This window comes from Triturus cristatus, chromosome 2_1 (genome assembly GCF_964204655.1).
Source record: "Triturus cristatus chromosome 2_1, aTriCri1.1, whole genome shotgun sequence".
NCBI lineage: Eukaryota > Metazoa > Chordata > Amphibia > Caudata > Salamandridae > Triturus > Triturus cristatus.
In genome coordinates this window covers 215210344-215354522 of record NC_140581.1, presented here as the reverse complement: position 1 = coordinate 215354522, position 144179 = coordinate 215210344, and the positions used below count along the sequence as shown (strand labels likewise).

General features: G+C 46.0%; 1 long non-coding RNA gene and 1 pseudogene across 1 annotated transcript; one reads left to right on the top strand and one right to left on the bottom strand.

Moving 5' to 3' along the window:
- Positions 1-49383: 49383 nt before the first annotated feature.
- On the bottom strand, positions 49384-135350 carry LOC146863983 (uncharacterized). Its single transcript, XR_014969838.1, has 3 exons — positions 135311-135350; positions 116123-116246; positions 49384-49445 (listed from the first exon to the last, which is right to left on the bottom strand). It is a non-coding gene; the product is annotated as an uncharacterized LOC146863983 (long non-coding RNA).
- On the top strand, positions 96845-97182 carry LOC146863984 (V-type proton ATPase subunit G 1 pseudogene; annotated as a pseudogene).
- Positions 135351-144179: the final 8829 nt, after the last annotated feature.

Genomic DNA, 144179 nt, shown 5'->3' with positions numbered 1-144179 from the left:
GATTTTGCATATGTGCTGCATTGTGCAGTGCACATTCAAAGTAGGAAAATATTTACAGTTTGTCTACACATAGGTGCCGATTCGGATCCTGGAGAAACCGGGTATGAACCGTCGGTCGGAGCGTTTTCTCCCTCCGACGCGTACCCGGTCAGAAAACATTACAATATTGCAAGTACGATTCGTATGGAAAAACTATTTCCGTACGAATCGTACAAAACCCCGACCGACGAAAATATCCATACAAATGTGATCCGGGAAAGCGCCGGCGTGACGTCGGGACGCATTCAGGCTGCGTATCACGAACCAGGAAGTACGATCCGCACCGACGTCACCCCGCACGGATTATATTTTCCGACTGCCAAAAACTGCCGGGAAATCAGGACGACGCGCACAAGGAGCACCTGTACGCGACGGACAGCCATGGACCCGAACCTACGTGTCATCCCAGCCCTCATAGCAGTCCACCTGCTCTACAGGAACCGACGCAGACGCCGCAGAAGGTCAGAACAACACCCAGGGGCAAAGGGGGGGGCTGGGGCAGGACACAAAACCCCCACCCAAGTCACCAATCATACATGCCCTGGACATACCTGACCTTCAGGGCCTTGTCACTTCGAGGGGGTGGGGGCGTGTCCAGCAACGGAAGTGGATGTAGACGCGAACCGGCAACACAACAAGTCCGGTACGTACCGTACCAACGCTTTAAGAGCGTGGGTACGAGTTGTACCACACCCACCCCTACGTCATCCCAATAATGGCGGTACGGCCCGTACCCACGCTCTAAAGGCCTGGGTACGGGCCGTACCCCCACCCGTGTATGTACGGCGCGTACCAACACCCCACCCATGGATGTACGGACCGTACCCACACCCGCGTACGTATGGAGCATACCCCCACCCCAACAGTGTATGTAGGGAGCGTACCCCCACCCCAACAGTGTATGTACGGACCGTACCCACACCCGCGTACGTATGGAGCGTACCCCCACCCCAACAGTGTATGTATGGAGCGTACCCCCACCCCAACAGTGTATGTACGGACCGTACCCACACCCGTGTACGTATGGAGCGTACCCCCACCCCAACAGTGTATGTATGGAGCGTACCCCCACCCCAACAGTGTATGTACGGACCGTACCCCGACCCGTGTATGCATGGAGCGTACCCACACCCGCGTACGTATGGAGCATACCCCCACCCCAACAGTGTATGTATGGAGCATACCCCTACCCCAACAGTGTATGTATGGAGCGTACCCCTACCCCAACAGTGCATGTACGGACCGTACCCCACCTGTGTATGCATGGAGCGTACCCACACCCGCGTACGTATGGAGCGTACCCCCACCCCAACAGTGTATGTATGGAGCGTACCCCCACCCCAACAGTGTATGTACAGACCATACCCCCACCCGTGTATGCATGGAGCGTACCCAGACCCGCGTATGTTCGGAGCGTACCCCCACCCGTGTATATACGGACCGTACCCACACCCGCGTACGTATGGAGCGTACCCTCACCCCAACAGTGTATGTATGGAGCGTACCCCCACCCCAACAGTGTATGTATGGAGCATACCCCCACCCCAACAGTGTATGTATGGACCGTACCCCCACCCGTGTATGCATGGAGCGTACCCAGACCCGCGTATGTTCGGAGCGTACCCCCACCCATGTATGTTCGGACCGTACCCACACCCGCGTACGTATGGAGCGTACCCTCACCCCAACAGTGTATGTATGGAGCGTACCCCCACCCCAACAGTGTATGTATGGAGCATACCCCCACCCCAACAGTGTATGTACGGACCGTACCCCCACCCGTGTATGTAGGGAGCGCACAAGGCCAGACATAGGAGGGGTGGGTGCCTATCACACCCAGCAGTGCCCAGACACAGGAGGGGTGGGTGCCTATCACTCCCAGCAGTGCCCAGACACAGGAGGGGTGGGTGCAGAGTCCTCCCAACAGTGCCCAGACACAGGAGGGGTGGGTGCAGAGTCCCCCCAGCAGTGCCCAGACACAGGAGGGGTGGGTGCAGAGTCCCCCAGCAGTGCCCAGACACAGGAGGGGTGGGTGCAGAGTCCTCCCAGCAGTGCCCAGACACAGGAGGGGTGGGTGCCTATCACTCCCAGCAGTGCCCAGACACAGGAGGGGTGGGTGCAGAGTCCTCCCAGCAGTGCCCAGACATATGAGGGGTGGGTGTAGAGGACTACCAGCAGTGCCCAGACACAGGAGGGGTGGGTGCCTATCACTCCCAGCAGTGCCCAGACACAGGAGGGGTGGGTGCAGAGTCCTCCCAGCAGTGCCCAGACATATGAGGGGTGGGTGTAGAGGACTACCAGCAGTGCCCAGACATATGAGGGGTGGGTGCCTATCACTCCCAGCAGTGCCCAGACAAAGGAGGGGTGGGTGCAGAGTCCCCCCAGCAGTGCCCAGACACAGGAGGGGTGGGTGCAGAGTCCTCCCAGCAGTGCCCAGACACAGGAGGGGTGGGTGCAGAGTCCTCCCAGCAGTGCCCAGACACAGGAGGGGTGGGTGCAGAGTCCTCCCAGCAGTGCCCAGACACAGGAGGGGTGGGTGCAGAGTCCCCCCAGCAGTACCCAGACACAGGAGGGGTGGGTGCAGAGTCCTCCCAGCAGTGCCCAGACACAGGAGGGGTGGGTGCGTATCACTCCCAGCAGTGCCCAGACACAGGAGGGGTGGGTGCAGAGTCCTCCCAGCAGTGCCCAGACATATGAGGGGTGGGTGTAGAGGACTACCAGCAGTGCCCAGACACAGGAGGGTGGGTGCCTATCACTCCCAGCAGTGCCCAGACAGAGGAGGGGTGGGTGCAGAGTCCTCCCAGCAGTGCCCAGACATATGAGGGGTGGGTGTAGAGGACTACCAGCAGTGCCCAGACATACGAGGGGTGGGTGCCTATCACTCCCAGCAGTGCCCGGACACAGGAGGGGTGGGTGCAGAGTCCTCCCAGCAGTGCCCAGACATATGAGGGGTGGGTGTAGAGGACTACCAGCAGTTCCCAGACACAGGAGGGGTGGGTGCCTATCACTCCCAGCAGTGCCCAGACACTGGATGGGTGGGTGCAGAGTCCTCCCAGCAGTGCCCAGACATATGAGGGGTGGGTGTAGAGGACTACCAGCAGTGCCCAGACATATGAGGGGTGGGTGCCTATCACTCCCAGCAGTGCCCAGACACAGGAGGGGTTGGTGCAGAGTCCCCCCAGCAGTGCCCAGACACAGGAGGGGTGGGTGCAGAGTCCTCCCAGCAGTGCCCAGACACAGGAGGGGTGGGTGCCTATCACTCCCAGCAGTGCCCAGACACAGGAGGGGTGGGTGCAGAGTCTTCCCAGCAGTGCCCAGACATATGAGGGGTGGGTGTAGAGGACTACCAGCAGTGCCCAGACACAGGAGGGGTGGGTGCCTATCACTCCCAGCAGTGCCCAGACACAGGAGGGGTGGGTGCAGAGTCCTCCCAGCAGTGCCCAGACATAGGAGGGGTGGGTGCAGAGTCCTCCCAGCAGTGCCCAGACATATGAGGGGTGGGTGCAGAGGCCCCCAGCAGTGCCCATGGAAAGAAAAAGGGTGGAGTACCCACAGATCCAATGGCCACAATTGTCAGTCAGGTGCACAAAGACCCTGCAGTACATGTAACACATGTGTGCGAGGCTGGGAGTACACTCATGCATAGTGCGTAAAAGGGAACATGTCCACATGAAGTCATGTCAACAGACTACATACACAAGTACAGTGATCACCAAGGATGCCACGAATGATGCAGGTGGAGACATCGCTCTGCATGCATGGCCAAAGTTGAAGGGGTCCGTCACACACCCAGCTAATGTAGACACAGCTCAGCACAACATATTGGAAACACCCTGCAGGGAAGATGTCAGGGTACACAGAGGAAGGAACACACCTTGGGACAATTTCACCATGCAGTAACTGCTTACATGAACTAAGAAACTTAGCTAACACCTTGTGATGGCACACAGATACCATGGTCCCCCCTATGACCAGCACACTACTACATTTCCCACACACCCAACACATGATCACCACCCAAAATCATGTAGCAGCCCCACCAACAGCAATACCAGAAAAGCAGTAGTGTGCTAAGGAAAAAAAAATGCTTTATTCAGCATGATCAAACATTTTTTGTGTGGATAAAGTTCAATATTTACAAAGCCCATAGGCAGTCCATAAGTCACAGCTGGATGGGGGACACAGTGGGACGCGTGTCCCCTAGCTTGCCTGCACAGTTCAGACCACCCTGTCTTCCACAGGGGGGGGGGCATCATGTGGGGGGGAAGGACCAGGCACCGCAGGGACAGGAGGGGCAAGGGTAGGCGTTGTGGGAGCAGGGATGGAGGACTCCACCACAGGGGGTGGGGCAGCGCCAAAGGAGGTGGTGAGGATGGCGCTGCACACGTCAGCAAGGTCCCCCAGCGTCTCCCCTGCACCTGAAGGAACCACAGGCCCCAAGGAGGGGGGGGGTCGGAGGGATGGGTCGCAGCGCTACTGTGGGAGGGTGTGGACAGGGGGGGGCACTCAACTTCCCTGACCGGGGATTCCTTTGCCCGCTTGCGGGGTGGTGTCACTGTTGGGCTCAGGGACAGAGCGGCCATGAAGGAATCTTCGCTGGATTCGTGGCCAGGAGAGCTGAGTGGAGTGGATTTGGAGGGAGTGGAATTTGCGGAATGCGGACTCCCACTCTGGCTGCGTGACTTACGTTTGCCCCCCAACCCAGTGGGTGTGCCTACCTCACCCTGTGTGTGCGTGCCAGGAGGTGTGCGCTTGCCCTGCCCTGCTGGTGTGGTGCCTGTGTCTGGTGGGGTGCGTGCATGCTGACGTCTGGGTGTACGTGGGACAGGCATGGGAGTGGGAAGTGTGGATGGGGCAGGGGTAGGGGGTGGGACGTAGCGATGCAGGAGACTCACTGCTGCAGTCAGTGTCGAGTCTATGGACCTCTGCAAGTTGCGTTGGTCAGACTGCGCGGCTGAAATGCCCTCCAAGTATGCCTCCATCTGGTTCAGCACTCGGCTGTGGCCATAGAGGACATTAAGCGTCGCAGTCTGACCAACCCGCAACTGCCGCAGGATGTCCACAGACTCGGCATTAGTGGCAGCAGTGGAGACAGGGGCAGGGGGTGCGGTGCGGTGCCTGGCAAGAAGGAGGCACGTGGTGACCGAGCACGGCGGGAAGGGACACGAGCAAGTGGAAGGCCGGTGATCGGAATGGAGGGGGCGGGTAGTGATGGAGTGCTGGTGGCAGCTGTGGGACCAGCCTCCGCCCCCTCGGAGTGCTCAGCCTCGGACCCGTCTGCGTCATAGTCGGTGGTGGTTTGACTGGACAGGTCCTCCGCTGCAATCCCGTCGGCCTCTGTGCCACTCGATGTGCTAGACAACTCTGCACTGCTGGCACTGGTGCTCGCTCCCTCCTCACGCTCCGTGCCAGTGTCTCCCTCGGTGTCCCCCGACGATGCTGTGGGCAAGGTGAAGAGACAGGAAATAATCAGACACCTGTATACATATGTCACATGAGTCAAATCCACATAGGTCACAGTGCATAGCCTGAAAAGCTACATGAGTAACATCTACAATACAAGGTACATATGTAGGCCCTGCAACACACAGTTGGTTAACCCACCATGCCACTGACCAACTATGGAGAGCATGACACAAAAGCAAATAACATGATATGGATTTGGACAGAGGAGCCAGGCACTGGGGACAATCCAGCACAGCATCTGCAGCACACAGCGTTGGCGTAAAAAGGGATGAGCAGGAACCATGTCTATTAACTGTAGGCACATGCTGCATAGATGATACTTAAAAACATGCCCAACATTAATGGGTCACTGCACCTTGAGTGTATGTCCAGACAAACATCACACACTGGCCAGACCTAGCAAGGAGACTTCAGGTTTAGACATGTAGGCCTTGCCCGCACCAACCACCCCCTACATGAGAATATTTTTTGAGACACAGGAAGCACTTACATCTCTTAGTCTGGAATAAAAACACATGGCCTGCAAGAAATCCTGATTGGACACAAAATACCCCTGGTGCGCCGGTACAAATACATCATCTACAAATGGCCATCATCAGATCATTTTACCAAGACACACAGGCACTGGCCCCCGTGAGTATGAACAAGGGACATTTGGTCAGCCTGTACAGTGGACACATGTAGCAGAGTTTACGTAAATACAAATGGTGCCAGGGTACAATGGCACAGAGCACAACCTATGCTGTAGACACAGAGATTGTCGACATTTTTGGTTTACACACATGATACCTAGGAAAAGATGCCCCAGGGGACAGTAGTGGCCAGACTACTCCATGGTCCTGAATGGTAATGACTGCAACACAAGCCACCATCCCTGCACTCTGCATATCTCACACTCATGCACATCATGTCACAGGCCACAAAATAGGACATGCATGCTGAAAAGCATTACACTTTTGAGACACACTCCTATGTCTGGACTCAGCATCAGTGGCAACTGACATGGACCCCACAAGTACTGAACTGGACAGGGCACAGGCAAGGTCCCAAAGCCTGTTACACACCACCCCCACACATGAAGCTGCAAGCATTGGGCACATCGATAAACTGGCAGCCTAGATAACCGTGTGCAAGTGTGACTACACACAGACCAGGGTACACATGGCAAGGAGGGGAAGGGAGGAAGGACAGCACCGCTACACTTTGGGGACCAGGAACTGCACTGCACATTTAAACCCTGGCAGTGTATCCATGCAACTGTGCACTTACAAATGCTGGTGACACACAACAAACACACATGTACCTACCCCCTTCCTGCTGCTGCTTTTCCCGTAAGCGCCTGTCCATGTCAGGGAAGACGACCGCCAGCACACGCTTGTGGATGTGGGTCAGATGGCGGCGCCCATGGTTCTTTTGGCTCACAGGTGAGTCCCCCAGCAGGACCCGTGCGATCCTCCGCGTCCAGGACCGGATATCCTGCCAGCGTTTCCTCACCTGGGCTAGGCGCCGCTTCCGACCCTCCGTCTTCCTCACGGCACTAACGGCATCCTTCCAGATCTGCTCCTTGGCACAGGCGCCCACCTGTGAGTGTGAAAAAGTGAGACAACATCAATACAACTGCGACATGTCACAGAGACACACATTAGGACAATTTGGCTGGTTTTAACAGGGCATAGAATGCATCAAACTCATTACACCTGTGTCATAGGGACATTTTCCTCTGTGGAAGGCAAAATGCACTAGGTGGCATTGTAGAGTACACAGGTGGCATGAGGGGTACGACACAATCAATCATCCAGGCTCACACTGTGCATCACAAGCGACACCAGGATTATGTGCAGCACCTCAAAGCAGTCACATGCCACAGGCCACTGAGGCGCCCTCAGCAGAGTACACAGACACACACAGCCACAGGACAATCACCTGCCATTGCCGACTGCAGCTACACACCTCACTCTGCACATGTGCCACTAGACTGGGGGGTGTCACAGGTGTGGGGCTGGCCCATCACAGCAGACACACAGCACTGCTCCCTGCTCACATTAGATGGGCAGGATATATCCATCCCTCATGCAGCTGGGGTGCTACACTCCACATATGCACTCACCCACATGACAGGGGACTTACACACACACACACCAATGTCCAGGGGACAAACACATCATTTGTACACTCTCAGCACAGGTACACTAAACAAACACACATCTGTGGGTACTGCCACCTGTCACACTGGGGGGACCACAGATTCACATAAGGACTGTAGTAACAACATTCCCAGGAGGATTAGACAGGCAGAATGTGTAATGCCACATGCAGTGATTGTCACTGGCTGGGAGACATTAGGCATTCCCCCACCCGGGACCCACCCTACAGTACATTGCATGTGTGTTACACCTGGACACAATGGCAGAAGTCACAGTCACAAAAAAGGGGCACAGTCTTTGCTAGTGGATTCAGCACTCACCTGAACCCCTGGTCGACCATACAGCATGGTGTACTGTGGGAGGATCACATCCAGCAGGGCTTGGTTCTCACCGTGGGTGAACGGCTAGGCCCTCTCCACAGACCTGGACATGGTGCCAGAGGATTCACGAGCAGCAGCAGTGTTGTGGAATCAAAGGATGTGCAGGCAAGTGCTCTCCCATGGGACCTGGCTGCCTTATATCTGCCTTGCTGCCCTGTTTCATTCACAGGAGTACAGAGTGATTGGTCACTCACATTTGCATCCTATGTTTCCTCCAATCCCTTTAAACCTACCACAGTCAGTGGCTTAGCATTTTTTTTTATTGAGCATGATGTCAACTCAACAACCACTTTGCAACAAAGTAGATTCTTTCAAACCGACTTTAGCTGGCCACCTGATGAAAAAAATTCAAACTTTAAACTCGGTCTCCATGACAACCAGCATGCATGTCAGGCTTTATACTTGTCCCTCATGTGTCCCCTATGTAATTTGGACATTCACACACAGGTACGGCGAGTTCCAGGGCCCTAGGGCACCCCAAATGCATAGAAACGGCCCGTACACGCGCGTGTACGGGGCGTATCACTATGGGTACGCATACGCGAGCAAACCCATAGTGAAACAGCCCGTACAGGCGTGTGTACAGGGCGTATCACTATGGGTACGCATACGCGAGCAAACCCATAGTGAAACGCCCCGTACACGTGTGTGTACGGGGCGTATCACTATGGGTACGCATACGCGAGCAAACCCATAGTGAAACGCCCCGTACACACGCGTGACTATGTCATGTATGTGTCGTGTGTTCCCATTAGCTTGCTGTAGGTGTTTGGTCAAATGCATCTGCAGTTGCTGCAACCAACATGTGTCTGTGTGTAGATGGCCATGGCACAGTGTTACGCATACCAGGCCACATGTGGAATCCGACGTAAGGTGTGTATGTATGCATCGACACGGAGTTTCAAAACAAGGACATATCTGCATACTCTCAATGTATGTGTAATCATTCTAGACATGTAATCCTTCATGGCAAGGTGTGTGGTCTGTCCTTTTTCTATTACATGTGACCTGTGCCTCTAGTGTTCCGCAACCTGTCTGTACAATAAACATCCTTCCTCTGCACGTATTTGGTTGTCTGTAACTCCTGTAATGCGTCTGCCTGCTCACTTACACTTGCCCACAGCTACTTTCATGGCATGGCATAATGAGGTTGAGAATCAACGTTTGGAGCTGTCTCTTGGTAGGAGTGTCACATGGCTGGAATACGTGTCCAGGGCATATTACACAGATCTGACTCTGTATGTAGCATATGTGTATTGCCTGTTGACCATGTGCTCAGTACATTGACATTGGTGGTGTACTGTACTCACTCTTCGTTGTCTCTTCTAATTCACTGCAGGACTCCGCCTCTCCCTCGAGCAATTCCGGACTTGGCTGACATGCGGGAAAATGACTGTATACGCCGCTACCGCTTCCCCCAACGTTTGATTGTGGACTTGACGACATGGCTGGCAGCACACCTCCAACCGCTACACAGGTATCCTGGTGCACTGACACCCAAGATGAAGGTGATGGCAGCCCTACATTTCTTGGCCACGGGTACCTTTCAACATACCATTGCCCATGTGGGTGGAATGTCCCAAACCATGTTAAGCCGTGTTCTGCATGATTTTTTAGAGGCCATGTTGGAGCACTTTGATGAGTTCATTAAATTCCCAACTCCTGAGCAGTTGACAGCTGTCAAGCGTGAGTTCTATGCCCTGGGAGGAATGCCCCATGTCATTGGGTCCATAGATGGAACACATGTGGCTTTGGTACCACCACAGGCACAGGAGGTAGCCTTCCGTAACCGCAAGCATTACCACTCCATTAATGCCCTTGCAGTGTGTCTTGCCAACATGGTGATTTCACATGTCTGTGCTCGTTTCCCTGGATCAGCACACGATGCGTACATCATGAGGCGTAGCAGGGTGCCTGAAATGATGCTGCAGCTGCGCAACGAACGGGCATATATTGTTGGTGGGTATACTCTGGCAGTCCTGTATTTAACGTCATCTTCATGTCTTACTGCTTCTCCTGACCCACTCTTGTCCATGATGTTTCCATGTAGGGGACGCTGGCTATCCCAACATGCCATGGCTGATCACGCCTCTCCGCAACCCCAGCACGGCTGCCGATCACCGCTACAACAACGCCCATGGGCGGACAAGGCGAGTGATAGAGAGGACGTTTGGCCTCCTGAAGAGCCGATTCCGTTGCCTCCACAAGTCCGGTGGCGCACTCCCATATGCACCGGTGAAGGTCTGCAAGATATTCCTCGTGTGCTGCATGCTGCACAACATGACAGTGGAGAAAGCTGTGCCACTCATCCTGGATCCAGATGAGCAGGACCATCCACCCGTGGAGGATGAAGGGCTTGGGCACGAGGCAAGTGATGTGGAGGAGGAGGAGGTGGTAGAGGACATGCGGAGTCGGCTCATACGCGACTTCTTTGCTTAGTGGTGAGTTCCAGTGTCTGAGTGTGCACGCATTTGGCTGTGTGTGGCATGTGTTGCAATGTGTGTGTCCATCTGCATGTCTTCCAAGTGAGTCTGAGGTGTTTGGATGTGTCACTCGAGTGATGGTGCAATAGAATAATGTTGTTCCAGAGTCATCATTGTCACCTTGCATGTTGACAACCTAATACGTGTCGAGTACATGCGCATGCATGCAGATGTGCTTCTTTTGGCTGACTTCTGGTGTGTCTCCCATCCACAGGTACTTGCACATGCTGTCTGCTGGTGGCATTGTTGTGCTCCTGCTATTCCTCATGAACACAGCTACATGTGCTGAATCAGCGTGACATGCACGGACAAGTTCGAAAATCTCCTTCGGGTAAGGGATGCAGCACGGCTTTTTGGGAGTGGTATTTGTTTTGAATGTGTGTGCACTGCTCCTGTTCATGTTTGGATACTTCACATACATGTAGATTCACCATGGGGCACATGACCTGGAGCAGAATTCACCTGAATTGATGGTCAGACTTGGTGACAGTCATCTGTAATGGGATTGTGATGGAGCCATCAATGTGTGTAACACTGGCCTCGGAAACATACGGGTTGCACCGGGTTGACATGGTGTGTGAATTCCCCATTAGGGGCTCAATGGTGTATAGCAGGCTCTCCGTGAGCAGCAGGGGGTGTTTAGCTGTAATCCGTCACTTGTGTGCCAGTGCCATGGATTTCCAGCATCTGTGGTGGTAAAGGGGGTGCCAGTGTTGGTCCCACGTGTTCATCCACATGACCTGTGTATGTGTTGACAGAGTTGCATTAGCATTCCGACACACATGAGTAATAAAGGTGTCCCTCTGCCTCCAAGGTGCCTCATCTCTGTCAATGGTGGTCTGTTGCCACTGTGCATGCGGCATGCCTGGCATTGTTCTCAGAGATGGTGCATATGAGTCTATGTGTAGAGTAGCAAGATGCAAGCTGTTTGTCAGGGATTAGATTCTGTATTGTGCATGATGTCCATGGCTGTGTAGGTTTTGTGGCATATCAGTCTCCACGATGGCCACTGTGCCGCATGTGAATCCATTGTGTGTGTGCCATGTTGAACCAGACATTCCTTCCTTGACATACACCTTTTGCATGGTTCTTTCCTGAGATCCTTGTCTTTGTGTGCTACTTGTGGCATTGTTTCATTGACATGGCGCATGCTGCTGCAGGCCCTGCTGCAAGGGCACCCAGTGTCCACACAAACGAGCTGGTGTTCATCATGGATTGCTTGCTGACATGTGCTATGCTGATCAGCAGCATCTGTGCCTCATGCGGCAGCACACTCTGCATTATGCACAAGATCCCCAGTTCCATCCACCTCAAGGCAAGAGGGAGACCATCCCCCAGGTCAACTATGACATCCGTGTTTAATCCTACCCTGCACTCTACGGACATGTGCGTTAGAAATCCCATGATACTTGTCCACATCCAGGGTGCATCTGCACAGCTCTGCTACTACATCCGGCGACCAGGCCACATCAACGTCCAACAGAGATGGGGGGAGTGGATCACTGCCAGCTGCAGGATGACCTTCTCAATCCATGCACACACCCAGGATGCAGCCCACACCCACAACACAACCTTGTGGCACTGTGATCCAACACCCAATTGTGCCATCTCCATGCATCCAACCTTGGCTGGCCCACCATTCTCCACATCCACCTGACTCAAGTATGCAGGACATGGTTCTGCCACGTGTCTACACATACCTGGGACTCCCACCCCAGGACACTCCACATGATCCCTGACCTCTGCGCATGACTGTTGCTCTTCTAAATAGGTCTGTGGGCACAGTTGTGCGGGCACCCCCTCAGCTGGTTGGGCCCATCACGGGTGAGTATGGTGCTCCATGTCTGTCTTGGATGGTACGTTGTGACCCATGTGTGTCCTGTGCCAGACTCAGACCCCAGGGTATGGATGTTTGGAGTTAATTCAGTAATCAGGCATGGTTTGACTTTACAACACAGACATGTAGTGGAATAATGCAAAATGACGGCATCATCTTGTGATTGTGATGAATTCTATTAGTGCTGGGGTACGTGTTTGGGGGGTGACAAGAGGTGCTTGGCGGGAGTGTAGAATCCAAAGTTCACAGGGGGAGTTGGTGTCCTTGCCATTGACAGTCATCAGAGTCTGTGCCACAGTCTTTGTCAACATTGGTCAGACAGTGACCAGCAAGGCCATGTGGCAGAGAATGTCCTTTGCTGCTGTGCTACTGTTGGGCCAGAGGGTCAGGTGCCAGGCCAGGTGACCTGGGAGATGGTGATGTTCCGCTGACTCTCACGGTTTTTTTCGTGGACGACCCACCTTCCTGCGGGGACCCTCAGACGCCTGCCTTGACGATGCATGGGACGCTCCATCAGATGTATCCTCCTCCTCCTCCCTCCCTGTGTCTGGTGCTGCTCTACGCCTGGTGGCACAGGGAGGCTTTGGGCGATCTGATGGAAGGATTGGCTCACGTCCCTGTGCACCGCCAAGAGCTCTGAAAGTCTTGCCTCCATCCTGGCATGATGCTCAACCTGCAGGGCCTTCATCTCATTGAGGGTCCCCACTACCTGGGCGATGCCTCTGGAGTCACGCCGGTATGCGTCCAGGATGGTTCTGACGTGTGCCATAGCCAGGTCCTGAGCCAACTGGTCAGGTTCGCGCCTCCGCCGTCCTCCACTCCCACCACCCCTGCCCACTTGCGCCTGGCCTGCCGTTGTGGGCACATCGGGTCTCCGGGACCCCTGAGGGATGGCATTTGCGGTGTCGCCTGCCTCCTCCTGGGTGCCCGGAGAACCTTGTCCCTCCTGGACAGACTGGCTGCATTGTTGTGTGCGGGCAGGGCTCCTGGGTGTCTCCTGGGATGTGGCAGGAATGGGGGTGGTGGTTGGCACAGTTGTACCTGACGCAGGTGCTGCAGGTGGTTGGACACCAGAGGGGCCAGGTTGGTCTGGGTCATCCACGGAGTGGTGAGAGTTGTCGCTGCTGGTGGGGTCCTCTTCACGCAGGGCCTGGTCCTGTGAGTCTTCCCCCCCAGTGTTGGGGGGAGATCGATGACGTTGACCTGTGTGTGAGAGAGACAGTGTTAATTGTGTTACATGCGACACCCATGTTTCATTCATTTTTGATTGGGCACAGTTCCTCTGGGTGGTTGGATTTGGCTAGCATTCCTCACACAGTGTACTTGTGCATGGGTATGTCCCTTGGCCACAGCTTTCGACACTTTACCTATGTGTGACACAATCTTAGTTGATGCATCTTTTGGGAACGCAGTCAGCAGTGTAGTGTGCGGGCGTAGCAAGCCATGCAGAGCCGCCTTACGTGCTGCACTGTACGTGGTCAAATGTTGTTTATTCCATGCTATTTGAGAATGCAGGTAGGTAACTTAACAATTTGTGACAGGGTTCTGACGACCACAGTGGGTAGGTATACTGGGTGTAAGGTTCTGTTTGTGCCTGCAGCACGGAGGTACTCGTGCACAGATTGACACATGGCCTAGTGTTTATCAAAGGTTGAAGGAGGGTTTAAGGCACTGCCAAACCTTGTATACATGCACACAGTCCACCTGCTGACGAGCGGACATGGCCACACCACCCAAGGGTGATTTGGTCTCCCTCTATCTCCCTTTCTCCCTCCCTCTGTCAGCCTCCTCCCACTGTCGGTCTCCCTCTATCTCCCTTTCTCCCTCCCTCTGTCAGCCTCCTCCCACTGTCGGTCTCCCTCTATCTCCCTTTCTCCCTCCCTCTGTCAGCCTCCTCCCACTGTCCATCTCCCTCTGTCTCCCTTTCTCCCTCCCTCTGTCAGCCTCCTCCCTCTGTCCGTCTCCCTTTCTCCCTCCCTCTGTCAGCCTCCTCCCACTGTCCGTCTCCCTTTCTCCCTCCCTCTGTCAGCCTCCTCCCTCTGTCCGTCTCCCTTTCTCCCTCCCTCTGTCAGCCTCCTCCCACTGTCCGTCGCCCTCTATCTCCCTTTCTCCCTCCCTCTGTCAGTCTCCTCCCACTGTCGGTCTCCCTCTATCTCCCTTTCTCCCTCCCTCTGTCAGCCTCCTCCCACTGTCCGTCTCCCTCTGTCTCCCTTTCTCCCTCCCTCTGTCAGCCTCCTCCCTCTGTCCGTCTCCCTTTCTCCCTCCCTCTGTCAGCCTCCTCCCACTGTCTGTCTCCCTCTGTCTCCCTTTCTCCCTCCCTCTGTCAGGCTCCTCCCTCTGTCCATCTCCCTTTCTCCCTCCCTCTATCAGCCTCCTCCCTCTGTCCATCTCCCTTTCTCCCTCCCTCTATCAGCCTCCTCCCTCTGTCCATCTCCCTTTCTCCCTCCCTCTGTCAGCCTCCTCACACTGTCCGTCTCCCTCTGTCTCCCTTTCTCCCTCCCTCTGTCAGCCTCCTCCCTCTGTCCGTCTCCCTTTCTCCCTCCCTCTATCAGCCTCCTCCCTCTGTCCATCTCCCTTTCTCCCTCCCTCTATCAGCCTCCTCCCTCTGTCCATCTCCCTTTCTCCCTCCCTCTGTCAGCCTCCTCCCACTGTCGGTCTCCCTCTATTTCCCTTTCTCCCTCCCTCTGTCAGCCTCCTCCCACTGTCTGTCTCCCTCTGTCTCCCCTTCTCCCTCCCTCTGTGAGCCTCCTCCCTCCCTCTGTCTGTCTCCCTGTGTCCACCTCTGTCTCTGTCCCTCTCTCTGCCCCTCTCCGTCCCTCTGTGTGTCACCCTCTGTCACCTCAGCCCAGCTTCCTGGGCACACACAGTTTGCAGGTCTTGCAAAGGCCATTGGCTTGTTCATGTGGGTTTGTTTCTTCTCTGCCGGCACCCATTGGGCGTAGTGTCTGAGTCTGCGCTGCTGCTGTGGCGGTGTGTGCTGACACTCTTTCAGTGTGCTGCATCTTCATTGGCTGCTGTTATGTGCAAATTGTGCCTTCATACCCATGTCGTCCTGCAACGCGGCCACCATTAGCTGGCAAAACAGTACTGTGTGGGGACACACTGTTGGTATGGCTGTGCCCTAAGCCATATGGGCTGAGGGCATTATTGTGTGCTTCAGAGTTGCTCTATGTTAATTTTGAGGCCCACCCTCCCGGCATCGGGGACATCCTGTCTTGTGTTGGTGTTTTGTGTGGCCTGTGACTTGGCATGGCCTTGCTTGGGGCATGGGGCATGGAGGCGCTAGTGGCATGTGTGTGTTTTTGGAGTGTGGTTGTGTCTGGTGCTGGCTGTGGGGGGGTTGCGTGCATGATTGGTATTTGGGTTGTATGTGGCGTTCCCCCCATGTGAGGTGAGTTGTTTGTGTACTCACCAGGCTCTCGGACTCCTTGTAGTCCATCGACTCCCAACGGTGGCAGCGTGGCCATCACCTTCTCCTCCCAGGGATGGTAGTCTGCGGGGCGGCCCTCCTCTAGTGATGTTGGACTGGTTGTGCTCGTCGGTCATCTTGCGGCGGACCGTCCTCCGCAGATCGTACCACCTGGCTTGGCACTCATGCCTGGTCCTTCTGGTGGTCCCAACAGCATTCATGGAATTGACTATCCTCTCCCACATGGCAGTTTTTTCTGATATGCTGGTCCGTCTGACCAATGTTCCAAAGAGCTGTGGCTCGACTCTGATGATTTCGTCGACAAGGGACTCCAGCTCGACCTTTGTGAACTTTGGATTCTTGTTGGTGGGAATGGTGTGGGGTGTGGGTGTGGATGGTTGTGGGTGTGTGGGTGTGGTTGTGCAGGTGTGTGTGTGTGAATGTGATGAGGGTGTGTTTGTGATGGTGGTTGTGTGAAGGAGTGCAAGTGTATGGTGTATTGATGGTTGAAGTATGGTGCACTGCATTGTCTCTGGGGTCTGGCAGCAGTGGATCTGTTGCAAAGGATCATGGTTTGTGTGTGTTGGGCCTTTTTATTGGTCCATTTGTGGTAGTGGTTTGGGCCTCTGTTTCTCTGTTTGTCAGTTGCAGGTCAGTGTATAGGATGTATTTGGCCTTGTTGGATATGTTTTGTGGTGTTGTGTGCCTCGGATTGACTGTCCTTGTGTTTTTTTGGTTAGTTCTGGTTCAGTAGGAGTGTTTTTAGCCTCTGTACGGTGCGTACATGGGCCATGTTGTTGTACAGTGCTGTCCTTTGCTATGGCTTAGTACGACTCGTACATGCCCGATGTTGGGTGAGGGTGCTGGTGTGTGGGCCTGGGGTAGGGTGCGTACGAACACGGGCAGGGTGTTGGTCCGCACCATCCATCGGTGGTGGTGTTTCGCACGGTACATACAAGGGGGGCTGGGTGTACGGTCCGTACATACACGGGTGGGGTGGGGGTACGGTCCGTACATACACGGGTGGGGGTATGGTCCGTACATACACGGGTGGGGTGGGGGTACGGTCCGTACATACACGGGTGGAGTGGGGGTACGGTCCGTACATACACGGGTTGGGGTACGGTCCGTACATACACGAGTGGGGGTATGGTCCGTACATACATGGGTGGGGTGGGGGTACGGTCCATACATACACGGGTGGGGGTACGGGCCGTACATACACGGTTGGGGTGGGGGTACGCTCCATACATACGTGGGTGGGGGTACGGGACGTACATACACGGTAGGGTGGGGGTACGCTCAATACATACGCGGGTGGGGGTACGGGCCGGACATACACGGTTGGGGTGGGGGTACGCTCCATACATACGCGGGTGGGGGTACGGTCCGTACATACACGGTTGGGGTGGGGGTATGCTCCATACATACGCGGGTGGGGGTACGGGCCGTACATACACGGTTGGGGTGGGGGTACGCTCCATACATACGCGTGTGGGGGTACGGGCCGTACATACACGGTTGGGGTGGGGGTACGCTCCATACATACGCGGGTGGGGGTACGGGCCGTACATACACGGTTGGGGTGGGGGTACGCTCCATACATACACGGGTGGGTGTACGGTCCGTACGTACGGGGGTGTACATGCACAGGTGGGGGTTCGCGCGTACATACGAGGGCTGGGGGGATGGTTCGGTGCGTACATAGAGGGCTGGGGGGGGTGTTCGGCGCGTATGCGGGCACATGTCTCCATGGTTGCTATGGGAGTTCGGTGCGGACGGTGTTTCTTCCATACGGTTGTAAGATCGGACGCACGGGATGGATCGTACTTGCGCGGTCGGACTTCACTTTTCACATTTGTACGGTAAATCGTCCGGGGACGTGTCGGACACATTTTCCGACCCGAGGACGTGTGGGGAATTATTCCCAATGCGATTCGTATGGACTTTTTCCCATGCGAATCGTACTTGGCAGTTTGTACGGCACTTGTACGATTCGTACGGTAAAAAGACCGGATACGAGTCGTACAGGGAAATTTTTTCCAGGATCGTAATCGGCACCACAATAGTAAATATACATACATACTGCCAGAGGATCTTTCTATTGAACTTCACTTACATCAACTGCATATTTTTGACTATGGACAAATTGTTAAGGCAAGTAGATGTGGAATTGAAATTAGTAAATCTACACTTCCCTGTATGCTTACTTTGATGCTATGTCAACATTCGATATTCTAGAGTCCATATAAGTTCAGGTTGATATTTTGAGCGGTGAACGACCTAAATATCGATTCTAAAATATAGAATGGACAGAATATCGACTCCAAAATATAGATAGGTCAGAATATCGAAATATCAAAATATAGATAGGTCAGAATATCGAAATTGGGGTACGAAATATCGATTTCCATAATATAGAATGTAAAAATATAGAATTCCATAATATCGAATTTAAAAATATAGAATTCCATAATATCGATTTTTTTTTAGTGTTATGTATGGTAGTATATGTGTTAAAATTATGTATTATTTTTGTAATGTATGTTTAATTTTTTTAAACTAATGAATGTTATGTAATTTAATTTTTGCGTAATTTAATTCCGTAGAGGGTTGTGGGTTTATAGGGGAATAGGGTGGGAAGTAATTTCATTATGGTAAATTAAATATTAATTATATTTATATGTTTTGATAATTAATTGATTTACAATTAATTATTAATTGGTCATTAATTTTTATTAATTGATAATTAATTTATATTAATTGATTAATTGATAATTATGTTAATTTTAATTTTTATTATTAGCAGCGGGTTGTGGGTTTATAGGGGAATTGGGTGGGAAGTAATTTAATTGTAATAAAGTAAATATTTTTTTTTTATCTGTATTGATAATTAATTGATAATTAATTATTAATTGGTAATTCATTTGTCTTAACGGGTAATTCATTTGTATGAATTGCTAAATAATTTTTATTAATTGCTAAATAATTTTTATTCATTGATTAATTGATTATAATGTTAGTAGTATTTTTTATTATTGGGAGTGGGTTGTGGGTTTATAGGGGAATTGGGTGGGAAGTAATTTAATTGTAATAAAGTAAATGTTAATTATTTAATTTATGTGTATTGATAATTAATTGATAATTAATTATTAGTTGGTAATTAATTTGTGTTAATGGGTAATTAATTTGTATGAATTGCTAATTAATTTTTATTAATTGCTAAATAATTTTTATAAATTGATTAATTGATAATAATGTTAATTGTATTTTTTAGTATTGTGAGTGGGTTGTGGGTTTATAGGGGAATTGGGTGGGAAGTAAATTAATTGTAATAAAGTAAATATATATTTTTTTTATTTTATGTGTATTGATAAATAATTGATAATTAATTATTAATTGTAAATAATTTTTATTAATTGGTAATTATTTTTTTACCAATGGTAATTACTTTTTAATAATTGTAATTAATTTTAATTAACTTTTTATTGGTATTGATAATTAATGTAATCTTATTTTAAAATTAAAGCATTACTTTCCCTACTGTTGCACTCTCAGGAGTGGAAATAGTTTTTTTACCCTCCCTCTATCCAACTCTTTCCCTACTGTTGCAGTCACTGGAGTGGGAATAGTAATTTTTACCCACCTGCTATCCAACACTTTCCCTACTGTTGCACTCACTGGAGTGAGAATAGTAATTTTTACCTTTCAGCTATCCAATGCTTTCCCTACTGTTGCACTGTGTGGAGTGGGAATAGTAATTTTTACCCTCCCGCTATCCAACGCTTTCCCTACTGTTACAGTCTTTGGAGTGGGAATAGTAATTTTTCCACCTACACTATCCAACACTTTCCCTACTGTTGCACTCTCTGGAGTGGGAATAGTAATTTTTACCCTCCCGCTATCCAATGCTTTTCCTACTATTGCACTCTTTGGAGTGGGAATAGTAATTTTTACCTCTACGCTATCCAACGTTTTCCCTACTGTTGCACTCTCAGGAGTGGGAATAGTATTTTTTACTCTCCCTCTATCCAACTCTTTCCCTACTGTTGCAGTCACTGGAGTGGGAATAGTAATTTTTACCCTCCCGCTATCCAACACCTTCCCTACTGTTGCACTCACTGGAGTGAGAATAGTAATTTTTACCTTCCCGCTATCCAATGCTTTCCCTACTGTTGCACTCACTGGAGTGGGAATAATAATTTTTACCCTCCTGCTATCCAACGCTTTTCCTACTGTTGCACTCACTGGAGTGGGAATAGTAATTTTTACCCTCCCGCTATCCAACGCTTTCCCTACTGTTACACTCTTTGGAGTGGGAATAGTAATTTTTCCCCCTACGCTATCCAACGTTTTCCCTACTGTTGCACTCTCAGGAGTGGGAATAGTATTTTTTACTCTCCCGCTATCCAACTCTTTCCCTACTGTTGCAGTCACTGGAGTGGGAATAGTAATTTTTACCCTCCCGCTATCCAACACTTTCCCTACTGTTGCACTCACTGGAGTGAGAATAGTAACTTTTACCCTCCCGCTATCCAACGCTTTTCCTACTGTTGCACTCACTGGAGTGGGAATAATAATTTTTACCCTCCCGCTATCCAACGCTTTTCCTACTGTTGCACTCACTGGAGTGGGAATAGTAATTTTTACCCTCCCGCTATCCAATGCTTTCCCTACTGTTACACTCTTTGGAGTGGGAATAGTAATTTTTTCCCCTACACTAACCAACGCTTTCCCTACTGTTGCACTCTCTGGAGTGGGAATAGTAATTTTTACCCTCCCGCTATCCAACGCTTTCCCTACTGTTGCACTCTTTGGAGTGGGAATAGTAATTTTTACCCCTACGCTATCCAATGTTTTCCCTGCTGTTGCACTCTGAGGAGTGGGAATAGTATTTTTTATCCTCCCGCTATCCAACTCTTTCCCTACTGTTGCAGTCACTGGAGTGGGAATAGTAATTTTTACCCTCCCGCTATCCATCACTTTCTCTACTGTTGCACTCACTGGAGTGAGAATAGTAATTTTTACCTTCCCGCTATCCAATGCTTTCCCTACTGTTGCACTTTCTGGAGTGGGAATAGTAACTTTTACCCTACCGCTATCCAACGCTTTCCCTACTGTTGCACTCACTGCAGTGGGAATAATAAGTTTTTACTCTCCCGCTATCCAACGCTTTCCCTACTGTTGCACTCACTCGAGTGGGAATAGTAATTTTTACCCTCCCGCTATACAAAGCTTTCCCTACTGTTACACTCTTTGGAGTGGGAATAGTAATTTTTCCACCTACACTATCCAACGCTTTCCCTACTGTTGCACTGTCTGGAGTGGGAATAGTAATGTTTACCCTCCCGCTATCCAACGCTTTGCCTACGGTTGCAAGCTTTGGAGTGGGAATAGTAATTTTTACCCCTACGCTATCCAACGTTTTCCCTACTGTTGCACTCACTGGAGTGGGAATAGTAATTTTTACCGCTACGCTATCCAACGCTTTCCCTACTGTTGCACTCATTGGAGTGGGAATCGTAATATTTCTCTTCCCGCTATACAATGATTTCCGTACTGTTGGAGTCACTGGAGTGGGAATAGTAATTTTTCCCTTCCCGCTATCCAACGATTTCCCTACTGTTGGACTCTCTGGAGTGGGAATAGTAATTTTTACTCTCCCGCTATTCAATGCTTTCCCTACTGTTGCACTCTTTGGACTGGGAATAGTAATGTTTACCCCTACGCTATCCAACGTTTTCCCTACTGTTGCACTCACTGGAGTGGGAATAGTAATTTTTACCCCTACGCTATCCAACGCTTTCCCTACTGTTGCACTCACTCGAGTGGGAATAGTAATTTTTACCTTCCCGCTATCCAACGCTTTCCCTACTGTTGCACTCTTTGGAGTGGGAATAGTAATTTTTACCACTACGCTATCCAACGTTTTCCCCTACTGTTGCAATTACTGGAGTGGGAATAGTAATTTTTACGCTCTCACTATCCAACAAAATCTCTACTTTTTTTACATTTTTTTTATTATGTTTACATTTTAAGCTTTTTTATATTATATTATGTATGTTTTATTTAATTGTTTTTAATATTTAATTAATTTTATAATATTTTTAATACATTTAAAAAATGCGATATTTTGGCTAACTATATTTTAACATTCTATATTTTGGAATCGATATTTTAGTACTTACCTGTTTGTAGATAGGGAGTCGATATTCTGTCCTTCTATATTTTGGCGTCGATATTTTGTGCATTCTATATTGTGTCCCTCGATATTTAGTCACTGAACCATGTTGAGCTTTTATATTTTAACATACAAATAATACATGCAATATATTTCACACCTTAATAGTCACATGATTATTAAAATTGGAGGGGTGGGAATTAGCATGTCCAAACCACAAAGTTAGCCACTCAATGAGGACTATTAATTGGTGACTAATACACCACGCTTAGAACTGTACTATAGAAATACAATATAGCAATGGGAAGACCCAACCTCCTAAAGAAGTTAGGTCTAACCAACATTATGCACACCACAGGTTCTGCTACTGCTACACAAAATTAAAGAAAAATAACTTGATATTATGAAAAGATTAGCAGATTCTCCTTACAACACATTTAGATCTAAAGAGAAAAAGTATAGCACAGATTCAATGAAAGAACATCAGGAAACAATAAAAGTCTCGGACAATTTAGATAATTGATTATTGTATTAATGATCTGAAATCAATACAAGTAAGCAGTCTTTTAATCTTTTCAGTGAGGAATATTACAGCATGTAGTTCAAGACTTCACATTAAGGGGCCGATTCCGATCCTGGAAAAATTTTCTCCGTACGAATCGTATCCGGATTTTTTTCCGTACAAACTGGCAAGTACGATTCGCATGGGAAAAAATACATACGAATCACATTGGGAAAATTCCCTCACACGTCCTCGGGTCGGAAAAAGTATCCGACACGTCCCCGGACGATTTTACGTACGAATCGGAAAAATGAAGTCCGAGCGCGCAAGTACGATCCATCCCGTCCGTCCGATTGTACAACCGTATGGAAAAAACACCGCACGGAGCGCACCTCAATAGCAACCATGGAGACATGTGCCCGCATACGCGCCGTCCCCCCCCAGCCCCCCGCGGATGGATGCGCCGTACCCCCAGCCCCCCTCCGTGTATGTATGGAGCGTACCCCCACCCCCGTATGTACGGCGCGTACCCCCACCCCACCCCCCGAATGTACGGAGCGTACCCCCACCCCCGTATGTACGGTGCAGACCCCCAGCGCGTAGCACTGGGGGTCCACGCCGTACATACGGGGGTTCGGGTACGCTCCGTACATTCGGGGGGTGGGGTGGGGGTACGCGCCATACATACGGGGGTGGGGGTATGTGCCGTACATTTGGGGGTGGGGGTACGCGCTGTACATTCGGGGGGTGGGGTGGGGGTACGTGCCGTACATACGGGGGTGGGGGTACGCGCCGTACATTCGGGGGTGGGGGTACGTGCCGTACATTTGGGGGTGGGGGTACGCGCCGTACATTTGGGGGGTGGGGTGGGGGTACTCGCCATACATACAGGGGTGGGGGTACGCGCCGTACGTTCGGGGGTGGGGGTACGCACCGTACATTCGGGGGTGGTGGTCCGCACAGGACATACACGAAGGGGGGCTGGGGGTACGGCGCATCTATCCGTGGGGGGGCTGGGGGGGACGGCGCGTCCATCCACAGGGGGGGCTGGGGGGACGGCGCGTACATACAGGGGGCTGGGGGGGTACGGCACGTACCGGGCCCCCAATTCCACTTGCATCGCGGCGTACTTCGCTTTTCCGGCACTTTTTGGGTGTCGTAAAAATGTTGCCGTCCGGACTGCTGTCGGTTCGAATCGTACTTCCTGGTTCGTGAAACGCAGCCTGAATGCGTCCCGACGTCACGTCGGCGCTTTCTCGGATCACATTTGTATGTATATTTTCGTCGGTCGGTGTTTTTTACGATTCGTACGGAAATGGTGTTTCCGTGCGAATCGTACTTGCATGTTTGTAATGTTTTTTTCCCGGGTACGATTCGGACGGAGAAAACGCTCCGACCGACGGTTCGTACCCGGTTTTTCCAGGATCGAAATCGGCACCTAAGTCAGATTCAAATCCAGATTCTAAGAGAAAGGGCGAAAATTATCAAATTTAAAGTCAACTACCTGTGAGTCAATAAGCATGTGCAAATGGGGAAATAAAGCAAAATCAAGTAGATCGCAAAGAAGAATACCAGATCAACTGCTCAAGGCAGCAGAATCAATAAAAAGGTCGTACAAATGAGGAGATCAAAGGATGGTTATAAAATCATAGGGAAAGCATTCAGTCCTCTTGCAAGGAAAATAAAATAAAAGCAAGTGCATTGCGTTGTGTCCCATAAAAAGAAAAAGAATATTGTTGCTCTCACATAGAGAAGAAAAGTACTGGTGTGGAGAGAGAGTCTTCCAAAGAAAAGGTCAAAACAATGGCATTGAGAGTGAGTCTTCCAAAGAAAATGTGGAAACAATAGCATTGAGAGTGATGCCCCTCACTTGGGGTTTCATCTTTTATAGTGCTTATGACAGTTTAGGTGATGTGGTATCACCCCACAGTGGTCAGTCCATCACAACAGTTTACGTATGAAATTACTAAATACATTTCGTTATTCCTACTTACTTTCCCAAGAAAATACTTGTACAGAACAAATAAAGCAACATTTGCTAAAATGTCAAAGAACTATTGACTTGTCTAAGGGAAAAATGCAGCTTAGGAAAGAACACGTTTAAAAGGCCTTAATTGCATTTGTCAGCTTTCAATTAAATAAATTCAATGAGAATCAAATATAATGCAGTTAAATCCAATATTTCATAGTAAGAGAAAAATAGTAATACTTCACTAATGTATTATTACATGAAATTGATTAACGTTAGCTATGACCTATTGCCACAATTTTTTAATATCCATACATGAAATGTATTCCTAAAAGTCATTTGACTAAAATTATTTCTAATTGTTTATGTTTGCTATGGTTTCTAGTATCACATTTATAAATGTCAACTTCCTAACTACTTATCACATTTTGGCACCATCTTCTGTTCATGATGAGTTTCAAAGAAAGGCAATAGAAATACTAAGCCACATGTTTAGATCATTAGTGTAACTGCTGGCGATAAGGAAAGAAAGGGGGCCCTACACATTGTGCCTCCCTGTAGTTTTGCACACCTTGTTCATTCCTGGTGCATTCCTTCCCGTGCAGGAATGTGCAGTAGCGGTCCCGCAGGGGTGCTCTTTATGGCTCACAATGAGCCTTTACTCAGCACCGTTGTGGGACCACCACGCTGCCCGCCCACCAGACCACAAAATTACTTGTAATCTGGCAGGCGTGCGGCGGGGACTCTTGGCGGTGCAGGAGCATGGCAGTGGTATGATGCCTGCTGCTGCACGACCAAAAGTCGTAATCAGGTCCTTAGTAATGATTTCTCTTATTTTAAAACTTTCAAGCACGCTTTTCTGGTGCTATTACTTCACTTGTCTCTATTGCTGTGTCACTTCATTCAATACGTGCAATGTACATGTTCAGGTTTCTGTGTCTAAATCGGTATATGTGTCACGTAAAGTGGTTTTAAATATTTCGCTTCATCATCTGTTATGAATGGCACAAGCCAGTGCTATCATTCAAAGTCACCTCATTTATCTCAAATGTTATCTCAAGGGTACCTGTTTACCCTCATGTTTGTGGCACCACTTTCTCTACATCGCACATCCTCTGTGGAGTAAATGGAGGTCTAAACAACTATCTATATGTGTATATATATCTATGTGTTCCCAAAAGATGCCCTGCAACAGAGACGCACTCCTCCAGCCGATGGGTTTCACAACTATTTATTTGCATGGAACAGATTAACATCTCTGCCTTTTTAAATCCATTTTGCCTTACGCGTTTCAGAGCGTTCGCGCTCTTTCTTCAGAGGCAGATTCAAACACACAGCAATTCTTAGATTACCCACAGTTCCCTTCATGTCTTGATTGAGGCTTCCGGTGTGCCCCTCTTAATAGGATTAATTACACTGCATGACGGAACTTGTAGTTAATGTTTCAATAATTTTTTACCTCCAGTGGTCGTGCGTGTTTAAAGTTTATTTCCTGGACCATTTCTTACCCTCCAGTGGGTCACAGAAATGGGAGCCTGTTCCGTAATCTTGACATCAGCTGCGCCGTCCTTACCGCCACGATTAATTCATGGCTGACGATCCCTTGACATTGATTGGTGGTGCGACCTCTCACGGCTGGACCTGCCGTGTAAAATCTTCCCAGAAGATGCCCTGCAACAGAGACGCACTCCTCCAGCCGATGGGTTTCACAACTAAGAACTGCTGTGTGTTTGAACCTGCCTCTGAAGAAAGAGCGCGAACACTCTGAAACGCGTAAGGCAAAATGGATTTAAAAAGGCAGAGATGTTAATCTGTTCCATGCAAATAAATAGTTGTGAAACCCATCGGCTGGAGGAGTGCGTCTCTGTTGCAGGGCATCTTTTGGGAATATATCTATGTGTGGATAGATAGATAGATAGATAGATAGATAGATAGATAGATAGATAGATAGATAGATAGATAGATAGATAGATAGATAGATAGATAGATAGATAGATAGATAGATAGATAGATAGATAGATAGATAGATAGATAGATAGATAGATAGATAGATAGATAGATAGATAGATAGATAGATAGATAGATAGATAGATAGATAGATAGATAGATAGATAGATAGATAGATAGATAGATAGATAGATAGATACATAGATACATAGATACATAGATAGATGCATAGATAAATAGATTCATAGATAGATAGATACATATATATATATGCACTAAAACACTTTGCAAATTTTGTGGCAACCTTATAGTGTATGTTATAAAATGTTAAAGTCATGATTTGCATCTCCCCAGTGCTCCCCAGTCATTTGAGATGACATCAGTGATGCAATCAGTGATGTCACAGACCATGTCATGAGTGATGTAATATGTGACATCATAAGCAGTGCATTGCGGGGGCGCGAGTTATAGTTAGCTCTACTAACATTTCTCTAGTTTTATAAGAGTGAAATGTCTAACTAACTATAAAGTCCCTGAAACCTGTGGTTTCTTCAGTGAATTTCTAAAGTTTTTAAAATGCTAATCCCTAACCATAGCGTTCCTGAAGCCTGTGGTTTTTTCTGTGAATTTCTAAGGATTTTTAAATGCTAATCCCTAACTATAACGTCCCTGAAACCTCTGTTCTTTTCAGTGAATTTCTAAGGTTTTTTAAATGCTTATTTCTAACTATGCCTACATAGGAAGGGCATGTGCAGAAAGAGGAAGAAGGGTGCAGAAAGAAGCAAGAGAAGTGGAGAAAGAGTCAAGATAGGTGCAGAGAGAGGAATAACGGTGCAGAAAGAAGCAAGAGAAATGCAGAAAGACACAACAGAAGTCCGGAAAGAGTAAGAAAGGTGCAGAAAGAAGCAAGAGATGTGCAGAAAGAACGAACAGAGGTGCAGAAAGAGGCCTACTTTGACTGTACCTTACAACAGTCTCATACAAAGTACTCTAATCTCTAATCCTTCTCCGAAGATGTCTTAAACCTCACTTTTCTCTTGAAGGTTCACTATTAATCGACTGCTCAGAATGTTAGGCCTACCAAATGTAAAACAGCAATCCTAAGCATATCACTGTTGTAAGTCTAACCAAGTTTGTGAAGGTATGCATGTGTCTATGCTTTTACCTACTGACAAAGGTAAATAAAAATAAACATACAAACACTTGAATACCTGTGTTTCAAACAGCATACTCTGTACATTTGTGTAAAAAAAGGTGTATGTATTTCTTTTTTGTTCACAATACAGGGCACATGGGTATTCAACAGTATATTTGACGGGCTCTATAACACATATATACATAAGACATGTCTGCCTGTGCAACCAAATGACAGAGCAGAACTGAGAAGATTTGGCCACCTATAGGAGAAGTTACCCGCTTTTTAAGCTACCATCTTCAGATGCATATCACATGTAAAAATACATATACAAGTAGACATATACCTCAGTCAAGAGAGCACAAAGACCTTTAAACTTGACAACTTGCACTTCCCATGTGAGTACAGAAAGAGGCCAGAGAAGTTCAGAAAGAAGCAAGAGAGTTGCAGAAACAGGCAAAAGAGGTGCAGAAAGAAGGAACACCCGTGCATACAGAGGCAAGAGTGGTGCAGAAAGAGGGAAGAGGGGTGCAAAAATTTGCAAGAGAAGTGCAGAAAGAAGCAACAGAGGTGCAGAAGGAGACAAGAAAACTGCAGAAAAAGGCAGGAGAGTTACAGAAACAGGCAAGAGAGGTGCAGAAAAAGGGAACAGGGGTGCAGAAACAGGCAGGAGAGGTACAGAAAAAGGCAAGAGAAGTGCAGAACGAAGCAACAGAGGTGCAGTAGGAGGCACAAGAAGAGCACAAAGAGGCAGAGGAGGTGCAGAAAGAGGCAAGAGGAGTACAGAAAGAAACAAGAGGGTTGCAGCAAGAGGCAAGAGAAGTGCAGACAAAAGCAACAGAGGTGCAGAAGGAGGCAAGAGAAGTGCAAAAACAGTCAAAATAGGTAGAAAGAAGCAACTGAGGTGCAGAAAGAGGCAATAGGAGTACAGAAAGAGACAAGAGAAGTGCAGAGAGAAGCAACAGAAGTACAGAAAGGGGCAAGAGAGGTGCAGAAAGAAGCAATAGAGATGCAGAAAGAGGAAAGAGGGGTACAGAAAAAGGCAAGAGGAATGCAGAAAGAAGCAACAGTGGTGCAGAAGGAGTCAAGGGAAGTGCAGAAAGAGGCAAAAGAGGTGTAGAAAGAGGCAAGAGAAGTGCAGACAGAAGCAACAGAGGTGCAGAAAGGGGCAAGGGAGGTGCAGAAAGAAGCAATGGAGGTGCATAAAGAGGAAAGGGGGGTGCAGAAAAAGGCAAGAGGAATGCAGAAAGAAGCAACAGTGGTGCAGAAGGAGGCAAGAGAAGTGCAGAAAGAGGCAAAAGAGGTGTAGAAAGAGGCAAGAGAAGTGCAGACAGAAGCAACAGAGGTGCAGAAGGAGGCAAGAGGGGATCAGAAAGAGGCAAGAGGGGTGCAGAAATTTGCAAGAGAGGTACAGAAAGAAGCAACAGAGGTGCAGAAGGAGACAAGAGACCTACAGAAACAGGAAAAAGGGGTGCAGAAAGAGGGAACAGGTGGGCAGACTAAGGCAAGAGAGATGCAGATAGAGGGAAGAGAGGTACATAAAGAGGGATGCGGACATTTGGAACAGAGGTACAGAAAGAAGCAAGAGCAGTGCAGAAAGAAGCAAGAGAGGTGGACAAAGAGAGAAGAGGGATGCAGACATTTGCAAAAGAGGTGCAGAAAGAACCAAGAACAGTCAGAAAGAACCACCAGAGGTGTAAAAAGAAGCAAAAGGGGTGCAGAAAGGGGTAGAAGTGCACAAAGAGACAAGGGGGTACAGAAAGAGGCAGGAGGGGTACAGAAAGAAAGAAGAGAAGTACAGAAAGATGCAACAGAGGTACAGAAAGAGGAAAGGGTGGTACAGAAAGAGGGAAGAGGGGTACAGAAAGAGGCAAGAAGGGTGCAGAAAGAGGCAAGTGAAAGGCAGAAAGAGGCAAGAGAGGTGCAGATAGAGGGAAGATGAGTGCAGAACGATACAACAGGGATGAGGAAAGAAGCAAGACAGATGCAGAAAGAAGCATGAGAAGTACAGAATGAATGAATGAAGCAACAGGGGTGCAGAAAGAGGCAAGAGAACTGCAGAAAGAGGCAACAGAGTTGCAGAAACAGGCAAAAGAGGTACAGAAAGAGGGAACGGGGTGCAGACAGAGGCAAGAGAGGTACAGAAAGAGGTAAGAGGGATACAGAAAGAGGCAAGGGGCGCAGAAAGAGGGAACAGGTGGGCAGACTGAGGCAAGAGAGGTGCGGATAGGCAAGAGGGGTGCCGAAAGAAAGAACATAGGTGCAAAAAAAAAGCAAGAGCAGTGCAAAAGAAGCAACAGAGGTACAGAAAGAGGAAAGGGTGGTGCAGAAAGAGGGAAACAGAAAGAGGCAAGAAGGGTGCACTAAGAGGGAAGATGGTGCAGAAAGAGGCAAGAGGGGTGCAGAAAGAAGCAAGTGAGGTGCAGAAAGAGGCACGAGAGGTGAAGAAAGAGGCAAGCGAGGTGCAGAAACAGACAAGAGATGTGCAGAAAGAGGCAAGATAATTGCTGAAAGAAGCAACAGAGGTTTAGAACGAAGCAAGAGAAGTGCAGAAAGAGGCAAGTGAAGGGCAGAAAGAGGCAAGAGAGGTGCAGAAAGAGGGAAGATGAGTGCAGAAAGATACAACAGGGGTGCAGAAAGAAGCAAGATAGATGCAGAAAGAAGAATGAGAAGTACAGAATGAATGAAGCAACAGGGGTGCAGAAAGAGTCAAGAGAAGTGCAGAAAGAAACAACAGGGGTGCAGAAGGAGGCGAGAGAACTGCAGAAAGAGGCAAGAGAGTTGCAGAAACAGGCAAAAGAGGTACAGAAAGAGGGAACAGGGGTGCAGACAGAGGCAAGAGGGGTACAGAAAGAGGTAAGAGGGGTGTAGAAAGAGGCAAGGGGTGCAGAAAGAGGGAACAGGTGGGCAGACTGAGGCGAGGGAGGTATGGATAGGTAAGAGGGGTGCAGAAAGAATTAACATAGGTACAAAAAGAAGCAAGAGCAGTGCAAAAGAACCAACAGAGGTGCAGAAATCAGCAAGTGGGGTGCAGAAGGAGGCAAGAGAACTGCAGAAAGAGGCAAGAGAGTTGTAGAAACAGGCAAAAGGGGTACAGAAAGAGATAACAGGTGGGCAGACTGAGGCAAGAGAGGTGTAGAAAGAGGGAAGAGGGGTGGAGAAAGAGGCAAGAGAGATGCAGAAATGTGGAACAGAGGTGCAGAAAGAAGCAAGAGCAGTGCAGAAAGAACCAGAAGAGGTGCAGAAAGAGGCAAGAGGGGTACAGAAAGAGGCAAGTGAAGTACAGAATTAATCAAAAGAGGTACAAAAAGAGGCAAGCGAACTGCAGAAAAGGCAACAGAGGTGCAGGGTGAGGCAGGAGAGGTGCACAAAGAGGCAAGAGGAGTACAAAAAGAGACAAGAGCAGTGCAAAAAGAGGCAAGAGAAGTACAGAAAGAAGCAAGAGAGTTGGACAAAGAGGGAATAGGGGTACAGAAATAGGCAAGAGGGATGCAGAAATTTGCAATAGAGGTACAGAAATAACCAAGAGCAGTGCAGAAAGAACCAACAGATGTGCAAAAAGAGGCAAGAGGGGTAGGAGAGGTGCACAAAGATGCAAGAGGTGTACAGAAAGAGGCAGCAGGGGTGCAGAAAGAAGTAAAAGAAGTGCAGAAAGAAGCAACAAAGGTACAGAAAGAGGCAAGAGTGGTGCAGAAAGAGGGAAGAGAGGTGTAACAAGAGGTAAGAGAGTTGAACAAAGAGAGAAGAGGGGTGCAGAAAGAGGCAATAGGGGTACAGAAAGAAGCTAGTGAGGTTCAGAAAGAGGCAAGAGATGTGCAGAAAGAAGCAAGAGAGGGGCAGAAACAGGCAAGGGAAGTGTAGAAAGAGGCAAGAGAGGTACTGACGGAGGCAAGCGAACTGCAGAAAGTGCCATTAGAGTTGCAAAAAGAGGCAAGTGAGGTGCAGAAGGAGGCAAGGGAACTGCAGAAAGAGGCAAGAGAGTTGCAGACAAAGGAAAAACGGGGAGCAGAAGGAGGAAACAGGTGGGCAAACTGAGGCAAGAGAGGTGCAGAAAAAGGGAAGAACAGTGCAGAAAGAAGCAACATAGGTCCAGAAAGAAGCAATAGAGGTGCAGAAAGAGGCAAGAGGGGTACAGAAAGAGGCAAGAGAAGTACAGAAAGAAGCAACAGAGGTACAGAAAGAGGCAAGAGAAGTGCAGAAACGGGCAGGAGAGGTGCAGAAAGGGGGAAGAAGGGTGCAGAAAGAGGCAAGAGGGGTACAGGAAGAAGCAAGTGAGATGCAGAAAGAGGTAAGAGAGATGCAGAAAGAGGCAAGAGAGGTGCAGAAAGTAGAAGAGATGAGCAGAAAGAGGCAAAAGAAGTGCAGAAAGAAGCAAGAGGGGTTTACACACCATTAGTATCAATTTAATACCCAAATTTAGCAATAAGTATCATGTGACCATTCTAGGTTTGCAGAGGGCCTTCCACCACGCTGTAACACTTGTCACTGCATTTTTGGTAGCGTTTGAGCAGAGTGGTGTAAAAAGGGGCATGGCCTCGAACCACCTCTCAGCAATCCCACTGTGTGGGGCTTACTGGAGGTACCTGGTGAGCTAGTTGGCCCCTAAGGCCCATTACAATTCTAGGGGAATTAATTTCCCAATCCAGAATGCACCAGGAGGCATGTCTGCAGAGTGGTGCAGGGAGGGGGCGGGGTCTCCGGCAAGATGCCGGCTTCTCTTTTATTTATATTTTTAGAAGGGGGGCTGTGTGGCCCTCTTCTCTTAGTAATTTTTGGGCCCTGGGGACCCCATCCCCCAGGGCACAAGCCTTTTTTTTCAACGTAAAAAAAAAACAGGAAAGGGGCCGACGCAGCCCCCCTCCTGAGGCTGGTTTCGAACCCTGGGGACCCCATCCCCGGGGCATAGCCTTGTTTTTCATTTTTTTAATTATTTATAGGGGAGGGTGGCCGTGTGGCCCCCTTTCCTGGGCCATTTTTGGCCCCGGGGACCCCATCCCCAGGGTCTGGCCTCATTTTAAAAAATTATTTTTTAAAGAATTATATATACGGGAGGGGGCTCCATGCCCCCCCCTTCCCCGGGCCACTATTGGCCCCGGAGACCCCAAAACCGGGGCCTGGCCAAACTTTATTTATTTATTTTTGTTGGAGTGGGGCCGGTGGCCTCCGTCCTGAGGTCAATTATGGCCCTGGGGACCCCATTCACGGGCTTTGCCTTTGTTTATTAAATTAATACGGGAGGGGGGCCGCGTGGACCCCCTTTCCTCGGCCACTATTGTCCCCGGGGACACCATCCCCCGGGGCCTGACCTCAATGTCGGGAAGCCCCAATGCCCCTGCGGTCCCAGCCGGATCCCTGCCTCCTGTGGGAGCTGGCATTGCTTTTGGACAAGGGGATCTGCTGACATGCTGCTCCTCTTGTCCAAAAGCAATCTGCTTTGCTTTGTGGAAGCAAGAGCAGGTTTCCTTCTCTCGCTTCCACAAAGCAAAGCAGAGTTTGCAATGACAGGGCGTGCTCCCGACCTGTAATTGCAAACTGCAATGTCACGGGTTGGGCACCCCGGGACATTGCTGGAGCCGACCCTGTGGATTGGCGATCCCTAGGGACATCTAGGGCTCCAGGAGGGAGGCCGTGCAGCCCCCCTGCTAATGTGAACATAGCCCCCGGGAGGTGGTGGTCCCCAGAGCCAGGGGTCTGCAATGGACCCCCACATTTAAATAATTAGTGCCCCGGGGAGGTGATGGTCCCTGGGGCAGTGTGGGGTGGGCTCGAGCCCCCCACTGGTATTATTTGTAATAGCCCCAGGGAGGTGGTGGTCCCTGGGGCTTGTGGACCCACATGGCCCCCCATCCATAGTTAAAGAAGGACCCAAGAGGTCCCCTGGGCTTGGGGGGGCCGTGAGGCCCCCATAATTGAACAAAGCCACGGGGAGTTGGTGGTCCCTGGGGCCTGGGGGGGCCTGCAAGGCCCCCCGCCCATAAATAATAAAGCCCCATGGAGTTGGTGGTCCCCGGGGCGGCAATATTTGACATATTGCCCCTGGGACCTGGCCCACCCAGGGGCTAATTAAAACGATATATATCTTATATTCACTGAAAAAAACATAGGTTTCAGGCACATTATAGTTAGAAATTAGAATTTAAAATACCTTAGAAATTAATTGAAAATACCATAGGTTTCAGGGGCGTTATAGTTAGTTGGACATTTCACTCCCCCGTTATAGTTAGTTCAGCTAACTATAACTCGCGCGCCCGCAATGCACTGCTGATGACGTCACATATTACATCACTCATGACATGGTCAGTGACATCACTCATGACATCCCTTATGACATCTCAAATTACATCACTGATGACATCATCCAGTGAATGTGTGTTTTTCTGAAAGTTAAATATGTTTTATATATGTACATCTAAAGGTCGATGGGAGAATAAATGGGTATATAAGTGTCTAAATGGATGATTTTTTTAGTAAAAATGATTGAATAACTAACTGATTAAGTGTATCTTAGTGAATACATGGGTTAGTGAGTAATGTTTAAATATGTAAATATCTGTATCAGTCTCTCACTTTATGTATAAGTGGCTGCATGGGTTAGTGAGTAGCTACATGGGTGTCTATATGGGTTATTAGTTGTTTTTTTCAGCATCAGTATGACTGTCTTAGTGTATGTATGGTTCGGTGGGGGGTATTACTTAGTGCATAGATGCATGAATGAGTGACTCACTGTTTGTATGTGTTGAAGACAGCATGTATGCAGGACTGAATGGCTGGATGAGTGTGTGTATGGGTGTGTTAGTGAGTGAATGACTGTCTCAATAGTGTCTTTATGAGTAACTACATGTTTTAAACTAGTATATGTGAATATTGGTGTATGTGAGAGTGAGAGATTGGAAGAGTTCCTGTTTAAATAAGTATGTGTTTCTATAAGTGATTCTTTAAGAAAGTAAGTATGTGTAAGTTTCTGTAGAAAAAAGTGTGGTGGTGTGTGTATAACTGTATATGCAAGTAAATGGATGTTTGTTACTCTGCATGTGTGACTATGTGTGTGAGTAACTCTATGGATGAGTGTCGGTGTGTAACAGGATGTATACCTGTATGAGTACATATGATGACTGAGTACATGTATGAGTGACTGTATACGACTGTTGGTGAATGAGTGAATGTGTGTGTAGATCTTGGAATTACTGAATAGGTTGTTGTAACTAGTATTGGTATGTCCATTGTTTTGAAAATGTTAATTTCTATTTTTGAGTGTATGTGTCAAAGGTTATATTAGAGTGAGAGGAGGTCAGCCACTCTATCATAAGGATGATGTCATCAGTGATGTCATTTGAGATGTCATCAGTGATGTCACTGACCATGTCATGAGTGATGTAATATGTGACGTCATCAGCAATGCATTGAGGGCGCGCAAGTTATAGTTAGCTGAACTAACTATAACCGGGGAATTTCACTGGTTTTGTACGAGTGAACTGTCCAACTAACTATAACGCCCCTGAAACCTATGGTATTTTTTAGTGAATGTCTAAGGTTTTTTAAATGCTAATTTCTAAATATAACGTGCCTGAAACCTATAGTTTTTTCCGTGAATTTCAAAGGTTTTTTAAATGCTAATTTCTAACTATAACGTGCCTGAAACCTATGGTTTATTCAGTGAATTTCAAAGGTTTTTCAAATGCTAGTTTCTCACTATACATAGAGAGTTAGGACATGTGATGAAAGAAGAAACAACGCACAGAAAGAAAAAAAAGAAACGCAGAAAGAAGCAACATAAGTCCACAAAGAAGAAGAAAAGTGCAGGAAGAAGAAGAGATGTACAGAAAGAACCAACAGAGGAGCAGAAAGTCTTCCTGTGCCCACAACTTTTTCAGACAGGTACTGGTGGTAACTGAATCTGACTACCCAGGCCTAGAGCAAGTGCTATGCTAAAAGACACTTAGAATACAGTGAAAACACCTACATATACTAGGGAACACTATGCATTGGGGTACCCCTGTGATTACCATGACCTCCTCTGTAAGACCCTAGTACATAATAGGGCAGGATGATTAAAACTACCTCTTAAAATGCGCCACAGGGCGCGTTTGCACACTGGTGAAGGGAGGGGGGTGCCTTTGGTGACATGTGTGCAAACACGCCCTGTGGCCGTTATAATTTGGGGGATAAAGTCCCCTTGAATCCTGAGTGTCCCTTGGGTCCAACTAGCCCACCAGGTAGCTCCAGTAAGCGCCACAGATCTGCATTGCAGAGAGGAGTAAAAAGGGGCACGGCCTGGACCACCTCTCTGCAACACAGCTCAGTGGCGCTTACTTGAAGCACCTGGTGGGCTAGTTGGCCCCCAGGGGCACAAAGGATTGAAGGGGAATTATTTACCCAACTTAAAACGCTCCACAGTGCGTGTTTGCACACGTCACCTCAGGCCCCGTCCCCTCCCTTCCCTACTGTGTAAATGCGCCCTGTGGCCGTTTTAAGTTGGGAGATTAAGTCCCTTTGAATCCTGAGGGTCCCTGGGGTCCAACTAGCCCACTATGAACCTCAAGTAAGCGCCACAGAGCTGCTTTGAAGAGAGGTGTAAAAAGGGGCACGGCCTGGACGACCTCTCTGCAACGCAGTGCAGTGGCGCTTACTGGAAGCACCTGGTGGGCTAGTTGGCCCCAGGGGCCCTAAGGATTGAAGGGGAATTATTTCCCCAACTTAAAACGTGCTACAGGTCGTGTTTGCACATGTCACCTCAGGCCCCGTCCCCTCCCTTCCACACTATGTAAACGTGCTCTGTGGCCGTTTTAAGTTGGGAGATTAAGTCCCCTTGAATCCTGAGGGTCCCTAGGGTCCAACTAGCCCACTACGTACCTCTAGTAAGCGCCACAGATCTGAGTTGCAGAGAGGTGTAAAAAGGGACACCACCTGGACCACCTCTCTGCAACGCAACACAGTGGCCCTTACTGGAAGCACCTTGTGGGCTAGTTGGCCCCCAGGGCCCCTCAGGATTGAGGGGGAATTATTACCCCAACTTAAAATGCGCCACAGGGTGTGTTTGCACACATCACTTCAGGCCCCGTCACCTCCCTTCCCCACTGTGTAAACGCGCCCTGTGGCTGTTTTAAATTGGGAGATTAAGTCCCCTTGAATCCTGAGGGTCCCTAGGGTCCAACTAGCCCACTAGGTACCTCCAGTAAGCGGCACAGAGGTGCGTTGCAGAGGTGTAAAAAGGGGTGTGGCCTGGACCACCTCTCTGCAACACAGCGCAGTGGCACTTAATGGAAGCACCTGGTGGGCTAGTTGGCCCCCCCGGGGCCCTCAGGTTTGAAGGGGAATTATTTCCCCAACTTAAAATGCTCCACAGGGCGTGTTTGCACACGTCACCTCAGGCTCCGTCCCCACTGTGTAAATGCACCCTGTTGCCATTTTAAGTTGGGAGATTAAGTCCCCTTGAATCCTGAGGGTCCCTAGGGTCCAACTAGCCCACTATGTACCTCCAGTAAGCGCCACAGAGCTGCGTTGCAGAGAGGAGTAAAAAGGGGCATGGCCTGGACCACCTCTCTGCAACGCAGCGCAGTGGCACTTACTGGAAGCACCTGGTGGGCTAGTTGGCCCCCAGGGGCCCTCCGGATTGAAGGGGAATTATTTCCCCAACTTAAAACATGCCACAGGGCGTGTTTGCACACGTCACCTCAGGCCCCGTCCCCTCCCTTCCCCACTGTGTAAACGCATCCTGTGGCTGTTTTAAGTTGGGAGATTAAGTCCCCTTGAATCCTGAGGGTCCCTAGGGTCCAACTAGCCCACTAGGTACCTCCAGTAAGCGCCACAGAGCTGCGTTGCAGAGAGGAGTAAAAAGGGGCATGGCCTGGACCACCTCTCTGCAACGCAGCTCCCTGGCGCATACTGGAGGTACCTGGTAGGCTAGTTGGCCTCCAGGGACCCTCAGTATTCAAGGGGAATTAATTCCCCAAGTTACAACTCGCCAGGGGGCGCGTTTGCACAGTGGTGAAGGAAGGGGTGGGGCCTGAGGTGACATGTGTGCAAACACACCTTGTGGCGCATTTTAAGTTGGTGAATTCATTCCTCTTCAATTCTGAGGGTCCCTGGGGGCCAACTAGCCCACCAGGTACCTCCAGTATGCGCCAGGGAGCTGCGTTGCAGAGAGGTGTTCAGAGGCCACGCCCCTTTTTACACCACTCTGCAACGCAGCTCTGTGGCACTTACTGGAGGTACATAGTGGGCTAGTTGGCCCCCAGGGACCCTCAGGATTGAATAGGAATTAATTTCCCAACTTAAAACGCGCCACCGGGCGTGTTTGCACACATGTCACCCTTGGCCCCGCCCCCTCCCTTCACCAGTGTGAAAACGCGCCCCATGATACGTTTTAAGTTGAGGGATTAAGTCCCCTTGAATCCTGAGGGTCCCTGGGGTCCAACTAGCCAACCAGATACCTCCAGTAAGTGCCACAGAGCTGCGCTGCAGAGAGGTGTAAAAAGGGGCATGGCCTCTGAACACCTCTCTGCAACGCAGCTCCCTGGCACATACTGGAAGTTCCTGGTGGGCTAGTTGACCCCCAGGGACCCCCAGTATTGAAGGGGAATTAATTCCCCAATTTAAAACGTGCCACAGGGCGCGTTTGCAGAGTGTTTCCGTAAGGGCCTAGGCACGATCTCGTTTCTTTTTATTTTTTTTATTTTTTGGGAAGTGGGGCTGTGTAGCCCCCCTTCTTTTTACCTTTTTGGGGCCCTGGGGACCCCATCCCCCAGGGTCTGACCCCCAATTTAAAAAAAATATATATATTAACGGGAAGGGGGCCGCATGGGCCCCCCTCCCTTGGCCAATTCCGGGCCCCGGGGACCCCATCCCCGGGGCATGGTGATTTTTTAAAATATTCTTTTGGAGGGGGCTGCGTGGCCCCCCTCCCTGGCCACTTCTAGCCCCGGGGACCCCATCCTCCGAGGCTGGTCCTCTCCGTTGGGGACCGTGGAGGGGTCCCCAATCCCCCCACAGTCCCACCAGCTACCCGCCTCCTACGTGAGCCGGCATTGCTTTTCCACATGGGGAGCTGCTAAGATGCAGCTCCCCGTCTGGAAAAGCAATCTGCTTTAGTTTTTGGAAGAGAGAGCAGGTTTCCCTGCTCTCTCTTCCAAAAACCAAGCCACAGTTTGCTATGACAGGGCAGGAGCCGCAGTGCCCTGGGGTGGGCACCCCGGAACACTGCAGGAGCCGACCCTGAGGGGTGGCGGTCCCCAGGGCCATCACATGGCTCGGCCCCCCTCCCAACATTGTTAAAGCACTGGGGAGGTAGTGGTCCCCGGGACTCGGGGGTCTGTAACGGACCCCCAAATTTGCATATTTAGAGCCCCAAGGAGGTGGCAGTCCCCAGGGCATGTGGGGGGGTTCGAGCCCCCCCACACAGGTAGTTTTTTTTTTTTAGAACAAGCCCCGGGGGATGGCAGTCCCCAGGGCTGCGGGGGGCCAATGTTCCCCCACCAATATTTTACAAAAGCCCCTGGGGGCTGGCGGTCCCCGGGGCTTGGGGGGCCTTTGAGTCCCCCACCCATTTATTGTACAAGCCCCTGGGGGGTGGTGGCCCCCAGGGCTGTAGGGGGGCAATGATCCCCCCGCAAATACTTGTGAAAAGCCCCGGGGTGGCGGTCCCTGGGGCTTGGGGGGGCTTGGATGCCCCCACATTAAAAATCAAAGCCCCGGGGGGTGGCGGTCCCTGGGGATGCGGAGGGGCCGTGTGCCCCCCGCAAATCTTTAAGCAAAGCCCAGGGGGTGGCGGTCCCCGGGGCAGTGTGGGGGGGATTGGGTCCCCCACACTGTTTTTTTCTGCCCCCGGGACCTGGCCCACCCGGGGGCTTTATTTTTTTTATTTTGTGGCCAGACCCACGGATCCTCCGCACATCCTGCGATTTTTCTAATCTAAAAAAAAAAAAAAAATTGGGGCCCTGGGGTTCCTTGTGGGACCCCTAAGCAGGCCTAGAGGGTCAGGGTGTTTTGCGTATTTGCTTTTCTCTTTTCTTGTGCCTCGGTTCTACTGAGGCACAAGATGGCTGCCAACACTTCCTGGTTTGGAGTGTTGACAGCCAATTAGCATGAAGCTCTTGATCGGGAGGGTGCGCGGATCCACCCCGGCCATAGATATCACTATCTTTATTTCATAATTTCTTAAAAACTACTGAACGGATTTACACCATTTTTTACAAGGTCGCTTTCTGAGCCAAACAGTGCCTTTTTGCCAAATTTGGTGTAATTCCGTTCAGCAGTTCGTACTGTAGCCTTGACGAATCACCCCCAAACTTTCAGGATAGGAGCTGACCGGAATGGGCCATTAGTTTTGAAAATTTTGCGAAGATTCGTCAACCGGCACCAAAGTTATTGGGAATAGAATGTTACGATTTTCATATTGATAATAGGTCCTAACTATAACTACTTACTGGCGACTGCCAGTAGGTAATAAATATATATAATATATATAGATAGATACTTATATAATATATATATACACAGTTTTATAATCTTTTTTCTACCATCTTTTATCAGTCTTGCATTCATCTATATTTATTTATATCTATCCATGTATTCATACTTACAGGCATTGAGTGGATAATTACCATGATACTGATTAATTTCTTGCAGGCATTCTCATGTACAACCAAGTCTTTTTACCATTACTAAAGCTCAGGGGGAGGTGTTTTTAGGATGTGCACACTATAAGTAATATTCTACTGGTCCAGCGCGTCATGTGATCAAGACCGCGGAAACGCGGTCAAAGCGCGTCAGGCTGGACACTTGTCTTTGAATATTTGGTGATGCTGATTCGATCAAACTATGCAATAAAGCACTGCAATGTAGCTTGTGAACACGCTGTGGTCTGTACCTGTTTGTCCTGCGATACACTTGGTGAACCAGGAGTGTGGTTGCTTCATTCTATCCTGATCGAAGTACGGCTGTCTACGGTCCTGCGGACCCTCCCTCTTGCTGATGGCTGGCTAACGTGCAGTCGATTTCGCGGAAGCAATCTATTTTCCAACCCGGAAGGAGTAACTTGCAAGCCAGCCCCCCGCCATCGATGAACTCAGCCAGTGCTGCGCCGGAGAGACCAACTGAGTAGTCTTTGACGCCCGAGGAATGAGGACACCAGGGAGCCAAGCGACTCTAGCAGCGGCGCTTTAGTAATTTTAGTAATTTGTGATATCGGCGGGGGAGGGATTGCGTTCAACAGTGCTCTTTTACAATCCACCCTAAGAGCACCAACATGCAGTCTTCACTTTGCAACGTACTACAGCATCATGTTGTCAGCTGACGCGCTACGGAACCGTGAGGCCTTGGCAGACGCTCTGTTTTTGAATTTGCCAGACATTGGAGAGGAGAAAAGCGGCAGAAATGATGGCACAAATACCAACAATGATGTAAAAGCTCTTTTGAAAAATTTGGAAAAGCTATTACGCACAGAGCTAAACAATGGTGGGAGAAAAAATCATTAGAAAAATATCGAGAAGTAAATAGAGTACCACAGGGTTTAAGAGTAATGATTGCACCAACGTTTGAAAACCTTAACCCGCTTATGATGAAAGAGTGGGTAACAAATAACCTAGAAGCTTCAATGAATATGGTGTCCATCCTAATTAAATATGCTGAGATAGACAGGATTGAAATCCTGAAAGAGATTGACAAAACCAATGGCCTACTTGATGCTCATGAGAATAAAGAACAGATAAAGAAAGGAAGAGAGGAAATAGACGTCCGTCTAAAAAAATTGGAGGACACCATCAAAGCACGCAAAGTTTATTAAATTTACAAGAGACAAGCGAGACTATGAATCTGGGAGGGTATTTACATTTTCAAAGAAATTTGACACTGTAAAAAGGCAAGCACTCACAATTAAAACACCAGGCACATCATCTACTGGATAGACAGGCCAAGGTCCGTTTGCTTCGGATTTATGCTCTGATCTTAGCTTTACTGATTCTGACATCAGCAGAAGCGCCAGTGGACAGGAACAGGTGCCCACAAATTTTACACCTGGAGAAGATCTTACTTTTTTACAATGGGACCGGTGCCAAACCTTACAACCACGCAATCCACCCAAGAGACAAGGCGACGGAGGAACTGGCGCAGAAAATAAAGACGCAAACTCCAGAAACAGCAATCGCAGCAGGGGAGGGAACAACAGGAAGAAGTGGTCCCAACTTTAAATGGCGCGGACAATACAGTAATTAATCTCTCTGATACTCCCTTGTCTGTTGCGGAAGTTCAGTTGCTATCCCTAGGTTTATCGTATTGCCCACCCAACAGTTTTAAATATGTCCAATCTAGGGTGGACGTGTTCAAATTTATCAGAAAGCTCAAAGTGCTCAAATTCTAAAAACTCAAGAGCACAGCGGACAGTGTCTCTGGTTTCAAACAACCCTCTTCTACATTCTCCACATTACAGGTGTCTGATATCAATACATTAAAAACTTTGCAGTCCTTATCAAACAAAGATGAGGTAACATCTGGGTCCACACATACGGACATGTTTGATATTGGTGTCAGTTGCAGTTCGTCCTCTTAGAGCCCCTTCCGTCCATCATCCAGCTTTGTCCCCATGATGCCCAGAGACGCTATTGATGTCTTTAACAACTGTGTCACTGAGGATTTAAAACAGTTGAATAAAAAGATCATGCATAAGAAAATTCACAGACATCCAATACTCTAAACGTATGCAAAAACTCAGGGATAATAAGAACTTGATTGTAAATCAGGCAGATAAGGGGGACAATATCATCTTATGGCCGAGAGATCTATATTTACAGGAGGCTGACCGCCATTTGAATGATATTGATTGTTACAGGAGGGCCTCCCCCAATGACCTGACACAAATAAGAGACACTGTTTTCAAAGAACTGGCTCAATGGAAACGCAAAGGTTTACTTAGCAAACATGAATACAGTTTCCTAAAAAGCGAACACCCAATAACACCTGTTTTGTACTTTATTCTGAAAGTACACAAAAATGTAACACCGGTGCCAGGGAGACCTATTATTTCATCTCAACAAAGTCTTTTAGAGCCTATGACAAAATACGTGGACTACTATCTGCACAAATTTGTAGAGAGTCTCCCATCATTCATAAAGGATCCTGGCCATTTCCTGTCCAAACTGCAGTCTGTGGGAAGATGATTGCCTCTTCATTGTGATGGACATTTGCTCACTGTATACCAGTATACACCATTCTGACGGTATCAATGCGGTTAAACATTATCTGGACAATAGAAGTATCCATTTGTATGAGCACAACTTGATGATTTTAAAAATTATAGCGACAGGCCTCAGTAACAACGTTTTTCTTTTTAACAGGGTGTTGTTCCAACAGCAACGGGGTGTAGCAATGGGGGCATGTTTTTCCCCAGCTTTGCGTGTCTCCACGTTCAACATCTACATCCTGTGGTAAACTCGGATCCGAACTACCCAGTGGCTAGGCACTTAAAACATGTTCACAACAACAATCTTAATGATCTGAGGTACTATGTAATCGTGTCTGTACCGAAGTCAGTTCGTGGTGGCAATATGGAGAAACGTTTGCACCAGCTTGAATCTCATTTTATTGTACTACTAGACACTCATATGCTCAACGGTCTCAACACAGGTGATGACCTTCATAATTTTTTATGAAGGGTCCATGACCGGTCAAACTGGTGCCCCCTGCATATATCAGTTTCTCCAGCTCTGTAGAATGTTTTCCGTCCTTGTATTTATTGTGCTGTAACCTTTGTTTTTTAATCTGATATTTATTTACATCATTGTTGGGAGTCATGTGATCATTTGCTATTTATTGCCCCTTTGCACTTAGTCAACATGTTTACCGTGCACTTGCACTTTATCATTCAGAGACTAAGACGGATGTCGATATTTCGGCCAACAATACATGACATTTTTTGCACATTTTTTAGCGAATTTGCACTGATTTGCAATAATGGTAACATTTTTTTATTTGGTTGTGTTTTGATACCCTTAATATGCATTATGACTGACAAAACTGTATTTTATTCAGGTGATGACATGTTTACCACTATGGGTTTGATTAGAAATGCAATTAGTATTTAATCCATGTTTTTATCCTGTTTTTACAGTTTTATAATCTTTTTTCTACCATCTTTTATCAGTCTTGCATTCATCTATATTTATTTATATTTATCCATGTATTCATATTTACAGGCATTGAGTGGGTAATTACTATGATACTGATTTATTTATTGCGGGCATTCTCATGTACTACCAAGTCTTTTTACCATTACTGTAGCTCAGGGGGAGGTGTTTTTAGGATGTGCACACTATAATTAATACTCTATTGGTCCAGCGCGTCATGTGATCAAGACCACGGAAACACAGTCGAAACGCCTCAGGCTGGACACGTGTCTTTGAATATTTGGTGACGCTGATTTGATCAAACTATGCAATAATGCACTGCAATTTACTTGTGAACACGCTGTGGTCTGTACCTGTTTGTCCTGCGATACACGAGGTGAACAAGGAGTGTGGTTGCTTCATATATATATATATATATATATATATATGTTGACTGGAAAAAACAAAGGTTAAAGTGACGTTATAGTTAGGTGAATTTTTCAGTGGCAACATTAACTGTTTGACCTAAGAAAAACACAGAAATTTAGCATTTACAGTTAGCAAGACTAACTATAACTTATGCCCCCACCTTATATCACTGATGACATCATTAATGACTTCACTGATTATATCATCCAAACTACTCTTCCCACATATTGTCATATAAATTACTATGGCATTAGAGGCCTGACAGTAAGTATAAAATAGCACAATAAAATATCAGCCGTTACTACTGCCGTCACAGATGCAACTCATGGAGACGTTGAAACAAGCATTATGTGCAAAACTGACCCAGTAGCATACACTTTATAAGTAGTATATTTTACATTAACAATCAACCAGAGATATATGAGAAACCCTCGTTAAGTGCAGTGTTCAATCTGTATACTACTGTTCAGAGAAAGCCAAACTAGTGAATGCCAGTTCCAAAATAATTGCCCTACTATGGACAGCTTTTATATGTATCATACCCTTGGCACTCACCGAACCAACAATGAGAAATGAAGTTGATATAAAGAGAAATGTAGTTACTGTAAACAGTTTTTACTCTATGGAGAGATTTTACTCTGTATCACACTGTTTGTAGACACTAAAACTCCATGAGACTATAAACCACAGAGTATTAAAAAAAATCTACTAAGAACAGAGTATACACTATGCACTAGTTGTAAAAAACACTATTTGTTCAAAATAACCACTATCTGATTGTTCTAAAGAACATATTACTTGCACACTTCATACTGTGGTGAAAACTTTGCAGGTAGCTCATCTATTCTAGCAAAACTAGCACAGATATATATCTTAGTACCTGGTACACACAGCCTTCTATGTTAAGCATAAATGATGCTGACAAGATGCTCCCTACTAACTCATGGCTGCTTACAAAAGTTAGTATCTACTACGTAGAAACTTTCTCCTGTTAGAAACTTTTTCTGCACAACCCAAAAACTTGCCTGGAGCATAATGAACACAAGTCAACTGTCACCTGCACACAGAGTTACTCTTGAATGAAAAATATGTGACATATTCAATAGCTCTAAACAGCTATGGTGCATTAATGTGTTTTGTAAATACTTGCATGCATTAGCCGGATTCAAGCTGTACAAAATTAGGTAGAGAAGTAATATGATATTTAAGTGCCACTATGTAGAGTGTAAAACAAACCAGCACACTCCTTGGATAATGACATCAGTAATGTTATTTGAGGTGTCATCAGTGATGTCATAAATGATGTCATAGGGCCTTTGGTCTTTTTCAGTGGATTTCAAAGGTATTTGTTTAACGAAAACAGATATTTTTATTACACCTAACTATAATGTTACTTTGTTTTTTCTGTGAAATTCAAATTTCTTCTAAAGTAAATGAATTATTTATGTGAGTGTATGTATGATAGTATGACTACAATATATGTTGTGTGTGAGAATTAAAGAGATAAATATTTCAAAATATTTTTTTTATTTCCTCAGTTATTTTAACTCTGATATCAAGACAGGTAGGTAGCAATGGTTTTTTGAGGTGCATTACTTCTGGGAGAGGATCATGAGATACTCGTGGGACACTCTCGAGATCGTAAAGTTCTAAATGTTATTGTCATCCACTGTATATGGTTCTTTATCATATTTCTAGTTACAATTTAATACTAATACATAGTAGAGTAGTGAATAAAAGATGGTTGGATATTTTTTTTTAAGTGGTTGCTTTCACGAGATGTTTGCAGGAGCCAAATGAACATCCCCTGCATGAGGGCTGTACTCTCACGAACCACTCGCGAGATTGTACATTTAGAATTAAGTTAATTATAGTTTTTTACTGTAATTTTGAAGAAAATCGAACATTAGACATGTTGTGTAAGGTAGAATAATTAAATGTGTACCGTTTTAATGACGATATAAAGCAATTACTTGTTTTACGGTCACTCAAGATGTCCACGAGCCTCTCACAAGAGGTCTGGGACAGGAAGCACACCCTAAGGAAGGATTGTGATTGATTCATATGAATGTCTTTATTTTGAAGAAGAAGATTTCCTCCTTTTTGCTTTATTTCACTATTGGAATTTAGTGAGAGTAGGCATATCTGGCTTGCTCTCCCATCCTGTTTCCCTTTGAGCAGAGAGATGTCTTCATCTGAATCAGATGAACATCCAGGGGCGTCTGCGCCACTTCAGCAACCACAGTCACCCAGGATATCCTTGGTGTTGTCATTCTTTGAAATGAGGCCAGGTGCAAAGAAGGTATCTGCGAAGTACGTGACCTGTAAACCTTGTAGCAAAGAGTTCAGCTAGGGGAGCAAAAATAAATAATATAGTAGGAGTACCACAGGAATGTGGAGACACCATAGGTCAATGCATCCGCAAAGGCTTGCACGAGCAGAATTGGTGCGTACTGCAGAGCTAGACAGCTCTACATGGCCTTCAAGAGCATTTTCTCCAGGAAATACTGTGCCTGCGAAGGTTCTAAGTGCACAGGTGAACAACAACCCTGCTCTTTTTAAATAAAGTACTATTTTGCTGTTTGTGCAAGTAGATCATTTTTTTGCCAGAGACAAGCGGGTCTGCCCTGGACATGTTTGTCCAAGATCAGCTTTTAATAAGTGTTTTTTTTTTATTTAAGGAGATACTTTTGGAGTTTGTTTAACAGCTCAAGTTGTATGTTTTTGTCCTAAGCTATAAATAAAATTAAAAACGCAAAAAAAGTTTATAAACAGAAGACTATTTTATAGTTGTTCAGTACTGTTAACAAAAACAGCTCTTCTCAAAGCTGTTCTCTACTTTCATGATTTATATTGTTTGTACTGTTTCCCTTTTTTCCCTTTCTTAAAAATTCTTGCGAGAGCCAGAGAACTACACCATAATCGTCTGCTCTTGCGAACTTCTCACAAGAGTTCACAAGAGCCAGGCAGGCAATCCCTTGCATTCAATCCAAGTAGGCAGTGCTTCCTGGTTTGCTCTTGTGAGCATCTTGCGAGATTGTACTTTTATAGTGGACTTTGCATTTACACTGAATATATCCTAGTGAAGTATGTATAATTTATATACACAAGAATAGTAACAGTGTGTTTAGTTTAATGAAATGCAATCCATCATATAATTGTGAAGAAAAATAAATCACTTAGATTTATGAAAATCCCCACTTGTTTTATCTGCATGACAAGAACATTGACAAATAGCACATATTGATACTCATTTATTTACTTTGAGTGCATTTATTATTATTAGAAACAGTTCAATCACTACTTTCTTTAAGATCCCGCAAGAGTTTCACGAGATCCTATTTCTTTTTTTGGAGGAAAAATTGATGCTTTCTTTTATTACTGTACTTATGCCTTATGCTCCCTATTAGTAGGATATAGATAGAAAAGATGTTCTCCAATAAAACCTTTCACGGTATAACAAAGGTTCACAGTAGGGCTTAAGAAAAGACTGAGGACTTACTGAGACCTCCCCACAGCCTAACAACTGTGTAAAGTAGACTGTGGGGAGACTGGCCTCTCCACTTAGATCTTGCATGAAGGAAACCAGTGTGTTGAGTAGGGTGTAAAGAGACACTGCCTCTCCACCCACTCTTTTCTGCAGCAGTATGCATAGCAGGGTGTGGTATGTACTCACCTCACACACAAGACCTCACTATTCCATAGCAAGCATAACAAGTACTTGCCTCTCCACTGGGACCTCTCCAAACAGAAAAAAACATATATATTAGGGTGTGGGAATGGAGTTGCCTGTCTAGTTACAGTTCTCCCAAACATGACAGACATGTACAGTAGTGTGTTTCGAAACTTGGTCCTCTCCACGAACACCTATCTCTAGGACAACATGAATGCCCAGTACAGTGTGGGAAAGCAGTGGCTTCTCTGCCTCTCCCTCCAGCAACAGGGATATGTAGTGGTGTCTGGGAAGGGAGTGACCTGTCCGCAAATATATCTTACCAGGATGGGAAGATGTCCATAATAGGCTTTCAGAAATACTTATCTCTCTGCTTATACCTCTTCCCATGCTGACAGGTACACATAGTATGCTGTAGGGAGGAACTACCTGTTTGCTGCACATCTGTCTTGCATGATAAGTCTGCATTCTACAGTGTGGGGAGAGACTGGCCCTTCACCTGTGGCCTGTCGCTTGTATGATGGGTGTGCAAATTAGACTGTGAAAAGGAGCTTACCTCTTTGCTCATGTAAGGTGTAGAGATGAAATTACTTCTATGCTGAGATGTCTGTCTTGCATAACAACTATACAAACTATGGTATGGAAACACACTTCCCTGTCAGCTGAGACATGTACGTAGAGTAACATGTGTGCAAAGTAGACAATGGGTAGAGACTGTTGTCATTGCATATACCTCTCTTCATAGTGATGAATGTCCATAGTCAGGTATAAAATGGAGTATCCTCTCTGCTGAAAACTGTGTCTTGCACTACTGGTGTCCATAATTGATTATAGGGACATAGTCACCTCCCTTTAAGACATCTCCCAATGGTGACAGTCATACGTAATACTGTGTGCACTGCAGGTGAAAGGAGTGTGTTTTAGAGTATGATGATGCAGTTTTCTCTGTGCCGATCCCTTCTCTCTTCTATTAGAAGTCCCTATACTACAGCATGGACCACGATTGACCTCACTGTTGCATGACAAGTCACCATACCTGCCTAACAAAATAATTGTATTCTCCATTACCAGTTATCTCTAGAATACAAGATGTGCTTACTACCATAGAGATACATATTCATGGAGCAGCACATTTACAGTCCCTGAAGATGGAACTGACAGTTTTGGTGAATATTGCAATTCTATAAAGACATTGAAATGTATAATTAGTATTATGCAAAACAATCAAAAGTAACTTTAAACTATTTAATCACAAAAAAGCTATTTAACAACAATACAGAACTACAACAACATGTTAACAAACTATATGAACAACTATTAAACAAATAAAACAAACAACTATATAACTTAAAACATTTTTTGAAACTCATCAGCAGGTGCCAATGTCTCCCCCTTTTTCTTCTATTGCCGACTGCATTTTGGTACATGTAGCACTTCTTTTCTAGTCTTTTAGCCACCTTAGCCTGTCAAAGAGTGTTTGGTTCCAAGTATATATTTGCAGACTAGGTGGCAAAAACATTTCAGCAAAGCACCATATCTATGGATAGTTCACAAAGCCTAGTTTGTGCAGAGATGGCTCATGCTGCTGAACTGCACAACTGTTCAGTCACTGCCACATTCTTCCAACCTGAAAGCACTGTGCTTCAAGACGTAGTTATTACTCAACAGCACAATATTCCTGCTTGTGTTATAAAGGCTTTTTTTGCTGCTTATGAAAGCAGATAATTATTCCTCAGAGACAAGTTTCCATTTTCCTCCTAAAAAAGACAAAATAACAAAAAAGATAAAAGTTACATGCTGATCAATAATTCATAACAGTAATACATCACTATATGCTCTAAGCATTACTACATTTTTCACCCACAATCATCACATATGTATATCTAGTACACTAGTAGTATGTTAATCTTCTCTCCTGAAAAATACCACACCCTCAACCAGTCTATTTTCATATTTTTACAATTAAATTATAACACGCCATGAACTCTGCTTCCATAACAGTTTCTAAAGTAACACAATCATCTTGACATACCTATGCTAACACTCACCATAGTGTGTTGCTATTGAAATAGCAATATCACCACTCAAACATCTCATGATGCTAAAATATACATAAAATGAGGCTCATAAGTACAGTAGAGCTTGTATTATTACATTCTTTGTTTCATAATTTAAGAAGCAGTACTTCCTCTACTAACAAGTATATACAGTTGAAAAACTTCATTTTTTAACACAATCTGTAAACCTCGCTTACATCTCTCTAAATTATAATGTGTACCTCTCAAAAGCTATAGTTATGCATCCACACCTCCCCAAACTGCTTTTCACTCTCTAAACATGGCATAGAATAAGTTTACCAACATTAGTACACTTACTGACACTTCACAACAACATGTACAAGATATATTATTAAATATCTGAACTTGCAGTTCTTTCTTAAATGAAAATGAGCACACCAGTCTCTTTCAGCTTCACTTAAATGCACTTCTGCTGAGCACAACTCAAAGAGACTTCCTTCTCCTCTAAAGCACAAAGGACAAATTAACCTATTTTCTGCACCCAGTCACATCACAGCATTCCTTCAACCATGTAATAAGAATGGTAACTATTGGTTGAGTCTTGCCCTATTTTTTACTTCTCCTCTTCCGATCTCACAAGACTCTTGCGCATTTCTGAAATACTTCATGTCAGGCCCAGTAATTTTTCATTTGGGTCTCGCGAGAGGCTCACAGGATCATAAAACACCTAGTAGCAGGCCCAGTAAGTTTCCATGCGCGGGTCTCGCAAGATTGAACGAACCCCATGTGGCAAACTTTATCCCCTAACCCTTGCAAATGACTCTCTCGAGATTGCAACACAATTGTAGAGCAATAATAGTATATAGGAAGGACTAGCCTTTCCTCTGACAACCGTCTCTTAGATAATAGTTCTGCCTACTAGTATACGAGGAGGGACTACCCTGTCCTTTCAAACCCCGCTCTCAGATGACAGGTATGCATAGTGGGCTGTGTGGATGGACTGGCCTCTCCTTTCACACTTCTCTCTCAGATGACGGGTGTGTGTAGTAGGCTATATGGGGACCGACTGGCCTAGTAGAGTGTGGAGAGAGACTGGCCTCTCCCCTGAGACACCTCTCTCAGATGATGGGTGTATGCAGTAGTGAGTGGAGAGGGACTGCCCTTTCCTCAGATACCTCTCTCTCAGATGGCGAGTGTATGTAGTAGAGTGTGTATATAGACTGGCCTCTCCTGGCAGACTTCTCAGATGATGGGTTTGCATAGTAAGCTCTATGGAGAGTGACTGGCCTCTCCACTGAGACCTCTGTCTCAGATGGCAGATGTGCATAGTAGGGTTTATAAAGAGAGAGCTACCCTCCATTAAAATATCTCTCTCAAATGACCAGTGTGCATAGTAGTGAGTCGAAAAGCACTTCTCTTTCCACTCAGACCTCTATCTCACATGACAGGTGGGCGTATTAGAATGTGTACATGATGGGTATGTCTAGTAGGGTGTGTGGATGGACTGTCCTCTCCTGCTACACTTATCACTCAGATGATCGGTGCGTGTGGTAGGGTGTGTGGATGCATAGGACTCTCCTGTCAGACATCTCTCTCAGGTGACTAGTGTGCTTCATATAGTGTGAGGATGGACTGCCCTCTCTTTTCAGATCTCTCTTTCAGATGACGGGTGTGCATAGCTGTGTGTGTGGGAAGAGACTGACATCTGCTTTGAGACCTGTCATGAGATGTCTCATGCAGAGTAGGGTGTGTGAAGGGAGGACTGGACTCTTCTTTCACACCTCTCAGATGACAAGTGTACATAGTACTAAGTGTGGAGGGACTAATCTCTCCTGTCAGATCTCTCTCTCAGATGACGGGTGTGCATAGTAATTTGAGGGGAGTGACCGGCCTTTCCTGTAAGACATCTCTCTCAGATGATGGATGTGCATAGTAGTTTGAAGGCAGTGACAGGCATCTCCTGTCAGACATCTCAGATGATGGGTGTGCTTCATATAGTTTGAGGATGGACTGGCCTCTCCTTTCAGACCTCTCTCTCAGATGGCAGGTGTGAATACTAGTGTGTGGGGAAGGACTGCCCTCTCCTGTCAGACCTCTCTCTCGGATGACAGGTGTGTGTAGTAGGTGTGTGGATGGAATGGCCTCTCTTTTCAGACCACTCTCACATGATGGGTGTGCATAATAGTGTGTGGGGAGAGCCTGCCTTCTCTTATCAAACCTCTCTTTCAATTGACAGGTGTGCGTAGTAGGATATGTGGATGAACTAACCTCTCCTTTCAGATCTCTCTCTCAAATGATAGGTGTGCATAGTACTGTGTACGGAGAGACTGGTCCCTCCTGTCAGACATCTCTATCAGATGACGAATGTGCATAGAAGGGTGTTAGACCGGGCATCTTTTGGCGTGTTTCGCCTATCATTTTGCTTTGAGACCTCCTATTTTTGATGGTGTGCTGGACTTCGTTTTTGATGGTTTAGTGTCTCTATGGACTTTTTCACTGCTATTCAGTGCTAAGTGAAAGTGCTCCTATTATAATTTGTATTATGATAGTTTTTCCAAGATTTGTATATTTGATTTACTAGTAAGTCCCTAGTACAGTGCACTGTATGTGCCTCGAGCCTGCAATTCAAATGCTATTGGTGGTCCTGCAGCACTGGTTGTGTCACCCACATAAGTAGCCTTTCAAAGGTGCCTCAGACCTGTCACTGCAGTGTCTGCGTGCAGTTTTTACTGCCATGTCAAACTGACAAGTGCACCCACTTCCAGGCTCGAGCCTTCCCTTTTCTTAGATGTAAGACACCCCTAAGGAAGGGCAAAGTTAGTCCTGTGGGAAGGGTATTGTTTATGAGAAAGGTAGGACACATAGAAGTGTGTTTGACATCTCCTGATAGTGAAATAGTGTGTATTTCATTTTTCACTATTCAAAAGCTGCCTGTCCTGTAGGTTAACATGGGGGCTGCCTTTTAACATCTTACAAGTGTAACTTTCAATTGAGAGAAGATAGAGAAATGGATTTTAGGCTCCCTGAGCTCAGAATTTAATAGCACATCTTTTAGTAAGGGTGGTTTTTAAATTGTGTGCTTGAAAATACCACTTTTACAAAGTGGGCATTTTCTTACTTAACCATCCTGTGCGCCTCTGCCTGTTTGTGTATTCACTGTCTGGTTTTGGAGTGACAGTAGCTGGGGATGTGCATTCACACCAGACAGTCACAAGAGGGGTTGAGGTGTGTCCTGCCTTTCCTGGGTGACTCATAGCCAGGCTGAATAGACCTTTCTACATTTAGAGTGGTGGGAGGAGTTTTCACTAGCACCTGAATGGGCTGTGTCTGCTCTGTGCATTTCTGTATACGCCTCCTGTAGTGAAGCTGTACCAGGGAGGACAGAACTGATATTTACTGAGCTCAGAGACTTTCTGCCTAAAACTTCAAAGTGAAAGTGGTATAAATATTGGGGCCCTTACCCCAGAAATTTAGAACTCATTTGGACTAAGGAACCTGCCAAGAAGAAGAGCTGGAGAAGCTGTGAGGAAGAATTTACACTTTGCTGTGTGCTTTGCTGGTGTTGGCCTGCAGTGGCTGCTTCTGTCATGGGCAGTGAAAGTACTTGACTGGACTTTCTGCAACTTATTTTTCTGAGTTTATCCAAGGGCTTAAGGTGGAGCTTGAGAGACTTTCTGCCTAAAACTTCCAAGTGAAAGTGGTATAAATATTGGGGCCCTTACCCCAGAAATTTAGAACTCATTTGGACTAAGGAACCTGCCAAGAAGAAGAGCTGGAGAAGCTGTGAGGAAGAATTTACACTTTGCTGTGTGCTTTGCTTGTGTTGGCCTGCAGTGGCTGCTTCTGTCATGGGCAGTGAAAGTACTTGACTGGACTTTCTGCAACTTATTTTCCTGAGTTTATCCAAGGGCTTGAGGTGGAGCTTGAGTAGAAGTCTCAGAAACAGCAAAGACTTCAAGTTCATCTGCTATCACTACTGGGAACTCTATGTTTTGTGCTGCAACAGAAGAAAAAGCAACCCAATGCCGTCAACAATGCCGCTGCTGGCTCCATGACCTGTTAGCTCTGCAGAGAGCACTGCCCTGCTTAGCACTGCAACCCTGGTCTCACCGATGCCAACGCCTGATGCTGCCACCGAGCCACTACTTCCACCATGACCTGAGGGCACAGCACTCCACACCTCCTTGCTTCACATCGCTGCCCTGGTATCCCCGACAATGAAGCTCCATGCTGATACCGACGACACTGCCTGAACTGTGGCATGAGGTCCACGCTCGTAAGTTACTTAATGCACCCCCAACCCACACCACAGCCTTGCCCACCAACGCCATTGACTCCAAATCATCTACCGACAACAGCAGTTCAACAATGATGATGCCAGCACTGCAAAGAGCACTGCTCCACTTCGCACCGCATCCCTGGTCTCACCGATGCCACTGGACACCGTCACCGAGCTGCTGCCTGCACCGCGACCTGAGGGCACCTCATTCCACACCATTCCACTTCACCCCGCAACCCAGATGCCTGCCGACACCGGCACTCCTAACTTCAACCTCACGGCGTTCGACCTGCAATGCGTGTGACTTCAAGGGCTTAACGACTCCTGTACTGACCTCTAGAAACAACACCGCCAACGCCGCCTCTTCGGAGCTCATCGCAAGGTCCACAATGGCCTGCCTTTCCAAGGTACTGTTTGCGGATCTTCCTGACACCATAGTTGGCCTGGGATGCTGCGTTCAGCCCGAACTGTAGGAATTGTTTGTTCACGACACTGTGATAGCCCCAAAAGGAGATATCGACTTGAAGGAACTGTATTTTGAGTTTATTCTTGCAATATTTGTCTTTTGATTACTGTATGTTTACACAGATAAATATTGTCTATTTTTCTAAAACTGGTGTGGTGTTCTTTTGTAGTGTTTTCACTGTATTAATGTGTGTAATGTGCAAAGCATTACACATTGCATCTGAGATTAGCCTGGCTGCTCATGCCAAGGGGCTGAGCAGGGGTAATTTTAGAAGTGTAATCCCCTTACCCTAACTAGAAAGAAGGGTCCCTAATTAGGACAGGGTACAAACCTGCCAACCAGAGTCCCCCATTTCTAACATAGGGTATTTGGATGGACTTGACTCCCCTTTCAGACCTCTGTACAGGATGACAGGTGTGCACTGTAGTGTATAGGGAGAGACTTCCCTCTGCTGTCAGATGTCTCTCTCAGATGATGGGTGTGCAAAATAGGGTGAGTGGATGGACTGGCCTCTACTTTCAGGCCTCTCTCTTAAGTGACAGGTATGCATAGTAGTGTGTGGTGAGGGACTGCCCTCTCCTGTCAGACCTTTCACTCAGATGATGGGTGTCCACAGTAGAGTGTGTAGATGGACTGGCCTCTCCTTTCAGACCTCTCTCTCAGATGAAGAGTGTGCATAGTAGGGTGTGGGAAGAGCCTGAACTCTCCTCACAACTCTTCCCAAACCAATCGTGTAAATAGTATGTTGTGATAAACACCATCTCCAGTAAGACTCTTTCCTAAAGTAGCAAGTGTGCTTACTAGAATATATTCAAAGATCACCTACTCCTTTCTGCTTTTCACGATCCTGTGAGAGTCTGGCGAGAGCGTAACCTTTTTTAAAAACTGAAAACTAGCCATCTACTCATCATGGTACTTATCTCTTACACACTTCCTCTCAAAAATAAGGACCACAAAATGCATTCCGAGAGCATATACTCGTGGGCAAGCGTGTGTCTGAGAAGATTACTTGCATTCATGGACGAAGATTCGTAAAGGCACATGGCTCCGCTAACATTACTCGCTCATGCACCAGGGAAAGTGCAGAGCGTCAGTATTCCAACTGAAAAGGATACCTGTTAGAAATGGGATCTCTGGTTTGCTAAGGCTTGCGCCAAAGCCAGGCAGGGACCACCACTCTAGTCAGGGCAAGGGAGTTACACGCCAAAGATAGCCCCTGCTCACCCCCTTGGTAGCTTGTTACGAGCAGCCAGGCCTATCTCGGAGGCAATGTGTAAAGCATTTGTGCAACACACACACACAGCAGCAACACACTAGGCACACCACAAAAAGAACTCCACACAAGGTTATATCAAAAATAGCCTTTGTATTATCATAAAACACATTGGCTAAAGTTTTTTTCTTCCATCTTAGTCCTAGCGCCAAGATACCCGTAGGGTGATAGATGCGCTCTACAAGACTGATTTACAATACAATACATTAGATGGTAATCACACCATATACACTGTGCCAACTGGGACTGGGCAATATTTACAGGGGATTATATACACATGAGCGGGCCACCTGGACCACTGTCAGAATCATCACTTAGTAGAAATAGTAAAAGTAAGATTTATCATAAACATAGAGCACAACCAGTAACTACTGGTGAAATACTGAACTGGGACCTAGATCCTGCAACGTAAAACAGAGGATGCATAAATCACCTTGCGCATGAATCACATTAGGCCTAAAACTACATTAGCATCACACATTATGCACCAACCTCACACGTAAAAGCACATTATGTAAGAATCATGAGGCAATAGGCCTCGTAAGCATAAACACCATGGGCAATATTTAGCATAAATGCAGTGTGCCCCAATCGGGGGCACAACACACTGGACCTATGGACCCAGGCCAACTGGCCTCTCACAGGGGCTCAAATGCCCAATGTCCAGAATGTCCGGGCTGGCTGCAAAAGCAGCAAAGCAAAGTGCGCAGATGCACCACCTAAACGTGGCAGCTGCCCACTAATTGCTGGGCAGCTGTGAAACTGAGTATTGGGACCAGCGTGCCTCCTGAGCCCCTCTCTGGGATTTTGAAAACAATATCCTGCCCAACATTGCAGATGCCTGCTCCTGCGGTGCAACTGTGGCCAAGGGGAGCCCCACTCGGGGACTACACAGGAATGAAGTAATTGTGGCCAAAAGACGAACGTTGCAGTGGCCTGTAACGGCTGCGCCGCTGTGTAGCTTCTCACCGCTACGGCCCGGGAGAACACAAACAAAGAAGGAAACTGAGAATGATCGCAGCTCAGCACTGCAGGCAGCAACAGGAAGCGCCTCTTCTCAGCTGGCAAGGAGCCAAGCGCTCCATTGGAACAAACGCAAAAGCGCTCCTCAGAAATAAAAATAAAGTGCTCACAAGGCGGCAAAGTCCAAGTATGGGGGGGCAAAGGCTGGACACCAGGCAGGCCAGCACACAGGGCCCTCCAGCAGGGAGGTAGTCCTTTGTGGCGGTTCCTCTTGGAGCCCAGCAGCATCAGGCCCCCCTCAAGTCAGGAGAACAACACAACTCAGACATGGGGTCTCAGCCAGTATATTTATACCACATTTCCTTTGTGTGTAGGCACAGAACTGGTGGGAAAACCAGATGCAACTGGTTCAGGGGAGATTTGGAGCACCCTGTTTACCCAGCTCCTCTTCCCCTTTGTCCGGTGGGGTCTCAGTGATCAGACACACCACAGGGGGCGGGCGAGCATTGTACTAGGGAAGCACCATCCCATTCCGAGTCAGGGGATTACTCCTCCCACCATTCTTCCTCCAGGTGTCCCATTCAGCCTAGCTGACTCACCCTGCCCCTCATGGAGCCACCCACACCCCTCAGCTCCTGCCACTCACAAGCTAGATATGCAACTCACATCAGGCAGGCAGACACATAGCACACAGAAAAGCCAACTTCTAAAAGTGGCACTTCTCCCCCAGTCACCATAAATCTGAGCACACCGTTGCGCAGCATTTATTCTCATGAACTCATACAAACTAAACTCGCCCCTGCACTCCTCTCATACCAGGAATTGCCAGGGACACACATATCCCCCATGCATTCCTATGGGAGGGCAGACCAATCTCACCCCACGCACTCAGAGCGCGCACGCACTTTACACTGGGCCACAGTGCTAAAGTGCGCAGAGGCCGAAAACTATCAATATCAGGTCACAGAAGAGGCAAAAAGTTTTAGGGGTGAACCTGCCAAAAGGGCCAAGTCCAACAATATCTCTCTCAACATGAAACTCAAGAAATATGAAAAACTCAAAAGAACGGAAACATCAAAATGGTGGGAGGCAACCTCCCTTCAAGACTATGTGGATAAGAACATGGCACCACAGGGACTCTGGATCTATACAACACCATCTTACGAGTCTCCCAATCCCCGTATGTTGGAAGAATGGGCCAAAAATTCAGCCACCAGTTCCACAAAGATGCTGTGCATACTAGTCAAGTATGCATGGGAGGATAGAGAGTCGATCTTAAAAGAGATTGCGGAACTGGAAGATTTCAGACAAAATGCTGACCAACAAGCAATCGTGAAATTTAAGGAAGAAATGAAGAATAGACTGTTACAACATGAGGAGGATATCAAACTCCAAAAACGGTCATAAATATGAACACATGTACAACATTCAACCAACGGAAGTCACAACTAAGATACAAGGAGGCACAATCAGTGCTCCTCCTGCAGCAGCAGTTACAAGCAACTCTGACACTGATATCTTCATCAACACTGCCAGCTCGTCATCAGAAATGGAGGTAGTCACCAAAACGGCTACTTTTTTAGACGAGTACCGTATGCTGAGAAAAAGGGGGCAGCAGACAGGAAGAACCACCCCCTCAAAAGGACCATCGACGAGAGGGAGAGGACAGCATGGCAGAGGCAGAGGCAGAGGAAGAGGAAGAGGCAGGGGAGAAGCCAACAAAGGAGACACAGAAGGAAACAAAGGAAGAGGAAAAGATTCAGAGCCCATTGGAAACAAATGGGGAGGCTCAAGACGAAGGAAGTAATGATGGATAGCCAAATGGTAAATGAAACTATAATCAATTTAACAGACCGTTCATTGTCTTTTCAGGAGAAAATAACTCTGTGTGTAGGCTTGACATTTTGTCCAACTAAAGTGTTTAATTATTCGGACACTCGGATAGACATATTCCGCTTCATTAGAAAACTTAAACTCAAAAAATGGTATAGTCTAAAAGGAATGAAACCCACTGAAGGTAACAAAAGTGATGCCACTGTTCCATCCAACCTTACTGTGGGGGATGCGGACATATTAATTACAATGCAAGAATTGTAAACTACATTGGCAGGTGAAATGGAGGGAAATGCATCCAATAACTTAGAGGTTTGGGACATAACCACTGACAAGGCAGTAGCTACCCCCTTTAAACCCACATCAGTGTTTTATCCAAACCTCCAGCATGATAATATAGACACATTCCATGAGGTGGTCATGAAAGCGTTACTATAATGCAAACATCAAAGAAGTTCGAAAGGGTCTATGACTTCCAACTTATCCTTTAAACAAAAGAAATCCTAATGTCATTGGCAATTGACAAAGAAATTGTGGTGCGCCCTGTAGATAAAGGTGGAAACATCGTGCTGCTCAGTAGGGAAATGTATATATCGGAGGCACAGACGCAACTGGGCAACAGTACATTTTACAATAGTTGTAGCACCAGAACATACAATGACAGCATTGTGTACACATGGGGAAAACTGTCTGAATGGCAACAGCAGGGCATCAGGAGGAGTATCTGTTTCTTAAAAGGGATTATCCAAAACTACCTGTAATGTACTTTCTCTCTAAGGTACATAAGGATGCCAAGGTCCCTCCTGGGAGGCCTTTTGTATCATCCATTGGAAATGTATTCGAAAATATCTCAAAATACGTGAACCATTTCTTGAGAGAATATGTAACTAAATTACCATTTTATGTAAGAGATACAAAGGATTTTTTTGTGTAAAATTGAAGGAATCATGTGGGAGAATACTTACATGTTTATTACTATGGATGTAAACTCCATTTACACAATAATTGATCATGACCAGGGTATCAGGGCATGTACACATTTCTTAAAGGAGAGACATATAAACTATCTAGCCCACACCAACATGCTAGTTGAAATGATGTACCTATGCTTGCATAATAACATCTTCATGTTTAATGGCGATCTATTCAAACAGATCCTGGGGATGGCCATGGGTACTTGTTTTGCCCCTAGTTTCGCCAATCAGTTCCTTGGTCTATGGGAGGAAGAAATGAGAGAGGACGCCAACCTCATTTCATATTTTGAAAAGGTCGACGAGTGGCTTTGTTTCATAGACGACCTTTTCTTAATATGGAAGGGGAGTACAGAAGAAGCACTTGAGTTTATTGATATACTCAACAACAATCCTTATAATATTGCACTCACTCATACCATGAGCAAAGAACAGATAGATTTTCTGGATGTCAAGGTTATAGCGCAACAAGGTTCCATCGAGACTAGCCTATTCCGGAAGGACACCGCGGGGAACAGTCTCCTTCATGCCCTCAGTGGCCATCCTGATGCTCTTAAGTGGAGCATTCCTTATGGGGAGCTACTGAGGGCAAGAAGAAACTGTAGCAGTGATGAATCTTACTATAAGGAGGAAAAGGTGATGATGGCGAGGTTTAAAGAACGAGGCTACCCGGATTGGGTTTTGGATCGGGCACAGTCCAAGATCAGAACCACGAATAGAAAAGAACTTCTTAAACCTAAGGAGGCGACTCAGGAGTCCCAGGAAACTAGAGTGACCTTAACATACAATAGGGACTCTCAGAAAATACAGAAAATCCTCACAGACAATTGGGGCATTCTCAAGAGTGATATAACGGCAGGTCAAATCATCAGTGACCGACCAAAAATAACATATCGAAAGAGCCGCAGTCTAAGGGACATGTTAGTACATGGAGATATTACCGAGACCATCAGGACCAACATACATAATCTGAAAAGATTCTATCTATGTGGACATTGCAAGGCGTGCAAGTCCTGTCACATGGTTAAGGAATTCTGCAGACCAGATCCCGATAAGAATTTTGTTATCAATCAATTCCTTACATGCAGTTCATACTATGTCATTTACATTTTAGAAAGCCTTTGCATTAAGAGATATGTAGGCAGTACCACCCTGATGGCTCACGGGTGAGTAGCGCGCTTTACCAACCCCTGATTGATTGATTGATTGATTGATTGATTGATTGATTGATTGATTGATTGATGGCTAAGAAACGTGTGTCAGAACATATTAGGGCCATAAACAACAAAGACCCACATTATCCTGTGGCCAGACATTTCCAAGACTACCATTTGTCCAACAGCTCATTCCTGCGCTACTACATAATAGAACAGGTAGGGTTGGGACCAAGGGGTGGAAATAGAGAACTTAAACTGAGGAAGAGGGAGTCGAGATGGATCCTTGATCTAGAGACCCAGTACCCCGCAGGGCATGACCTTGATGAGGAATTGGCAACACACTTAATTGAAGAATGAAACATTCGGATAAGAAAAAATGGGGTGTTGTCTATAGAATTATTTCTGACTAAATATATGCAACTATGGATCTTCAACCATGCTGTCTGACACTGTATATTATGTGCACTTATATCTTTATATGTTCAAAGTGAGATTTTAATCTAATTTTATTTTTATTTTCTACCTTCACAGGAGGAAATGAAGGGACCCACTGTACGCTGACGGTCACTTCACGGGTTCCCCACGCTTTTCTTCCCCGTTCCAGGGTGTGCACGTCCGAATAGATAAGAATTTCTACACTTGCTTCACTTCGTTTTTATTATCACTTGTGACATGTGGACTAAACACGTTCTCACCTAGCCACTTGGCGCTAGTATAGTTATGTATATATTTGTCACCATATAGTTTTCACCACACACGTTAGCTCCCACTAAGTGGCCATCGTGGTCAAAGTATCAGGGTCCAAAATTGAGGAATATATTTTGGTACTATGACCGTTTTGTATCCCTACTAAACCTGAGCCACTAAGGTGCTAGCAGGGCAGTATGGTGATAGGGAATTTACTGGGCTCCATTCTACCGCCTTCTTTGCCTGTCAATCGAATTTCAACTCCTGGCACCTTACCGCTTGTATATTGATATTACAAGGTGATATTGATAGAGATGCAACAAACCTAATGTGTATCAAGAGGGCTGATTAATTAGTAGGCGATTAGATTTGCATACTTATGTGTACAATATTTATTGTTGGAATCTTAAGGTGACCTATTGTAGAAATATGCTAATCATATCCTAAATCGGATATAGTAATTTCTATTCTGTAAGCCAACACTGTGAATAATAGTGTGATTTATGTTTTTATTTGGAAAAGTATAGCTCTAAGATGGCCGTGCTCATGGGAGGAGTAAAGATTAGTGGTGTTTAGACCGGAAGTATGTACAAATGGTATGTGATTCCTTTGTTTGTGTTTACATCCACGTAATGCACTATGTAAAGCACTTTTGTTCGTAACTCAGTGTGTGATCAAGACTGTTTGTCGAAACACGTTACTACTGAGGATTAAACGCTACACTGCTCCTTATCTCTGAGAACGCATCATTATTGGACTTGTTTGGAGAATATATATATATATAATTCTCAAAAAAAGATACGCCGCACTCCAGGAGTTTTTAGCAGTTCATTTTAGCAGTGGCCCTCTGCAACATCACAACAAGGGCTACTAATTAAATGAACTGCTAAGAACTGCTGGAGTGCGGCGTATCTTTTTGGGAGAATTATTGATGCAGGACAAGGTTCCGTCCTGTACGCCGGCACCGTTAATTTGAATTTGGGCGTGCTGTTAATATATATACATATATATATATATATATATATATATATATATTCACTTAAAAAACCATAGGTTTCACACATGTTATAGTTAGTAGGACATTTCACTCGTGAAAAACCAATGAAATTCCCCCGTTATAGTTAGTGCAGGCAACTATAACTCACGCGACCGCAATCCTCTGCTGATGACGTCAGATATTACATGTAAGGTGGAGGCTCCTCAGTTGCAGTAGGGCACCCCTTAGCGTTTCACTCGCCGACCAGCTGACAGAGCACCCCTTAGCGTTTCACTCGCCGACAAGCTGAGAGAGCACCCCTTAGCGTTTCACTCACCGACCAGCTGAGAGAGCACCCCTTAGCGTTTCACTCGCCGGCCAGCTGCAGCAGGACAGCCATTAACGTTTCACCTGCCGGACGACCACGCAGGCGGAGGTTCCTTTCTGCACCAAAGTTTCCATTAGCGTTCCACCCAAGAAGTGGGCCCCCGCAGTTGGTTGGTCGGGGGACCCACTCCGGTGGCTGTGGTGGAGAACTGCTGCTGCCACAGGACTCTCAAAATGGCGGCCGGCCCTTCGGATTCGGGCCTGGTCCACTAAGATGGCTCTGGGCTACCTTGGAACTCGGAAGCTTGCCTGCTCGGGCATGGGCCCCACCCTCGAAGACGTCCTCTCAAGCTTTGCAGATTCTACGGGAGTCATTGGCCCTCGACTCCCGCGGACTTCCGGTGGGGGCAACCGCCACTATTGCTCGATCATTCCACATTAACTTGTCTTTGCCCCGGGCGGCAGCCATCTTGTCCCTATTTGGTGCCGTGAGAGAGACTGATTCAGGGCGTCGGCAGAGAGACACGCCTGCTGTCCCGCTCTCCGAAAGGACCACGGCGTTGCTGTGAGATGGTGGTGCCCTCATGCTGACGCCAGCTTCTGTTTGAATTACCAGGAGACACTGTAGACTACCAACTCGAATCAGTTCCGGTGGAACCTCAGCATGACCCGGTAGGAAAAAACTTTGCTTTCCCCACCTTCGAGTCACGGTTCATGCTGTCTGTTCTTTCTGTTGGCGTTAATGAAAAATGTTTGAACTGCCGAAAGGGATTCTGGTCCGGCCGCTAGTTAGTGGAAACATTTAGACTGTACCCTGGACCCACCCGACCTCGCCCCAAAATGGCGCCGATGTAGGAGGGACCTACAACTCCTTATGGCGTTCCGGTTACTTGGCATTGATGTTAAGGGATATGTAAACGGTCTTTTTGCACATGGCGGGCGGGGGACGGGGAGGGTACTGACTGGGCATGCGAACAACCTTATTGATGCTGGTCTTCTCATTATTGATTATTTTTATTTTCGCGTTAAGGTAGTGTTGCTCATGATACTCCACGCCTCTTGCACCGTGGCCGGCCTATACGGTTGTAGGCCCGTATTTGTATACTGACATTTTCACAATAAAGGGTTTTCGAAGGAATTATGGAATCAGCGTCATAACAATCGCCTAGGTTGGTAAGGTTTTGAATAATGGCTGTCATTCCCAAACAATAGAAGACAGATAATGCAGACCCTTTGCCTGAATTTTGGATTGATGAAAATTTGTATCCATCACACCTGTCTTTTCCCAGAGTTGTTAGAAAATGGTTGACTGTAGCTTAAGGTATCTGCCGAATGTAAGGTATGGTATTTTGTCCCATAATATACGACTAATTGAGAAACAAATGCACGAAGAGGGAACTCGAATTTAGGGACAAATAAAATGAAGCATTTTTGGTATAGTAGAAAGGAAGGATATAGTACACATTAAAAAAAAATGCGAAAAGGATAGTCAAGATCTGTGGTATTATACGTTCCTGCAGCTAGTCTGGTACGTGGTAAGTAGAACTTTTTTCGTGTTTATGCGCGCTGATGTGCTTTGAATGCTGCCCCCCCCCTTCTTTTCTTCTCTGTAGGTTACATCGGAGTTCCGACTGAAGAATGGAGTGGACATGGACCGCACCGTGCTCCATGTAGGGAAAGACATAGACAAGCGCTGTGAGATGGTGCGTGGAGTGCAGACCATCACTGGGAACGTGAAAAACTGTATGGTATGACTGTGCGTACGTGCCCTGATTGTACGGTATGAATGTGTATGTATTGCATATGCCTGGGTCGCTGGAGAGAATGTCTTTGTATGACTGAAATGCTTGTCTATCGATCAAGGGGATGGGAAAATAAGCCCGAATATGGTAACTCCTCGTTTGAAGAAACAACTCTCCCTCTCCCGGAAGCTAGTAAATTGGAGGGTGACTTACACCAGAAACTTGAAGGGTCATTTCAGTACGACGAACCCGACTCCAACTGATAACCCAAATGTACCACCAGTAAGTCGATTCGTGTGCTGACTAAATAAGAGAAGTTAAGAATACCCCAGGTCGGGGTTCATCCAAAACCCCCCCTCAGCCCAGAAGTTAGGGATACTGGCATGTTTTAGATTCACCACTTCTTCTTCCATCCACTTAGAAAATAAGAGTTGTACCATTGAACATTCGACCGATACCCCTCCTCTGCCTCAGTTTGGATCACTGCCTCCCCAGGGGTTGGAAGGCTCCACCGTGAGTATAAACACGACTGGACTAATGTCCGACCGGAAAAAGAGGAGTAAGTATTTTTTTTAAAATGAGGCCTCCAACAAAATTGCCCAGAAAGGGAGGGGAGTAAAAAGTCCGACCCCCCCCCCCCCAAATGAATTACGGAAAATACTGAAAATACGCAGCACGCATAGAAAAAGGACAGGAAAGGAAAGGTCCCCTTACCCAAAATAGCTCTGTGTCTTCGTCTTAGGTTTCTGTGCTTGATGTATGTACTGTTACACCCTATCCGGTATTTGTGCGTACGTGAACGTTGAATTTATGTTTTCCCCCAGCTTGTGTTTTTGTACGTAAAACTGACCCGTGCTGCTTTATGTTGTGTGTACACCAAGTAGCCTATTATCGTACACGTTTGTCTCTCTCTCTCTCTCTCTCTCTCTCTCTCTCTCTCGTTTTATGTCGTACGTGTACCAAATAGCCTACTTGATGCGCACGTCTCTCTCTCTCTCTCTCTCTCTCCCACTCTCTCTCTCTCTCTCTCTCTCTCTCTCTCCCTCCCTCTCTCTCTCCCTCGGTGAAGGCTCCCTTGCCCTCTTTTTGAATAGATGACGACACTGTACCTCCTCAGTATATGTATAATTGGCCTAAACACGACAGTGTTCGAACAAATTGACAGAAGCAAAACGACCGTATTTTGCCACACTACTACCTCTCCTTTCTGTAAAATGATGGAACTTAATTGGCTGAGAAAGAAAGGACAGGTAAGACGACTGATGTCTCCCAATCTGGCCCTTATAACGGGAACTATATGTCAGTGGTTTTTGTTGTTTTAGGACTCTAACGACTCCACCTCCATCGCTCAGAATCGCCCCGCCCATTGCACAGAAATAGAGCATCTAAGCACCCTGTCCTTCCAGAATAGTCCCAGTTCTGTACTAGCCGTCCCTGGATATTTTAAGCAATACAACTGATGACCTTGTTTTTAAAGATACATCGCCTAAAACTGATAAAGGTTAACTATTGTCTCCAGCAAGAAAAATGTTTAGCTTGTGTTCCTCCCCGAAACAGATATTTGTGAGCCCATGACAGTAGCACCTCGCACTTTTTCATAAACTTAGCAGTCCCTGGAGAAAAAATATGAATAAACAGGGCTTGTGTTAGAAAGACGAGTCTCTACCGGAGAAGTCGGTTAGAATTTTGATAAGACCAGGAAGTTGATAGATGTCAGACTTCTTGCCACGTTTATAAGGTACAGGAATCAACACCTAGCAGACCTGATGATGGAAATTTGCAGGAACACTCGCAAACCTGCACCACGACAATGATTAATGAGTTAGTAGCATACACCGACATAAGAGTTAATAGACATCCACCATAGAGTGACCGATAAACGTTTCCCCGACTACTTGGGGTTGGGAGAGAGAATGAAGTGTGTAAACGTCTTCCCTACCAGTTCTCTAAGATTTTGTTTCTTGTACTCATTCAAAGATAACATGCGGTCATCGGAGGAGAGGGGTCGGACGTGACGCACAGCCTCGCTGCGGATCATGGAACATCTATGGCCTCGACCAAGGGGGAGCCACGGAGCAAAAAGATGCGGGACGAGGCACCATTCTCAGCATGGAAAGCGATAGAAAGAAGGGCTATCCCGAAGCCCCCCTGCTCACTGATCAGCTTGTGCCTGAAGTCCCAGCCCGTCGAGCCCGATTGATGGGCTCAGTGCTAAAAGATTCTGCTCTCCTTGGTCCGCTTTTTGATCCGATCCCACTCCACCCCCTCTTCCCTCGGCCTCCCAAAGCATGCCCCTATTCCCCCCCCCTTTTTCATATGGGATTTTGAACTTGACTTGACAAAAGAAGAACGAAATGCGGGTACCCCGTCTCAAGGTACCTATGATAAGATCAGTTAGGGAATTCTGACTGCAAACGCACTTTTCCCCCTCCTGAGGCGGAAGCCGGGAGGTCTCTTGCCTTTCCACTTTATTTTAGTTATTTTAGCTGTTTTTAAAAATCGAATTGTGTATTTTTCACTGTGGCTACATCTGAGCAGTATTTGATGTGCTGTGTCCCCCTGCGCTCAGTAGCGCTTCAGATCCCTTTCACCCCCTCCCCTCTTGCTCCGGTCCTGCTCTCGGCCGAGTGTTGACGCCGAGAGCAGAGCACCGGTTTTGGCGGCCATCTTGAGTCGGGTTGTGGTTCGTGACGCGATTGGCAGCGTCATAAAAGGGACGCTAGGGTGAGTGCTGGTAATTCTGACTGCAAACGCACTTTTCCCCCTCCTGAGGCGGAAGCCGGGAGGTCTCTTGCCTTTCCACTTTATTTTAGTTATTTTAGCTGTTTTTAAAAATCGAATTGTGTATTTTTCACTGTGGCTACATCTGAGCAGTATTTGATGTGCTGTGTCCCCCTGCGCTCAGTAGCGCTTCAGATCCCTTTCACCCCCTCCCCTCTTGCTCCGGTCCTGCTCTCGGCCGAGTGTTGACGCCGAGAGCAGAGCACCGGTTTTGGCGGCCATCTTGGGTCGGGTTGTGGTTCGTGACGCGATTGGCAGCGTCATAAAAGGGACGCTAGGGTGAGTGCTGGTAATTCTGACTGCAAACGCACTTTTCCCCCTCCTGAGGCGGAAGCCGGGAGGTCTCTTGCCTTTCCACTTTATTTTAGTTATTTTAGCTGTTTTTAAAAATCGAATTGTGTATTTTTCACTGTGGCTACATCTGAGCAGTATTTGATGTGCTGTGTCCCCCTGCGCTCAGTAGCGCTTCAGATCCCTTTTACCCCCTCCCCTCTTGCTCCGGTCCTGCTCTCGGCCGAGTGTTGACGCCGAGAGCAGAGCACCGGTTTTGGCGGCCATCTTGGGTCGGGTTGTGGTTCGTGACGCGATTGGCAGCGTCATAAAAGGGACGCTAGGGTGAGTGCTGGTAATTCTGACTGCAAACGCACTTTTCCCCCTCCTGAGGCGGAAGCCGGGAGGTCTCTTGCCTTTCCACTTTATTTTAGTTATTTTAGCTGTTTTTAAAAATCGAATTGTGTATTTTTCACTGTGGCTACATCTGAGCAGTATTTGATGTGCTGTGTCCCCCTGCGCTCAGTAGCGCTTCAGATCCCTTTCACCCCCTCCCCTCTTGCTCCGGTCCTGCTCTCGGCCGAGTGTTGACGCCGAGAGCAGAGCACCGGTTTTGGCGGCCATCTTGGGTCGGGTTGTGGTTCGTGACGCGATTGGCAGCGTCATAAAAGGGACGCTAGGGTGAGTGCTGGTAATTCTGACTGCAAACGCACTTTTCCCCCTCCTGAGGCGGAAGCCGGGAGGTCTCTTGCCTTTCCACTTTATTTTAGTTATTTTAGCTGTTTTTAAAAATCGAATTGTGTATTTTTCACTGTGGCTACATCTGAGCAGTATTTGATGTGCTGTGTCCCCCTGCGCTCAGTAGCGCTTCAGATCCCTTTCACCCCCTCCCCTCTTGCTCCGGTCCTGCTCTCGGCCGAGTGTTGACGCCGAGAGCAGAGCACCGGTTTTGGCGGCCATCTTGGGTCGGGTTGTGGTTCGTGACGCGATTGGCAGCGTCATAAAAACGGGCAGGGATGTCTCCGCGCAGCGGACGCGAGCAGCGGACGCGCCGGATCTGTGCCGGAGTCGTGCCAGAGTCCTGCCCGTCTGCGCACGTCCGCGTCACGGCAGCGACCGGCGCGGCGGCAGACTCTGGCCATAGGCTTACCTACTCCGCAACGGATTTATTATCCTATAACTTGAATATTACGTCCTGTCAGCCTGTCTTTCCAGGCCGTTACAAAGGTAAATGTCGCTGTCCTGGTTGTGGATGGTACCCTAACATCTACCGGGTTTCTGAGGGACCCCACTTACTCCCCGTAAATAATTTTAAGTGTTTACTGTTAAATACCCGTTCTTTGCATAGACACGCTCTGGACATTTTTGAGCTATTGACCGTTGAGAAACCACTTTGTCTAATGCTTACAGAAACCTGGCTCAATGAGTCTTCTAACCCTGATATTGCGGCAGCCATTCCTCCCGACTATATAGTCTATAGACAGGATAGGGCACTGGGTAAAGGTGGGGGTGTGGCTCTTGCAGTTCAAAGATCCTTTGCTTGTGCAATCATTCCTTCCTCACCGATCTCTGGCTGCGAATCCCTCGCCTTCTCTATTACACTTTCCCCACACCAATCATTCTCAGGGTTCCTAGTTTATAGACCTCCTGGTCTGCGTGGTTCCTTCTTCGATGAGCTTCAATCAGCTATTTCCACTCTATGCCTGAAGGTGGAACACTGCATAATGCTTGGGGATTTTAACATTCACATGGATGTCGAGTCGGACAGTGAAGCTATTAAAATCACGGACATCACTGCTCCCCTTGGTCTTACTCCCTACATCTTTAGTGCAACTCATGATAAGGGTCACACTCTTGACCAAGTGTTCTCCACCATTCCCCTCATTATGTCCCGTCCCACTCCTGTTTTGTGGTCTGACCACTCCCTGCTCAGCTTTTTAATTCAAGGTAGAAGCAAAATCTCTTGTACTAACTCTGACCAACTGAGGCACCCCAGTAGACCCTTTCATAAAATTACTCAGGAGAGCCTTGTTCAAGCGTATCAAGAGCATCCTTGTATCCTATCCGGCCATCTCGAAAGAGACCTTGAAACTTTTCAGAAATGGCTTACGGATAGGCTTGATGATCTTGCTCCTCTTTCTACGCCTCGCTCATCCATTAAGCGTAGCTCGGCTCCTTGGTTCTCTAAATCACTGACTCTTGCTAGGCGAAACTGTAAGTTAGCCGAAAGACTCTGGCGGAAACAGTACGATCAGGAAGCTAAGTCCGCTTACAAAGCATCTATCAAATCTTATCATGCGGCTATCCTAGAGGCCAAAAAGAATTATTTCGCCAACAGAATTGAAGCTGCGTCAAACTCGTGTAAAGAAATTTTTTCCATTGTCAAAGAGTTTGTTTCACCTAAATCGAGTTCAGTCCAGCATAAGTTCTCTGAACCTTGGGTAAAGGAGCTGGCCATCTTTTTTAATATGAAAATCAAACTCATCCAAGAATCCTTTCCTCCAGCTGTCCCCAATGTACCTATGATTGATTCAAATCTGTTGTCTTTTCCATCTGATACGTGCCCCACTCTATCGGAGTTCCCACCTTTATCGGAATCTACTTCTTTGGATCTCCTACTCAGAATTAAATCAGGCTCTCCGCTTGACCCCTGTCCGGCGAGTTTTCTAGCTAGGAATGCCAAGATTCTTAATTCCCTGATCTACCCTGTCTTGAATTCATCCCTGTCCAGTGGCATGGTTTCGCCAGCATGGAAGAAGGCAATGGTTGTTCCCCTTCTAAAAAAACCAGGCCTTGATCCAGAGATACACGCGAACTATAGGCCCATATCTCTCCTGCCCAGTCTGGCTAAGATCGTCGAGAAGCACGTCCACTCTGTGCTTTCTTCCTTCTTGGAAGATCAGGGGTTACTCCACTCTACCCAATCTGGCTTCCGCTCCAATTTGAGCACCGAGACCGCTCTTTTGGAAGTAAACGAAGCCATTAAGGAAGTTCTCGACGCAGGGGGAAGAGCTATGCTGGTGATGTTGGATCTGTCGGCGGCCTTCGACACCGTCCCGCACGAGGCCCTCTTGAGAAGACTTCACGAGATTGGTCTCCGTGGAACGGTGTTGAGCTGGTTGAGATCTTACCTAGCGGGTCGTCGACAAGTGGTCTGGGCCCCGCCGTACTCCGCAGAGGTGCCGCCTATGGATGTTGGAGTCCCACAAGGGTCGGTGCTGAGCCCGACCCTTTTTAACATCTTCATGACTCCACTGGCGGTACTTGCGGAGTCCATGGGTGCCCAGTTCATATCATACGCTGACGACACCCAGTTTCTCTTCACCTGCAAGAAGGGCATGGAGTTTGACGGGGAGAGCATCCGTGGTTGCCTGGGGGCTGTTTTCGACTGGTTTCAGCGAAGCAGCCTCAAATGCAACCCTGATAAATCTGAGGTGCTTTTCTTCGGCTGTCAAGCAGATCCACCGTGGCAGGAATGGTGGCCGGTGTGTATGTCACCCCCTTCCTCTTCCTCTGTGGTTGCAAAAAACTTGGGGATCAAAATCGACAACACCCTTTCGCTGAAAACACAGATCACAGGTCTCTCCAGCACCTGTTTTGGTCTGTTAAAAATGCTGCGAAAATTTCTTCCTCTGCTCCCTTTAGTCCACAGGAAGCTGACGGTACAGGCTTTGATTTGCTCCAGGATTGATTACTCAAATGTCCTCTACCTGGGTTTACCGGACTACCTCCTGCACCAACTTCAGGTAGTTCAAAACTCCGCAGCAAGGGCGATCTTTGGCCTACCTCGACAAGCTCGGGCTTCAGAGCTGCTTTCTTCCCTTCATTGGCTCCCAGTTAAGAAGCGGATTACTTTCAAGGCTCTCACTTTAGCCCACAAGGCACTCCATTTGGTTGGGGCCTCGTACATTCAGAAACGGCTTCTTTTCTATAAACCCACCAGATCTCTCCGATCTGAATGTCTTGGCCTGGCAACGGTTCCTCCCATTAGAATGGTCAGGATAGGTGGTGGTTCCTTTACACATCTTGCCCCAAAAGTATGGAACTCCTTGCCTGTGGATCTGCGCCGTACTTCTGATCTGCTTGCCTTTAGAAAGGCCCTGAAAACTTGGCTTTACAAGCAGTAACTTGTTATGTTTGTGTTTTCTTCCATCTTCTTTCTCAGTTTGGGGTCAGAAAGCGCCGGGACACTCCCTGGAGTAGCCGTGCGCTATATAAGCAACCCCAATAACATAACATAACATAACAGGACAAAACAGGACTGTGATCCGAGAGCAGAGAATGGTCACACCCTGCAACGTGAAAACCTGGATTTGAGCTGGACCTTAGCTCCACCGCCGGTGCTCAACAGTGCCAACGAAAGAAGAAGAACAATGAGAGCTTACCAGTGATGGCTCGCTGTAATAGGACACTGGAAAGAAGAATTCCCTTTTGGACATTGCCCCCCCCCCCTCTGACTGTAACTCATGTTGAGTTGAATTCCTCTCCCAACCACTTTCGTATTGACTATCTTCCAATCGAGTTTTCAAGATATTACATCGGTCACTTCCAACTGTACACTGATAGTTAAGAAACATTAACTTTGTATAATGACAATTGTATAACATCAGCCGTGCACATGACTATGCTGTCTAGTTTGATCAACACGAAGTCTAGGCCTTAAGTAATGTACGTAATATTCCTTGTTTTGCCAGAACATTTTTTACGGTATCATGTTTGTGTTCAAGCGAGCTTCCCTCCTCCTATCTCCGGGTCTGACATATGACGCAGCTGATGTAATTTTGTATGCGCTACCTCCTCGCCTATCACATCAACTACATGTAATTATGTACAATTGTGTCAGATTATTCCTGTCTGTCCTAAGACTCTGTACTTTGAAAACAGGAACGCATGAAAGCATTTACGATGTCGTGGCTAAGAATTTAACGAAGGTGGATGTCGGCTAGACAAGCTGGCTAGATATGTTGAAAAGGGAGGACTGTTAAAATCTGGTTTGCGATGTCAACATAATCGGCGCCACCTTGTCCCCTCTCAGGCCCGTACGCTCACTTAAGCATTAGCCATTTTAGGCACCATGGCCTCTCTCCCCGCTCATCGCCGATCGCCAGCGCGTCCCTCTGGCGCAGCAAACATCCCCCTCGCGCTGACCACCCCCGCTCTCTCATGCATGGGCCATAAACCCTCTCCACCTGCGCGACCCTGTCATGGAACCACATCCCGCGCCTGACCAACACCTCCTTTCATCCCATACATGGTCATACATCCTTTTCATAACCCCCTTCCTCTGCGCCCGATTGTCCGAACCGATCCCAGGCCATCACCTAGCCCTGCGGATGCAGTTTATTGCCCCTACTGTAAGGGAAACACCTCACATCAAAGGGATTACAGTAGATCAAGGCCCCCACCCCCTGAGACCCGACCAGTCGCACACACCCCCGGGAATTGGCGGAAGGTCCAGCTGTGTGATAGCCATCTCCTACTGTGGGTGGGGTGGGGACTTCCACTGTAGTTATGTGTGGGAGCGGATCCGAGCCGGGGATTCCGAGGATGTTCTTTCATGTATCAAAGCAATCTCAAGAATGTTCCATGTATGATAAACCTGCAATAAAGTCATAAACGTGTGTATAAGAGGCCAGGCCTCAGAGATGTGGTTAGAGCACCTCGAGACGATACCTTGCTGTCCGATCTGACGTGTTCTGCTCCGACGGAATAAAACTTTGTTTCCTGCCTTCCAGTCTCCGGCGCCTGCCTCTTTTGTTGGTTAATCATCGAATGGTATAAAAGGCGATTACCGCCGGGCAATACTTGAAAGGTTATCGACTGAAACTGCCGCTACCATTTAACACCTCAACCCATCTTCATGGTGGATGCTAGTGTAAAGATACATAATGTGCAGTGTCATGAGTATCATGGCATCTTCCCACTGTATGTGTTTCAGGAATTCTATTGTGTCTATTATGTATGACGGTAACACCTCCACAAAAGGTCTCAGGAATTTGTCTATGTATTTAGATACATTTTCAAATAACCCTTCCTGTGCTGCTATGATAGCCCTGTCTGGTGTTTTTTTTAGATCTTTCTGTATCCTGGGTATCAGGTCGAATACCAGTAGTTTGGGTTCTTCAGTTTTGAGAAAACTATACTCATCACTGTTGCAATTGGTATCTCTAAGTTGACTATATGCTTCAGTCATGTATGCTTTTCTACACCAGAGGATAATATTTGCTCCTTTAGTGGAGCCACTAATGATCACTTCAGGGTTTCTGGCTAGCTTCTCTGGAATGGTCTGATAGCTGTGATCTGTGTTGTAAGCACATTTTCTGTTAGCGGTTCTCATGTGTCTAAGTTATTTAGTGACTATTTCAATAAACTGATCAATTCCACCATAAATGGTAGGTGGCATGGTTTTGGACTTGGGTTTCAAAGAAGAACCTCCCTCCTTCGAGACCCAAACCTAGTTATTCTCTCCTGCGCTTCCTTTTTCCTTGACCGCCTCTTCTTTGCATCCTCTGCTGCTTTCTCTTTGGCTTGCACCTACCATCCAAGGTCTGTGGTTCAATCTTCTGTCCATTTAAAAAATATCTAATTCATCCTGTGATGATGTGTGGCCTCCTACTTTTCTTCCACCATCATAGTCAGTATGTGAGCTAGCTCCTGTGCTCATATCACTCGGAATTGGTTCATGTTAGATCTTCCTATTGTCCCCTAGTCTTTGTTTTCTTAGACTATCAAACCTCCAGGCAAAGGTGTATATTTGGCCTGATTCATAATTGACTTTGTCACAATTGAATTTACGTACTTTCTTCTGGCTGATGCTTTCTTCCCCTGCAGTCAATCTTTGGGACATTGTTTTACTCAATGAGTGCACCAGTTCTTTGTCTTCATACTTCTGAATGATTTCTCCTATTTCTTTGATTCCTGAAATGATACTCTCTCTGTCGATTTGGGCATATTTTATTAGGATTTGCATCATCCCCGCTGAACTGTTAGCACTGTGCTCTGCTCACTCTTTTAACATTTCAGGATGTGGGTTTTGATAGCTGGGCATAGTCAGGAGGATGTGAAGTCCTCTTGGTGCTCTGCTGACTTCTAAATATTTTTGGAGGGATTCACATTCGCACCTTTCGGATAGTTCCATTTTTTTCAATGTTTCTGAAGTCTTGAAATTGAAGTAAATATTGTCGTCATTTAATGTGGCTGCTCCCATAGCTTTATAACTCTATGACCCTATCTTGCTGGATACGGTTGCCGACCTCCGTTGTCTTGCAGCAAACAAAGATGCTGCCATATAGAGTTTTGGGGTGGAAGCTTTTATAATGTAGTATGCTATTCCCTGCACTAGGTTTTCTGAACAAAGTAGTGACCAGTCGTTGTTCCTTCACCTCAACCTTATCATCCAAAAAGTATACTTCGTTGGTACTATTGTGGCTGGTAAACTTCAGATTTTGAGGTTTGGAATTGATTTATGTAACAAACGCCTCAGCTGTATTTTTGCTGCCTCTCCATATCACAAAAATGTAATCTATATTTATGTATATTACCTACAGGGAGTCGCTAGTAGGTAGGTATATTTAGAACCTAGTTTCCATGGACAAAGAGTTTTCTGTTTTACTAATAACTTTGGCACTGTTTGGCGAATCGTCAAAAGATTTACAAAACTAGTTTGTCACTCACTTCAACTGCTGTCGTGAAAGTTTTAGGTTGATCTTTCTAGCGAGGGCCGAGAAAAAGGGGGGCCAAAACGCATTTTCCCCATGCAATTTCCAATAGGGATTTTAGGCTACAGCTGGACCTGCTGGACTGAATTACACCAAATTTAGAAGAAAGCTAGCTCTTGGTCCAGAAAGAGCCCTTTTTTTGATTTGGTGTAAATCAGTTCAGTAGTTGTGGAGTTATAAATGAAAAAATAAATTGGATTATCTAGGGACCCGAATCCTCTGCGGATCCAACTGATCTCATGCTGGGTCCCTTGCTCACTGTGCCACTGGATTTAAGCTAGCCCGGCTGATGAGGGGTGTAACACCAAAACCGGTCCCAGAATGCTTGTTTCCGGACCAAGGAGGATCTGGCCTGGCAGTTCGGGCTGGACTGTTCCCATGAGGAGCAGGGTAAAAACTGATTTGCATATGGCTGGGTTTGAACTGGGGTGGCATAGTGAGCCAAATAACGAAAGACTCAACTCAGATCTCTTGACTGGGGGTGAATTGTTGAAATGTTTCAGCACTCCCTCCATCATCATTTTGTGTTTACTATGTTCGCCCCAAGTGACCAAAGGTATGCCCAAATGTGGATCATTTTGTCGCTGTGGCACTGGATTCAAACTAGCCTGGCTGATGAGGGGTAAAATCCTGAAACTAGTCAGAATGCTTGTTTCCTGTCCAGGGAGGACCTGGCCTGGCAGTTCCGGCTGGACTGTTCCCATGAAGAGCAGCGTCAAGACTTATTTGTATATGGCTGGGTTTGAACTGGGGTGGCATAGTGAGTAAAAGAACGATGAATTCAACCCAGATCTCTTGACTGGGGGTGAATTGTTGAAATGTTTCAGCACTCTGTCCATCATATTGTTGTGTTTGCAATTTTCTTATTTGCAGTCCGTTTCCTGGCTCACATGACTAGGTGTAGCTGGCAGTTGGCCTTTGCGTATTGCTCCCACAGAGTGAGACAAAGGGAGAATAGTTGTTGGCAGGATGGGCCATCTCTGACTTGATGAGGGGGAGGAGCTGTCACCTACCACATCTGCACATCACAAACACTGCCTGAATGCATTCACAAAGGGTTTACCACTAGTCTTCTGTGTTCTCAGACAAGCTGGGGCCAGAGCAGGAAATTCCAAGCACCTCTGGGGATGAAACCTCTAGAAGCTTCTCCTACTTCAATGCTGGCACCAAGTATAAACATTGAACCCTCAGACCCAGATCTGGACCTATGGAAGACCGAGAAGGGCTGCAGTGCTGCCCTGCTGCCTGAGTAAGAAGAACTGAACCTGCATTTTCAACCCAGGGCCACCACAGTGGCTCCAGGATCTAGCTGGCTGGCACCCTGGTAAGAACCTCAAGGATAGAAAAGGCTCTAACCACCTTGATCCCAGCACCTGGACTCTGCCTGCTGTGAGTCTTGCCGCCAAGTGGTGTCACCCCACTTTTGGACCCTTGGAAGTGTCCCTAAATGTGCTCTGCAGACCAGCTGTGGTCTCCTGGGCAGAACCAATGCACCGTGACACATCGCCTCGCATCAGAACTGGCACAGCGAGATAACCACTGTTGGCGCTTGGCGCTTCTAAGCACTTTTTTAACTTTTACTCTATTTTTTCTAAATTGGAGTGGAGTTTTTCTTGCGTTGTGTTTTCACTTTATTACTGTTTGAAGTACTGCATAAATACTTTACACGTTGACTGCTTTTCTGCCAAGCTAGAAGAGGGTTAAGCAAAGATTACAGTTGGTGCTTGAGTAGGGTTTCACCCCTTCAACCAGTAAACCAATTTCTTACAACAAGCAATTAATGGTTCAGACTTTGCACTCTGCAAGTACTGTGTAACTTGTAATTGGGGCCACAGTGTGTTATGTAAAGTGCCAGTGGATAGATCAACAAGGATGAAAGGCACAGTTCTCACATCCCACCACATCTACAAATGCACAGCAGCAGTACTTCACCACACTGTAACTTTGACAAGAGACAGAGAACAGAAGATTCTAGCAGAATGTAGTGGCAGTGATATTATATTGTACTGTCATTTGTATTGCACCTACCCAATCAGAGGCCCATAGTGCATATCTAGTAGAAACATTGCTTTGTTTTATTTTCTTAATGCTTTGAACCTATACAGTCACTATTTAAACAAAAATGGAAAGAGACAAATGTTATTTTCTGTCAGCAGAGTTTAGCAATGACTCCAATTAATGCCCCAGCCCTCAAAATGCTCTCCACTTTCCTGATCCCAGATAATTGTTGCCTTAATCAAAGTGTACCTGTTGTACTGGGAAGTTCATAAGGCTTTTTTCCGTGCACAGAAGCTGTTTTGGCATTGGTTGGATGCAATATTGGGCTGCCTGACTCCCTGCATTTGCAGCTCCCAATGGGTAGCTCCCTTAATCTCTATGCATTTTCTTAACCCGTATTCTATATGGTTTGAGCTGTACATACACAGACCACTCCATTGATGGCAGATATTGGCTTGTGTGACTGTGATTATCCTCACACTTCTCTCCTACACCTAATCCTGAGCACAGCTGCACACTTGTTTATGACAGTTTCAGCCATAGGCAAACACCAAAATACTTGAAGCACAGTCCAGACTGCACTCACACACTTCTATATATTAGACTTGAATGCTTAAGAAACCTATCTCTCACTCATTTTGACTTCAAATTCACACAGAGACATAGCAACCAAATGCATTACATGTATATCTGTGATCCTGATGCATGGCATCATAAAAACTCCCCATGTAAGCCACACAACAAACATACACTGTTCCATCTATGGCACTGCACAAAGTAGCAAGCTACCCCTCCATAAAGCACTTTAGCACATCATTAACAGTATGAAGCACTGTATGAATACAACTACAATACAATACAACATGTTCACAAACCATATAGCACTGTAATACCATGCCAATGGCAATACAGAGCTAGGCAAATCTCTATTAACATAACCTATACCTCTCTTCTCTCTAAAGATACAGACTTTTTTTAAGGATATTTTTATTGCAAAAGAAATACAAAGATGACAATGACACAAAGCGTTGTACACTGTAGCGTCATGATATAACTTTGGGAAAAGAAACACCTGGGCATGGTGGATTAGATAAAATGCAGGTAAATCAAAACCAAACAATCATCAAGATAACATGACTTTAAAGACCAATTGTAACCTAGTAATGTATATTCTTCATTTATTTTTTCATTTTTTTTTATAAAAATATATATAATCTTTTTCTAAATTACAAAAATATATGTCCAAATATTAACAAATAGCTTTGAGAGACACACAGAATGTATGTATCTTTTTGTTTAAATTGATGTACATGTTTTCTTTACATTCTGGGAATCAACTTCTAAAAACTTTCAGTTCTCATATTTCTCTATTCATTGTTACTTTCAAAAACATAAACGTAATATCTGTGGTCGTATAATCAATATTTGAAACCGTCCATCAAATTGGTAATATCAGAAAAGATTGGCAACTTGTTGAACAAATGATCATGCAATCAATGTTTTAAAAACCATCCATCATTATAATGGTATGAGGAGACTGGCGGCTTGTTAACAAACTACGCGCGTTTCGGCATAGGCCTTCGTCAGGACTCCGTCACAGTGGTTACTGAATGGAAAATAGACAACAATATGGTCTGGAGTTAATTTACCTGCTTAATAAATATAATATGCTACAAGAACAAGTTCCACATTAAGGTGCCGATTACGATCCGGTAAAAACCGGGTACGAACCGTCGGTCGGAGCGTTTTCTCCGTCCGACTCGTACCCGGTTGTACAACTTTACAAACATGGAATTACGATTCGCACGGAAACACTATTTCCGTACGAAACGTAAAAAACACCGACCGACGAAAATATACATACGAATGTGATCCGGGAATGCTGCGACGTGGCGTCGGGACGCTTTCAGGCAGCGTTTCACGACCCAGGAAGTACGATGCGAACCGACAGCAGTCCGGACGGCAATATTTTCACGGCACCAAAAAAGTGCCGGAAAAGCGAAGTACGCCGCGAAACGACCAGAGTAGGTGGCCCGGTACGCGCCGTACCCCCCCAGCCCCCGCATGTACGCGCCGACCCCTCCCAGCCCCCGCATGTACGCGCCGACCCCCCCCCAGCCCCCGCATGTACGCGCCGACCCCCCCCAGCCCCCGCATGTACGCGCCGGCCCCCCCAGCACCCGCATGTACGTGCCGACTCCCCCAGCACCCGTACGTTCGAGTTGTACCCCACCAGCCCCCGTACGTTCGAGTCATACCCCCCCAGGCCCCGTACGTTCGAGTCGTACCCCCCCAGCCCCCGTACGTTCGAGTCGTACCCCCCGTGTATGTACACCCGTGTACGTGTCGAACCCCCGTGTATGTACACCCGTGTACGTGTCGAACCCCCCCGTGTATGTACACCCGTGTACGTTCGAGTCGTACCCCCCCCGTGTATGTACACCCGTGTACGTGTCGAACCCCCCCGTGTATGTACACCCATGTACGTTCGAGTCGTACCCCCACCCGTGTATGTACGGTGCGTACCCCCAGGGGGTGTACATACACGGGGGGTTCGACACGTACACGGGTGTACATACACGGGGGGTTCGACACGTACACGGGTGTACATACACGGGGGTACGACTCGAACGTACACGGGTGTACATACACGGGGGGTTCGACACGTACACGGGTGTACATACACGGGGGGTTCGACACGTACACGGGTGTACATACACGGGTGGGGGTACGACTTGAACGTACGGGGGCTGGGGGGGTACGACTCGAACGTACGGGGGCTGGGGTCGGCGCGTACATGCGGGGGCTGGGGGGGTCGGCGCGTACATGCGGGGGCTGGGGGGGGTCGGCGCGTACATGCGGGGGCTGGGGGGGTCGGCACGTACATGCGGGGGCTGGGGGGGTCGGCGCGTACATGCGGGGGCTGGGGGGGGTCGGCGCGTATGCGGGCACATGTCTCCATGGTTGCAATGGGAGTTCGGTGCGGACGGTGTTTTTACCATACGGTTGTAACGTCGGACGCACGGGATGGATCGTGATTCCGCGGTCGGACTTCACTTTTCACATTTGTACGGTAAATCGTCCGAGGACGTGTCGGACACATTTTCCGACCCGAGGACGTGTGGGGAATGATTCCCAATGCGATTCGTATGGACTTTTTCCCATGCGAATCGTAATTGGCAGTTTGTACGGCACTTGTACGATTCGTACGGTAAAAAGACCGGATACGAGTCGTATGGGGAATTTTTTTACCGGATCGTGATCGGCACCTAAATGTTAAAAGATGCACAACCTCAGTGTATCCAGTTGACTCAAGAAAAATAAATATTGATAGTGCTCAAAAGATCAAAGGTGAAGGCCACTCAGATGACCCAAGAATAAAACCAAAGATCCCAATGTCTTGTTTATAGTGAGTGTAATAAAAAGATTCTTATTTCTGTTTGACATTAGGTCTACATTTTCGAGGAAGAGATTTAGAAAGTTAGCATAGGGAAGAAAAAGTAACGTGCTCAAGATCCCATAACAGACCCTTAGTGTATACTAAGCGAAATAATATTAGTCTGCCTAAGCATACCTGTAGGGCATGTGCAGAATTGGACAGCTCTGGTCGTCTATTTTTTGGGGGGGGAATTCTTTTGGCTGCTACCTTGTTCTTGCTGATTGAAACACAAGAAACAATATTGTATGATGTTGTTTATTCTATTTATTTATGTTGACTGGTATTTGACAACAATTTTGGCCGTTCTTGGTACCTTTTCAATTTTTATTCTTCCTTCGGAGGTGAGTGGCTTTTTTCAATTCTTTCCTGTTATAGCAGGGTGTCTATTAGAACGGCGAGATCTAGGCCGCTAATTAGAGTATAAGAGTATAAAATGAGTGAAAAGAAAATGTATACATACTCCCTCGTTTATTAATTGATCTAATGCTTATTTACATGCCGTATATTAATTCAAGGCTTAAAGGATTAAATCATTTGGCCGAGATGTGACGGGTTAAATAGTTTACCTGTCAAAGAATGATCGAACTAGTCCCACACACTAGTACAAAGTGCTTAATACACCTGTGTCAAAATAGGCAATCAATCTGGCAATGAATAGAAATAGTATTGCTTTTAGTCAATTAAAAATGAACATTTCACTATACTCATCAATCATCAGAAAGATTCTACTATACTGACCCTTAGTTTTGTAGATGCAGATTTGGATATCTATTTTTTTCAATATTGATATGTGCAGTCGATTAGGGAAGTGGTTGAGATGCAAAAAAGCTCTCAGTCTATTTATACTTCTCCACAAGTTCTGAAACACAAAGACGATATCATACCCTATATTAGATTACTGGCGTATGTGCACATGATTGCTTTTTGTCGTTTTTATAGAAATTCACTTGAAATTACTTTCCCAACCTGTAATAGAGCAGAGATAAACCGCAATGCTTCTTTTAGTGTATGGAGGGGGCTCTACACTAACGGTTGTTTTGCAAGCATTGCGATATCTGCTGCCTATACATTTAAGCGCCGAGCGACTGACTACTCAACAACCAAGTCGGGTCACAGATTCTAAATTATTAACCGCAGGTAAAGTATAAGTGGCTAAAACTTCAGCTATGATGTAGAAAAACTGATACAATTGACTGTTTAGGAGCCTCGTAAGAATTAAAGTTCCTCTATGTTATTCGTTACTTATCAGCTATCACGCAGCGCACTTACCGTCCATATCTGTCGCTGAGCTTTACCTGTTGGGAAACACCGAAGAGTCTGTGAGTGCGTCGTTTTGCATTAAATACAGACGATTTCGCTTGACGCCATAGCGTGCATCTGCTTCTGGGTTACCTCGCGCTGTTTAACTTTAAATTGACTGATATTACGGGCGCCATCTTAACCTACCTGCATATTACTATATTCAAACTATTATGCGATCCAACTTGAATCAAAAAATAGAAAGAATTAGATTGACACTAATTATTATGTAGGCTTATTCAAACAGAAGGGTAAATATATTTATAGAGGGAACCCAATCCTTATTAGTTCATTTATTAAGGGTATATTTTATCCTGAACGCCCTGCATGCTTACCAATATCACTTGGGATATGGACAGCATGTCAATATAATGTACACTTAATATGGCCGCATATTTCAATCTTAATAGATATATCTCTGTAATTGCAGGTACATTATTGAGAGACTCTTTTTACCATATCACTATTCCCTAGTCAGTTATTATATTTGATGGCTTGATCCCAGGGTATTTCTTGATTTAACCCCCTTGTAGCTGTTTCCAGAGTGTAAATCCAAAATACCTCCCTACCTTTTCTTGGTGCTTCAGTGGTCATGCCAGGCTCTCTATGAATTTTCTCAAGAATATACCATTGTATTTCTTCTGGAGTGTGCTCATGGTCAACATAATGCTGAACAATAGGAGCTCATATTTTGCGATTTCTGAATGCCGATCTGTGTTCAGGCAGACATATACTCACTGCCCTACTGGTTTCCCCTACATATCCCAGTTTGCATGGACAAACAAGTAGATAAACTACATCAGATGTTTTACAGTTAGTGAGACTAGTAGGTGATATCAAATGACCATTGAATTGAAAGGTGGAAGATTAAATGGCTGAAGGGCAGGATTTGCAGGTATTACATTTGTAATTACCTACCACTGGATTGCGGCCTTCAATGCTCCTTTGCAGGAACGTGTTTTTAGGTTTCATTCTTGAGCTAACTACATGGTCTTTTACATTTTTATTTTGTCTATATGCAAAAAGTGGTCTGGGCACTGATGGTGTCACACTTGACTTGTTGATATTGCCTATGTTCCAACTTGAGCATACCGCTTGTCGGACTCTCTCATTGATCATAGAGTGCCGTATAACAAAGACAATAGATGGATTTGTTTTGACACGTGTATTGTGGAGCAGATGTTGCCTGTCATAAAACCGGGCTCTTTTATAGGCATCCCGGACAAGTCTCTTAGGATAACCTCTGGCTAAGAATTTATTTTTCATAGTGATTGATTTGTTGTCAAAATTTTTAATGTTTGTACAATTTCGCCTCAGGCGTAAAAACTCACCAAAAGGAATGCTATTCTTTTGTGTAGAGGGATGGAAGCTGTCATAGTGTAACAGCCTGTTCCTTGCGGTGGGTTTGGTATACAAATCCACAGCTAGGGAACCCAAATCATTTTTGATGACAACATCCAGATATTCCACTTGACTATTACTGACATTGTTTGTGAAGTGAATATTGTCATCACACAAATATAGCCCGTCCAAGAATTCTCTGAGTTTGTCCAGTGTGTCTGTCCAAATGAAAAAAATATCTTCTATAAATCTAGAACATTTAACTACTGATTCAAAAAAGGGTGCTATTGCATTATAGATTAATTTTTTCTCAAACACACACATATATATATTCGCCACTGTTGGGGCGCAAGAAGCTCCCATATGTACACCCTGTTTTTGTTTATATAGTTGGGTGTTAAATTCAAAAACATTGTCTTCCAACACAATTTTCAAACAATCGAATACAAAGATAGTTGGACATGAGATCTTGTAAGCATTGATGAACCAGTTTACCGCTTCTATCACTCCAGCAATAGGAATGTTACTATACAGAGCTTCTATATCCATCATAACCATGTACTGCATGGTAGCACAAAAAGGTGTATCTTCAATCAGATTTATGATGTGCCTGGTGTCTTTAACATACGCTGGTGTTCGAGATACGTGTGGACATAGAATGGCATCAACATATTTGGAAAGAGGTTCCGTGATCGAACCAATAGTTGTTACAATGGGTCTCAAAGGTGGATTGACCTCACCTTTGTGAATTTTTGGGATGCAATAAATACTGGCCATCTTAGGTTGTTCCGCGTTTAAAAATGCCCATTCATTATCACAAATGTCACCCTCCCTAAGGGCTCATTTGGTCAGCCTTCGTATTTTTGTAGCAATGCTGGTTGTGGGGTCTCTTGTTATTTTGCGATAGAAATGATTATCTCCCAACATTGTCTCCATTTTGGAGACATAAGTGTGAGTGTCACACAGAACGATCCCTCCTCCTTTATCGCACGCTTTGATAATAATAGTGGGGGTCTGTTTGAGATCTTCTAAGGCTTTATATTCCTCTCTATTTAAGTTGAAAGGGGTCTTTTGTACATGTTTAGTAATGTTAATGATCTTATAATAGACCACCTGCTCAAACACGACCACTTCTGGTGGAAGCTAATCTAAGGTAGGAGTGAATGTAGACTTTGGAGAAAGTCCTGACAAATTCACATTTTCTGGTTGTAACTCTTTATTCGCAAAAAATATCCGCAATCGAATTTTTCTGAAAAAAGCCATCAGATCTCTAAGTAGTTCAAATTTATGCAGGCCTAAATGAGGATCGAACGTCAATCCTTTTGTCAATAAAGCATGGGTAGAATCTGATAAGAGAGAGTCACTTAAATTGAAAATAGGGATGGTTTCTATTCCCTCCAATATTGGGCTTTTCGGGTTACCAGGTACTGGTTGTGATCCATCTGAGGATTTCCCTGGAGCCGCGGTTTGATATTGCGGTCTCCAATTGTTTCACCTCATAAAGCGCCTCCCTAAAAAAAGGCTGTGCAAACCGTTGTCTCCTCGCACTGAATCTATTGCCTCTGGATTCATAATGGCTAGATGGACCTTCATTGTCCGAGTCTGAGGTATCAGAAAAAGTAGTGATTTTGCAACCATATTGTCTGTTCATAGTCTGGTCTTTGTACGTTCCCTCAGATTGATTGTAATAGTTATCTGATAGATACGGGTAAGTGCTTTCCTTAGTAAAAAACAAATATCTTTTTTTAATTTATCTACTTTCCGTTTTGTTAAATACTCAGTGTACGAGTGAAGGGCTCTTTCTATATCTTCTAGCTTTTTTTTGGCTTCCTCCACTGTACCTGCAGCTTTGATTTTATTTTCTAGATCTAAGATTTCAGCTGCCAATTGTTCTATGACCTCCTTGACTGTTTCAACAATAAGCATCATGAAATCACTGGAACATCAATAGGATATCATTGACCATTTTTCCAGAAATTGTTTAATTTGGACAAACAGTCCGGGAATATTTCTCACTCTTAAGCCTTGGGGAATTACTCCTGCTTTGGGGTATTCCATCATATATTGTCCATGGAGCTCTATCCTTTTGATCTTTTTTCTAAGAGCTAACCGTGCTGCCGTATCTTCCCTTTTATTTGTACTATTTGTTATTTGGTGGCCAAAAGTTGCAGTACTCCCCACCATATTTGCAAACTGCTCATCTGTAATCCAGAAGGTCTGTAAGTTTGCCATGTGCGTTCTGATATAGCCATAAAGTTGTATAATACCATTTCTTCTAAGAAATCCCCTGTTCCGCCTCCCACACCCACAAGTCACTGAACAATCCTGGTGGTTGGACGCCCCAAGCACAATTCATCAGGTTCAGGACTTACAATAGGGGCAACCAGTCCACCCCAGTAGTCGTTCCATTTCCCCCTAATTTTCACCCATTTTTTAGTACAACCTCTTCCCTCATATGTTGCCGCTCTGCCAGCATACACCAATCCTCTTTCTTCTTCCACTCACTCAATTGCGGTGCAGACACGATACTCCACATCCAGGCAATATTTCTCTTGGCCACCATTAGTCCCAATGTCATTCAGATCTGGTCAATACGGGTGAGGCCAATCACTTTCCCGACATGCAGGAGCCACCACTTGGTTGAGGCCACCATGTTGCCCCACTCACACTACTCAGACAGTGGACCACTGATTCCCAATACACCTAAATGGCGGAGCAACTCCATAGCGTGTGAAAAAAAAGTTCCTACTTGGCCACAATTCGGAAGGCACAGCGGAGTTGCAGCCCTGACAATTTTAACCATAGTGTTCCGTGCGTAATAGCATTTATGCAAAATTTGTAGCTGCACCAAGCGGAATTGGGACCTGATAGCTACCCCCTGGGATGATGCCAATACTTCAGGCCACTCGTCATCTTCTAGGCTCTCAAGGCACACCCACGCTGTAAAGCATTGGCCAGACCCCTACTTGGCCAAGACCTTGAAAATGTAAGGCCATTCAATCATATTGAAAGCCATTCGTGCATCGAGTGAGAGCACAAGGGCATCTTCACGAATCTCAGCAGCATGCCCCAAAACCCCATACAGACATCGCAGGTTGAGGGCGATGTTACATCCTGGCATAAAGCCAGACTGGTCCGGGTGGACCAACGTCTTGACCACCCTTACCAGTCAAGAGGCCAGCAATTTGGCCACAATCTTCACCTCTGTATTCAGTAGCATAATTGGCCTAAATAAGGCACAGTCCTCATGCGTATTCCCTTCTTTATGAATGACCACTATGTTGGCTAATCTCTTGGCAGCAAGCCAGTCTCCTGGCTCTCCTTGAACATACGCAGAAGGTGAGGGGTGACCCTGGGGCTGTTAACTTGTAAAGCTCATTTGGGAGGCCGTTAGGGCCTCCTGTTTTGCCAGGGGTTAGGTCACAGATTGTCTGCACCACCTCCTCTTCAGTAAGTTCCTTTTCCTGGAGTGCTCTGTCTGACTGTGAGAGCCCTGAGAGTTGGATGCCTGCCAAAAGCTTGCGGGATTCGGCAGCCATGGCACTGTGTGCTGGGGAGTAGAGATGCTAGTAATAAGCCTCAAAGGCATCTGCCACTCCCTGTCTATCCCTCACTCGCTCCCCTCCCCTTGTCATTATCTCAAGGACCCAGCATCTGGCTCTTTCCTTCTTGTCAAGCCAGGCCAAATGTTTCCCTGCCCTATCTCCCACCTCATAGAGCCGATGCTGTATTGTGCGGGGCTAGCTCGAGCAGCTGTATCCTATATTCTTTCTGTTTCGCTGTCAATGTGATGCAGGTTCTCTTTGGAATATCAGTAAGCTTGGACTCCAGCTCTAGAATCTCCTGCTCTAGTGTCTGTAGACTGGCCCTTTTCTCTTTAGTATGCCCCATAAGTGAGAGGCCTGGAGCAGATGCACACTAATTTGACCTTGATTACAAGTTGTATTTTAATTCTGATCCATGTGCAAAATGATATTTGCCATTAACGATAATGGGGCAACCCAGTAACCCTCAGAACCTGGGTGTAATAGTATGTGCAAAAACAATGGTTCTGTCGGAGTATAGACGGACTAACTTAATAGGTGCTGAATACACTTTTGATTATCAAGGACACACACAAACCCAAAGAAACAGGACAGAATCCAAGTCACTTGATAGACTGATATTAATTAATGTATCGAGAACACCAAAATATTTACAGGGTAAACCAACCAAAAAACACAATTATAGTGAAACAATTAGTGAAACAGTGATACTTTGCACAAAACACATCACATATAACGAATATGTACAATGGACAATACATAAAAATAATCCACAAACAAGGTCCTATTTACAATACATAAGCCACTTAAGGGTTCAAATTTCCTTGTTGTCTGAGTGGATTTGCATGTGACGCATAGGACATGTAACGTCGACGTTTCGACCCTAGGATAATTGTGCCAATTACTACGCATCAAGGTGGGTCTTCATCAGGACAGACGAGGTTGGGGACCTGGGGAACCGACTTAAGTTATAAGGAAAAAGATTCCTGTTGTCGCTAATGCAGATGGCCAACATCAAATGTGGAAATATTATTTAAGTCCTCTGGGACGGAGATATTTGATTTGGAAGGGAGAGTGGTGCTGTCTCTACAATCGCCACGTATTGGAGTCCGTGAATGGACAACTAGTTCCGTCTACGGCTCAGCAGCTGAGCCGTAGACGGAACTAGTTGTCCATTCACGGACTCCAATACGTGGCGATTGTAGAGACAGCACCACTCTCCCTTCCAAATCAAATATCTCCGTCCCAGAGGACTTAAATAATATTTCCACATTTGATGTTGGCCATCTGCATTAGCGACAACAGGAATCTTTTTCCTTATAACTTAAGTCGGTTCCCCAGGTCCCCAACCTCGTCTGTCCTGATGAAGACCCACCTTGATGCGTAGTAATTGGCACAATTATCCTAGGGTCGAAACGTCGACGTTACATGTCCTATGCGTCACATGCAAATCCACTCAGACAACAAGGAAATTTGAACCCTTAAGTGGCTTATGTATTGTAAATAGGACCTTGTTTGTGGATTATTTTTATGTATTGTCCATTGTACATATTCGTTATATGTGATGTGTTTTGTGCAAAGTATCACTGTTTCACTAATTGTTTCACTATAATTGTGTTTTTTGGTTGGTTTACCCTGTAAATATTTTGGTGTTCTCGATACATTAATTAATATCAGTCTATCAAGTGACTTGGATTCTGTCCTGTTTCTTTGGGTTTGTGTGTGTCCTTGAAAATCAAAAGTGTATTCAGCACCTATTAAGTTAGTCCGTCTATACTCCGACAGAACCATTGTTTTTGCACAAAATGATATTTGCGCACAGATCAGAATTCTGAGTTGTCCATCAATTACCATTTTTCTCCTGACAGATTTCACCCCAAAAATCCTCATGAAATCTGTCAGTGTAAATGCTGAGACATAAATGCAAAACATGCTATTATCAGTGTGGTAAACACCATTTCCACATGTTAGGCGTCATACTGAAGTGGGGAGCTAGTTATGTTATCCCTCACAGCAGGGTAGCATCCGTTGTTCTATCTGCTGTGATGTCATAGTCGACTCCCCCCCCCCCCCCCCCCCCTTGAATCCAGCCGTCACTCCTGCAGTAAACTCCAGTGTAGTCAATGAGCAGTGTTGGGTACACAACATTGTAACCAAAAAGCACAGACTGTTGCCTAGAGTGAGTGTCGGACATGATGAAGATTTGAGAGGGAGAAGTGAAGAGAAAGGATGGAGCTTGCCCTTACTAAAATGTCCTAATTCACTGTAATTACGCACACCCGAGGTTCACGCGTATATTTGTACGAAAAGAGGGTACTGCCAGGTGGGCTAGCAGCGGGTTTTGTCTTGCACGCGTGCATCTTTGTTGTAGGCTAGTTTCTAGGCAACTGGCACTTGGATCCTAAAGAGAATAGAGACCGGCTAGAAGGAAGGAGAGGTATTTCTACCGACCATCAGTGGAAGCAGCTCAGATCCAGTTAAACGCCATTTCTTGGCTTTTCTATGATGGACTGTTTTACGTGTTTTTCATAAACCCTTTTTTGCTCTGTGTACTCCGACTTTGTGCTTCATTCGAGTGTGCCAAGAACATCGCTTGACAATTTGAGGAATAAAGAAGCCCTGTTTCTGTTTGTATTTTGGAAGGCCGTGGTTGAGGTTAAAACGATAGCCTTGTTTCTCTGTACGTGCGATTTGTTGCGTGGCAACGTCATGCCAACATGGCAGCGCGGCCAGAGGCCTCCCGAGCTCAGCGCACCTGCATCTCTGTTTTTTTGTTTAGTGTCTTTCAGTGACCCCAGATTCCTTTTCATAGTTGAGTGGAGAAATTTGAGTGTGAAATTAAGGGATTACAGGGAGGCTGTGTTACACAGGAAAACACGATACGAGTTCTAGGGTGTCAAAATAAACGCCATCTTGGCGCTGCGGAATAATGCGCCCTGCTGCCTCGCGCAGAACACGCTGAATACTTTAAATACACAAGCTAAGTGCATTGTCGTGCAACCACGTGACGTTACTTCCCTTAGCCACCGAAGGCCTCATTACAAGGTCTCCATTGTTCTTCCTGTAACTCGTAGCTCAGAGTTGGACCTTAAAGACTGCGGATTCCTCCCTATTAAATTAAGGATTACAGAGGGAATCAGGGGCATATTTCCAAGCTGGTGATAAAAAATTATCGCCGCTTTTGCAGCCTTTTTTGTCCGAAAAGCGACGATAATTTTATCGCCTAATTAGCAAGGCCACGCTAATGCGTGAAACCTTGCTTTAGCGTCGGGATTCCTAACGCCCAGCTTTGCATCTCTAATAAGATGCAAAGTGGGTGTTCCTGACCTAATATGACAGGAGAAATGTCGCTAAGCGACATTTCTCATATCATCAAGCCCTACGCTATGAAGCATAGCGGCAGGAAAAGTAGCGATAACCCCTGTTATCGCTACTTTCCTTACGCCTGCTTCAGGACTGACTTAGCCATGATATCCTATGGAAGGAGGATATCATGGATAAATTTGTGAGTCCCTATCAGCAAGCTAACGCCACACTATGTGAGATTATCGCTGGGTTTCCAGCGATAATCTCACGTTAGGCAGTTAGCGCTAGGATTTTTATCGCTGAGGAGATAAGTGTTGCTAATAGCACGCTATCTCAGCGATAAAAATCCACGTTTCCAATTATCCTCACGCTAAGAGCGCTGAGTGATAATTATCGCCGGTTGTTGCTGATATGCCCCTCAGTATTTACAGGTCTGAATCATCGGTAATTCCTAGTTTTCCATCTGAGTTTTTCCAGTAGCTTTCTGCTCCTTTCAGGATGAAAATAAATGGATCTGCCACGTACCCACAGATGTCAACTTTCTGATGAGCCGGTTAATTATAGAGGGACGAGCACAGAGGCTCTAAATGGACCCATATTATGTTATTGTCCATTATACTATGGTGCGTTATGTTAGTGGGGTGTGTTTCATCTTGGAGGTGTAGACGTAAAGTTGCAATGTAGTTGCAACTCCATGCCCTGGCTCTATTTCCAACATCATTTTATGATTTGAGGTATCAAGCAAATACCCAAAATGGAAAATCCAATAAATGTTCCCGAAGGCTGTTTGCAAAAAGATAGAGCTGGGCCACAGACCCACACATGACATGACGGTACTTGGTAGCTGAGTAACCACAACACTGGTGAAATATATACAGGAACCAAATCACTGACCGTAACATCTTTCACATTAATTGTTCAGAAATCTTTCAGTGTTATTTGCCAGTAAAGTTAAGGAGATGAGTGTAGGTCCCAATAGGGACCTGTTTCAATATCTGGTTTTAATTACTAATGGTGTCTGAGACCTGGAAGGACATGGCCCACTTAAAGCCCTGAGTATGCCTACCACTCGCATCGTTTTCTTAACACCACTGCCATCAACTGCATTGTTTTCTTCCCTGTCTCCTGTCTGCAGGTGGCGCAGTAGCCTTCATCTTTCCCACCCTGCACCATCAGCCTCCATCTTCCATATGCCAGTCTTCACCCATCAGTACTCCAGCAGCCTGCATCCTTTCCCACTCCTTGCCCCCCTTCCACGACAGCCCATACATACAGTGAACGCCACCCCAACTCCCACATCACCTGCCACTGAACCAATGAGCCACCACAGCCATCATCCTTCACCATACCTCTGCATCATCCTGTCCAGCCACAATGCTTCTCCACTTTACCCCATCACCCAGCCCCCTGCCCTATTACTGTCCATCTCTGCTAGTAATGCAGCAGCCCCCATCCTTCTCAGCAGGGCCCTACCGCGTACCCCACCAGTGGCATAACCTAGGCCCCCCGCATGCCATGCTGTGTGTGGGGGGGGCAAGCTCCAGGGGCATCCTCAGAACAGTATACTGACCTGAGAGCTCCTGATTAAGACCGGAGGCGGGGGGAGGGGGTGGGAGGTCCGTGTACCTTGCAGTGGGGGGGGGGCTCAAGTTTTTTTTACACCACTGTACCCCACCACCTTGAAAAAGTCCACACTCCTCCTCCCACACTCCTCAGAAGCTACGCCTTGGTTGCACCACTTGACTCCACCACTAATGTTGTGACACCCAAACTAAACCAACCTCTGCCAAAGAGTTCAGACAGAGCGGTCACATGACCGCTGTCTGCACAGTGACAAACAGAACCAACGAATCCGAAACTGTATTCTACACAAGAAACGTAACTAGCGCCCAACAGCCATCCCCCACCCACACTCACTCACTCCACTGCCCCCTTCCAACATTGCCCATTCACAACGTGGCCAATCGTTTCCAAATAAACGAACCCTCCCGTTGCCTAACAGGACCCACCTGCTCCTCTCAGCGCTCCTTGTCCAGACCCTACCCGACCCCTCTTTGATGAAATGTCAAACCGCAGCGAGCCTTCGAGCCCACCGAAGGTGGAGAACAGCTAAGGTATCTCCTGTGGCTCCATAAAGCCGAAATAAATTCCATTGGCATCTTGTAAATTTTTATTTTCCACAATGACTGCAGGCCCCATCTGCGACCCAGCTGTTATTAGAAGGGAAAGCGTTGGCCCTCCTGCATCACAAAACAGCATAGAACAGTAATTGCCAGTGGAAGAGATTAAGTATAGACACTAAAAATGTTTACTCGTCATGAATATGCATAGGGACGGGCGGGGAGCAGCTCTGCAAGATTAAAAAGAGAGAAGGGTTTGTTTACAAGGCTTGGAAAAAAAGAGTGGAATGTCAGTTGGCCTCAAGCCTAAAATAGGAACGAAAAACCTTTGGGCAAGGCATTAGGGAGAAAACCAGATGGTTTGTGAACCTTTTATTAGACAGAAAAATCATTAATCAAGCCCAGGCTGGAAATGGCATCCTTTTTGGTGGTTCATATTTTCCTTGGGTTTTTTTTCTCTTAAAGTGCCAGCGCGCCCCCTCTCTGGCAGTCTGCTCGCCGGCTGAGTGGCCCTGGGACTGGGTGCGGGGCTCTCCCCCATCCAGCCCCTGCACGTTCAAGGTAATTTCTCGTTATGCGCGTGAGCTTGAGTTAAGCGGTTCCAGGCAGGCATTCCTCGCGTCGGCTTCGTGGTGCCGCACCTGCTTTTCATGTGTAGCAATTACAAATTTGTGTGCAGCCGGGGCTTTTCATGAGAATGTTACTTACAATCTGTGGCGTTTTGTGAAACAGTGAGAGAGACAAAGGAGGGGACGGGCTGGCTGCAAAGACCTTTCACCAAGCCAATGCGCAGAGATAAAATAGAAACATCCTGGGTGATTTAAAAAGCATGTGCTCGCCTTTTATGGTCCATTCTCCTCATATTTTATCACGCCGCATCGTGATATGAAACATAATTTTCTGAGTGTGATTCAAGAGTTAATTTACTAAATTATTCTTAGTCTGTACGCTGAAAAGTGCGTTATTACACAATTGTGGAAAAAGCTTGTAAAACACATTCTTCGGAAAAAACAGTGTTATTTTTTAATGCTTTATTTAAATCATGTTTGCATGATGCAGATTCACATGACTAAAACATAAACAACAAGTCAAACCTGGAATTTTAATCCACGCTTGTCGTGTGAGGTACATTTCAATCTTTACGTAACACAAATATTTGTCTAGTAAGAATCACGGAAGGGTTTTTACGAAGTTCAATTGCTGGCATATAGGTTTAAGATCACTATTGAAGGGGCATTAAGATTCCAGTTTGTCCAGTAGCTTCCCTGCACTGGTCGATCATTCGTGGCTTGTGAGTTTTTTTAAGTTCTAAGAGCCTTTTATTTGTTTACTAGAACCTCGCTTGCTCTTCTGCTGAGCACACATAGACAAAGGTATGAAAGTGGTATGCTGAAAACTGATTGCAACCAGTCAACTGGAATAACACAGACCAGGTTACTCAAGATGAGATCTTAGAAATATTAACCCTCCCCACAGTCGTCCAAGAGGATAGGGTTGATCTAGATTCCCCTATAAATAACCTGGAAATAAGAGGTTCCATGGCAGGTTTGGCCAGAAATAAAATGCCGGGAACAGATGGCTCAGCATCCGAATATTACTCCACCGTCTCCAATGTGTAGACACCCAAAATGATGGAGCTATATAACGCCTTCCTGGAGTGGGTTACCTATCAGCCTCTACCAGTGAGGCTTGGCCATCGTCTTACCCAAATCACGGTGGGACTCACTTGAAATAGAATTACAGTGCCCTCTTTCTATTTTTAATACGGATTATGAACTGCTAAACGGACTTCTAGCCACTTTGCTGCTTCCAAATAGACCCAGGTTGATTCACACTAACCAAAATGATGTTAGCATCCACTCTCACAATAACAACATCCTCTCCTATGCCAACAACAAGCAACTCAACCTCTCCTTCCCAGGCTAGACGCACAGTACCCGGATCAAGTTCAGTGCCTGCATGATTGAAATCGCACACTCGATGAAGACCAACTGTCTAAAGCTGAACACCGACAATAGCAAATTTGTGATTTCCGAGAAGGGCACATTACCGTGGGACTCCATCCAGTGGGCAACAGGGATGGGACTGACTCCAACTCTCACCACCCATGTCAGGAACCTCAGGATCATCAATAGCAAGCTCAAAATGACCCCCCAAGTCAATTGCTGTCACCTCTTCATGCTTCCATTCCTTGAATATGCAGAGGAAGATTTTCAAATGGCTTCCAATCAGCACCCAGAAAAACGTTACACACGCCCTGGTCAAATGCAAGCTGAACTACAGGAACATGTCAGGAGCAGCAAAAAAAACTCACTTGAAGGCTGCAGACCAGCCAGAATGTGTCAGCCAGAGCCAGTCTCAACCTCCCTCATCGCACTCACATCACACCACACCTGACTCCCCATTCACAAATGCGCACAATTCAAACTCCTCACCCAGACTTTCAACGCACTACAACTGGCCCAGCATGCCACAACAATCACATCTGCTTTCTCAAACCTTCCAGATACATCCACTCGTCCGGAATCCTGCTTGCACAAATCCCATTCAAACAGAAAACCAGATCCTGTGGTTGAGTCTTTTCCTACATCGCTCCTAATGCGTGAACAACCAGCCGCTACACATAAGAGCCTCCTCCTCACTTTTTGAATTCTGCAAGAAGCTGAAGACCTGATTTTCCGAGTAGTCCCACTAGGCCCCAGATATGGCTAAAATGACACTTCCTCAGTGTCAGGATACCCTTCCCAGGAAATAGTGCTCTCTACAACTCTGCATAACATAACATATTCTGGGATGAAACCCGTCAATGAACATCAGATACCTGTTTTGTTTAACAGAAGGTGCACCCCAAACATACCCATATAGAGAAAGCCTTTGATGCATTAGGCTGGAGACACTTATTCTTAACACTACCTAATTTGGCATTAGTGATTATTTGCTCCAATGGATGTATCTGCTTATACTCATAGCACTGCTAGAGTCAAAATAGGCAGCTCCAATTCGAAAAAGTACCATGTTGAAAGGGGGACATGGTAGGGATGCCCTCTAGATCCCATTTATTTCTTGCTCTGGTAGTAAAACCATTTGCAGAGGCTTTTAAGATATACTGGAGCACAATGGGGCATCCCAATAAAGAATAGAATCCACTCAGCTTCTCTATATGCAAAGATATTAGAGGAAACCTGGCTCCCACCTTTGTAGTGCTACACAATAAGGAAATCTGAGACCCAGTCTAATCCTGTCTATATCCCACTGTAGAAGGCGATCACTAAGTGCACCTTACTCATAGGCAAGCAACTATAACAATAGAGCTACATATATGTGGAAATGCAAATTGGGAAGCCAGACGGGACTATTCAAGTCTTGATGTTTACTCGTGACTAATAACACGCCCTGAAGAAGTCATTGGTGCATTACATTGCATGACGAAACACGTGTTGGCTGCTTTGCTTTATGTTAACTGAAGAAACTGTTATTTTGGATGTGGATTTCAAGCTGTGCCAAGAAGGCTGCTTTGCTTTTTGTGAACTGAAGAAACTGTTTATTTTTGGATGAGGATTTCAAGCTGTGCCAAGAAAAGAATATTTGATGAGAAGAAAAGTCAATAAGTTCATGGACAATGTAATTTGAACGAATTGGACTCTTACACTTACTCAAGAACTGTTTATACAACACTTATCATTGGTTATATGTTTAGTGTGCTCAGGGTAGACTTCTGAATAATTTTTTAATATTTGAGTTCTGATGTCTTTTCTTGATAATCAGCAACTGGGTGTGCCACAAATAGCCGATTATAAAGAAATAAGAGACAGATTTGTATACAGGTATTACAGAACCCTATGTATCATATTTAGATATCTGACGACCAGGGTTTACTACAAAGATAAAGTTATAGATTGGAGGATAACCTGGGTGCTTTGATTGCCTACTTGAGATCACAGATCACTCAATGGAATATTTTGCCTCTTGCCCAAGTGGGTCGTATGGCTATCACAAACACGGTTATGCTTCCCAGATCGTACGATCAGTTCATTAATTTACAGTCAATGCTGCCCTCATCTCTATTTGGGCAATTGGATGGCCTCTTGGGGGAACTGATATAGGGATATTAGGGACATGGTAGGAGATGAGTCGCTCTGTCCAAACTTAAAGCCTTCATGGTCAGAGGACTAGGGTCCCAAATATGGAATTATACTACATAGCATCCCAGCTTCAGTGGTTATCCCATTGACCAGACAGATATAATGCCAATGATACAGGGTACCTACTTAGTTAAAGCCATACAAGATCAGAAATGATCAGAAATGATATATGGTAAGCACAAACGTTGTGGCTCACTCCACAGATTAGAGGTTTGTGTTCTCCTGCTGGTATATGGTTAGATGGAAAACACAGAAAGACATCCAATATGCACCTGCAATACCCTTTAGAGGCCTCTGCAAGACAATGGGTTACTTCAGAATTAAAGGCCCATTGCAATGGGGAGCAGCAAGTGTATTTAAAATGTTTCAAAAAATGATATGAAAGATTGTAAAACATTTTCTTGGAAAAAATGTAACACACCTTCAATCATGAATATTTTTTTTAAATGATCATGTGGATCTGAAATAGAAAATAATACATTCCCATCTGCTCCTGTCTCCAGCTATGGACAGTCAATCCCAGGGTATCGAGCAGCTGCTCCAGGCTGAGAAGAGGGCGGCCGAGAAGGTGTTGGAGGTCCAATAGAGAAAGAACAAAAGATTGAAGAAAGCAAAAGTGGAAGATCAGGCTGAGATTGAGCAATAACGTCTGCAGAGAGAGCAGGAATTCAGAATAAAGGTAATTGCAGTGTTGGGGTCACATGGAAGTTACAGCTCTGGTGAAGATGAAAATTATACAGGAGAGCTACAAAAAACAATGAAGAGATAGTGTTTCAGAGCCTCTTAAAATTGGTCTGTGAAATCACACCAGAAATCTACATCAGCTACTGCTTCTCAGGATAGAGAGATGCATGAAGAGCTCTATTGCCTGTGTGTTAGCAATAGAAGCCAGTGTTCTCAGGGAGCCTAGAAGTTTGTGGCCAGGCCTCTGCAAAGATGTTAATACTTGTAAAAGATATTGATCTCTACAGAAGGAAGTCTCTGGGCTTCTCTCTGCCCTGCCTTAGAACATCTCCAAAGATTTATTAGCAGTATCCAAAATATATGCAGGGCAAACAAAAGGGAGTGATACTTGAATGACACATGAATGGAAGCACACATGGTCAGAGATCAGGGACCAATATCTATGAAACTCCTGCTCAGAATGTGGTACTTTAGTGATTGTCAGAATTGAATACAAGGCTCTCTGTGACTTGACTTGAATATTAGCAAAAAAGGAAGGATTGTGTCACAAGCACTTGTTAGCGATTCACTCGCATGTTTCCAGTTAGTGGGTTACTGTGGAGGATCTGGGACCTGCCTCTGTGTATTTGTGAGTGGGGGAGAGCTTTGTGATTTAGGTTGCTTACCTGCAAGTGCCCTGAAACTGCATCACCGACTCTGCGCAGAGACTTTACCTTCCAGCCCCTGCTCCCCAAATCTCTGTTTATTCCCAGTTTATGTCCCCGAGGAAGTTGTTAGCTGTATCTTTTTTTTTCACAAATAAACATGTTGTGTAACATTCTTATCTACAAAACTAAGTAATTTGAAAACCACAAAAAGCATAACTTTACACCAACCTACATAGTACTAATAAGTTAGTATAACAGTAAAACACTGAGCAATCTAAAGCCTTAGGAGTAGTCATAAAAGTCCACATAATAGAAGAGCTAACAAATTACCAACCCAAACAAAACAACTGACTTTAAGCCCAATAATCTAAATCACCTCACTACAGACTCATGGAACCAATCAGTAAAAGTTCCATTTAGAAAAGTAGGTTTCCTTGCCTGCAATGTAAAGCTGCATCACTGCATTCGCAAAACAGCTATCCTCGTGGACAGATATCTGCAAACGAATAAATTAAAAATGACTGAGTATTGGACTTAGTAGTACAAATACACAGCAGCTAAATGGAAAGAAAAATCTCTGTTTTACATTGAACTCAAAGGATGAAATGTAAAACAGTGGGGGGGGGGGGGGTGTTGCCTTCATGCACCAATTGGGGAGTTGTGAGGAGGTGATACTCATTGAGGCAGGTTGCTGACGTACTTACTTCTGTGGCGCTGGCTTAATCTTTTCCTTGTTGCTCCTTCTTCCTCAAGTGACTCTGTACATCTTATTTTTTTATGCAGTGCTACAAATATTAAGGTTCTATTTGAATTGTAATGCTGTCCTTCATGTACAGGGGTGTGAATTTGAAGCCATTTGCAAGTAAGTAGGCTTTAGAATACTATCTCATCATCAGATAATCCAGTTTTAGTAAAAGCCTACAGCCCTTAATGATAGCTGTGAGAAGTTGGCCTGGCATATGCTGGTCACTAGTTTTAGTGGCCACCTTGCACCAGTCCAATTCGACTCTTATGGTAGATAGGTTTAGGACAACCCTTTAAAGAAAGCTATCCTCGTGGTAGCTGTGGCTAAGTCTCAGAGGAATGTAAAGCAGCTTGTTTTACCTTATAATCTCTTGAATTACCAAATGAAAGGACACCACACAGGTAAATATATCAAATATATATGTATTTATTTCTAGACACACTCTACTAATCTCTTTATGAGATTAGAAGTCAAGAACACATTCAAATATCAACGTTTCACAATAAGTTAAGCGCAAATATGGCTGGGGCCCTAGGGGCATACCAGACCATATACTAAAAAAGAGGTTTAGGAAAGTCGATTTGCAGAATGACAAGGCCTAGGCCTGTAGAATCGCTGGGGCTTTACTACTGCAGTGAAAGCAGGTAAGTAACAGACCCACAGGAGACGCATGCAGTGTGTGAACACAGCCGCGGGTTCCCTATTGATTACAATGGAGCAAGTCGTGGTTTGATTTTTAAAGTTTTAGGGTACCTCGAGGAAGTCTACAAGCAAGTCACTTACAAGGTAAGTAATTCGAAGGCCAACACACACTAGGGCACCGGAGTGCACGAGTTACCTCACCCAGGGAAGCCGGGTGCATAGGTGTCTTTTGGTGTCTGGTCGCGCGCTGTTTTCTATGGAGACCAAAGAAGACTTGCTGCTTGCAGCGACTGAAGAAGTGTCCGGTGGAATCCAAGGCTGGATTCTAGATGCAGATGACCTGATAATTGAAGGGCCAGTGTTCACAGCCTCTTGCCAGTGACCCGGGGCCAGGAAGATGGATGCCCACGGATGTCGAGTGATTTCAGGTGATCAAGGGTGTTTTGACTCTTTGCTCACGAAGTCCAGGAAAGATTTACGATGACCAGCAGCTGGATTCAGAGTGTCCCACAACGTCTGCAGCTGACTGCGGTGTTGGCAACTGGATTGGAGCCAACAAGCCTTGGCAACCGCAAGTCTTGTGTAGAGTGAAGAAAGCTGATGGTGCAGACCAGCAAGGTCTGAGGGACTCACCCAGCAAGGGTGAGTGAGGGCAGGCCTGGAGCAACCAGGGAAGCCCTTTGAGTTGATAAGAAAGTCTTTGGGGGACCCACAAGCCAACAGGCAAGCAATCGTGAAGATGCCTCTTGTGGAAATACTTCACAGGAGCCCACGGTCACTCGGGACGTGGTAGGCCTCTGATTTTCACTGCAAAACCTGCTGGAGGCTTGGGCCACCAGTGGTCCAAAGCACAAATTCGTAGAACGTTGTGAAGGGGTTGCACTTGACAATAGTGCACAGTTCCCAGGTATTGCGGTTTCTCGTCACTCGTGGGGTCCACTCACCTCAGCTCTGCTGGGGACTCACAATGGCTGTCAAGAAGTCAGGAAATCTACTTTCAGGGCTACAGGGACTTCGGACTCCGGCGGGAGCGGGAAAGTTTTCGACTGTTGATTAGAGTTTCTGGTGCCTGCCAAGCAGGGGAGTCACTCCTTGACTCCAAGGGAGATTCTTCTGTCTTCCAAAGGTAGTGGAACGTTGAAGGGCCAGGATTCTTCTTTGTAGAGTGTCATCCAGGGTTATCTGCTTTGCAATGGCAAGGTTTGCTATCTTATACTGAAGATAGGGGAGGGACTAGCTCTATGACCTCTCCTCTGGGAGGGTCAGGGTAGGGGGTGGTTACACCCACTTCCCTTTGTCCAGTTTCACGCCAGAACAGGGATAGATAGCCCCTGAACTGGTTTGAGCTGGCATATGCACAGAGGAGCCTACTGCTCCCCCAGTGCAGGACTTCAAAGCACTCTCGAAGTGCACCCACCCAGCCCCAATACACTAAATCCTGTCTGGAAGGTAGTGACACCTCCCTGTGACAGGATGCCTATTGTTGGGCCTCCTCCACTGCGAGTTTCAGTCAGCAGCAGGAGGGCAGCCCAGTGTCTGTGCTGGTGGCATCCATTTTGTGATGCCAGGGCTCTTTCAGATTTCTACCGTGTTACCACAGTAGGTACATGTCATCCCCTCTAGAAGGGTGGGATCATACTCCCACACCAGTTACTGGTGTGGGGGTATGATTCCAAGTTGTTTGACACCAAACACAACATGTTTTGATGCAGTCATTCCAAAGTTAGCATTAACCGGGAGGTTATAATGCACTTAAGAGTATATCAATCAATCAGTGACACTTATAAAGCGCGCTACATACCCGTAGGGTCTCAAGGCGCTGGGGGGATGGGGGGGGGGGGTGCCGCTACTGCTCGAACAGCCAGGTCTTCAGTTTCTTCCTGAAGGAGAGGTGGTCTTGGGTCAGGCGCAGGTCAGTCGGGAGGGAGTTCCAGGTCTTGGCGGCCAGGTGGGAGAAGGACCTTCCTCCTGTAGTCGCTCTTCGGATGCGGGGGACGGCGGCGAGGGCGTCGTTGGCTGATCGGAGGTGGCGTTTGGGAGCGTAGAAGTTGACTCGGCTGTTGAGGTAGCTCGGGCCTTGGTCGTGTAGGGCCTTGTGTGCGTGGGTGAGGAGGCGGAAGGTGATTCTTTTGTTGACGGGGAGCCAGTGAAGGTCTCTCAAATGTCCGGAGATGTGGCTGGTTCGTGGGATGTCGAGGATGAGTCTGGCTGAGGCGTTCTGGATCCGCTGGAGTCTCTTCTGGAGCTTGGCGGTGGCACCGGCGTAGAGGGCGTTGCCGTAGTCCAGTCGGCTGGTGACGAGGGCCTGGGTGACGGTCTTCCTGGTCTCGGTGGGGATCCACCAGAAGATCTTCCGTAGCATGCGTAGGATGTTGAAGCACGCCGAGGAGACGTTGTTGACTTGCCTGGTCATGGAGAGGGAGGAGTCCAGGATGAAGCCCAGGTTTCGTGCATGGTCTGTCGGTTTGGGTGCGGTGCCCAGGGCAGGAGGCCACCAGGAGTCGTCCCAGGCGGAGGGTGAGGAGCCCAGGATGAGGACCTCCGTCTTGTCCGAGTTCAGTTTCAGGCGGCTGGTTGTCATCCACTCGGCTACCTCTTTCATCCCTTCGTGCAGGTTGGCTCTGGCGGCGGCGGGGTCGTTGGTCAGGGAGAGGATCAGCTGGGTGTCGTCGGCGTAGGAGATTATGCTGAGGTTGTGTTTGCGTACGATGGCCGCGAGGGGGCTCATGTAGACGTTGAAGAGGGTGGGGCTCAGAGATGATCCTTGGGGGACGCCGCAGATGACTTCGGAGGCCTCTGACTTGTACGGTGGAAGGCGGACTCTCTGTGTTCTTCCGTCGAGGAAGGAGATGATCCATTCCAGCGCCTTGTCCTGGATGCCGATGTTGCTGAGGCGCCGTACTAGGGTGCGGTGGCAGACCGTGTCGAATGCCGCGGAGAGGTCTAGGAGGATGAGGGCCGCTGTTTCTCCCTTGTCCATCAGGGCTCGGATGTCATCTGTGGCGGCGATGAGGGCGGTCTCGGTGCTGTGGTTGGCTCGGAAGCCGGACTGTGAGGGGTCGAGGGATCCGTTCGTCTCGAGGAAGGCGGCCATCTGCTTGTTGACGGTCTTCTCGATGACTTTGGCTGGAAACGGGAGGAGCGAGATGGGGCGGTAGTTCTTGAGTTCGGTGGGGTCCGCTGTGGGTTTCTTGAGTAGAGCGCTGAGTTCGGCGTGCTTCCAGCTCTCAGGGAAGGTGGCGGTGTCGAAGGATGTGTTGATGATGTCTCGCAGGTGGGGTGCGATGACAGCGTCGGCCTTGTTGAAGACGTGGTGAGGGCAGGGGTCGGTCGGTGATCTGGAGTGGATGGAGTTCATCGTGCGGATGGTGTCTTCGGTGCTGATCGGGGTCCAGGCGTGGAGGGTGGTGGTGGGGGGCGGTTGTTCGGTCATGGTGTGCGTTGGTTGGTTGTTGAAGCTGCTGTGTATGTCCGCGATCTTGTTGTGGAAGTATGAAGCGAGGGAGTTGCAGAGGTCTTGCGATGGGGTGATGTCGTTGTTTCCTGCGCTGGGGTTGGAAAGCTCTTTCACGATGTTGAAGAGTTCCTTGCAGTTGTGTGCGTTGTTGTCCAACCGGTCCTTGAATGCTGTTTTCTTGGCGGCGCGGATCAGCTGGTGGTGTTTCCGGGTGGCAAGTTTGAAGGAGGTCCTGTTGTCCGGTGTCGGTTTCCTTCTCCAGACTTTCTCGAGGGCTCTGCAGTTCTTCTTGGAGCTCTTGAGTTCGTCGGTGAACCATGGGGCCTTCTTGCTGCCGGGTCTGCTAGGCGGGGTCCTCAGTGGGGCGAGTTCGTCCGCGCAGTTGCTGATCCACTTCGTGAGGTTGTCGGCGGCCTGGCTGGGGTTCGCTGAGTTGGCAGGAGGGTGCTGGCTCAGGGAGGTGGCAAGCTGGTCAGCTGTGATCTTGTTCCAGCTTCTGCGGGCGGCCTGTTGCTGGTGGTGGTGGGTCGTCGTTCTCTTGAAGGTGAAGTGGACGCAGCTGTGGTCCGTCCATTGAAGCTCAGTGGCGTGGCTGAAGTCGATGTCTGTGCTGGAAGAGAAGACTGCGTCGAGTGTGTGTCCGGCGAGGTGGGTGGGGGTGGACACCAGTTGCTTGAGTCCCAGGTTGGCGAGGTTGTCGAGCAGGGTGTTGGTGTTGCGGTCGTTGTTGTTCTCCAGGTGGAAGTTGAGGTCTCCCAGGAGGATGTAGTCAGCGGAGGGGAGGGCATGCGGGCTGACGAAGTCGGCGATGTCCTCGCTGAATTGTGTGCGTGGTCCAGGGGGTCGGTAGATCAGGGTGCCTCTGAGGGTGGTGTTCGGGTTGGTGTGGATCTGGAAATGCAGGTGTTCGGCGCTGGTCAGGGTGTTGTCGGTGCTGGTCGTGAGACGGATGGTGCTCCTGTGGACGATGGCGATGCCTCCTCCCATCTGGTTGGCGTTTCGGTCCCTCCGGACGATCTTGTAGCCCTCTGGGATAGCGATGGCGATGTCTGGAGCTGAAGAGGCGTTCATCCAGGTCTCCGTGAGGAAGGCAACGTCAGGGGCTGTGGTGTCGAGGAGGTTCCAGAGTTCGATGGCGTGTCTGTGGACGGAGCGGGTGTTGAGCAGGATGCACTTGAGGTGGGTGCTGCTGGTGTTTGACTTGGCGGGTGTTGGTGTGAGGCAGGTCCGGATGCAGGAGAACTTGCAGGCGTGGCAGCTGAAGGGTCCGTGGGTGCGACGTGGTGTGGCTTGGTGGCACTCTGGGCGTCGACCGGTGTTGAGTGCGTTGAGGGTGGCGGCTGAGTACGTCCTGCGAGTCGGTCGGGGTCTTCGTGGGCCAGGGGTCCTGGCGCTGGTCGCGATCCGGTCGCGGACGGGCGCAGACGGGCTTACCTTTGGCGCGCCTTCGGCGCACAATCGTCGCGCCCTCTGCGCGTGACCGCTGCGCATTCGCACGGTCGCCATTTAAAGGCGAAGTGCGCGTGTGGGCGGAGCAGCTGGGAGGCGGGAGCGGGGAGGGAACAGAAGGAAAAAAGGGGCGGGGTCTGCGGTGGTGGCGGGAAGCGGGGAGCGGGGAGGGAAGACGGAGGGCGGCGAGGTAGGCGGCCAAACAGGAAGGACACAAGCTGATAAAGCAGAAAAAAATAAAATAAACAGGCACTAAGGGAATAAAGACGCTAACACGGGCACGAATGCAGTAAATACAAAAACAGTATGACAAGCACAAATGTCGGACAAAACAAAATCAAAACAAACGATAGCGGAGTCAGCCGGCGGCGAGGCAGGCAGCGCGGCAGGGATCAGGCTAAGGGGCACACGCAGCAGCTGGTGGCCGTGCGGCGCGGGGGTGTCCCACAAGTGGTATATGGTTTAACCGCATCCACAAACAGCCACAAGGAATATACCCTGCCAGCTGCAGAGGGGCCCTGCATTGTAAACCACATTGTAAACCAAGCACCCTGCCCTCAGGATTGATAGAGCCTGCCATAGGGGTGGCTGATAGGTTTATATGTGTGTGTATGGTGAGGTATAGGAACCTATACCTCAGTGAGGAGTGCTAACACTACCTCACCCAGGCTGCAGTAGCAGGCCTGTGGTGTCAGATTTAGTCTGCTTCCCAGGGGTGGCATAAAACATGCTTAAGCCCCTGGTAGGCCTGTGAAGTACCTATGCCCTTGGTACCTAAGGTACCATATACTAGGGGCTAGTAAGGTACCACAGTATCCAATCACTAGTGCATCTAATATGCACACCAGTCATTTAAGGGAGTAAGCAGATAGGCTGGGGTCCTGGATAGCAGGATCCCAGCCAGACTAGTCAAAAACTATTCAAACACCAGGAAAAAAGTGGGGGCAACCATGCAGTCAGATTCCACTTTCCTACAGTAGCTGAAAATGAGAAGCTTCAGTCTATTGAAGATAGATCGGTAGGGATAGAAAATAGAATAATTGAGCCAGTTTGGCATCGCTATTGAATAGTAAAATCGGTTTATAAGACCAGGTTTTTGTGGGAGGCATCCCCTTTTTTCTGAAAGCTACAATGTTAGTGCATCCCCATGAAGCAAGGGCTACCCCTTCCCTCTGTGCACCAAGGAAAGTGTCCGTCATATCTCTGGCTAATTCAGAAACAAATGTTTGAAAAATTCTATCGGTGCTTTGTCTGGCCCAGCTGCTTTACCAGATCTAATTTCATCAGGAGTTATAGCAGCCTCTAGGGTTTTCCATTCTTCCTTCTCTAGCCCCTCTAAGCCTATTCTATCAAGAAAAGCTTCCATACGACTCAATGAGGGGAATGAGTCTTCTTGGTATAATTCTTTGTAATACACCTTAAAGACTCTAGTGATGGCTCAGGTGTATTAACAAGGCCCCTTTCCCTGTCCACTTTAGTCTCTATACATCTATTTGCCTCAATCTGATGTGTGCAGAGGGACCAATAGTTGCCCAACACAGAATCAGAATCAGAATGCGCTTTATTCGATTTAAGAAGTGTTAAACCATAAAAGCACAATACATTTAAAAACATGAATTACATCAAAGTAATTTAAGTAAACAAGAAAAAAGAAAAAACAGTTTAAAAGAGAGAGGGGCCATCCATTGTCATCCTACATCTAACCACCCCTTTCAGGTATTTGGCTATATGATCAGTCACAGTTCCATCATTTAAACATTGCAACTTTAAAAAAGCAGGTCGACATTGTCTCAGGCCATACACTTTTAAAATAGGCAAAGTATTAAACTTACAAAAGAACATGATATGAATTGTGGACTGTGCAGACATATTATCACAGGGACATAAGCACAAAGAGCGAAACCATTTATATTTGGAAAAGTGACCCTATCATGAAAGATTCCAAAACGTAGGTGGGTCAATAACAACCTATCATAAATTCCTGATGTATTTATCAGATAGGGTTGCGTTCCTGGTTGGGTCAAAAGTAATTGATGTGCTCTTACTGATGGTTTCATAATATTTGTTGTCAATCTGATGGTCTCCAGATGATCAGTACATAACAGCTTTAATTCATTCCTGGTAACATGATTCAAACTGTCAGGATTAGAAAAGTACTCGGGATGTCCTAGGTCATTTACAATTTTTTTTAAACATATGTAATCCATGGAAGACGGTCTACCCCGTAAAGAGAAAGATAGTCATTAATCACATCCCGATTCAAGCTAGTGGAAGTGCTAGTTCAGACCTTATGCCATAGAAGGATAGGCTGCATTTTAATCTGGTTGGACAAGTATGACAAACCCAACTCGGCATGGCAAACAAATGTAGCTGTGCTATTCGGTACCGCTAAAAGATATCTTAAAAATATGTTTTCTGCTAGCTGCAAAAACTCAACATTAGCAAAGCCCCAGGTGCCAGCTCCGTACATAGCAATCGGTATGCATTTGGCTTTATAGATTATTAGTAAATCAGAAATTGGGTGCTTTCCTAACTTTCTAGCAAAATGTATCAATGCACCGGTTGCTTTGCAGAATAGCAATTTTCTTGACTCAATAGCTTTTGCCCATAGACCCCTTCTTTCAAATACAATGCCCAAATAAGAACAAGCATTTGCAATGCAATAGGTCTCGCATTATAAAAGTTTGAGCTATTGGCATTGCTAATAATAATGCAACACCAGTAGCGCAAACATTCAGTAATGCGAGACCTATTGCATTGCAAACGTTTTTTGTTTGTTGCTTTTTTATATAGCGTGACTTGACCCAAAGGTGTGCATTTATGTTGTATAGAGTTCAGTGCAATTATGTGGTATGCTATTATGTGGCACGGAGTGGTATTATACGGAGTGTATTTATGTTGCATTAAGTAGAGAGTAATTATGTGACGTTGAATTATGTAGTATTGAGTGGTATGTGGAGTGCATGTATGTTGCATTGAATACAGTAATTATGTGACCTGTAATTATGTGGTACTGAGTGGTATTATGTTGAGTGCAGTTATGTTGCATTGAGTGGAGTGTAAATATGTGGTGTGTAATTCTGTGGTACTGAGTGGTATTTTGTGGAGTGTATTTATGTTGCATTGAGTAGAGTGTAATTATGTGGCTTGCAATTGTGTGGCACTGAGTGGTATCGGGGCGTATTTATGTTGCATTGAGTAGAGTGTAAATATGTGGTATGTAATTATGTGGCACTGAGTGGTATTATGTGGAGTGTATGTTGCATTTAGTAGAGTGTAATTATGTGGCGTGTTATTACGTGCCACAGAGTGGAGTGCGAGAGTGAGAGGGAAGAGGGATGTAGCGAGAGAGGGAGGGAGAGAAAGAGAGCTAGAGAGAGAAAGAGGGAAAGAGAGAGGGTTAGAAAGAGTGAAAGAGACAGAAAGAGAGAGAGGGAGAGAGAGAGAAAGAGAGAGGGAGAGAGAGAGAGACAGAAACAGGGGGTGAGAGGGAAGAGAGATAAAGAGAAAGCGGGAGGGAAAGAGAGAAAGAGGGAGTGAGAGAGAGACAGAGAAAGAGAAATAGAGAGGAGAGAGTGAAAGAGTGTGAGAGAGAGAGAGCAAGAGAGGGTGGGAGAGACTGAGAAAGAGAGAGAGAGAGAGAAAGAGGAGAGAGATAGAGAGGGGGAGGAGAGAAAGAGATAGAGGGAGAGAGAGAAAGAAAGAGGGAGGGAGAGAGAGAGAGAAAGAGAGAGGAGAGGAGAGAGAAAGGGAAAGAGTGAGAAAGAGAGAGAGGGGGAGAGAGAGAGATAGAGAGAGTGGGAGGGATATCAGGGTGATTCCCACTTCCGAAATGAATAAAGTAAGGCCGTGAGAAATGTGGGGCAGAGGGGTCATTATGTCACAATCCTCACACTGTGTTTCAGGTCTCTTGTGCTGTGATATTTAGTCAGTGCTGCAGTTAAAAATGTTATGCTACAACTCCTGCTTTGTAAAATTAGGATAAGAGCAAATTTGGCACCTCGCTGCTGTCCGAAGTATCATCGTTTTGAGTTTAACAAGGGTCAGAAAGTACTTGAGACAAGAGAAGCTGTTTAAATGCAGACAAACATAGATGAGCCACAGCTCCTAACAGCCTTCCAGCAGCCTTTGAGTGCTATGTACCTGGGATCAGACTGGTCGCTCTCGTCTGGCCCAAAGTAACCGGCTGCTATCTGAGTGAAATGTTGATATTAATATGGATACACTAACAGACATGTTCCAGTCAGGAAGGCTTTAGAGACGAGTACCTCATTTAAATAAACATGTTCAAATCGGCGAGATTTTAGAGAAGAGTGCGATTCTTTGTAAATATTACTGGGAACAATTAAACTGCATTTCCTGGGATGTTAACGCTACCTTCAGCAAGGCAAAAAGAGCCTTTCAAACATGCAAGCATGAAAGGGAAGGATATGCAGAGTGCCGGGCAGTTTGTTACAGTAAGGGGTCACATTGGGGGAAAGACTGTAACTACTGTGATAATACCAAGCCAAGCCACCCGTGACGCTGGGCCATGAAGAGCCGAAAAACCCCACCGCTTTATTACAACGTGCTGAGCTACAAATCCGAGCCGCCAAGGGAGGGGGTGGCAAATGGTCAGCACTTTCGCGGCCGCTTTGATGTTCTCAGTGGCCGCGCGGCTCACTGAGAACATCAAAGCGGCCGCAAAAGTGATCAGCAGGCTGACAAATGGTGCGCGCGCCCGGCTCACATGCACTGTAGCTGGAGGCCTGAAAAGCACTAGTCTGCACTTCCAATTCCCCCGTTAACTAAAGCTCTCTCCAGGGCAGCGCTAAAGCGCTGGCTCAGGCGAGACCTAAAAATGATTAGTAAAATCGAGTTTCCTGTTGTTAATATAGAAATCTCGGCACTTAACATTGTGCTTACAACATTTCATTGTAAATTTTTTGTTAATATTTACATTAAGGTCAAGATTTAACATATCGGCAGAGAAGCTAGAGATAACTTTTTGTAGACCAAGGGGAGTACGAGACAAAAGGACAGCATCGTCCGCATATAACAATGCTCCGATTGGCCGTTTACCAATGCATGGTAGGTCCTGGCATTCACTTCTCAATGTTGCTCCCAAGCTATTAATATAAAGGGTAAACAGAAGGGGGGCTAGCACACACCCCTGTCGCACCCCCTTCTTAACAGGGAATCTGTGGCTGAGTTCTCCACTTCTTCCGTAACGCACTCGGGACCTGGCGTCTAGATAGGACAGCTTTAAAAAAAATGTAATTGGTGGATCCACCCCCATGGTCTCTAATATACTCCATAGCTTCTGGTGATTGACGCAGTCAAAAGCTGAACTCAAATCAACAAAATACAAATATAAGCTCCCCCTTTTGGCCTGTAGATATTTTCCCAACAGGAGGTTCATGTTCAGGCTCTGTTCAACATACAGCTCAGTTTGGCTGCAAGGCAACGATGGACAGAGCTGGGCCTCTTTTCCTGAGCCGTGCCAGGTGAGGTGGGTCCTCTCCTCGTCAGACATGGGTGCCACCTGCATCTTGTGCTTGACAGAGGATTTGGACACCTGAAAGCCAGGTTAAATGGTTACATGGTTGTATTGATTCCAACCTTATAAAAGACATATCATTTATTTTTATTTATTTCTTCACATATCGCAGTAGCAAAATATGGTTCTTGTGGTCCTGAAGAAAGCCTAGGAATAATTTTCCATATGGCTGAAACATGTCGACCTATTAATTACATCAATATAGTTACTATTTAAAACTGTTTGCACTGTTTTTAGTGTGGGTAACAAGAGATACTAAGTAAACAAATTTTTCTCTTGCGATCCATTTTTAATCTCACTTTCACCTTTCATGCACTGCGTCCATCACTCTTTTAGAACTACCCCTTCACAGCTGTGATATCGTAGAGAGCTTTCTCTCTCAAATTTCTCCACTACACCTAAAAAAACACCCATGAGCTCCCTTCTCAGTGCTAGAAGGTTGTAGCCCTTGGTTACACTAGAGTGTGGCCAGGAGGAGACCCAGATGATGAAGCATGTCACCTCGGTGAGTGATGGGAATCCGTCCTTTTTAAAGGATTTTCCTCAGTAAAGGTCTTCCTTTCTGAGTTACATCCTCTCTTTGTTGATAATACCATTGAGTTGCTGCTTCTATTTAATCCAGTTTTTCTCAGTAGACCCGCGGATATGTTACTGTTGTCTGTTCAACAGTACCCAAACCTTGGCGAAATCCATACTGTAACTCTGAAATTATACCATTTTCCTCCACCCAGAGCTGCAGTCGATTTAAGACAACACGCCCGGCCACCTTTATGAAAGAGTCCAAGAGTGATATTGGTCTGTAACAGACCGGGCCACAACGATTGCCTTTCTTATAGATGGGGACTAGTATGGACTCCGTCCAAGTAGCTGTAAATACCTGGGTATAACAAGCCTTTAGGACCATAGCTAACAGTGGTCCCCAAAGCGCGGGGCAAGATTTAAATAAATCCACAGGTATACTGTCCGGGCCTGGGTCTTTTCCACCCATACTCGCATTTATAGCTATGATTACCTCATTGACGTTAAAATCAATCTCAATTGGAAGATAGCTTGAAGGGTTTATTCTAGAAGACGCTTCATTTTGGAAATCTACCAAATTACAATAGAGACTAGAAAAATTAGTCGCCCATTGATCTTCCCCTATTGTTATTACAATGCTGGGTAGTTTCCTTAAGGCAAGAAATGAAGCATTCACTACCTTCCAGAAGCCTTGCATATCTTTCAGATCTGAGGCTTGCTTAAGATTTTGCCATAATTCCAATATTATGGCAATCTTACGCTCTTTGAGGGATAGCTTATACGCTGCTTTTGCCCTTTTTATATCTCCTGGATCTTTCATGGGCTTGTGTAAGGCAGTTATCAGAACTGCATGTGCTTTTGAGCATTTAGAGTCGAACCAACCTTTCTTACTATCTACCCGTTTTTTGTTTTTTGATAATAATTTGTTTTGTATGGACTGAGATGTGTATCTAAAAGAGCTAAGAACATCAGACTTGTTGGCAGTTTCATCAAGACAGACCAAGAAGTCAACTTTACAGCTACTTAGGAGAGACTTACATAGTTGTAACGAGTCAATGCCTGCCCACTTAACTGTATAGCCATTCAATATATTAATAACGATATCTTCCGCAGGTTGAGTAGCCAATATTTTACTAGATAACCCCTTAGCAGGAAGATCTATAAAAACACTAATAGGGTAATGGTCACTAAAAGCAACAGGATGTATTTTAAAATAATGTATTCTGTCTGCGTATCTATTTGATACTAAAATGTGATCTATAACTGAAGACAGACCACAGCCATTTAAAGTACTGCTAAACGGGATTGGTGGTAGACATAGGTCATTTACAAAACCCAAGTCCAAGGTATATTTAAGCAGGTTAAGGTGATCACCAAGAGCAGAGTGCAAGTAATGGGACGAGTCATTATCATCATCTAATGCTATACCGCAGACATCTCCTGCGGCGTGTAAACAAGGTCCAGAATTAAAACCCCCTCCCCAGATTATGCAAAGATCATTATTAGTGCTCTTTTGAATATTATCCAGGTCTTTCTGTAAATGCATTAGGATTTGTTCAATATCCACAACAGGTATATTGTTATAAAAATGTATTAATACTGTACAGCGGGAGTTATCTATACACATTTTAAGCACCTGTTAATAAGTTTTAGAGTCCACGAGACCTGTCTTACATGCATTCAACCTATAGGAGATGTAGGTACATAAACCACCCTTTTTCCTCCCCTGACTGGAGGGAACTGCTGGGGTAAAGAAAGTTTTGTACCCATTAATGTGTTGTATGTTGTCTACCCAGGTTTCTTGAATACATATGGTATCAAACTTGTGAATAAATTCCAGCCAGGCAGGGTTGGTCAATTTGGCCTTAAGGCCCGCCACGTTCCAAAAAGAATTTCCATTTGGTTAATCCTAGGCACACACTGAGATAAACGATCATTGTGGGGAAGGTCAACAGTAGAAACATTAAGATGATGACCATAACTATTAGATGGGCATGCGTGGGAGGTATTTATAATTTGTTGGGGTATTCCATTTTCAGTATTGGGGTCAACAGGAATATCTCCTACCTCAGCGTCAACTTGTTGGACATCAGCCAAAGGCACTATACATGGCGAAGTTAGACCAGGTGAATTATTTCTGGGAATTTGTGTTTGGGCCACATAGTTACTTCTATTTACAAGTCAATATCCTCTAAAGAAGAAAGCACATCAAATCTATTAAACATAGGTAGACTGAATTGGGAGTGGTTCATGGGGTGGTTCATGGGGTGAGTATGACTCTGCTGTGTTACGTTGGAAGTGTATGTTATTGGAGGATAAAAATAGCCCAGAGGCAGTACATTTTTTCCATGATTGGTCACATGATTGGAGCCTAGTCTACGCAGAATCTCTTGTGTTAAACTTGGCATTCTAAATGTAAGGACAACGCAATCTCCAGGAAGTGTTTTTTCTCTTTTTCCCACCCATCTCACTCTTCTTACCATTTTAAATTACCTGAATAAGGCGTCTGTTAGGCCAGATTTAGATCCAAGCCAACAAAGGACCTTATTTCTTAAAGACTCCCATGATTTGGTTGACTTTAAAGTAAGTTGCAGGACATTCGTCAAAATTATTGTGTAGGGAGTGGCCTCTGGCGGCAAGTTTAAGGGCACCTCCTCCCCATTTTCCCTCTCCCTTGGAATGACACGGGGATTGGGCACTGGTGAAAAACCTCTAGGCCCTGTTTTGGCTAGCGCTTTGTTATGGTTTAAATTGGGAATGCTCTTGGAACCAACACATACCCCAGGAACCGGTTCTCAAATATCAGCCAGAGAGGACGGAACTACCCTGCCATCGTTCAATACACTTCTTGAGCAATTTTACAAGGTATTTTTAGAGCTTACGTCCTGTACTTTATTCAACAAGTCCTCAATAACAGATGTCATAGCCAGCAATTTCTCTAGAGGAACCAGGGCTGACTTATGATGATTGGGGGGATTGCCAGGTCCCGGGCCCTCCCTCGAGACCTTGGGGATCTCAGGGGTAGTAAGGGACTCAATGTGTCCAGACAAATTGATCAAAGCACCGTGCACTAGACGACCATGCAGTAGAGCAAAGGTTTTGTCTATCGATTCTTTGATCCGTTCAAGAGCAGTGTCCAGGGCAGTCACACCAGTAGCAATGGTAGCAGTTTTATCCTCCCGAATAGAGAACGGCGTTGAGGGGGGGATATCCATAGTCTGTGTACCAATGGAACAGGCCGCCACCACATGGTTGCACCGAGGCCCCATTTGTTGTTTTGGCTTCTGAGGACCCACGCCCTTCTTGCAGCTCACAGGTGCCTTTGCCTCTGTGCCCACTAAGGGGAGATTGGAAGTCCGGGTCCTAGAGGCTATACTAAATCCACTGGGAGTTTCCATATGTGGTGCTGTTAATTCATCATGTACGGGGACCGAAGTATCCGGGGTAACCGGTGCCGTCCCTTGAATGATGGGAAGTGAACAAATTTGATGTTGGGTTATACAACCCGGGATATGCATGCCTAGTGAGGAACGCCTCTGCGAAGATGAAGGATCCGAAGAAAGCCGCCTCTCCGTTAGTTCAATCTCGTGGCTAAGTAATGTTTCTGCCCTCTTGATGAAGGCATCCAATGTCATCTTGGCTCCCTTACATTTACTCACTGCAGGATTACTCATGATTGGGTTAGCAATGTGCGTCACCACCAGGAGAATAATTACTAATCTCAGAACACACAGATCACACAGGCAGAAGGAAAGGAAACACTGCTGTACACTGCTGTACTTGGAGTTAGTTGAGTCTGAGAGTGATGATGAAGGGCCTGTTGTTAGAGGGTAGGCCCAGCCCAGCCTCCTTCGGGCTCAGACGGGCATGGACGGGCCCGCCCTTGGCCCAGGCACGTCCCACGCCGCGGGCCTGGCGTCCTCTTTTTGAGCGCATCCATGCGCTCAGAATCCTGGGAGATGCAGTCCCTGACTGCTGCTGGCGAGAGTCCCCTTCGCGTCAGTCCTTCAGTTGCTTTTTCCGATCCCTGGTGGTAGACTTCCACCCTTCGCTTCCTTGAGATTTGTCTTGTGTAAATGCAGCGACGGTTCCGTACCCGGGCAGCAGCCTCGCCACTCTCCCTGGAAACACCCAAGGACGAAAAGAACCACTGAAAAGAAGATCACAGACCGCTTCCAGGGCAACCAAGTGGAGAAGGACCCGACACTCTAACCATACTTGCAACTTTCAGCCCTGTGAGTCTGATATTTCCTGCTAGCCCCCTTCTATGATAGCTGGTAAACTTACATTCAGCTATCATAATCATTTGCTGGATCTTATGATCACCCCGTCTGTCCGTTATCAGCCTCATAAATTGCGCTTCCAATTTTGAAAGCCCGAGATAACGCCCCCTAATCTCATTAGCCTGCTGCCTCTGATCATTAAACACAAAACTAATAGTCAGATTAGGCATTAATCTTGCATCACCCTATTAATTAATTTCCCCCAGAAACTCTTTGGCCTTATTTTCTGAATTAAACATGTGAGTTTTATCGTTCTGATCCTTTCTAATCTGGCCCGGTTTATCAAGTAGGTCTGTGCACCCTTGTCCTGAAAAGGCTAAATCAACTGTCTAAGTAAGCCTATAGCATATCTCGACCATCATTTGGCAAAAATCCACTTCCATAAAGAAAGAGCAGCCATCCCCACTGCACTTGGAATATGGTGGGCCTTCTCAATTACCAACTGCCTTAAAAGAAAGTTCCCCAAAAAAAACAGAATAGCTCTAGGTTTCTTTGTCCCGTGTTTGAGTTGCTCCCTCATTAATAAGAATCTATGAGCTCTTTGAATTTCTCAGTCCCAATTCCAACCCTCGAGCTCAGGGAATGCCATCTGAAACAGGTTAATTATGAACTTCCCAGTATCATTTCCCTCCAGGCCTTCTTTCACCCCTGGAACTCCCAGGTTATTGTGACATTGCCACTTCTCAAATTCTTCCAGCTTCCATTAGGTGTCTCATATGTGCCTTTGTTTGTCCCTTGATGGCTGCCACATCCATCTTTATTGTCATAACCCTGTCTATCCAGCACCGTCATCCTCTCTGATATCTCGGAGCCAGTTTTTGCTACTTTTCGTATTGCTCCCTGCAGCTTCCTGGCCGCAGCCCGAGCTCTGCAACCATTGGCCTGTGTCTTGTCCCTGTGTGCCATGAAACTCATATAATAATGCCCTCGAGAGTTTGTGCTTCAGCTGACAGACTCAATATTAGCTGATCTTGGGGCTCCATAGCACATGCCCATAGGCCCTTTGAGATTGAGTAGTCCCGCTACACTTTTGCCCATCCGGCTGTCCCGTGGTCAAGAGAGGTAGTCTACTGACGGGATATCACCTCCCTGTTCACCTCCTGCTTATCGGAGACATGAGGCACTTGTGGCCCTCTGCACTCCCCTCAGTCAGTCCTGAGAGGTTTGTCTAACATGTTGACCTTCTACATCCGTGGTAAAATGCGTATTACTGATAAGGCTGAGGGGGCGAATATCATGTTCGGTACCTGGCGGTTGCAGCAATGTTTCTCCCTACTCCATGCCCTCTACTACTTGTTGGTCTTCTCTGTGGAGCACCCATTGCCCTGCTCCCTCTGCAGCTCCTTTGACTCTCTCCACAGCGGTACTCTGCAGTACTGGTAAGATCTGTTCCTCCTGTCCATGTGCAGCTTGTCTCTGCTCCACGGCAGGCTCATTGAGGAAATCCAAAATAGATACTCCCGGTAGAACGTGCAGGGGGAGGCTCGCTTCATCATCCTTCCCCCCCCTGCCATTCTTCTCATTTTAGAGTTCACCAATGCTCCCCACTAGGAGCTTCTGGCAATTTTCCTGTGCCCGATGCTGGGGTCGGCACCTCCTGCAAATACAGGGTTGGCCGCGGCTTTGGGTATTGTAATGCCCGTGCTCTTCATCCACCTAAGGTGGTCAGGCAGTCTTCTGGGGCTTTCCCCCTTCCGTTAACCTCGGGTGTCCACTGCCCACCACAGCCTCCTCCCTATCGCTATGACTTGGTTCGGCAAAGCCATTTCTGCGCACCTCTACAATGCATGTAGGAGTAAACTATTCCAGGGCACATACCCGAGAATTAAAGCAGTGGCTTATGCTCTCCATCAATCCGTTGCTGCTGACTGCGGACTCTGGTGAGGAGGAGACCTGCGCACTGCTGTCTCACACTGTCGCATTTTGCTTCCGCCAACTCTCACTAAAATAAAAAAGAGTGATTTTTCAAAAAAGAGTCCTGTTTCCTTTTGTAAAATGTGATGCCTTAAAAAGAATATCTTTCTTTAAAATCATCAATCATTGATATGGTTGTTCACTGACCCTAGCAGGCTACCATCCCTGTAATTTGTCCAATCTAAGTAAGTGGCAAATTGTGACCTACCTAATGAAAATTAATGAGGTATATCTGACTCTGACCCACTCCGATTTGGAGTGTTATAAAGCAACCTATAAGTTTATTGGTTGGTTCAGAAAATACAGTAATGGTCGCAAAAAGGCTGGTTGTAAACTGCAAACTGGACCCTAATTCTTTATTAGTTGTGTCTATTAGTTGTTAAAATAAATATTAACTTAAATGATACAAAATAATTTACACAGATAAAACACTTCCTGCCCGGTACTTCTACCAATCCGGCATCACATCAAAATATTTCCATGAAGTATGTATTATATAAATATATTTAATTACATTATTGTTTATTATATTTTAAAAAGCATTTATTTTTTAACAAATATGTAAAATAATAAAGAATAAGAAATCTTCCACCCTGTTACACTATAAACCTAACAACCCATTACAAATTTTACTAAAATAATTCCACAATAAGCACAACAAATTACAAAATTCAACCAATCACTAAGGGACTGGTTCACAAAGGTAAATTTACATGTGCTACTCATTCGTTGATCGACTCCTGCACATAAGTGACACTCCACTTTTTTGCTATTTACCGTTTCCAAGTAAACACTTACATTACGGTGTCTCCAATCAGAGGAACCTCCTCTAAATACATTAACGAGTGTAAAGCTGCTACAAGTTATTTTTCACTTGTTGGTGGCGATCTACACCATTGGCTTGGAGTTCTCTTTATAGGAAGGTAAAGGGAAATGTATTAAAGTTTTTTAAAAATATTAAAATATATTTCTATGATAAATTCAACTCTAAATTAATTTACAATTATTAGTAGTAACCTAGCACTAATAAAATGTCTTCAGAAAGGGAGAGGATGAGTTGTATGTCATCAGTGTAGGATATAATTTTGAGTCTGTGGGTTTTGGCGATGCTGGCCAGAGATGTTATATAAGTGTCGAAGAGGGTGGGGCTGAGCGAGGATCCTTGGGATACTCTACAGATGATTTCCTTGGTTTGTGAGGTGAAGGTACAGAAGGCGAAAAATGTGCATACTTTCTGTGAGGAAAGAGGCAATCCACATGAGAGCTATGTTGTGCAGCCTTGTGGTGAAGTGTGTGGACGGAGACTCTATCAAAGGCTTCTGATAGGTCTAGGAAGATCAGAGCGACAGTCTCTCCTCGGTTGAGTAGGGCACGGATGTCGTTGGTATAAGCGATGAGAGCTTTCTTGCTGCTGTGGTTGATGCGGAATCCGGATTGGGAGGAGTCAGGTAAGAGCTTCTGATCCAGATGTGAGGAGAGTTGTTGGCTGATGGATATTTCTAATACTTTGGCAGGGAACAGGAGCAGGGAGATCAGTCAGTAGCTGCTGAGTTGGCTGAGGTCTGCCGATGGTTTCTTTAGTAGGGCATTGACTTCTGCGTATTTCCAGTCCTTGGGTAAGGTGGCCAAGGAAGTTTAGGTATTGAACAAAGTGATGAGTATGTGACTGATTCTGGCTTTGCCTAGGCTGAAGATGTGGCGAGGGACATCCGTGATGGCAGCAGGGTCTTTGAGTTGCTTGAAGTAGTCGGTGGCCTTGGGCTGGGGTTGAAGTTTCTGTAGATATTTACGATCCTGTTGTGGAAAAAGTTTGCAAGGTTTTCGCTGAGTTTCTGTGAGGGGGTAATGTTGTTTGTTGCAGCTGAGGGGTTGGAGAATTCTTTGATGAAGTTGAAGAGGTCTTTGCTGTTATTTGGGCTTGATTCCATGCTTGAGGCTAAGACCTTTCTCTTTGATTCTCTCAACTGTCTTTGGTATAGGTTGAGGGCTGTCTTGAAGGCGGTTGTGTCGTCTTGAAGGCAGTTGCATCAGTTGCATCTTTGCTGGTGAGCCATCTCCTTTCCAGTTGTTTACAGTGTTGTTTAGCAGTTCTGAGGTCTTCAGTGTACCAGCCAGCCTGCTTGGTGGGCCTTCTGTGTGTATTTTTGTTTATGGGAGTGGCACTTTTGGCACAGTTGGTGATCCAATTGTTGAAGTTTCTGACGTTCTGGTCTAGGTCGTTGGAGGAGATTGGGTGGGTGGTGTTGAGGGCATTGGTCCATTAGTCCTTTGAGACTTTGCTCCAGCTGCAGTGAGTGACGTAGACCTGACTGTGAGCAGAAGTACGTGAGCTGGTGATGTTGAAGTGATTGATGGAGTGGTTGGTTCAGGTGAATTGTGTGGTGTGGCTGTACCTGATGCGGTCACTGGAAGTGAAGATGGACTCTAGCGTGTGGTCTGTAGTGTGCGTGGGGTCATGGATGAGTTGGGTGAGTCTGATGTTCATGCTGTGGAGGAGGTTGGTAGTGTTGATGTCATTGAGGTCATCGAGATAGAAGTTGCGGCCACTGAGGAAAATGTAATTGTTCGAGTCTATGGCTAGGGGACAATGAAGTGGGCAATGAAGTTGAGTTGCTGTCTGTTTGGAGTCAGAAGTTGAAGTGTCCCATGGCCGGGGTGATAACATCATTTGTGGCGGTGCATTGGAAGGATTCCTTGTGTATGATGACGATGCATCCACCAGGCTTGTTGAAGTGGTTGTGGTGGCGATGTCAGGCGCTGAAGTAGGGTTGAACCAGGTCTCATTGAGGAAGAGGATGTTGGGTGTATGGATGGAGATGAGGTCCCAAATCTCAGTTGTGTGTTTGCATAGTAAGCATGTGTTGAGAAGGGCGCATGCAAGTTAGTGTTTTTGTTCAGGTGGTGTGTTCATGGTGGGGCTGGTCAGTGGGCTGATGTGTGTGCTGTGGCCAGTGAAGTGGCAGGGGGTGCAGTTGAAAGGTTATGTTATGTTATGTTATGTTATGGAAGCTTGTAAAGCGCGCAGCTACCTCCAACGGAAGTGTCCCGGCGCTGAAGACCGCTGGGGAACCCATCCTGGCTTTCCCTGTGAGATGGTCCCTATCTGGGTATCTCCAAGGTGAAACCAGGCATCCCCGGCGTCTGTGGGGGGCCGTTGTAGAGATGAGGCAAGCTTAATGCCCAGAGTTGCCGAGTGTGTTCCTGGTTAGAGTAGGTACCGAGGCGAGAATTATCGAGTCCGTTTTGACCCTGGTCCACGACCCTGCCGCATCGGGAATTGAACCCTGGTCCCTAGCCGATTCTCTGCATGCGGGTCTGCCGCCTCTAACCAGTGAGCCACACCTCTCTACGTCCCACCATGGAGAGTGAGTTGCTGCAATGGCAGTGTTTGTAGTGGCATCCAGAGTTGAGGGTGTAGAGCTCAGTAATGGTGAATCATCAGGGGGCAGAAGGGCCAGGGGTTGTAGTTCTGGACACAGTCGAGGCATGGACAGGCGAAGATGGGCTTGCTTTTGGCATGCCAGCAGCAGACCACCAGTTATGCTCACTGTGCACGTCTGTTGCACGGTTGGGCTATGGCCTGCATTAATTAGGTCTTGGGGTGTGTGGAACTTCTGTTGGTGAGAAGAATGGTGTGTGAGAAAATCCAGATGGGTAAACCTCAGCGGCGGTGTCACTGGATAAGTCTGGAGCAAACAGGAACTGGAGGCCACAGGCAACTGCCAGCCTAGATGCCCACGTGCCTATGAAGATTTGTCACACTGCTCCGAAGTTTACAGCAAAACAAAAAATCCATTTGGAAACATGGTCCTAACTATAATTAACCAGTGGTGACCAGCACTATAATTAACCAGTGGTGACCACCACTCTATAAAATGTATATATATATATATATATATAGCGTGGTATTTAAGCTGATGTTTTTTCTTTGTGGCCCCACGGGGCATCCCTTGGGGCCTGGGAAGTCAGGATATCCCCATCAAGCCCCCTTATATATATATTTTTTTTAACTTCAGGACAGGAGACTAAGTCTTTGAGTCCTGTAATGGCTGCCAGCAACATTTTTCTCATGTTGCTAGCAGCCAATCAGAGAGCTCGCTCCTGCGGGAGTCTGACTCCTGCTGGAGCCAGATGGCCCATGCAAATTAAAGCTCCCTACGCCAATCAGAATGCTCTATTTTTTAATTGGCAAGAGTCTTGTGAGACTTTTGCGGCCCTACCGCCCGGATATAAAATTATTTTTTAACCTTAATTTCTCAAAAAGTACTCAACGGATTTTGACCAAATCACAAAAAGCACAAGCTGCAGACCAATATCTAGCTTCCTGACAAATTTGGTGTAATTTCGTTCAGCTGGTTTTGGTGTAGCCTTGTCAAAAGAAGTCTATGAAAAATGGATTGGGTTTAATCCTTGGCCCCCACTTGACAGATCACCCAGACACTTTACAAACAAAAACTAGTCAAACAGTAGCACATTTTCAGTGATCAGTAATGCCATCAGTGATGTCACTGACCATGTCATGAGTGATGTATTATGTGAGGTCATAAGCAGTGCATTGCTGGGGTGCGAGTTATAGTTAGCTCAGCTAACTATGACTGCTGAATTTCACTGGTTTTGTATGAGTGAAACCTGAGCCTAACTATAATGCCCCTATAACCTTTGTTTTTTCAGTAAATATATATATATATTTATTTTCATTGAAAATAACAAAGGTTAAAGTTGCATTATAGCTAGGTGAATAAGTCAGTGACAACATTAACATTTCGAGCTAGAAAGAAAAAACACAGAAATTCACCAGTTATAGTTAGCAAAGCTAACTATAACTTGCGCCCCTGGCATACACTGCTTATGACCTCACCATTACTTCGCCCATCATGACTTGTTTTATGACATCATTTATGACTTCACCGAGTACATCCCAAATGACATCATTGAGATTGTTTTTCAATGAGGAATTGCAGAGAAAACACATTGTCCATCAGCCTGGAAAAGGGCTGGAACACTGTTGCATACCTTTAACAGGAAGGGGCAGGGCCAAAAGAGCAGACGTTGTAGTTGATTTGGCGCTTTTGCGTACCCAGTAGCAATTAAAAGGGAGAACTGTGGACTCTACCCTCAGACCATGAGATGACAAGAAAGAACCCACTTGTCTTGGACAGTCATTACAAAAGAGATTGTGCTCCAATAAATCAATGATGCGTCCCCTCCATCAAGGGTTTCAGAAAGTTTTTCAATGTAAAGTTGTAGACAAAACACACTGTCCATCAGCCTGAAAAATGTCGGGAACGCCATTGCACCCTACTAACTTGTAAGGGGCAGGGCCAAACGGACGGAGCTTTACGTGATTTAGCACCTTTACATACTGTACAACAATTAAAAGGGAGAAGCGTGGACTCTGCCCTCAGATCAGGAGATGACAAGAGAACCCATATGTCGTTGACAGTCACTACAGAAGATACGTGTGCCAATAATTTATTGATGCATTCACCTCCATAAAGGATTCAGATCGTTTTTCAACATGCATTCATAGAGAAAACAAACTGTCCATCAGCCTGTAAAATGGAGGGAACACCATTGCATAGTACTAACTGGAAGGAGTGGGGCCAAATGGACAGAGTATGTAGGTAATGTGGAACCTTTACATACTCAGCAGCAAGGAAGAACTGTGGACTTTGCTCTCAGACCTGGAGATCACAAGAAAGAACCCACGCATCTTGGACAGTCACTACAGAAGAGATTGCACACAAATACATCATTGATGCATTCACCTCCATCAAGGATTGCACATCGTTTTGCAGCATGCAACTGTAGAAAACACACACTATCCATCAGCCTGGAAAATTACAAGAACGCAGTTGCATATTACTAAAGAGGAAGGCGCGGGCCAAACTGGCGGAGCTTGTAGGCAATCTGGTGCTTTTTATTGAGGGGGAAGGGGCCCGCTCCCTGAGCAGGTAAAGGCCTTAGGGGCCCATCCCCGGGGCCTCTGTGTAATATATAGGTTCCCAGTTGCCCACCCAGGGCACCTACCGTGCACCTCTTTGGAGGCCAAGGGGGGAGCACCATGGTCTGCGGCCCCAAGTGGCTCCTCACATGTTGTGGGAGTCGGTATTGCTCCCATCAAGAGGGAGCAGCTATTTATGCTGCTCCCTCCAGGCACAAGCAAGCTCTTGACCTGTCTCCCTGCCCGCATTAGTGCGAGCAGGGAAACAGATCAAAAGTCTGCTCCCAGCTGGTAAGAGTATTTTTAAAGCTTATGTCCGATGGGAGGAGACTTGGTGTTTGCTCCCATTTGGTGGGAGGAAACATAAGTTTCCCGGCCCACACTGGCAGGAAAACTGCTGTGTTCTCTGGGAGTGGCTACCCAGTACATTGCATGTATTCTGGCCCCTGGAATGGGGATTCCCAAACAGGGCCATCGAAGGTTCAGGGAGGGGGGCTGCATAAACCAGATATACTAATGTTTTTGACCCTTAATTTCTAAAAAAAACAGATTTACACAACATCACCAAAAGCACAATCTGCAGACCAAGATCAAGCTGCCTGCCTAATTTGGTGTAGTTCCATTCAGTAGTTTTTGTGGTAGAACTTCTTAAAGAAGTCTATGGAAAATGCATGGAGTTGATTCATTTTTGCACACCTTTTCTTTCTCGGCCCCCACTTGACGGATGACCCAGAAAATTTCCATGCACAAACTAGTCAAAAAGTAGCACCTTTTTGGAAAGTTTTGTGGAGCTTTATCAAACAGAACCAAAGTTATTAGTAACACACAATACTATGGAACAGCTGACCTAACTATATAAAAAAACATTCTGGCAGTTGCCAGTAGGTAGTTATAGTAAAGACCTAGTTTCTATTGGAAAGCGTTTTTTGTTTTGCTTATAACTTTGGTGCCTTTTGACAAATCTTCACAAAATGTTTAAAACTACTTTGCCGCTCGATACAGCGGCAGTTTGGAGAGTTTCTGGGAGATCCATCAAGCAAGGGCTGAGAAAAAGGGACTCCGAAAATGATTTATCCTCATGCAATTTCCCATAGGGATTTTAGAAACAACTGCAGCCCAAGCCGCTGAACAAAATAACACCAAATTTGGCAGAAAGATCGATCGTGGTCCAGAAACAGTGATTTTTGTAATTTGATGTGAATCTTTTCAGTAGTTTTGGAGTTGTTAAAGAAAAAATATTTATGTATCCAAGCACCAACAGCAATGCCATGATTGACTGGTCGCAACCTAAGTGGAAAGTTATGGCTGCCATTTTTTGTGCACTCGGTTCTTAGGAAGAAAAAATAAAACTTTGAACTGATAGAAGGGGTCAAGGTAGAGGAGGTACCCTGACTCTCTGGGGCTGATGGAGGGGAAACCCTCATGGGCAAGAAATTGACCTGTGAATCCCCAATGGATCTGTGGATCCAGACCCCAATAAAAAAAAATACACCCATTCACACACTCTCTCACACCCCCTATACAGTCATTCGCACACCCATACAGTCACTGATACATCCATTTCAGAGACCCAGAAAACCATTCACAAACCCACTCACAGACCTATACAGGCACTCACACCCATAAAGACACTCACACACCACCCCATGTATATCCGTGATAGATCCACAGATACAGACCCCAATTAAAAAAAGTAAACCCACTCACAGACCCCTCACATACTCTCTCACACATCCACACAACCACACATCCATACACCCACTCACATGCCCATAGAGTCACTCACACATCCATATGGTCACTCACACACCCTCTCACACACCCATACAGACATTGATACGTCCACTCAGAGACCCAGAGAACCACTCACACACCCACTCAGAGACCCACACAGGTGCTCACACATTCACTCATACATATACCTATACAGAAAATCTACTGACACCCCCACTCCACACCCATAAAGACACTCACAGTTCACTCATACAACTAGCCATCACACACTCACACTCTCTCAAACCACCACACAACCACTCATATATCCATACACCCACTCACAAACCCACTCACATACCCATACAGTCACTGGTGCATCCACTCGAGACCCTGAGTACCACACACACACCCACTCACATGTATGCTGCATGTGGAGGGGATTGGCTGAAGGCTGTGTGCAGCATGGGGTTGGCTACATGTGGCGTGTTGGCCAAAGGCCATGTGCAGTGTTGGTTTGGCTGCATGCATGGGGTTGGCCACAGGGCCCATGCAGCTATCTCACGCTGTGCACAGCCAAAGGAAATTCAATATTAATTTACATAAAAAACTCTAGAAATTCACTGGAAAAACCAAAGGTTATTGCAACGTAATAATTAGGAAATAGTATTTAAAAAACTTTGAAATTCACTGAAAAATCCAAGGCTACAGAGACGTTATAATTAGGAAATAGGATTAAAAAATCTTAGAAATTCACACAAAAAAACAAAAGTTACAGAGACGTTATATTTAGGTTCTGATTTTATAGACACAAAACCATAGTACTATAACTATATATTGTCATCGCTGTGCACTGCTAAGTATTCCAATATTACATCACTTATGACATCTTCTATGACATCATTGATATTTTTGAAGGTTTTTCAGTGAATTTATTGATGCAAAAACTGTGCATGGCAACAAGTTTTAGCTACCTTAGGGCACGAGTTATAGTTACTTGAGATAACTATAACTGGCAAATTTCTATGGTTTTGTGTGTGTAAATCTGAACCCTATTGTAACGTCACTGTATTATTTTTTGGGGGTGAATTTATATGGAGTTTTAATTCTATTTCCTAACTATAATGTTCCTGTAACCATGTTTTTGCCAATGATTCTATGTTTTTTAATGTTATTTCCTAACTATAACTTCCTTTTAACCTTTATTTCAGTGAATATATACATATTTATATATATATATATATATGTATTTTTTGTCATGGGAAAAACAAAAGGTTAAACTAACATGTTAGTTATGTATGGGAATAATATTTTACTTTGCATTAAAAACAAACCTTAGAAATTCACTGAGGAAACCAAAGTTTAATGGGATGTAATAGTTAGGCAAACTAACAAAACCACTAAAATCCACCAGTTATAGTTAACTCAATTAACTATAACTTACGGCCTCAATAACTATAACGCATGCCCCTCCATGCTCAGTGTTGTCATCAATAATGTAATTTCAGATGTTGCAGTGCTGTCATAAGTGAAGTATTATGGGAGTTAATTAGCAGTGCCTGGCATAGCACAAGTTATAGTTACATGAAATAACTATAACTCGTGCATTTCAGTGGTTTTGTTAATTTGAAACAGGATGGTTTAAGTGCCATTTTCACCTAATTATAATGTTTCTTTAACCTTTTGTGTTTTTAAGTCATTTTTCCAAGATTTTTTTTAATGCAAATTAAGCTATTATTACCATACCTAATTATAAAGTCACTTTAATCTTTGCTTTTTTCTGTGTAATTCTAGTTTTTTTTTTAAACATAAAGTAATATTTTATCACTTTATGTACTGCCAACGCAATGATGCACATGGCCTTTGGCTGTGCGTGGCATAGGGTTGGCTACAGAGTTGGCTGCAGTCAAGGCCCTGCGACGAACCCCCACGTGAGCAGTCAATCCCATGCCACGCACAGCCTTCGGCCATGCACACATTGGGTCGGCCATAAGGTGTGGCCCATTGCTAGGCCTTGTGCTCAACCCCCGCCGGTGCCCAGCACCCCAATTAAGCCATATGCAGTGGGGGGTTGAGCATAGTACCAGGTGCCGAAACCCACCAGGGCGTACCCAGTTTAATATAAATGGTGTCATATTGAGTAAAACAGAGCTCCTGACTTTATCAAAGGGTCAGCACACCAAAATATAAATTGTGTGCTTGCTGGCTTTAGAAAAGGTTCACAATATCAGCATGTATAAAGCACATGTATTATCTTTGTCATACATTCACCTATAAATATAATGAAATATAGATTTCATTCATTCACACAGTACAATGTTTAACCTCTTCCATGGGTCAGACGGCCCCCGGCCGTCTGACATCACGATGGGCATGTGCATCGGATGGCCGATTTGCGCACGCGTGAAATTCGCCCACACAGCGGTTAATAAAAGCGAGTTTTGTTATATAAAAAACATTAATATGTGTTTGAGTCTTTTTTAACATTTGACAACCTACAAAATGCAGCCACAGATCCAACCACAAGGGAGCTTTCCACTTAAGCTGAAGATCATTGATTAGTTCTTTAATAAAATATGGTGTGCTTTCAGAGTGTCATGGATTTAATGACTCATAAAATGTTTTAATGTTGCTGGGGGCTGCTGCAAGCCCTGCCACCCACACAATATTCATAAAATGCTTGGTTGTGCCCCAGCACCTTCCGGGATCACCACCAGGCTCCAAACAATATGTTCAAAAAACCCTTCACAGGGCATTATGGGGCGCTCCTTGCACAGAGCAGTGAATAATAAATACGCAGCTTATGCTGCTTATTTATTATTCATTTATTTATGTTTTAAACTTTTTTTTGGGATGTCCCAGAGCTTGTGTACCACCCACATTATTTTTGTTGGAGGCTGCGGCGGAGCCTCTGGGGCCACTGCAGCCCCATAGGATCTCTGCTACAACAGGAGCTAGCTCCCACCTGTGGCACCCCACAACAAGTACCATGCTGTGGGCTTTGGGAGAGGCCCATGGCCCCAGCAGCCCCTCCCCCTACCCTGCATGCACCTATCATGAGTGGGGTGCAGTGAAAGCGTGTTTCTGTTGCAATTCTAAGTTTCCCATACTACGAGAGCATGGCAGGGACAAACTTTAGTGCTCCCACGCAGCTAGAGCAGATTCTTGCTCCCGCTGGGTGGGAGCAGATAACCATCTCCTGCCTGCGCTCTTGCAGTGTCCTGGGGTTTGCGGTCCCTGGGACACTGCAACAGAGCCGGAGCCAGGGGATGAGGTCCCTGGCGCCATAGAATGCCTCACAGAGGCTGGTCTTATGCCCGCTCCGATCAAATTTTTAATCAGCCCCAAGTGATGATGCCCTTGGGGCCTCAAGTAGGCTCGGGGAAGGGGGCGCATGTGCTCCTCCCCTTATTTTGAAATATGGCTTGGGGTTTGGGATCACCAGGGTCAATTCCATGTCAGGGAGGGGGGCTGCATGTCTCTCCCCTTTTTTTAAATACAGCTCGGGCTGAGAGTACCAGCACAAAGTCCTCGCCATATTTGATGAATCGGCCCCAGGGGATAGGGTCCCCATGGTCTTAAGGAAGCTCAGGGAGAGGGGCAGCACGCTCCCCTCCATTGCTTAATACATTTTTTTGCCCGTCTCTGGCCCTGGCCCACCCTGTGGCTTTTATTTATTTTTTAAAGCACTAAAAGTCACACTTTTTTTTCATTCATTGCACATTTAAAAAAATATATATTGGTGCAGTGCTATTGCAGTTTTCTTGTGGCAATGTTAAAGTCCTTTAAGTTACATCAGCTGCTCAGTTGCTTCTTCTTTTTGCACAAACAGGCAATTGGTCTAAAACCAGTAATGATGATATTTCTCTGGATCTTCAGACTAGTCGCTATTTGCTTATCAGTGATAAGTATTGTCATCTTAAGTGCCTTAAGTGCTACTACACTACTATAAACACTTGACACTCTAAAGGTAACAAGGCTCAGCAGCTACGGTTTACTCTAGGTGGTAGCAATAGATTCTGAACTAAGGCATAGTATGAAACAATGATCACACACCATACATATTATTATGCAATCATAGCTATATCCTTCATAAATAAATAGTGTAAAGAAAGACATCTTTTCTGTAGTTGCCCCCTATTTTCCCTGTATAGAGTTTGCCTGTCTAGAACTCTGTGTGCTGATTTCCCTCTAAAACACGCACTGTGCATTGGGGTCACCCCATTGCCTACGTTTCTGTAGGTCATAATAAATGGTATAAGGGAAGAAATGCCCCAAGATGTACACGGTACTTGTCATGTGGATTGCAGTGTGTATTTACTCCACACACCTATGTGACAAAAATATGTCTCCTAAGAAAATCACTGTGTCCTGGCTGAGCTGCAGTTTAAAAGCACTGTAGTGATACATGACAAGGAAAAATGCCTCTGCCATGTGTAAACATATTTTTAAAAAGCCAATCCTAAGGTGTTCCCACAAAGCTGGATGTCTAATACATAAAAGTGTGGTGTACTGTTTATTGGGAATAGTATGTCCTCACAGTGAAAAATTGTTTACATTTCCATGAACAAACCTGGCCATGATTTAAATAATTATTTTAAATATACAAATGAAAAAATGCTAGAGAAATAAATCAAAGTCATTTTCTAATTCATTTTGAGAATCTAATTCAATGGTAAAAGATGAGTTGTGATAATTTCAGTAGAAAAATAACTTTAAGAAAGTACACTTTGTGCTGCCTTAAAGAAAACATATTTAGAACAAGTTTGCCTCCCAGCCCTACTTCAATTCCTATTAAAAGCTTGGTGTTAATGTCCTTACCCCCAGAGTGTAATGGCTTGGCCTCTGGGCCCTGGAAGGTAGTGGTGTTGTCAACAACCTGTCACTTGACAGGGATTAGTCATATAGAAGAAGAGAGTTGGAAGCAAAAAGGGCAAACGTAGTGCATTTTTGAGTTGGTGAATTCAATTGGGACTGGAAGGAATTGCTCAAAAACATTCTGGCTCGAGCCCCAGGAGAAAGGAGACCCCATTTGTACACTTGCAAAGGAGAAGGCACCTCATCTAAATATGGGAATAGTTTGGGGAGAACCAGAGGGCCTCCTGATTTTAGGGCTTCTGGGAATTTATGCAGTAAACTAAAGATGAAGTGTTGAAAAAGAGTGCAAAACAGTAGTCAAGAAGGGTGTCGTAAATTCTCCAGTCACAAGTTAGTATGAGGATAAGAATGGCACTTAAGTGCCTCCTTAGTACACTTCATGGCCTAGGAAGAAAACATCTTTCAAGAAGAAAACTCTGCCTGACAGCTTGGATGCAGGGACCAGAACTGCTCTCCCAAAGGTTAAGTGGTTGGCAAATTGTTTACTTGCACCAGGGATACAATAAGAAGGACTTTTACTCCAAGAAGGCCCAGCTGACTACTGTGGACTGGATTTAAAGGAATGGCTCATGATGCCCAGAAGTCTGCTCTGCGTACCAAAGAGCTGAAGGAGTGAGAACAGGCAACAAGGGAGAAATATGACTTACAATTGTTTCTGCATCCAGAGGACTGGGAGAAGAGCAACACCTATATGAGAAGATAACAAGGCTTGTCTCACTTGGAGACTTTCACCATGTTGAAACTGGGTTCAGCAAGACCAGATAGTAAACTTATTTGGACTCTTGGAGCCAACCTGGCTACTGTGTCCACTCCTACCCCTTGTCGGATTTTGAGAACCAAAAAAGTGACAATGCCTGAAGATAAAATGTTTGTTTGACGCAAGTTGGCAAAACGACCACAGCTTCACAATCCAGCAGTGTACCACTTGAAGCTTTTGGCACTGAAATCAATAGCTTCCACATGAGCTTGACAACAAGGTATCCGACATTGAGAGACCTGTGCATGATTTAACTTTGGACCTTGTTCTGCTGGGTTAGAATTAGAGAGCAAAAAGGAAGACTGATTCCTAAGGTAAAATCTTTTACCAGTTTGACCAGTTTGGCTTACCCAACCCCGGCTCCATCTCAGGTAGCCTGAAATCTCACCTAGGTCCAAGTCAACTGAAACCTGACACGTTACATTGGTGTTTTATTTTTATTAGGTACTTTTTGTCTCAAAACTTAAAAAATCAAATCTCTAGCTTTCCTTATCTGTTTTTTTGTGACCATTTGCTTATTAAAACACATTAAAAGTTTCACAATGAATTGTCTGCTGGGTGTGCGACAGCTACAAGGGGTTCATAAGAGTTTCACTGAGAACCAAGTTGTCTGCACTAGGTTGGTAAAGGTACAGCTTCACAAATTCATCTACTTTCTCACAACAGGGTTTGATTGAGAGCACGATGGTAACATTCCAAAAAGGAGTTTTAAATGGAGAGATACATGTACCATTGAATTCTCATCTCACATGCATAGCCTATGACGGAGAAAATTGAGTTGGTGGATACTCCCACAGATTTAACACTTCTAAAAGAAATCGGATTTTTTCAATACGATCCAACTCTAAACCAGGCCTCAATATTTTTATAAAAAGATATAGCTCTAATTGCACAATACAGTTCATTGTATGTGATTACTGCTTGATTTATCTATAGGAAATATATGGCAGTGACAATGATGAATAAAACAAAACTTACATTATTGTAGCCAAGGTGCTTATACAGTAAATCAGTGCACTTCAAATACTTTGGGAGCAATAGAAAATATTATCTTTATAGACCAGATCTGTAAGATCTCAAATAACCTCGGAATTACTTCGGTCTCCGTGACCTTACTATAGGTTTCTGTACTGTCCCCTAACTAGACATACAAAATAATATAGAGTATCAAGAAATAGCTGATACATCTCATCTAACCAGTATTCTCATTTTTCAGTGGTGTCTGGTAAAAGGACGCACACCATTTTGGAATTGACTCCAGGTAGCTGAGATTCCGCCAAAAGTGCCATAATATACATCCATAAAACACCTTAAAAACACTCAGATATCAACTGGGATTCCACCAACAGAAGATTAAGGCCTTAGGCTACAAAAGTGCAATATAAAAACTCCACAGTCCAGTTAATGGGATGGTAGGCTTCTTATGGTTGATGACATGTGGGCACCAAACGCCAATCAATACTTAAGCAGCAGTACTTTAACTTCAACTGGTTTCCAAAGATGAATTTAAGAGAAAGCAGATTAATGGTACTGAAGTATACTAGCATCCATAGTAGATCCCCAGGATACCAAGTTTTACAGTCCTATATTCCATGAATGTCTGCTTGGGGTAGAAAGGTTCAGATTGTGAGATATGACACTGGGTCTGTGGCACATCGTGCAATCATCAGTTCCTACTAGCAACTAGGGAACAGGAATTAAAAGGTCAGGGTTGTAATCATCAAAATATCTGCATAACTGTAAGAAGTACAGGAATGCAACAAATGGTTCGGTAATCAATCAGTCTCAGAGGATGGGTGACTGCCCTAAGGCTACTTGTCACAGTTTCACCTCCCCTTGGGACCCTCAGAGGGAGCAGCAAGCTGTGGAAGGTGTCTCTTACCCAACCTTATTTCCTCAGCCTGGAGACTACAGTGAATACGGCAGCCTCCCGCAGGAGACAGGTACGAGGAGCGGCCACTTTAAACAGAGTAGAGGGCTGGGAGACGCGGAACGTCACAATGACGTATACTGCAGCTGGCCATATGAAGGAGCGCGGACCAACAAAGCCTGTTTTGTAAGCAGCTCCCATCGCCCCGCATGGGTCTCGAGTCCCATTCACATGACATTCACTAGTTGAGAAATTGAGCACCGGTGGTCCCCCCACTCCCTTCCCTTTCACTCGGAGCACTTTAAAATAATAGACTGATGGTCTTCTTATCTCTTCTCTCCACACACGCGGAGCCCTTAAGAGGAGACGACCCCAAAGAATCGAGGGCGAGAAAGGAGATACCAATTGTGCTGGTCCCAAGAAGACTGTATATGAAGTAGTATCCGGACTGGGTTGCTACACTTTCGCATATAAAAGAAAAGCAAAGAAGGATAAAAGGCATTTCCCTGTCAACTTAGCCTGGCGTGCTATATTAAAAGAGCGTATAGAAAAATAAAACCCGCTCTACATCATTCTCCTGTGTCCGTCTCTCCTTGTCCATCCTTACACTACTTAAAGGGACAAAGCGCAAATATTCATCTCAGACTGGAAATGGGTGTCATGGGCTCCCATAATGTTTTGTATTGTATGAGGCAGGTCTTGGAGATACAGGGTTACACACTATTGTTTCTTGCAAGTCATCAATCCTTTTACAAAGGAGACATCTTGAGTTCTGTTATGGTCAGCTGACTGTATAGTTCTTTTGTTTTAAATCGATTTCACTTCCTTGAAGCAGCCTACTCGCAGCCTTCAGTCCAATGTTGCCTTTACTTGGATCTCTTGGTGAGGGGCACATGGCTCCTCTCCTTTCCAAACTATATACAACAGCTTGCTGTTCTTCAAGGACATGTGATCACAGGCCTTCCCCCAAAGACCTCAATCCTAGGCATTCGGAACACAACAACTGCCAGAGTCCTGTTTTTATGAAGAAATCCATCTTGACTGAAATATGAAGTGGGCCTAAAATAAGTCAAACACCCTAATCGGGTGTCAGCTAGCCCTATTCAGATCTGGAACAAGATAGGCCCAGGTGGTCAAACCGAATTAGGGCAATAGTTTGGGCTCAGACAAGAGCCTCGAATTGATGTATATTTTAGGTAAGAACAAGACACAGGTGACACTAGAATGTTAAAAAAAATAACCATATTACCGCGAATATTTCAAGTGTGGATAAACTTTATTAACTGATTGAAAGAATTGAAGAATTAGGTATTTGACCTAATATGATAGAAGAATGTTGGTTACTCAATACATGGGACTCAAATGTATCTTTAGAGTGCTTTTGCCACCTTATGATATGACATTTTTTATTTTCTGGGGATTGTGACCTAGGGAGGAGGAACAACATTGTATGCATCAGTGGCTACCATAACCGTCCTACTTCAATTTCAGGCTTGTTTTTACATGTCATTAACTCCTTCGACCACCCCATTTCAATTGGCCCTAAATGAATGTGGGAACTGGAGCCTTACCCCCACCATGGCAAATGCCTCTGCTAATGCCTTATAGGTAAAAGCCTGCCCTTCATCAGAATGAAATGTATGAATTCCACCCATCGCTACTAAATCTAACAAGTTGAAAACTGCATGAGCTATAGCATGGCATTTGTATCATACCCACATAATTTGTGTGCACAAGTCTACATTTTAATATATATGTCTCTTATTTGGCCTTTTTAATAAACAAATACAGATTAACACCTAGCTCTTACACTGATGACACTCAACTAGTAGTGTCTGTTTTCAATAATGACCCTACAGTGCGTATGTGCTTCCAGGACTATAGAAGGGCAGTCAGTTCCTGAATGAACAGGTACTGTCTGAAGCTCAACTCAGGGAAAACTAAGGTTGCACTAGTCAGCAACCTATCTCCCACCTGGTCTTCTTCCTGATGGCCAAATGAGGTTGGCTCCTTTCCCACCCCTGTATCAAAAGCTTTCTTGGCTTTATGTTGACAATAAGCTAAATTATGGTGCTCAGGTTTCAGCAGTTGTCTCATCTGCCTTCTTAACTCTTAGGATGATCAAAAGAATTATACCATACATCCCTACTAACTCTTTAATTAATGTGGTCACTGTGTTAGTTCAATCGAAACTAGACTATTGCAATGGTCTCTACTTAAATCTTCAGGAAAAACACATCAACAGGCTCCAAACAGTTAAAAATGCTGCAGCCATATGGGTCCTCACTCAGACCGCATTGTGAGCCGGGACTCCACGTTTGCACTTTGCTCTCGAAGATCGCCTAGGTTACTATATTCTACACTTACCGGACATGATCTTCCTGCCTTGAGAAAGCCCTGGCTTATCAGCCTCGGACGAAACACGTGTCGGCTGTCCTTCAGTCCCTACACTTGACTTCAAATAAAAGAAAAGAATACCAAGACGTGTACTCATTTTCTCAGCATATATTACGCCGAAGAACTGAATTTGGGGATTCAATTACCCTTGCAATCCTTATACAGAAGAGCACAAAACCAATTACACAGTGCATTCCCGTATGGTCCTAAGACTGCCTAAATTCCATTCAATATCCCCTGGAATCCGGAAGCTTCACTGGCTTCCTGTGCGAAGTCGTGTAGAATGTAAAGCTCATAAAGCACGACACAACAAGGGTCCTGAATTTCTAAGACACATTTTCCAGTGGTAAATTCCCAACAGACCCCATTGTTCTTTGAGAACTAGTACTCTTACAATCCCCAGAGTTAGGAAGTCCAATTGGGGTGGAAGAAGTTTTGTTACTGCCACTACCAAACTCTGGAACAGTCTTCTACCTCTTATCAGAGCCATCCCCTCCTTACCTCACTTTTTTATATATAACTTAAGAATTAGAGCGTTCTGTTTAAAGCTCTGGCTCAGCTAGCGCCAAGATATCCTTGGGTACTCATGCGTTATACAAGTTGCAATAACATCACATACTGTTACAAGTATATATATATACCTATCTATTGACTGGAATGGACCAACGTAGTCCAGGTACATGATTTGGAAGGGTTGTGTTGCTTTTATGAATGTAATTGGCTAGGGTCCCACAACTGTAAAGTATTATTTATGGCGAATTTCACATTGTAATGTATATTGTTTTGTTGGTTTTGCTGTTGATGGCCACCAGTAACGCTCCTGTCAGATGCATAACATCATAAATACCCCAACATGCTCAGAGCCTATTCCTTCATAAGCATTCCTTGCATGTTTCACTATGCTAATTCAACACTAATCCTCTATGGGTCCCAGAGTAGCGTGCTACTCGCCAAACAAAAAGGCTTCGACACCTAGTCAGGGTTAGTAAGCGCTAAGGGCAGTAGTGGCAGGAGCGCTAGACGCTGAGCACTCGAAGGTTGGCAGCGCATGTAAAAGCTACTAAAGACTGCTCTTAACTCTGACGAAGTTTTAAGCTAAACATTGGGGGATATTGCTTTTAATATTCTTTTAAAACTGTGGATACTTCTTTTAATCGCTATTGACTTGTTTGCACACTGCTAATTTGCACTCACCTGCCCCTTGTCGGCCCGTCCCCATTCCGCCACGGCTGTTGTGCCGATTGTTGCGGAGGGACGTGGCTCCTCCCCCCTCCTCCCTCGTGCATTTCCAGGGGTTAGATTGGGGATATTAGCAGCAAACAGAGGACTCTCGTGCTGCAGTTGCGGCAGGAGCGCTAAACGCTGAGCACTCGAAGGTTGGCAGCGCATGTAAAAGCTACTAAAGACTGCTCTTAACTCTGACGAAGTTTTAGGCTAAACATTGGGGGATATTGCTTTTAATATTCTTTTAAAACTGTGGATACTGCTTTTAATCGCTATTGACTTGTTTGCACACTGCTAATTTGCACTAACCTGCCCCTTGTCTGCCCGTTCCGCCACGGCTGTTGTGCCGATTGTTGCGGAGGGACGTGGCTCCTCCCCCCTCCTCCCTCGTGCATTTCCGGGGGTTGGATTGGGGATATTAGCAGCAAACAGAGGACTCTCGCGCTGCAGCTGTGGCAGGAGCGCTAGACGCTGAGCACTCGAAGGTTGGCAGCGCATGTAAAAGCTACTAAAGACTGCTCTTAACTCTGACGAAGTTTTAAGCTAAACATTGGGGGATATTGCTTTTAATATTCTTTTTAAACTGTGGATATTGCTTTTAATCGCTATTGACTTGTTTGCACACTGCTAATTTGCACTCACCTGCCCCTTGTCGGCCCCTCCCCGTTCCGCCACGGCTGTTGTGCCGATTGTTGCGGAGGGACGTGGCTCCTCCCCCCTCCTCCCTCATGCATTTCCGGGGGCTGGATTGGGGATATTAGCACCATGCTTACGCGAGCGCGCAGCGGACGCGCGCAGCGGGCGCACCGACGGCGCGCCGAAGGCGTGCTAAAGGCAAGCCCGTCTGCGCCCGTCCGCGCTCGTTTAGCGACTAGCACTAGCCACCCTGCCCGGGGTCACTCGTCCCCCGGAATCGTGTGGCGGAGAGAGGAACTTCTCAGCCTTGCCCATGGAGGCTGTTCGAACCCCTCAGTCATAGACGTCTCCACGTTGGGGAGGAAGGAGGACCGTCAATACCCACCCTGTGAGGCTTGTCCCTTCCGTATGGAGAACCTTTTGGGAAATAGGAACAATAGTTTGGGTGGGGCAGTGGCACAATCGGTACCATCACATCTACAATCTTCCGTGGCATTACAGGCTTGTTTAATTAACTGCAGGTCTTTGACAAAACACACAGATGACATTTGGCTCAATTTAGAAATTAATTCTTGGGATATCATGCTTCTAACCGAAACATGGCTAAAAAATAGCTCTAACCCAGACTTAGGCCTGGCTATCCCCGAGGGCTATAGGATGGCCATTGCAAATAGGCCAACCAAGAAACGGGGGGGGGGGGGGGGGTGGATTGGCAGTGATTCTAAGGAAGGAATGGGAAATCTCCTCAAGTAGAATCAAGTTGGCAGGCCCCATAGAGGTTATGTCTTTCTGTATTAGAGTGGCCCCTACTCTCTCGTATGCAGGTCTACTTGTTTATCGGCCGCCTGATTCCCTTCCCTCGCACTGGCAGGAGCTTTTTGACATCATTGCAGACTTATCTTTAAAATACACTAACTTTTTCCGATTTCAATGTCCATATGGACAAAGAAAATTGCCCGTCGGCCTCACTATTGTCAGACACTCTTTTAGGTCTAAATTTGACTCAGAGGGTTTCTGCCCCCACACATGTTGCAGGGCAAATACTCGACTTGATCTTTTCAAACGATCCTACCCTTAGGGTTATGGATCCTCTACCATTGACCTGGACGGACCATTGTTTGGTCCCTTTTACTGTAACAGGTCGGACAAAGACCAGCAGCTCCATTTCGGAATCTGAGGTACGAAGAAACTGGAGGAAGGTCCAACCCGAGTCTACGGGATTAGAACTTCTGAATACGCTTCCTCTACTCACAGGAGAACCCGATCAGGATACAATCACCTTTGAAAATTGGATTACCTCAGCCCTAGATAAAATAGCCCCCCTGAGCAATGTGAAATCGGCTAGGAAAAAACCTTCCGCACCCTGGTATTCCTTAGAACTCCAGCAGGAGAAAAGCCTATGTAAGCGCTTAGAGCGGCTATGGCGGAAAAACTATGATGTCAGGGCGAAAGGAACCTATAGAACGGCACTAAAAAGGTTCCACAAAATAAAACGTACTGCCCTGAAAGATTATTTTGCATGTCAAATAGAGGCATCTGACAACTCTTCTAGAGAAGTCTTTAAGATTGGAAAAGGCTTCTTAAAACCACAAGTCCTGAAAAGTCCGATTGTCCCGTCAGTGAGCCTATGCGAAGAGCTGGCCACTTTCTTTCAGACAAAAATTCAGACCATCTACGCATCCTTCCCTAAAACAACTACCCCACAGCCAGGGGTTGGGAGCGCTCCGATAATACGGCACGCGGACGACTGGTCTGATTTTCGGCCGTTGAGCATGATACTTCTCTCTTAGAACTCGGTAAAGCTAAATCGGGCTCCCCTAACGACCCCTGTCCGCCAAAGTTTTTTTAAATCCTGGCCCCTTGGCTGAACCCCGTATTGAATCTTATTTGGAACTCTTCCTTAAAAACAGGCATCTACCCGGCCAAATGGAAAACCGCGTTTGTCCAGCCAATTTTGAAGAAAGAAGATGCAGACCCAGGGGACTTAAAGAATTTCAGGCCTATTTCACTTCTTCCAGTACCAGCTAAGATACTGGAGAAGGCAGTTCAAACTCAGCTGGCTGAATTCCTGGAGTCCCACAAACTTCTTCACGATTCACAGTCAGGCTTCAGGGCAGGTTATAGTACCGAGACGGCCTTACTAGTAGTGGCAGAATCGGTGAGGGAAACGATGGACCAAGGAAGCTGTGCGATGTTAGTGCTGCTGGATTTATCAGCAGCATTTGACACGGTGTCTCATCAAATCCTCCTAGAAAGACTGGCCGCACTGGGAGTGGGGGGAACCACCTTAAAATGGTTCCGCTCCTTTTTGGAGGGGCGCTCCCAGAAAGTGCTTATTCGGCCGTTTGTGTCCTCTGCCAGCTCTCTGATATCGGGAGTCCCGCAGGGCTCGGCCCTCAGCTCTGCCTTGTTTAATATCTACTTAGCCCCTTTGGCCCCTATTATTGAACAACTAGGGGTAAAGGTCATCTCGTATGCTGATGACACTCAGCTTGTGTTTTCCTTTAAGGAACACTCGGAGATTGCATTCTTTTCCTTTAGGAGTTGCCTTCTAAAAGTAGCGTCCTGGATGACGGACAACTGTATGAAATTAAATGCTGAAAAAACGGAGATACTCTTTTTTAACCAACCTTCTCCTCCCAGATCAGAACTCTGGTGGCCTGCGGAGCTGAACCCCCCCCGGTACCGTTAACGTCAGCCAGAAATCTGGGCTTTAAATTCGATGCCAATCTGTCTGGCAAATCACAGGTAGGTCAGGTCTCTGCTGCCTGCTTTTGGAAACTGAAAGCCCTGAGAAGATTCCTGAAGCTAATGCCAATCAGCTGTAGAAAATCAGTAGTCCATGCAGTTGTCATCTCCCAATTGGACTATGCCAATAGTCTTTATCTGGGGATGCCAGAGTATCTGGTCAGAAAGTTGCAGGTGATACAAAATGCAGCAGCAAGACTTTTTAGGAATGTCCCTTTTCGCCATCATATTTCTCCACATCTCCGTAGCCTTCACTGGCTTCCTGTAAAGAGACGCATTGAATTTAAGGCACTATCTTTGGCCTTTAGGTCATCTGGGGCCTACCTACCTTAAGAACTGACTCCAGAAATATCACCAAACTAGGGCACTTCGCTCTAATCAACAGGAGCTACTGGTAATCCCTCGCTTTACGAAAGCAAGGATTGGCGGCAGGGCCTTTTCGGTAAGAACTACCACTCTATGGAATACTATGCCAGAACAGCTACGGAAATCTCCATCAGAACTGATTTTCAGGAAAAACCTGAAAACATGGCTGTTCAACCAGACTTAACTACTTTCAGTGTACCAACAACCGCTCTGCTCTTCTGCAAGCGCCGGGACACCTCCGTTGGAGGTAGCTGTGCGCTCTATAAATGTCAGTAATAATAATAATAATATACAAATGCAATTACAATACAATATGTATTAAGTTTAATCAGTTGGACTCATTTATATTGTTCTTTTACTTTAGGTATACTAACAGTAGGGAAGCCATCTTTTCCCAAGAAGTAACTGACTTGTCTCGAAAGCCAGAAATCAGGGCTTTTTTTTACTGTCATTTCTGGACTACTAAGTGTATGTCAAGGTCAATCTTGGTTTTTGATTGGGTCATTCCTGCCACTTTCAAAAACCTGTACCTGCACTGCAGATTCCACAGCCTAATCTGATGCAGGATTGCCTTCAAAGGGAATTCCAAAAGTGTGGTGTGCCGGACATCCACCAGTGGAAGCTGTCCAAGCCCAAAGCCGTTTAGCTTTTATTGTTTCTCCCCCATGAGTCTTTGCAATTATTGTCTATATTGTATCTCTGCTCACAAAATGATTAATCAAATACAGTTAAGTTAGGAACTAACTTGTCAGTTTTCTGTAAGGTTAAGAGGAGTGCTTTTAGTTCTGCAATTTGTGCCGTTGAGTCACCCAAGGGCTTTCCATGTGTGGTTTTGATTTTGAATTACAAACCCTGAATCCCTCATTGTACCACTGCACAAGCTGCAGAGCCTGTAGATTAATATCTATAGTTTGTGTTTATGTAGGTCCTTGCATTGTCCCTAATGTCTCTGTGCTTAAATGATGCAGTACATAGCCTCAACTGCCTATATTTGTTTATAATTCAGTGAGCATCACTCTAGTCTCTTCTATCAGGAGGTAGTCTTGCTTTAAATGTGATGTACATGTACCAAGTATTGGCCAAGTCTGCCTTGGCATTGTGAGTGGTCCTACGCATATCTTTTGTACTACAGGTGAGAGATTCCCCTGAAACAGCATCAAGTTTTTCAATGCTAGTCAAAGGCACTTCAGAATACACAAATAAATCATATTGGGATTGAGGGCCAATCTGGACCTACTTTGTGAATAGCCCTGATGCATTTACCGCTTCTAGTTCAATCCACAACTAAAATTCCTTCATTATATACAATGGCTCTACTCCGACCATTAGCAGCACTTCATCCCCACTTAATGGAAACCCATGAGCCGTCAAATGGGTGTTAGGGGCTGGATGTACATTCCCTGGGATCTCTACTTTCTCCAATGCAGCTGCATCTGGTTCTCCAGCCATTGCTCACAAAGACTCAATCATAGAACTCCTGATAAGAGTTAAGCAATTAAAAATCCCAGCAAGACTAGGGAACACCTCTTCTATCTCTGAGGAGAATCATACAATATTTAAGACTGCCTCTGGTTAAATTCTGTGTGTGTGATTTACTCAGGCTCCCAGGCCACATGGAAGGGCACCATGCCATGAACTTCCAATTTGATGGGGGCACACCCGTTTACCACTTCCTTAGCCCCAAGGGGTATTGCAAGTCACACCCTTTTGGAGAAAAGGAGAATGGATAAGTGTCTCTCACTCTTCTCTATGACAAGTTAGACTTTTTCTGGTTCATAGTATGTATGAGTCAAACAACCCTGCCAAATACATTTTTATCTGGTGGAGTTCTGCATATATGCATGAACCTTTACCTCAGTCACTAGAAAATGTAGCAGCGTTTTATAACAAAAGGTTGTTTATTATATACAATTGTAAATCAGGCAGCTGTTTGCAAGCAAAAAGTCTGCATTTTGATTGGTTCATTCCTGCCACTTTCACACGGTCAATATCTACCCAACTGTTACACAGCTAGTACCCAGGACTAGCCTCATTACTGTTTCAACCCATTTATCATTATGCTTTCTACCAATACAGATGCCTCTAAAGATCAGATTTCTAATAAAGAACTCAAATGTTTACCCAGCTCACAGAATGTGCCTGCACTGAGAGGCATGCTGTTGGAGAAGAAAGATTTAGAGTAATTCACTTTCCTAGCAGACGTCTAAATGTGTGCATCAAAATGGTTCTCATCTTGGCTCCTACAAGTTCCTGAAATAAATGAGTTCCAAAAAACATTCCTTTTACTTCCTATTGTATGTTTAAAGTGTTCATAACAGTTTTGGCTATGTTTTAAAATGGTAGCCTATAGGGTTTTTTGGTTTTAAAAACAAATTATGTTTATTCGGTTTTACATAAGTCCAATGATACACACATTACATTAGCATACATCCAAGTCCACCATGCCTATAAGGGGGTACATATGCACATCAACATCCAGAATGGGTTATCGCCATGTAACAATTCAGTATTGGTACCAGACCGCAGGAAGGGACCCCCTTCTCCTTTTGATATGGCTTCAAGAAGTGCATGTACAGTGTGGCTGGTGGATAAAGTACAGAATGGACCTGCAAGCATTACCAGTAAGAAAACAATGTAAACATTTGGGTCTAGGCTCATCATCATCATGGGTCCCTTTCGACTTGCTCGTGTACTGGAGGTTGGAGCATAAAGCCACTCCTCCCCCATTGTTAGGTAGGCATTATCAGGGACATTTCATGCCAAGCTCCTGTCCTTCAATAACCATCCATCCGTCCCTACAGCAGTCTCACATCTCAGCCTGGAGGTCTTGATATAAATGTAGGTAGTTTGGTGGCCTCTAAACTACATCGTCACTACCCTCCTCCTCCCCAGAGTCACTGGCCGAGGACCTAGTATTTCCCTTCAGATTCTCAAAGGCTGCCAGGACCTCTGACCAAAAAAGCACTATGGGTCACCATCTCACCCCCCTGGCTTCCTCTTTGTGGAATGCTAAATCTTCTGTCCTAGCCCATTTTCCAATGGCAGCTTCCCACCTGGATATCATGGGACCCAGTGCCAACCTCCACATCAAAACAAGTTGTCTTTATGTCAGTGCGAGGGCCAAATCTATAAATCTGTTCCCCATTTTCTTTGTTTTCGACCTGGGAAAGGACCCCAGTAGACACACCTCTAGAGTACAAGGCATAGTATGGTGAAGCATTCCATTCAACCTCTGAACCAAGGAACTCCCGGACATATGTACAAGAATAGGTCATATGGCTGAAATCTTCTTCAAGTGCACAACGAGGGCAACATTTGGGCCCCGCCTCATAGATTAGGCATCAGGTACGTTTGATGACGATAATTGATTGGACATATTAAAGACACATACTGCACAAAACCTTATGTGGAAAGGCCAGCATTTTTGCCTAGTCTCGATCATATACGTCTCTGCTTAGGGCCCCCTCCCACTCCGTTCACAATTCCAATAGGGTTTTCATGATCATCCTGTTAAGAGCCGAATAAAACCATTTAACCATGTTTCACCCCACTCCCATGGACAGCAACAGCTGCAGAACAGCATGTGACTCTGGTTCTTCCCTTCCTGATCCCAGAGAGCCATAAAAGTCTGAGCAAGCCCCTCATATTGAAGGAACTGTCATGGGTGTCTATCAGGACAGCTAGGGGCATCAGCGCTGAGGCCTCATAGCAGTCCTCCACTGTGATCAATCCTACCTCTGTCCACGTTACCATTTATGTTGCTGTAAAAAAGGAAGGGGTTCACCATGGGACAATCCCACCTGCGGAAGACCCAGAGAATACAACGGACAATACAATGTATGTTGAACACATCGCCCCCAGTACCTAAGAGCCGAGTATAGTAGCTGGCCATCTCCCTTGCCCTGGGGGGCAGTCGTTGCAGAAGCCGCACTAGCAGCACCCCTTGATTGGGCATAGTACCTAACCTCCCCAGCATGCCCAGATTGGTCCTGTCCAGCCACCTAGTGATCCACTGCAGTTGGGCTGCCAGGAAATAAGCCTCAAAGTCCGGCACTTCCAAACTCCCTCCAGGATAGGTCGCTTGAGGGTCCCCAGAGCCACCTTCTGGCAGCCGCCGGCCCCGTCCCATATAAGCTCCCAAAGCAATTAGTCCAGCTGTCTGAACCACAGTGGGGGCAATCCACATGGGGATATTGATGAAGCAATAAAGCTGCCAGGGTAGCATGATCATTTTAGTGAGCGCTATCAGCACCATAAGAGGTAGCTGCAGTGTCCTGCAGAAAGCCACAAAGGGAGTGCAGGGCAGGGCCCAAGCTACCTTCTCTCTCTTCCTCCAATGTATGGTATATTTGTATCCCCAAGTAGCGGAAGGTGCAAGGGGCCCACCAGATCTCCAGTATCAAAGTGCTAGGTCTATTTACCCCTTGCCACAGTGGAAAAACACAGGACTTCAAGAGGTTCATTTGCAGCCCTGAAACCATGCCAGGTTCCTGTAGCAATTAGAGCATAAAGTGAATGAGGATTTCAGTCCCATCCAACACCATGACCCTACCTCGGTCTCTACACAACTCCACCAGCGGTTCAATTGCCATCACAATCAAAAGCAGGGACAGTGGTCTGTACCCCGATGAACCTCATTTAAACTGGACATTGTGTGCCCCATCCGTACCCTGGCAGTCGGGCTTGTATACAGCAGGCGTACCCATCACACTCATGCAACTCCCAAGCCCATCTCAAGCATGATCCTTTCCAGAAACGACCAACCTGCCATGTCAAACACTTTCTCCTGGTCAATTGATACTATCCCTGCCTGACCATCTCCCTGAAACCCTGGAGAATGCGGGAGTATATATAAATAATGCAGATTCAGAGAGGTGGTGCGCTTGGGTATAAATCCTCACTGGCCCAATTGCACCAGTCCCTGCATGTGTGGGAGTAATTGCATAGCCAGAATTTTTTTGAGAATCTTGAAATCCATATTCAACATGGACAGAGGTCTGTACACTATGACAGACACTCCCTGCTCACGGGTCTTCATCTTCAGAAGCGGCACCACCATTGCGTCTCTGGTAAATGCAGGAAGTACCCGCTTCTCCAAAGCTGCAGCATAGAGAGCAGCCAGCCATGGCCCCAGTAACCTAGCAATGGTAGCCTATAAGTTCTGTCTGATTTATGTTACTTATTTATTCATTAATTAGCTGGATCTAGTTCAGTGGGCGAATGTATCAGTTCCAAAGACCAGTATTTGCCCTCAGGGCTACAGGTTCAAATCCTGGCAGGTCCACTCAGTTATTCATCCTTCCGAAGTTGATAAAAAGAGAATCATTAAGTTGGGTAGCAATAAACACCTGTTATTCAGTGCCCCCAGTGACTGAACGTGTACTTTGTGTTAACATTTTATGTTAATTACCTTTGCATGTAGTGTTTA